The following is a 144,179-nucleotide window of genomic DNA, read 5'->3' on the forward strand; positions in this document are numbered from 1 at the left end:
TCTGTGACCGAACTGTAAGAAACCGCCTAAAGCAAATGGGATTTACATACAGAAAAGCTAAATGAAAGCCATCATTAACACCTAAACAGAAAAAACAAGGTTACAATGGGCTAAGGAAAAGCAATCGTGGACTGTGGATGACTGCATGAAAGTCGTATTCAGTGATGAATCTCGAATCTGCATTGGGCAAGGTGATGATGCTGGAACTTTTGTTTGGTGCCATTCCAATGAGATTTATAAAGATGACTGCCTGAAGAGAACATGTAAATTTCCACAGTCATTGATGATATGGGGCTGCATGTCAGGTAAAGGCACTGGGGAGATGGCTGTCATTACATCATCAATAAATGCACAAGTTTACGTTGATATTTTGGACACTTTTCTTATCCCATCAATTGAAAGGATGTTTGGGGATGATGAAATCATTTTTCCAGATGATAATTCATCTTGCCATAGAGCAAAAACTGTGAAAACATTCCTTGCAAAAAGACACATAGGGTCAATGTCATGGCCTGCAAATAGTCCGGATCTTAATCCAATTGAAAATCTTTGGTGGAAGTTGAAGAAAATGGTCCATGACAAGGCTCCAACCTGCAAAGCTGATCTGGCAACAGCAATCAGAGAAAGTTGGAGCCAGATTGATGAAGAGTACTGTTCGTCACTCATTAAGTCCATGCCTCAGAGACTGCAAGCTGTTATAAAAGCCAGAGGTGGTGCAACAGAATACTAGTGATGTGTTGGAGCGTTCTTTTGTTTTTCATGATTCCATAATTTTTTCCTCGGAATTGAGTGATTCCATATTTTTTTCCCTCTGCTTGGTCTAAAAAAGTAACCGTTACTGACTGCCACAATTTTTTTTTCCTGATTTCTTATAGTGTTTCTTAAAGCCAGAAAGTTGCCATTTGAAATGACTTTAGTTTTGTGTTATGTGATCTGCTTTTTTTCTACAAAATTAAACAACTGAATGAACATCCTCTGAGGCCGGTGATTCCATAATTTTTGCCAGGGGTTGTACTAACAGAGAAAATTACATGCCAGTTGTATTTGGTGGTGAGCAGCCTGACAGATTTGTGCCAAATGAAACTGAAGCAGACCAAAAAGCAGCAGACAGTAGTGACTCTGACAGAGATGCAGCCAAGGTAAATGGATTTTTCCAAGATCTATAATGGCCTAATACTATTAAATGGTTGTTTGTACTTATTAAATTAAATATTAATTATCTATTGTATATAAAATCCCAGGAGTTTGCCAACATTAACATAACACTAGACTGGTCCACATGCACACAGGATTTTTTTTTTTTTTTGAACAGGGATTTTCCACCTTTGTTCTGTACAAGTACTTAAAAAATGAATTAGGGTGCCTCATCGCAGCGCTCCACCAGCTAAAGCAACAGATGCTAGCAATCTGGCAATCTCCAGCTCTCAGTGTGGACAGCACAGGCCCCAATTTGCGTGTTCAGTGCCAGTGGATTAGAGGGCAGCGACCCCACCCAGTAGGGCAGAGCCTGCTCCAACGGCAGGATAACACCGTGGATGAAATGTAGATGGCGAGGGCAGACAGATATGTTGATCTGATCTTGTCAATGTATAAGACAGAATTATTATGTTCCTGAGCCCAGCACAATATTGTCTCTTTGTTGAATGGTCACAGCCCAGCACATGCATATGATGTCTCGCAGAGGCGTGTGTGTGTGCGCGCACGCATGTGTGTGTGTTCTTTCTTAGCTCCCTCTAGTGACAAGCCACCCCTTGGTAAGGAGTACGTACTTTTACTTTTGGTATTTTAAGAATACTTTAATGCTAATACTTACTGAAATAACATTCTCAGTGCATGACTTTCATTTATAACTTAACTTATGGCTTTTATTTATACTAAAGTAAAAGATCTGATTACTTCTTCTACCACTACATATTGTCATACAAACAGTTAAGTACATAAGTATTTGAACAGTGACACAATTGTTTTGTAATTTTTGCCTCTGTGGCACGAGGGAAGCCACCAAGACATCAACAACAACTCTGGAGGAGTTACAGACATTTGTGAGTATGATTAGGATGCAACTTCTCTCTGTTGCATAACCACTCATAGTTTCATGGTTCGATTATGGATTTTAAGATAAGAAATCTGATCAAATCTAGGCTGGAGTATCCTGTCAAACTGTACCTGAAATATCACATCTTTTATTCAGAAAATTCTTCTCTGTGTGACTTGGTGAAGCTGTGCACTTGGTAGTGCAACAGACAAAAGCTGCACTCTGCACAGTTTCTCCAGTCACAGCCACGTAAGACTTCAAATTATTCAGTCATCATGAGCTTGTTGCTGGCTTCCCTCATACTTCCCTACTACTTCTTTAGGGAGGTTATCTGGTCAGCCGGGTTATCATCAGCGTGAGTCGTCAGAGAGCTGAAGCTTCTGGGATTTGTAGTCCTGATGTGACGACAACAGTTTCTGTCACTCTCCATGCGCTGGATGGAAAACGTGGAATGGATTATAAGCTACTCGGGCCTATTCAAAGATGTCAGTCTGTCAGCTCCATGAAAGTCTTCAGTTTGGGTCTCATTAACATCACATCACTGTCCTCAAAATCTCTGTTGATTAACGATCTAATTATGGATCATCACTTGGGTTATGTGAAACCTGGCTCAAACCCACAGCTGTTCTTCCTCTGAATGAGGCCTACCCACCGGCGTATACATTTAGTCATGTGTCTCGTGGTGTGAAGCAAGGCAGGGGCCTTGCTTCGCACCACCTAGATTTATTTATAAATCTAGGTTGACCTTATTGACTGTTGGGGGTTATAAATATAATTCCGCTCTGCCCATGATGCTACGTACTGTCAGGGTCAGTATGGAAATCAGTCATGTTATTTTGTCACTGTTTATAGGCCTCCCGGCCCATATTCTGATTTCTTAGATGAATTTGGTACGTTCATCTCTAGCCTGTCAGCTTGTGTGGACAACATTTTGATTATTGGTGACTTTAACATTCATATAAATAAGCCCTCTGATCCCCTTTGCAAATCATTTATGGAACTTGTGGATGCGTTAGGATTCCAACAATGCATTCAGGACTCGACACACATTACTGGAAATACCCTTGATTTGGTTCTCGTGCATGGCCTTGATGTCACGAACATCGACATTTTGCCTCTTGCCTCGGTGGTCTCTGACCACTCATTTATTAGGTTTACATTTACGTTGCCGCATTTAGTGGAGCAAAAGCCTTGTCTACTTCTGCGGCGACGCATTAATCCCTCAACTATGACTGAACTCGAAGCTAGACTGTCTGAAATTTTGGCTATAGGGTTGGAGAATGTTCAATCAGTGGATAGTCTTGCGGATGGCTTGAATTTAGTGCTCAAGGCTACACTGGATAAGGTTGCACCTCCTCTTTTAAGGCCACGCCTTCGCAAGGCACAGTCGCCTTGGTTCAATGGTTACTTGCGTGACCTTAGACAGAAGGCTAGAGGTATGGAATGGAAATGGCGTGGTTCCAAATTAGAGGTGTTCCACCTTGCATGGCGTGATGCTATCTTAGATTATAAGCATGCACTCCTGGCTACAAAGCAGGCCTATTATTCTGATTTGATCAATAAATACAAGCATAACTCAAAGTTTTTGTTTGAAACTGTAGCTTTTCTCATTCATGGATGGCCACCTGTTATTCACTCTCCCTTTTCAGCACAGTACTTCTTGGACTATTTTGAGAAGAAAATTGAGGATATTAAGTTGAGCATATCTCAGCAAGCCTTGGTCCAACCACCGCATACTGCTATGGAGGTGGATGGTCCCACTGAGGTGTTACCCAGATTTAGAGATTTTGATGGTATCTTGCTAGGTGCGCTGACGAAGCTCGTGACGTCTGCAAAAAGCACAACCTGCTTATTTGATCCCATACCAACAAAACTGTTTAAGGACCTGTGGTCCATTCTTGGGCCGACTGTGCTGGAAATTATAAATCTCTCATTAACTTCCGGATCTGTTCCTAAATGTTTCAAGTCTACAGTGATTAAACCATTGCTGAAGAAATCCAATCTCGACCCTAGTGTATTGAAAAATTATAGACCGATATCAAATCTAATTTCAAAAAAATATCAAATTAAATTTTGCAACAGCTCATGGACCACCTCACTGAGAATAATCTTTTATAGCTATTGCAGTCTGCTTTTAGAAAATATCAGTCCACAGAGACAGCACTTACTAAAGTTGTGAATGACCTTTTGCGATCAATGGACTCAGATACCATTACAGTCTTGGTGCTGTTGGATCTTAGTGCTGCGTTTGATACTGTGGATCATCATATTTTACTTGACAGACTGGAGAATCAATTTGGGATTACGGGAACTGCCCTTGCATGGTTGACGTCATACCTGTCTAGTCGTTCTTGCTGTGTGTTGTGCAATGGCACTTCTTCTGATCTTAGGGATATGAAATTTGGGGTTCCGCAGGAATCCGTTTTAGGCCCTCTGCTTTTTTCCCTTTATGTAGCACCCCTTGGGAATATATTGTGGCGTTTTGGGATTGCCTTTCATTGCTATGCTGATGACATCCAATTGTACATGCCGATAACTGCTGGTAATCTCATTCACATAAAATCTTCGGAAGATTGCTGTTGGGAAAGTGTCGGTACATGGACCCACAACAGGGGGCGCAAATGAACGGACAATGGATGAGGTCAAATAACAACACTTTACTGTTGTGAATGGGCACAACAAATACAATCAGATTACAACAATAGACAAAGCCAAATCACAAAAGGTGTCGTGTGGGCAGGCTCGAAGATAGGAGATGTCTGTCCAAAGCAGAACCGGAACCACACGATTTCCTCCGCCACCAGACCCCGGGAATACTGGAGCCGCCAAGTCCCGAACTCCCAGGTGGCCACTGCCTTCGCGTGTCGGACCTGGTACTGCTGGCGAGGAACAAAAGAACAATTAAATGTGGGTGCGTCTGCACCCAGGAATCCGCACGGCAGGAAAACTACCTCCACCACTCGTTGGAAAAGGAGTCAGCTAAACAACTCCCAAAAGTCACAAAAGATCACTGTTAACCAGTCAGCTGAGCACGTTACCTTCCAGGTAGAACGATATCTCGGCAAAGAGGTGGAGGCGTCGTCCTGCTGATATTCCCCTGCTGATCAGATGATGGGTAACAGCTGTTGCAGGTGATGCGTGACAGCCGTCACCCTGGCTGCTCCTGTGAGGCGACTGCGCCCTCTCGTGCCTGAAGCCCGCACTTCAGGCAGGGCGCCCTCTGGTGGTGGGCCAGCAGTACCTCCTCTTCTGGCGGCCCACACAACAGGACCCCCCTCAACGGGCGCCTCCTGGCGCCCGACCAGGCTTGTCCGGGTGGCGGCGGTAGAAATCGGCCAGGAGGGCCGGGTCCAGGATGAAGCTCCTCTTCACCCAGGAGCGTTCTTCGGGGCCGTACCCCTCCCAGTCCACCAAATACTGGAAGCCCCGGCCCATCCTACGGACATCCAAAAGCCGGCGTACAGTCCAAGCCGGCTCGCCATCAATGATCCGGGCAGGAGGCGGTGCCGGACCCGGAGTACAGAGGGGTGAGGTGTGATGTGGTTTTATTTGGGACACATGAAACACAGGATGGATCCGCAGTGAGGCCGGAAGCTGAAGCCTCACCGCGGCTGGACTGATGACCTTAAGGATCTTAAATGGGCCGATGTAACGGTCCTGTAGCTTGGGGGAGTCCACCTTGAGGGGAATGTCCTTTGTGGATAACCACACCTCCTGCCCTGGCCGATACGCAGGGGCCGGGGCCCGCCGACGGTCTGCATGGGCTTTTGCCCTCGTCCGGGCCTTTAGCAAAGCAGAACGGGCGGCACGCCACACCCGACGGCACTTCCGTAGGTGGGCCTGGACCGAGGGCACACCGACCTCTCCCTCAACCACCGGAAACAACGGGGACTGATACCCCAGACATACCTCAAAAGGGGAGAGGTCGGTGGCTGAAGACACCTGGCTGTTATGAGCATACTCGATCCAGGCCAAATGGGTACTCCAGGCCGCTGGGTGCACGGCAGTCACGTAGCGCAAAGCCTGTTCCACCTCCTGGTTTACCCGTTCTGCTTGCCCGTTGGTCTGAGGGTGGTACCCGGACGAGAGACTCACTGTGGCCCCCAGTTCCCGGCAGAAGCTCCTCCAGACTTGCGAGGAGAACTGGGGACCGCGATCGGAGACGATGTCTGTTGGAATCCCATGCAGCCGGACGACGTGGTGGACCAGGAGGTCTGCTGTCTCCTGCGCTGTTGGGAGCTTCGGGAGGGCCACGAAGTGGGCCGCCTTGGAGAATCGGTCCACTATCGTGAGGATGGTAGTGTTACCCTGGGACGGCGGGAGGCCCGTGACAAAATCCAGGCCGATGTGGGACCAGGGGCGATGAGGCACGGACAGCGGCTGGAGTAGTCCTGATGCCCTGCGATGGTCAGCCTTGCCCCCTGGCGCAGGTGGTGCAGGCCTGGATATAATCCCGGATGTCGGCCTCTAGGGACGCCCACCAGAAGCACTGCCGGACAACTGCCATGGTTCTTCGCACCCCTGGATGACAGGAGAGCTTGGAGCTGTGACAGAAGTCCAGAACTGCAGCCCTAGCTTCTGGTGGGACGTATAGTTTGTTCTTCGGCCCAGTTCCGGGGTCCGGGCTTCGTGCCATGGCCTCCCGGACGGTTCTCTCTACGTCCCAGGTGAGGGTGGCCACGATAGTGGACTCCGGGATGATGGGTTCCGGTGGATCCGACAACTCCGCTTTGACTTCATCTTCATGTACCCGGGACAAGGCATCCGATCTCTGGTTTTTGGTCCCGGGACGGTAGGTGATCCGGAAGTCAAAATGGCCGAAGAACAGTGACCAGCGGGCTTGCCTGGGGTTCAGCCGCTTGGCGGTCCTGATATACTCCAGGTTCCGGTGGTCAGTGAAAACCGTGAATGGCACGGACGTTCCCTCCAACAGATGTCTCCACTCTTCAAGAGCCTCTTTCACCGCAAGGAGTTCTCGATTGCCGACGTCATAGTTCCGTTCGGCCGGGGTCAACCTGCGAGAAAAATAGGCACACGGGTGAAGGACCTTATGGGTCTTCCCGCTCTGGGAAAGCACAGCTCCTATCCCTGAGTCCGAGGCGTCCACTTCAACCACTAACTGGCGACTAGGATCGGGCTGCACCAGAACGGGTGCAGACGAGAAGCGCCATTTCAACTCCTTGAACGCGGCATCGCAACGATCCGACCAGGTGAAGGGGACTTTTGGTGAGGTCAGGGGCTGTCAGGGGGCTAACTACCTGACTGTAGCCCTTAATGAACCTCCTGTAGAAATGTGCAAAGCCGAGGAACTGTTGCAGATTCCTACGGCTAGTGGGTTGGGGCCAGTCTCTCACCGCCGCAACCTTGGCCGGATCAGGAGCGACGGAGTTGGGGGAGATGATAAACCCCAGGAAGGACAAAGATGTGCAGTGAAACTCACACTTCTCGCCCTTCACAAACAGTCGGTTCTCCAACAACCGCTGCAGGACCTGACGTACATGCCGGACATGAGTCTCAGGATCCGGAGAAAAGATGAGTATATCGTCTAGATATATGAAGACGAATCGGTGCAGGAAATCCCGCAAGACATCATTAACTAATGCTTGGAACGTCGCGGGGGCGTTTGTGAGGCCGAACGGCATGACCAGGTACTCAAAGTGACCTAATGGGGTGTTGAATGCCGTCTTCCATTCGTCTCCCTTCCGGATCCGAACCAGGTGATATGCATTTCTAAGATCCAGCTTAGTAAAGATTTTGGCTCCATCCAGGGGGGTGAACACGGAATCTAATAATGGCAACGGGTATCGGTTGCGAACCGTAATCTCATTCAGCCCCCTGTAATCAATACATGGACGAAGTCCGCCATCTTTCTTGCCCACAAAAAAGAAACCTCCCCGATGGGGGAGGTGGAGTTCCGGATCAGCCCGGCAGCTAATGAGTCCCGGATGTAGGTCTCCATTGATTCGCGCTCAGGTCGTGAGAGGTTGTACAGCCTGCTGGACGGGAACTCAGCGCCTGGAACCAAATCAATGGCACAATCGTACGGACGGTGCGGGGGAAGGGTGAGTGCCAGATCCTTGCTGAAGACGTCAGCAAGATCGTGGTACTCAACCGGCACTGCCGTCAGATTGTGAGGGACTTTGACCTCCTCCTTAGCCTGGGAACCGGGAGGAACCGAGGATCCTAAACACACCCGATGGCAGGTTTCGCTCCACTGAACCACCACCCCAGACGGCCAATCGATCCGGGGATTGTGCTTTAACATCCATGGGATGCCCAAAATCACGCGGGAGGTAGAAGGAGTTACAAAAAACTCAATCTCCTCCCGGTGGTTTCCAGACACCACCAGAGTTACTGGTTGTGTCTTGTGTGTGAGTAAAGGGAGGAGGGTGCCATCTAGTGCCCGCACCTGCAATGGCGAAGGAAGCGCCACCAGAGGGAGCCCTGCCTCCTTTGCCCATCCGCTGTCTAGCAGATTCCCTTCTGACCCCGTGTCCACCAGTGCTCGGGCTTGAAGGGTTAAATCCCCGCTCAGGATTGTGACTGGGAGTCGTGTGGCAATTTGTGTGTGTCTCACTTGAATGTCTTGACCCCCCCTTAGCCCAGTCTCTAAGGGCGAGTGTTGACGTCTTGGCCGTTTGGGGCAGTCTCTCTGTGTGTGCTCTGTTGAGCTGCAGAGAAAACACTCTCCATGGATCAGCCTCCCCATTTTGGCCCTGTGCGTTTCCCTAACAACGTCAACAGGGGGAGCTGTTGCCCCACAAAGCGCTGCGGCTGTGGAGCGTGGGGAGGGCGGCCCCTTTTCGAACCCAGAAGGGAGAGGGGCGGCGCGTATCCGGTCACGTCCTTCGCCTCGCTCCCGACGGCGTTCCTCTAACCGATTGTCTAATCGTATAACGAGATCAATAAGCCCGTCCAAATCCCGCGGTTCGTCCTTAGCCACCAGGTGCTCCTTCAGGACCAACGATAGTCCGTTTACGAAGGCGGCGCGGAGGGCAGTGCTATTCCAGCCGGACCTCGCAGCCGCGATGCGGAAGTCGACTGCATAAGCAGCTGCGCTCCGGCGCCCCTGTCTCATTGACAGCAGCACGGCTGAAGCGGTCTCTCCTCTATTTGGGTGATCGAACACTGTTCTGAACTCCCTCACAAACCCATCATACATCAGAAGGAGCCGTGAATTTTGCTCCCAGAGCGCTGTAGCCCAAGCGCATGCCTTGCCGCGAAGCAGATTAATCACATAAGCTATCTTACTAGCATCAGTCGCGTACATGACGGGACGTTGTGCGAAGACGAGCGAACACTGCATAAGAAAGTCCGTGCATGTCTCCACATAACCCCCGTACGGTTCAGGAGGGCTTATGTATGCTTCAGGGGAAGGTGGGAGGGGTCGTTGAACGACCTGTGGAACGTCACTATTGCGCACAGGATCGACAGGAGGGAGAGCCGCAGCAGCGCCCTGAGGGCGCGCTTCCACCTGCGCGGCGAGAGCCTCCACCCTGCGGTTAAGGAGGACGTTCTGCTCGGTCATCAGATCCAGCCGAGCCGTAAAAGCGGTGAGGATTCGCTGCAACTCACCGATCATTCCTCCTGCAGACGCCTGTGCGCCCTGCTCTTCCATTGGCCGTTCAACGGCCGGTCGACGCCCCTCGGGGTCCATGACGTTGGCCGAGATATCCTGTTGGGAAAGTGTCGGTACACGGACCCACAACAGGGGGCGCAAATGAACGGACAATGGATGAGGTCAAATAACAACACTTTACTGTTGTGAATGGGCACAACAAATACAATCAGATTACAACAATAGACAAAAGCCAAATCACAAAAGGTTGTCGTGTGGGCAGGCTCGAAGATAGGAGACGTCTGTCCAAAGCAGAACCGGAACCACACGATTTCCTCCGCCACCAGACCCCGGGAATACTGGAGCCGCCAAGTCCCGAACTCCCAGGTGGCCACTGCCTTCGCGTGTCGGACCTGGTACTGCTGGCGAGGAACAAAAGAACAATTAAATGTGGGTGCGTCTGCACCCAGGAATCCGCACGGCAGGAAAACTACCTCCACCACTCGTTGGAAAAGGAGTCAGCTAAACAACTCCCAAAAGTCACAAAAGATCACTGTTAACCAGTCAGCTGAGCACGTTACCTTCCAGGTAGAACGATATCTCGGCAAAGAGGTGGAGGCGTCGTCCTGCTGATATTCCCCTGCTGATCAGATGATGGGTAACAGCTGTTGCAGGTGATGCGTGACAGCTGTCACCCTGGCTGCTCCTGTGAGGCGACTGCGCCCTCTCGTGCCTGAAGCCCGCACTTCAGGCAGGGCGCCCTCTGGTGGTGGGCCAGCAGTACCTCCTCTTCTGGCGGCCCACACAACAATTGCCTTGCATCAGTGAAAAGTTGGATGTCTAGTAACTTCCTACTTTTAAATTCTGATAAGACTGAAGTGATGGTTCTTGGTCCAGCGAGGTATCGGCATCAATTTGATCAGCTAGCGCTTAGCTTAGGTTTGTGTGTTATACATCATATGGATAAAGTGAGGAATCTTGGGGTAATTTTTGATCCTATGTTGTCTTTTGACCTCCATATTAGAGACATTACGAGAACTGCTTTCTCCATTTGTAAAATATAGCGAAGATTCGTCCCACCCTGTCTGTGGCTGATGCTGAGACTTTGATTCATGCATTTGTCTCTTCTAGATTGGACTATTGTAATGCTAAATTTTCTGGTAGCGCAGTCCAGGATTAGGGGTCTTCAACTGGTTCAAAATGCTGCTGCCAGACTTTTGACACAAAGCAGAAAATTCGACCACATTACGCCCGTTTTGGCATCCCTACACTGGCTTCCAGTCACTGCAAGTTCGGATTTTAAAGTACTGTTATTAGTTTATAAGATTGTTCATGGACTTGCACCTCCCTATCTGGATGACCTGGTAAGCCCCTATGTACCAGCTCGGGCCCTGCGTTCTCAGGGTGCAGGACTTTTATGTGTTCCCAGGGTGAATAAAAAGTCTGCCGGTCACAGAGCTTTCTCCTACCGTGCCCCAGCTCTGTGGAACAATCTCCCGGCAACCGCAGTCGGATACTGTGGAGACTTTTAAATCACGTCTAAAGACTCATTTGTTTTCCTTGTTTTATCATTAGTGTTATGATGTGTTTTTATTCTTGTATTCTTTTATGGTTGTCTTTTTATTGTTTTTAAATTTTTTAATTCAGTTTTTTCTGTTTTTATTATGTTGTGTGAAGCGCCTTGAGACGATTTCATTGTGAATTGGCGCTATATAAGTTAATAAATTTGAATTTTGAATTTGAGGTGATGGCCTAGTGCTTAAGTGCTGGGCTTGAGACTAGAGGATCCTTGGTTAAAATCCCAGCCTGACTGGAAAATCACTAAGGACCCTTGGGTAATGTCCTTAATCCATAGTTGCTCCTGATGTGTAGAGAGTGCCTTGCATGGCAGCACCCTGACACTGGTGTGTGAGTGTTTGGGTGAATGTGAGTCATAATTGTAAAGCTCTTTGAGTGTCTGATGCAGATGGAAAAGTGATATATAAATGCAATCCATTTATCATTATTCTTCTTGCATGGTGAGTTTTTGAGTACTGTCTACTCCAGACAGATTTCCTATTTTAATGATTGGTGTAAATGAAGTCCAAGACATGTTTAGTGACTTGGAAATGTTCGTAAATGGGCCATGACAATTGTTATTTCTACCTGGTTGTTTTTATGTAAAATTCTGCCCCTTACCAAAAACCAAACCATTGTATTCCTCATTTTATTGAAGGTCATGTTAGAAACCAGGCCTGGGACCCTCACAGACAGTGTCCATCTTGTGAAAGGCCCCTAAAATGAGTCATACAACACTTTTTATACCTTGTGGGTGTTAACTTAAGTGTGGTTTCGTCTCACATTTCTAATGTTATTGGCTCTCACCAACAGGGGGAGCTCTCCCTGTGTCTGAAACTTGGAACAAATGAGAGAGTAAAACTTAACATATTTCTCAGAACTTCCAAACAAATAACACAAATACTTAATAGCTAACATAAAACAAAGAATTAGCACAGATATTATCTAACACAATAATGGCTTGTATGAACAGTAATCATAATATATAGTTTGTCCAATTACTTATGGGTTCTGGAAATGGGGGGTATGGCTGCAATTACAAAATGCAATATTTTTTTCAATTTGAATTCAAGCAGAAAGCATACACTTCAATCACATCTTGATTGTTTTCATTTCAATTCAGCTGTGGTAGTGGCAAAGGCAAAACTATAAAAACGGTGTTACTTGTTGAACCGACTGTGCAGTACATCCACTGATTTGTCAGGTTTGGCTTCATTTTTGTATTCCGTGCAAACTACATGTCCCATAAGGCATCTGTCAGTCTGCGCAGGCTCAGTAGGACTGAATACTTGCCCTGTTCCCTCCTCCTTACTTTAATGCTAGCTAAGATGGTGGTTTGAGCGTAAATTGTCTTGACAATACTAAGAAAAGAAAAGGGCAAAATAGCTTTACAGCCTTTTAGTTACGGTAGATCAGTACGCCTACGGTTATCTTAAGTGACCGTTCAGACAAAAAATTGATATTTCAGATACGTTGACTCGCAGTCCCCGCCCAATTTGGTGTGACTCCCTTGGAGTGGAATCTTTAGCTAAATACGGACAGGGTAAGTAACATTAAAGGGAGCTAAGTTGCTAGCTGGCTTTCAGACCTTCTTAAAGAAGGCCGCTTGTCTTTGTTAAGTTTTGCGGACTGACAATAAAGTGTTGTCAGCCTCCGTACGTGACTGTCCGGTTGTCTATAAATCGTGAGAGCTGTGTCTGATTTACTGTTCATGGCTAGCATGCTAACGCCTAGCTTCCAGTTGAGTTTGTGTAGGCCGCACGATGAGCTAGGCTCCATCAGCCCGTACGTTTCAATGGTACTGTAGCATGCTAGCTGTGCCAATGCTAGCGGTTAGCATAAAGCAAACTGTCAGACAGTATGTAGGAGGAACTGTAACCTGAGGCATAAAGAGACTCAAAACACTTTAACATCGTTTGGTCTCTGTTCTACGGATTTTGTTGTTTAAAATGTTACGTGTCGTTTCGTTTGGTTTGAAAGCCGACTATGATTTAAACAGCCTTTACCTAACGTTAGCTTAGCCTAGTCGAATAACATGTCATAATGTACGATCCAAAAGACAGAACAGCTAAAGTTACCAGCCTGTTTGGCTGGTTGTTTGGTTTCGTATAGTCACGCAGTAGCGAAGGTGCAATAGTATTGTATTCTGCATGTTTAATTACGATGAAATGTTTGTTTTTAATGTCTCTTTTTCTCGTTTTAATGTTAGATTCACCGTTTAATTATACAATCGAGATTTATCGTTGTCCTGTGTCCGACAGTAGTGTAGTCACACAAAACTAACTACAAGCAACTAACATTTCGAACTCTTTGTGACTTTTTTTTGTTTTTGTAGCTATCAGGGTCACTCAGTGTCAGATATTGTCGGCCTGAAATGCCACATCTGTATGGACTACAAAATAATCTGGCAGTTGCTTTTTAATTGGTCATCTGAGCATGGAGGAGGGGTGATTGTTATATTGTGTCATACAGTATAACAAATACCCCTCCCTACACGTTAAGGCATAAACCATTTGAAATGCCCCTGAATGACTTCTTGTGGCTGCTCACGTTTTCTGGCTGTTATGGTTCCACATGTTGATTTGTCATGAATTTTTTTGTCAGATGCTCTTCCTGAAGTAACTCCAAATGAAAAAGATTGAGGCATGGGTTGCCTTTTAACTCTGAAACACCTTGCTTTGAAGCATGTGTGCTGACCATTTATCTTTTAACAGTATAAGGGCATTTTAAAAATGTTGTGCCCCTGAATTTAGTAATATACAGTTAGGTTAATAAGTAAATGGACAGTAACACAGTTTTTAATGATTTTTTTTCTCCTCAGTAGAGTAGAACTGAAGCAAGACAAGCTTGTAGTGTTGAGGGGATTCACAGAAGTATTAAAGGTATACAGCCTTTCAAATTTTACTAAATTGACAAAATTTCGTTTCTACTGAAATCCAAGCACGATAATGTAGGTTATTTTTTAAATGTCTCAAAATTTCAATTCATTTTAATAAAGAGAACCTATTTACCTGTGGGAATTTAATAACAAAAATTTTATTTTCTTTTTATCGTCTGCAGGAGTTGGTGCTTGTGCATGCCCATGAGCTTAAAAAAGACCGAAAATTTATCTTTGACCTCAGGTGATGCACACACGTAGCGTGTATACTGACATCTGTAAGATGTCTTGTAAATCACTTCAGAGACATTATCATGTTACAAAAACATCTTTAGATTTAGAAGTGTTTATTTCTTGCTTTCTCATAATATATGAGAAACATATTAGATTTATACAGAAACACTAGTTTTGAAGCATTTTCCGCCATGTTGCATTAGCAGCCTGAGAGAGACCAAGTAGCAAACGTCACTGTGATTCTTTGCTCTGATTGGCTGTCACCGTGTGCTTTCCAGTTGGTGGAAGCCCGCATGTGATCTGTGAGGTCGCTAACATAGACTGTATGTGTTGCTGCCATAAGTAGTTCAAGGCCGTCTGTTCTTTTGAAATTTTCCCCTTCAGAGGAACTCTTTATTTTTTTCTAAATAGGTTATACGAGGTCTATTAGAAAAGTATCCGACCTTATTATTTTTTTCAAAAACCATATGGATTTGAATCACGTGTGATTACATCAGACATGCTTGAACCCTCGTGGGCATGCAAGAGTTTTTTCACGCCTGTCGGTTACGTCATTCGCCTGTGGGCAGTCTTTGAGTGAGGAGTCGTCCACCCTCTCGTCGATTTTTTTCATTGTTTAGGAATGGCTCAGAGACTGTTGCTTTGTTTGATAAAATTTTTTTCAAAACTGTAAGGCACAACTGAGTGGACACCATTCAATAAATTCAGCTGGTTTTCGGTAAAAATTTTAACGGCTGATGAGAGATTTTGGTCTGGTAGTGTCGCTTTAAGGACGGTCCACGGCGCCTGACGGCGATCTGCGCTTCGAGGCGGCAGCGTCTCACCGTTTCAAGTTGAAAACTTCCACATTTCAGGCTCTGTTGACGCAGTAAGTCGTCAGAGAACAGAGAACTTTCAGAAGAAGTCGGCATGAGGAGTTTATTCGGACATTCCATTGTTAACGGTCATTTTGTAATGAAAGAACGTGCGGGCAGAGTCGCATGTCGGGATGGTCGCGGCAGGAAAAACACCTCCGTTGGAAATCTTAACGGGCAAGTTGGAACATGCCCAAGCTGTTAAACAATTTCTCAGTTACTCACTTGTTGAAAGCCATTAAAAGCCGCCTGAATTCTACAAATGGTTTTCAACACGGAGGTGTTTTTCCTGTCGCGGCGCACACAGATTTGCCGAGTCGTCACGGAAACAACTCGGCGAATTTGCGCGTACGTCTTTCATTAAAAAAATGTCCTTAAACAGTGGAATGTCCGCATAAATTCCTCATGCCGGCCTCTTCTGAATCTTCTCTGTTCTCTCACGATGTCCTGGGTGAATTAAGCCTTAAATTAGGATGTTTTCAGCTCGAAACAGGCCGACGACAGCGCCTGGAAGCGCTGCAGGACGTCCCGCTCCGTGGGAAGTCCTTACACCGACAAACACCCCATAATCTCTCATCAGCCGTTAAACTTTTCACAGAAAACCAGCTTAATTTCTCGAATAGTGTCCACTCGGATATTCCTCACAGGTCCAGAAAAAGTTTTGATAAAGCAACACGCGCCGTCTCGAGCAGCGTGTGAAACAAAGGAATTCAGCCAAGAGGGCGGGACCACATCTCACTCAAGGCCTGCCCACAGGGAAATGACGTCACCGACACGCGTGAAAAAACTCACGCATGCGCACGAGGGTTCAAGCATGATTGGTGTAATCGCATGTCATTCAAATCCATATAGTTAAAAAAAAAAAAAAAGGGTCGGTTTATTATCTAAGAGACCTCGTATTTTGATCATATTGGCAATGTCATATTATGAATCCCCTATTTAAAGGCTAATAAATAGAATTATAGTGATGCCAAAGAAAATAGATGTTATGCCTTAAATCTTAAAAAGCTCAGTGGTGGTATACCTTTACTCATTCAGGATGCTGTATATTTCTGTCCAGCGTACCTCTGTTTCCAGGAACTGTAAGTAATTGAACACAGTAAACATGATTATATTTTTCATATAGATCATCACTTTTCTACCCACATTTCTTTTGACAAATCAGGGAATGGATACATAAACATTTTCAAGTCACTGAATATGTCCTGGACTTTAAACACGATGGTACTACGTGGTAAACCTGTTTGTTGGAGACAGTTCTTAAAACCCAAGGCAAGGATATAGGGATTTGCGGTCGATTTTTAGATGCGTGGCAAAGTAGGCGTGGGCGATTCTGAATAGATTCACAAGTCAAAAATTGATTTCATAATTAATTGTAGGGGTGGGTATGCATGGGTCTTGGCCACTTAATGAGCACTTTTCCTATCCCTTATGTAAACCTGTGTTTGTGTTTTTTAACTTTTTTTTTAGTTAGTAAGGTATGGAAGTAAATCTGTGCCATCAGAGTTTGAATTAGAATTTTTGAGGTTGAATTTTTTTTTTAGCATCAAAATCAGTTTGAAGTTGAAGCATCAAAATATTCAGCCTCAAACTTCTATCTAAAAAAAAAAATTCAGCCTCAAAAAATAGAATAGCAAGGAGAAGCAATCAATCCCTGTCTCAATCATCCAATATTCAGCCAGTCATGTTTTGTTCCAAGACCATATCGAAAGAACGCGACGTGATAAATTGCTGAACGTTGGATGATTGAGACAGGGATCGATTGCTTCTCCCTGCTTTTCTATTTTTTGAGATTGAATTTTTTATTTTTAATTTTTTACGTTGACTCTTTTTGAGGTAGATTTATTTATTTTTTAGGTTGATTATTATTTTTTGTTTTTGTTTTTAGACTGAAGTTTTTGAAGCTGAATATTTTGATGCTAAACACATTCAACCTTAGAAATTCGACTTCAAACTCTGATTTTGATGCTAAAAAATTTGACCTTTTAAAAAATTCAAATTCAAGCTCTGATGGCACATATTTACTTCCATAGTAAGGTACATTTTACACATAGCTTTGTTACAATGACTCTGCTCCATATCTGGCAGCAGCAGCACTGTTTTTGGGTGGTGATAAATGTGACACGCCACAGGGTGAGAAAAATGGTGACAAATTCTGGCTACATCTAAGCAGAGTTTTTACTTCAAAATCTAACGGTACAAAATATGAGGGGCAGTTGGCCGCTCGGTGGTGAGCAGAATGGACAGACTATATAAACGTTAATTATGTGACTTTGTTTGCATATAGTTGGTGTGTAAAAGTACACAATAATGAAATTATTAAACATTGTTTAATAATTTCAATTCATAAGCACATTTATTTGTAAATGCCAACACACACGTTACATTGATTCACTTGTGTTGTTTTTTTTACATAGAATGAATTAGTCAACCAATCAGTATGAGTGGAGGCAAAGTTTACCCATAATCCCTTTGGGCATCTGTGTGTTAATGTACAAATCTTCAGAATTAGTGCATTATTTTAAAATTAACAGATGTTATATATCCACTTTGTACATTTTAAGCATTTACATGAATGTAGTTATTCTATCTGGAATAATTTGATTTATAAATCAAAACCACAAGTCAAACCTGCTTCCCAATTGAGGACCACTGTATGGTGTTAAGGAGTAATGACTTCTTTTTTTTTTTTTTTTTGTGGCAGTCTGGCGGCCAGGCCCTTTATGCTGGGAGTGGAGTTGAGCTCAGCCCCTCTAAGCTACCTCACTGCTGCAAAATACATAGCAGACAGGAGCAAAAGGGATACTAAATGTTTTTCAACATTACTAGCTATGTTAAAAAAAAAAAAAAAGTTAATGGTCTAAAAGTTATCGGAAGATAATTGGTCCGGTGATGGTTTTAAAACTTATCTGAAAAGCTAATCCGCTAACAAAAACATTAGCTTCGATAATTATGGGTTATCGGATTAGCTGAACATTGCCCACCACTGGTCTGCTTGTGGGTAGGATGAATTTAATTTATCCTCAACTTCCTATACATATCATTGTTTCATCTATAGCAGCATAACTAAGGGATGGTTCAGGGTCACCCGATCCAGCCCTAACTATAAGCTTTAGCAAAAAGGAAAGTTTTAAGCCTAATCTTAAAAGTAGAGAGGGTGTCTGTCTCCCTGATCTGAATTGGGAGCTGGTTCCACAGGAGAGGAGCCTGAAAGCTGAAGGCTCTGCCTCCCATTCTACTCTTACAAACCCTAGGAACTACAAGTAAGCCAGCAGTCTGAGAGCGAAGCGCTCTATTGGGGTGATATGGTACTACGAGGTCCCTAAGATAAGATGGGACCTGATTATTCAAAACCTTATAAGTAAGAAGAAGAATTTTAAATTCTGTTCTAGAATTAACAGGAAGCCAATGAAGAGAGGCCACTATGGGTGAGATATGCTCTCTCCTTCTAGTCCCCGTCAGTACTAGTCCAGCCTAGAGGAAATAAATGCATGAATTAGTTTTTCAGCATCACTCTGAGACAAGACCTTTCTGATTTTAGAGATATTGCGTAAATGCAAAAAAGCAGTCCTACATATTTGTTTAATATGCGCTTTGAATGACATATCCTGATCAAAAATGACTCAAGATTTCTCACAGTATTACTAGAGGCCAGGGCAATGCCATCCAGAGTAAGGATCTGGTTAGGACACCATGTTTCTAAGATTTGTGGGGCCAAGTACAATAACTTCAGTTTTATCTGAGTTTAAAAGCAGGAAATTAGAGGTCATCCATGTCTTTATGTCTGTAAGACAATCCTGCAGTTTAGCTAATTGGTGTGTGTCCTCTGGCTTCATGGATAGATAAAGCTGGGTATCATCTGCGTAACAATGAAAATTTAAGCAATACCGTCTAATAATACTACCTAAGGGAAGCATGTATAAAGTGATAAAATTGGTCCTAGCACAGAACCTTGTGGAACTCCATAATTAACCCTAGTCTGTGAAGAAGATTCCCCATGTACATGAACAAATTGTAATCTATTAGACAAATATGATTCAAACCACCGCAGCGCAGTGCCTTTAATAACTATGGCATGCTCTAATCTCTGTAATAAAATTTTATGGTCAACAGTATCAAAAGCAGCACTGAGGTCTAACAGAACAAGCACAGAGATGAGTCCACTGTCCGAGGCCATAAGAAGATCATTTGTAACCTTCACTAATGCTGTTTCTGTACTATGATGAATTCTAAAACCTGACTGAAACTCTTCAAATAGCCCATTCCTCTGCAGATGATCAGTTAGCTGTTTTACAACTACCCTTTCAAGAATTTATGAGAGAAAAGGAAGGTTGGAGATTGGCCTATAATTAGCTAAGATAGCTGGGTCAAGTGATGGCTTTTTAAGTAATGGTTTAATTACTGCCACCTTAAAAGCCTGTGGTACATTGATCATATTTAAGATCGAAGCATTAAATAATGGTAGGGCTTCCTTGAGCAGCCTGGTAGGAATGGGGTCTAATAAACATGTTGATGGTTTGGATGAAGTAACTAATGAAAATAACTGACAGAACAATCGGAGAGAATGAGTCTAACCAAATACCGGCATCACTGAAAGCAGCCAAAGATAACGATACGTCTTTGGGATGGTTATGAGTAATTTTTTCTCTAATAGTTAAAATTTTGTTAGCAAAGAAAGTCATGAAGTCATTACTAGTTAAAGTTAATGGAATACTCAGCTCAATAGAGCTCTGACTCTTTGTCAGCCTGGCTACAGTGCTGAAAAGAAACCTGGGGTTGTTCTTATTTTCTTCAATTAGTGATGAGTAGAAAGATGTCGTAGCTTTACGGAGGGCTTTTTTATAGAGCAACAGACTCTTTTTCCAGGCTAAGTGAAGATCTTCTATATTAGTGAGATGCCATTTCCTCTCCAACTTACGGGTTATCTGCTTTAAGCTACGAGTTTGTGAGTTATACCACGGAGTCAGGCACTTCTGATTTAAAGCTCTCTTTTTCAGAGGAGCTACAGCATCCAAAGTTGTCTTCAATGAGGATGTAAAACTATTGACGAGATACTCTATCTCACTTACAGAGTTTAGGTAGCTACTTTGCACTGTGTTGGTATATGGCATTAGAGAACATAAAGAAGGAATCATTTCCTTAAACCTAGTTACAGCGCTTTCTGAAAGACTTCTAGTGTAATGAAACTTATTCCCCACTGCTGGGTAGTCCATCAGAGTAAATGTAAATGTTATTAAGAAATGATCAGACAGCAGGGAGTTTTCAGGGAATACTGTTAAGTCTTCTATTTCCATACCATAAGTCAGAACAAGATCTAAGATATGATTAAAGTGGTGGGTGGACTCATTTACTTTTTGAGCAAAGCCAATAGAGTCTAATAATAGATTAAATGCAGTGTTGAGGCTGTCATTCTCAGCATCTGTGTGGATGTTAAAATCGCCCACTATAATTATCTTATCTGAGCTAAGCACTAAGTCAGACAAAAGGTCTGAAAATTCACAGAGAAACTCACAGTAACGACCAGGTGGACGATAGATAATAACAAATAAAACTGGTTTTTGGGACTTCCAATTTGGATGGACAAGACTAAGAGTCAAGCTTTCAAATGAATTAAAGCTCTGTCTGGGTTTTTGATTAATTAATAAGCTGGAATGGAAGATTGCTGCTAATCCTCCGCCCCGGCCCGTGCTACGAGCATTCTGACAGTTAGTGTGACTCGGGGGTGTTGACTCATTTAAACTAACATATTCATCCTGCTGTAACCAGGTTTCTGTAAGGCAGAATAAATCAATATGTTGATCAATTATTATATCATTTACCAACAGGGACTTAGAAGAGAGAGACCTAATGTTTAATAGACCACATTTAACTGTTTTAGTCTGTGGTGCAGTTGAAGGTGCTATATTATTTTTTCTTTTTGAATTTTTATGCTTAAATAGATTTTTGCTGGTTATTGGTAGTCTGGGAGCAGGCACCATCTCTACGGGGATGGGGTAGTGAGGGGATGGCAGGGGGAGAGAAGCTGCAGAGAGGAGTGTAAGACTACAACTCTGCTTCCTGGTCCCAACCCTGGATAGTCACGGTTTGGAGGATTTAAGAAAATTGGCCAGATTTCTAGAAATGAGAGCTGCTCCATCCAAAGTGGGATGGGTGCCGTCTCTCCTAACAAGACCAGGTTTTCCCCAGAAGCTTTGCCAATTATCTATGAAGCCCACCTCATTTTTTGGACACCACTCAGACAGCCAGCAATTCAGGGAGAACATGCGGCTAAACATGTCACTCCCGGTCCGATTGGGGAGGGGCCCAGAGAAAACTACAGAGTCCGACATTGTTTTTGCAAAGTTACACACCGATTTAATGTTAATTTTAGTGACCTCCGATTGCCGTAACCGGGTGTCATTACTGCCGACGTGAATTACAATCTTACCAAATTTACGCTTAGCCTTAGCCAGCAGTTTCAAATTTCCTTCAATGTCGCCTGCTCTGGCCCCCGGAAGACAATTGACTATGGTTGCTGGTGTCGCTAACTTCACATTTCTCAAAACAGAGTCGCCAATAACGAGAGTTTGATCCTCGGCGGGTGTGTCGCCGAGTGGGGGAAAAATGGTTAGAAATGTGAACGGGTTGGTGGTGTACACGGGGCTTCTGTTTAGAACTACGCTTCCTCCTCACAGTCACCCAGTCGGCCTGCTTTCCCGGCTGCTCAGGATCTGCCAGGGGGGAACTAACGGCGGCTAAGCTACCTTGGTCCGCACCGACTACAGGGGCCTGGCTAGCTGTAGAATTTTCCACGGTGCGGAGCCGAGTCTCCAATTCGCCCAGCCTGGCCTCCAAAGCTACGAATAAGCTACACTTATTACAAGTACCATTACTGCTAAAGGAGGCCGAGGAATAACTAAACATTTCACACCCAGAGCAGAAAAGTGCGGGAGAGACAGGAGAAACCGCCATGCTAAATCGGCTAAGAGCTAGTAGCTGCGCTAAGCTAGCGGATTCCTAAAAACACGCAAAGTGAATTATGTGTAAATAATTTAGAGGTGATTCAGCAGAAGGAGTGCTTTAGTTAAGGCACGTAAAGATTACACTGGGAAACAAATCGTAATCTAGATAACTAAATCAATCTAACTGCGCAGATTAAACAGCTAACAGATACAGAAAAACACCGCTGTGCTCCGGAACAGGAAGTGATACAATACCGCAGTGAGAGCCAACCACCAGTAGAGGCCAGTCATATGTAAATCATTGAACACCTTGTTTTCATCCAGGACCACAGACAGAAGTTCCTTATTTTCTTTGCTCATTAAGTTATTTTTAAAAAAAGAAATGAAGTAGCATTTGTCCCTTTTTATTATATTTTTTTGTTGTTTTGAAAAATGATCTGATCCGTAGCTTAAAAACCATATCCGATCCCAACCATGGCTTTTGTGATCCATGACTCCCCTACTCAATAGCAATGTTTCGTCAATGAGGAATGTGTTCAGAATGCATGATCATACACATGCACACAGTCTGGCATAACAGAAATAATAGACACAGACGGAGGGAGCTGAGGAGTTGAAAATACTTTCCCTTTTATTATGAAAACTATAAAAGCATTTTCAGGTCATTATGTAACTCTTGTTGGCCACCAATGGCTTGTAAGATAGTTAATGGGAAACACTAGCAATCTGCATTGACACTTGGAAAAACAATCATTTTACTAAACAGTATGTACTTTGGTGACGCTGATGGAGTCATGGCGAACCCTGATAAAGTACTCTGATTTTGTGGTTGTCATGGCCAAAACATCACAGTGGGGTACTGCTTCATAGAGAAGAGCTTCACAGAAAGATTTGATGATCAGCCAATGAACTAATTAGATAAATATAAGAATGCATTCAAACAACTGATTAAATATATCAGTAGACTGCAACTAGGCCCATGTGTCTGTGTGCCTGTGCACTTAATTTTACCTCTGGTCATACGGCAAAGCATGAAATAAAAATAAATATTAAATAGAAATAGAAGGGACTTTCTCTCACTAAAGTTTATCAGTCTGTGTGAAATCACGAGGATTATGTGGACATGACAAAGCACAGAAATGTCTCTATAGATTTGCTACTCTGGAGTGGGAAACTGATCAGTTGTTGCAAAGTTTTGCAATCTGTCAGTGCTCTCTCTTTTAAGTTAAAATGCCAATCAGTCACTGCCTTCAGCAGATTTGCTGTTTTTCTTTTACATTGTTACTTAGACCAAGTAAATTATGAATGTGTGCACCCACAGCTCTCTGTTAGCATGATTATTCAAAAACTAAATGACATTTTCACAATACACTAACAGAAGTATGTACTCAAGTCTATACGTATTTGGACAGTGATAATTTTGTAATTTTTCCTCTGTACACCACCAGTATGGAGTTGTCAAACAATCAGCATGTGTTTGGAGTGTGGATTTCAACTTTAATTCGGAGGGGCATGGGTGGAGCTTAACAAAAACATCACATGAAGCATTTAGGAACTGCGGACATTTGAATACATTGTCCGTCGTTTTTCAGATTCCCTAAGTATTTGGATAAAGTAAATATTCTGATTTCTTTTAAAACAAATCACCACTGTCGTGGCTGGCATATCAATCATTTATATACACAGAATAGCACTATATTGTAAATTTGTCTGGTGTAGGCATTTCTCATAAGCAGTGACCATGCAAGAAGGAGACTAGTGAGGGAAGCCACAAAGATACTCAGGCAGCTGAAAAGGCCACAGGCATTTTTTTTGGCAGTCACTGGGCAAACTGCATCGTTTAGCTTTTGTCTGTCGTGTCACCATTTATGCAATTTCTTGGCTAAATAGCACAGAGAAGGATTTTACTAAAAAGATGTGATATTTCAGCTACCGTTGACAACTCCAATTCCAATGAAGTTGGGATGTTGTGTAAAATGTAAATAAAAACAGAATACAATGATTTGCAAATCCTCTTCAACCAATATTCAATTGAATACACCACAAAGACAAGATATTTAATGTTCAAACTGATAAACTTTGTTTTTGTGCAAATATCTGCTCATTTTAAAATGGATGCCTGCAACATGTTTCAACTGGGATAGTGGTATGTTTACCACTGTGTCACATCACCTTTCCTTCTAACAGCACTCAATAAGCATTTGGGAACTGAGGACACTAATTGTTGAAGCTTTGTAGGTGGAATTCTTCCCCATTCTTGCTTGATGTATGACTTCAGTAGTTCAACAGTGTGGGGTCTCCGTTGTCGTATTTTGCGCTTCATAATGTGCCACACATTTTCAATGGGTGACAGGTCTGGACTCCAGGCAGGTCAGTCTAATACCCCCACTCTTTTACTACGAAACCACACTGTTGTAACACGTGAAGAATGTGGCTTGGCATTGTCTTGCTGAAATAAGCAGGGACGTACCTGAAAAAGACATTGCTTGGATGGCAGCATGTGTTGTTCCAAAACCTGGATGTACCTTTCAGCATTGATGGTGCCATCACAGATGTGTAAGTTGCCCATTCCATGGGCACAAACACACCCCCATACCACCACAGATGCTGGCTTTTGAACTTTGCGCTGGTAATAATCTGGATGGTCTGTGTCCTCTTTTGTCCAGAGGACATGATGTCCACAATTTCCAAAAACAATTTGAAATGTGGACTCATCAGACCACAGCACACTTTTTCCACTTTGTGTCTGTCCATTTCAAATGAGCTCGGGCCCAGAGAAGGCGACAGCGTTTCTGGATGTTGTTGATGTATGGGTTTAGTTTTGCATGGTAGAGTTTTAACTTGTACTTGCAGATGTACCGACGAACTGTGTTAACTGACAGTGGCTTTCTGAAGTGTTCCTGAGCCCAAGCGGTAAGATCCTTTACCCAAAGATGTCAGTTTTTTATGCAGTGCCGCCTGAGGGATTGAAGGTCACTGGCATTCAATGTTGGTTTTCGGCCTTGCCGCTTACGTGGGGAAAGTTTTCCATATTCTCTGAATCTTCTGATCATATTATGGACTGTAGATGATGGAATCCCTAAATTCCTTGCAATTGAATGTTGAGAAACATTGTTCTTAAACCTTTGGACTATTTTTTCACGCAGTTGTTCACAATGTGGTATTCCTCGCCCCATCTTTGCTTGTGAACGGCTGAGACTTTTGGGGAATGCTCCTTTAATACCCAATCATGACACTCACAATTCATGTCCTCAGTTCCCAAACACTTATTGAGTGTTGTTAGAAGGAAAGGTGATGTAACACAGTGGTAAACATACCACTGTCCCAGCTTTTTTGAAACATGTTGCAGGCATCCATTTCAAAATGAGCCAATATTTGCACAAAAATAATAGTCTATCAGTTTGAACATTAAATATTTTGTTAATGTGGTGTATTCAATTGAATATAGGTTGAAGTGGATTTGCAAATCATTGTATTATGTTTTTATTTACATTTTACACAACGTCCCAACTTCATTGGAATTGGGGTTGTACATGAATGCAAATGGGAAAGCTGAGCCTAGGTCAGATCTGTTTTCTTGTAGGAGTTGGAATCATTAGGTATCTCACAATTTGATAATAATTCAGAGTTGCGATGCGATTACAAAACAGTTATCAGTGCATCTTGATGCATATTTTTCTTTATAGAATTTCTTTTTTTCATCACTGTGACTTGGTAGTTTTCAAAGTAAAGCATAATGCTTTAATGAATTTACTTCAAATAATTATTCAACAGCTCAGCCATGTTTGCACTCATATGGCTCTCATTCAGATTCTAAATGCTAAAACCCAGGGGAGCTGTTGCTCCCCCGCTTCCACAGCATGTGTCCTGTGACCTCGTGTATGTCACTGTCTCCCGTTTGGACTATTCCCACTTCAAGAAAGTAAAAAGTAAAGCATTTTATGTGCACCTCATCATGATGCATATACGCAATAGCTGTCTTGTAATAATGCACTTTGTACTTGGGCCAGAATAAAGCGCTTTGTGACAGTGGTTAAACTTTGTTGCCCTTTTGCTTTGCCCTTTGCTGACAGTCTTAAAACTGCAGAAAACATGGGATGTAGTGTAAACATGTTTGTGATTTCCATATGAATTATTTTTGCTATAATCAAGTAGCCCTTATATGAGATATTAAGAAATTATAGTCTGCTATTCCAAACATAATGTATTATTAATGTATGACGGCAATATTATATCAAGCTAAGTAGTTTCAGCTTGTTGTACAAGTTATTGCATCTGTTTTTCTCAAATACGAAGAAAATGAAATGTCTAATTTCTGGGCAACGTTTTACCATAGAGCTGTAGGGAGAATTAATAAATGCCATATTCTCTACCTGTTTTTGGAAAAAATGATTGTAAAACTAAATATTTCTTGTACAAACTTGTACAGACCGATGATTGTGCCCTCCTCATCCAGCATGTTTTCATTTAATAAAAACATAAACTAGTTTAATAGAAGTATGCACTTTTGTTTAATTTCTTTGGTTCATATTCCCGTGCCCAGACTCCACTAGTTTGTTGATGGTGTTGCTGTAATGTGACCAGTGGTGGGCACAGTTCCGATAATCCGATAACAAAAAATTATTGAAGATAATGTTTTCATTATTGGATTATCTTTTTAGATAACTTTAAAAACCATTATCGGACTAATTATCTTGCAATAAATTTTTGTCCGATAACTTTTAACTTTAATGTAGTAAACAAAGCTGAACAGCAGCAAACAACTTTAAAATTTAAAATCAGTTGAGCACCTACCTGTTAAAAGTTTCCTAAAAGATGTATAGTTTCACCCTCTGCAAACAGAAGAGAGCTGCTTCTATGCAAAACTGCTCTGTCCTCTACAGGCTAAGGCGAACTGGTCACAAAAAAAAAAAAAAAATCATTTTCTTTAACACCATACTTATACGCTGGCAATATCCCCTAAGTCATCCAGAGGCATACATTTTTAACTTCTGGTTCAAATTTTAACCAAACAAATTTTGGAGAAGTTATTGAAAATTACTGTCATGTCTGAAGTTTTCTAAAGTGAAAATATCAGATATATGTTTTAGTTTTAAAGTACTGTGCTAATTTTTACGGTTTTAGTGAGCACATGCTGTGCCCAGCAGTGCATTATGGGTAGGATAGGGTAATCTCAGTACGTTCACCACAGGACAAATGCATTTCAGACACTCTGTTCAGGCTCCACGAACAATAGCATTAAGCTCTAGTGCCTAAAACTCTCATGAATATATTCTCTGGGTTTATAGATGTTATTGTATTTGCGTTTGTTAAATTCCACGCATCTTAAATGTAGCAGACACGGATTATCTGGAATTTTGTTTTGGCAAGTTTTCACGGTCTCTACTGCCATCTACTGGCCAGTAGTGTCAATGGCAGTTCATGGCGGTATTCGTCCTGAAGATGAGCAGACACTATGATATTTTTAATCACAAGTTAAGTTTTTTTTCAAACTTAATTTACAAAACCTCTCAATGGGAGACATCAAAGTTTAAAAACAAACGACAACAAAAAAACATTGCAGGACAGGTCTGCGGTGTTTGCACATGCACAGTGCGAGCGGTTGGATGCTTGTAGCTCTTCAGCAGCAGGAAACCCTCACGACGGCCGACCAGAATAATATCAAATAGGTTTGATTTGCATTCGACCATACTATCGGTGATCAGGAGGTGGTCGTGAGATGTTAAACGCAGCTTGTTACTCCATGTACACTAAACGATGCAGGACGCACAATTAACCTGAAACTTGGTCCAAAAAATTCTTGCACGAATGAAAAATCATCTGAAAAAGGGCTAAAACTCGCACAGTGTAAAGCCAACATTTATGTGTCAAGACAATATTGAGTGCACGGTTTACAATATAATAAAACGTGCGCACAGCACTAATAAAATGAGCGCACATTCTCTCCACATGCAAAACATTTTGCGGTGACACTTCCAGGGCTCCGTAAAAATGCCTGTTTTTACAAATAAAAAATGGAATATTTTACAAAAGCACATTTATCTGTAAACACCAACACACGTCACATTAACGTTTTGGTTTACATAATGAATGACTGAACCAATCAGTGTTTAGCAGAGGCACTTTTACCCAGAATCCTTTTGTGATCTGTCTGTTTGTTACAAAAACTCAGAATTAGTGCATTATTCAACATTAAAAAGATATGTTATATTTTAACTTTGTACAAATGACAGAACTGACATTAATGGAGTTATTCTATCAGTATTCACATCAAACCATAAGTCAGTATGACTTTATTTTCCAAGACGTCTGCCTGACCGGAGCGTTGTGATTAGTAGAGCTGGCTTTGTGGCTGCTCTCAGCTTGCTTCTGTGCTGTAAGCCGTGTAGTAAACAAGAGCTTCCAGCAGGGGGCAGGATGTTCAAACATAGAAGTGTGGGCTCATTGTTTGGGGCTTTTGATGCTTCCAAAAGCGATCGTGGTGTTAAAACTCAAATTCAGCTTATTAGTAGTTGCAAATGTACCAGAGACAATACTGAAATTTATCGGTTATCTGTAACTTCCGATACATTTTTGGGTGGTTTATCGGTTTATCTTTATCAAAGATAACTTTTCAGTTATCTGATTATCTGTTATCAAAGTTAATTTTTTGGTTATCTGTGCCCACCACTGAATGTGACACTGCCACAGATTTCACTTAATCACTTATGCTTTATGGAACCCTGATTTATGAGATGCTGCTGCAAAGTATGAGTGCTAAATGTCTCTTGTAATAAGTGCTTACCATTTTAAATCATGTTAGAATGGCAGTTTTATGCTCAGGCTCTTTGTTTTGACAGACCTGTGACCAGCATCAATACTCACGCTTGCCACACCGTAGGATGTCCCACAGCCCTGACATGAAGGACGACCCCATGGAGTGCCCATTGTGCATGGAGCCACTGGAGATTGATGATGTCAACTTCTTTCCTTGCACCTGTGGGTACCAGATCTGCCGCTTTTGCTGGCACCGCATTCGCACAGATGAGAATGGTCTCTGCCCTGCCTGCAGAAAGGTGAGCAAAGGATACAGTATTTTCCAGAGTATAAGTTGAGTCAGAGTATAAGTTGGACCTGTCAAAAAATGCTTCTCGAAGAGGAAAAAAAAACATGTATTATTCACACCGGACTATAAGTTGCATCTTTTTCTGTGTTATGAGTAGGGATGCACCGATCCACATTTTTCACTTCCGATCCTGATACCTGAATTTGGATTTCTTCCGATACTATTCTAATACCAGAGCTCCATTTGCTTTAATATTATTATTGTTGTTGTTGTTGTTGTTAATTTTATGAGAATATTTTGTATCCCCAGTTATACAGCTTCATGAGAAAGTGGTATAGAGTAGTATTTAAAAAAAAAAAAAAACACTTGAAAGTTAAGCTGCAATTTGCCAGAAGACATATCTAGCATACAAGCCTCGATTTGATGTTTTGGTGAAAGAATTAAGTACTTTTATTTATTGTTGGACAAGTGGCTGAAGTTTCATCTCTTGAACACCAGATGTCACACCCGCCCCAAGTACATGAACTGCTTTCAGGCTGGAATGCATTTCCTCATTTCCAAAATGCAACAAGAAACCACCAAAAAAATAAATAAAAGTTAATTTACTCATATTTTGAGTCAGTCTGAATAAATTGGCGCACCTTGGATCATTTTGCCTTACTGCTCCCGGTTTAAAAATCCTCACGCTCTTTAATGTGGCGCTTTTTCACATATTTGATTCAGTTCACTGTATTGTTGGTCGCAACTGAGCTTTTGTGTCTCGGTACAATGACTTTGCAAACATTGCATGTTGCTGTCTTGCTTTGCGGTGTTTCAGGAGACATGTCAGCGACAGTACTCCTCAATGCTTGCTTGTTAGCTGGCTGCTAACTGCGGAAGAGATCCCTCATTACTTCTCTCTCATTACAATACTCCGCATCTCAGTGAGAGACATGTCTCTGTTTAGAAACCTTTCTCCCTCCCTCCCTGCACTCCGCAGCCATTTTAACCGAGCAGCAAGCAGCACTTGTGGAGATGTTTCACAGTCGGCTTCTGGATTGGTAAACTCCGTAGGTTGTATTGGAGATTTACGATCCGTGAATTATGTTGATATCGGAAGCCGATACCGTTATTGGATGGGATTGGTCTGATCTCTAGTTCTGAGCACAAACTGTTTAAAGGGACATTACAGTGTTGTGGTGGGAATTACGGCAATAGTGTGGGACAACTACATTTTACATGTAGTTGTACACACACATATATATATGTATGTATGTGTGTGTATGTATGTATGGATTGAAAGGAGATAGGAGCATCTTCTTTACAATATGTGAAATGGAGTTTAGGTGTGGTAAGGTGACATTAGTGCAGGGATTTGTAAACGAGTTGTTATTGCACATGATTTGTATTTTGGTATTTTGTATATTGGTACACTGTGAAATAACATGTGGTTATTTCACAGTGTTATTGTACAGCCTGATAGCAGCAGGGAGGAACGATCTGTGGTATCGTTCCTTCTTGCACTGAAGGTGCCTCAGTCTGTCACTGAACGAGCTGGTCAGCTCCACTACAGTCCGGTGCAGAGGGTGAGAGGAGTTGTTCATGATGGATTTGAACTTGGTTAACACCCTCCTCTCAGCCACCTCCTCCAGAGAGTCCAGAGGACAGCCCAGGACAGAGCTGGACTTCCTGACCAGCTTGTTCAGTCTCTTTCTCTCCCGCTCTGTGCTGCCCAGGGCCCAACAGACAACAGCATAGAGGAGAGCTGAGGCTACAACAGAGTCGTAGAAGGTCTTAAGCAGAGGCCTGCTCACTCCAAAGGATCTCACTCTCTTCAGGAGGTTGCGGCGACTCTGGCCTTTTTTGTACAGGGCGTCGGTGTTGTAAATCCAGTCCAGTTTGCTGTTGAGGTGAACACCCAGGTATTTGAAACTGTCCACAGTCTTTATGTTCTCCCCCTGGATGTTCAGCGGTGGGTGAGGTGGTGGTTTCCTCCTGAAGTCGATCACCATCTACTTCGTCTTACTGATGTTGAGACACAAGTGGTTGCGCTCACACCAGTCCACGAAGTCTGTGATGACTGACCGGTACTCCAGCTCGTTCCCCTCAGACACATGACCCACAGTGGCGGAGTCATCAGAGAACTTCTGGAGGTGGCAGCTGTCTGTGTTGTAGGTAAAGTCTGAGGTGTAGTGCAGGGGTGGCCAAGTTCGGTCCTCGAGAGCCACATTCCTGACACTTAGTTGTCTCCCTGCTCCAACACACCTGAATCCAATGAAAGACTCATTAGCAGAGTTTTAATGAACCTTTCATTGGATTCAGGTGTGTTGGAGCAGGGAGACAACTAAGTGTCAGGAATGTGGCTCTCGAGGACCAAACGTAGCCACCACTGGTGTAGAGGGTGAAGAGGAAAGGCAAGAGGACAGTGCCCTGGGGGGCCCCGGTGCTGCACCTTACCACCTCAGACTGACAGCCGCGCAGCCGTACGTACTGCGGGCGGTCAGTGAGGTAGTCGATGGTCCAGGTGGCGAGGTGTCCATCCACACCTGCATCCTCCAGCTTCCCCCGCAGCAGCGCCGGTCTGATGGTGTTGAAAGCGCTGGAGAAATCAAAGAACCTGACTCTCACAGCACTCCCGCCGGTCTCCAGGTGGGTGAGCACTCGCTGCAGTAGGTAGATGACAGCATCATCTACCCCGATGTTGGGCCTGTAGGCGAACTGCAGTGGGTCCAAGGTGTCGCTCACCACAGTGCGGAGGTGAGACAGGACGAGCTGTTCCATGGTCTTCATGAGGTGGGAGGTCAGGGCAACTGGTCTGTAGTGGGCCGGTTTTTGGCGTGCGGTGTTTTGGGAACCGGGACCACACAGGAGGTCTTCCACAGGGTGGGGACCACCCCCAGGCTGAGGCTCATGTTGAAGATGTGGCTGAGGACCTCACAGAGCTCATCTGCACAGGTCCTCAGCAGCCTCGCGGGGATCCCATCTGGTCCTGCTGCTTTCTTCTGCTTCAGCCGCAGGAGCTGGCCTCTCACCTTGGTTGGAGTTACAGTAAGGGGGAGCTGGGGTGTGAGCTGAGGTGGGCTGGTGCTGAATACAGTCACGGGGGAGGAGGGACGAGGTCCGGGGTGCAGTGGAGGTGACCAGGGGGTAGAAGGTAGGGGGTCAGAGACTGGAAGGCTGGCTGCTGGAGACATGTGGAGGGCCGGGAGCAGGCAGGGGGGCAGGCGTGGAGGAGCCAAAACGGTTAAAGTAGCTGTTTGGCTCCTCTGCGAACCGAGAATCCCCATCTGCAGTCCTGCTGGCACCCTGCCCAAATCTGGAGGCGGTCTTGAGGCATCTCCACGTGTCTCTGACGTTGTTCCAGGCCAGTTGCTCCTCCATCTTCCCTCCATACACCACCTTGGCTGCACAGATCTTCCACTGGACTCCTATTGGACCCTGCGCTGCTCCTCTCTGTCTCCCGAGTTGAAAGCCCTCTTCTTCTGGTTCATCAGGACCTTCAGCTCGGGGGTCACCCAGGGGTGGTTGTTGGGATACCACTGTACCCTCCGGGTGGGCATAGTGCTCTCCACACAGAAGTTCATGTAGTCAGTGACACACTGGGTCAGGCCGTTGATGTCTTCACCATAAGAGTTTTGAAACATGCTCCAGTCTGTGGTTCTGAAACAGTCCCTCAACCTCTCAGTGGCCTCTTGAGTCCAGAGTTTCACTGACCTTTTCTGCACTGGCTCTCTTCTCACCCTGGGTCTGTATTGGGGGAGCAGATAGATGAGATTGTGATCAGAGCGTCCCAGCGAGGGTGGAGGTGTAAGCGTCCTCCACATTGGCGTAAAAGAGGTCCAGTATTTTATTGTCCCTGGTTTTACACGTAAACGTACTGGGTGAACGCGGGGGGGGGGGGTGGTGGAGAGGGAGGCATGATTAAAGTTCCCGGTGATGAGGAGGAGCGCGCGGGGATGTTGCGTCTGCAGCCACGTGACTGTGCTGTGAATCCGCTCACAGGCAGCAGCGTTCTCAGAGGGAGGAATATACGTGCAGAGCGCATTCACACTTCCAAACTCCCGTGGGAGATAGTACGGCCTCATGCTCACCGTGAGTAGCTAGAATTCCGAGGAGCAGATCTGGTCTTTGACATGAATATGAGCTGCGCTGCACCATCTCTCATTCACATAAACGGCGAGCCCCCTGCCTCTCTTTTTTCCGCTCTCCGCCAGCGTCCTGTCCACGCGAATGAGTGTGAAGCTGTCCATGTTGATTAAAGAGTCCGGTACATGTTCATCCAACCACGTCTCCATGAAGCACATGAGACTGCAGCCCTTATACAGCCTCTGGAAACGGCTTAGCGCTGCTAGCTCCTCGGTCTTGTTGCGGAGAGATCTTACATTCCCCATGACCACAGACGGAATATAAGTCCTCCTCCGCTTTGTCCGCCCGCCCCTGTAGCCCCTCTGTTTCTTACGAATGTCTGCAGGTACGTCCGGGTGCTCAGCATAGTGGGGACCGAGAGTAACGAGAGCAGCACTCCCTTAAATTAGATTTCAAAGCCAGCAAAAAAATGCAAAACAATGTCTGTCCTTACTGCATGGGTTAAAGTTCTCCGTCAACACGACGGATTTCCGTCATTTGGAAAATTTAACCACACATATGCGTGCGCACGTGGTATCGTGTGTTTTGGGGCCAAAATATGATACTCTCACTGTCAAAGCAACATCCCATTCTACGCTAATCAAAGCAGCAGCAATGTCATCGTGGACTGCGGAGGAAGGGACTGTGTGAATTTTCACTCCTCTCCATTGTTTTTACTGCTTGCCATGAGTCACTGTTCTTCTCCTCCCTGTCTTCGTGGGAACATTGGCAGACCTTCCCCAAGTATAGCGGAGTGTGGCTTTGCTTTGAACCAATGAAGCGCTGATCCGAATCACTGCTTCGATGTTTTATTTTGCTTTATCTTAATTTTACCCAGCTAAACCCTAAAGAGCATATGTCTGTGAGTAATATTTACTTTTTTTATGTTAAACCAACATGTTATTTTCTTCTGAAACTGTTGATAGATGTATTTTATAACTTAAAAAGGGACCGATGCTAATGCGTTAGCATGTCTATGGCATTTTCAGTGTTAAAGATAGCATTAAGCTGTTCGCATCTCAGCACAGTTTGTGTGCATTTCTGTATAATTAATGGCTCAGCATTTGTCGTCGTAACAGTCAAATGTATTACGAATTGTATTTTTTAATTTTATATATTAATAATAATAATACCAACAACAACAAATGTAATACTAATAATAATAATGCTACAATACAACTTTAGAGAAACAGACAAAAAGAACCTGATAAAACAAAACAGAAAAGGTGAGACCAACTAACGATGAACATGAATAAATAAATATGGAAATGGGCATTTTTCTCAATACGGGCACTTTTTGGATGTCAATATTCTGAAAAATAAAAGCTGTTTGTTCCTGGTTCTTTTTTTTTTATCAGGGATAGGGTTGCCCCTAAGGTGCACAAAAAACAATGGGGCAGAGCTTAAATCAAGGCAGAATTTTTGGGGCAGGGCATTTTAAATTCACCATGTCCTCGTAACCACTCAGCTCCGTTACTTTTTCAAGTTAGGCTCTCTCCTGGTTTTGAAACTGAGTTAAATTTCACCATAGTCAGTGACTCTGAATAGGGTGATTGAAACTGACAAAATAAAGTTTGTATTTGACCAATTTGTCTAGTTTCTGAGAAATTTTTGCTGAAACCGTAACGGAGTTAAGAAATCGGTTATGGAGTTGAAATAAGGTAATGGAGTTGAAAAATAGAGCAACTCAAGCTGACTCATAGAATATATTTAACAGCTTTATTCAAATGTCACAAACTAAACCTGTGCTAACAGTTGTACCAGACTCTTGAACAATCAAACTTTTAAAATCTAAAAATGAACAATAAAAGTATCAAAAACAATCAAAGAATGGATCAGCAGTCTGTTATCATAAATGTATTTAATCATGACGATCAAACAGCAGTCAGCATTGAGATCTACTGCTTCTGAAACGAGAAAACAGACACGTATGCATAGATTGTCACAAAATAATCTGCAAGTCAGTCTTGACAGAAAATATTAACGAGATCAGCCGTACAATGCGTCAGAAAAATATAATAAATAAACAAACAACAAATGAATTGTGTATTTCATCGTTCAATATACCATCTACTAATGATTAGCACAAGAACTCCTACACTGTATAACCTAGAACTAGCAAAGTCACACCACATGGTATTTCCTAATCATGGCCATGTCTTCCTGTGAAAAGATGGTGTGCCCATGTCGATCTAACTGTGGAACATCAAGTTTCTCCACGAGGTCTTCATTTTGTTGCCATGACATCTGATCCAGCCACTCAAAGCAAGCACCTAAAAGTGAACAAAAAATAGAGAAGTCATGTTTTGCTAGGTTTCATTGTTGAAGAGCCAATTTTCACATCATCATAATCATTATGGTGTCGTAACCCTTTTGAATTTTTGCCAGAGGTATAGTGGAGTCTACTGCAGGCTACAGTCCACCTGCCTGCATGGGATCTTTTGCTTGCCCTGGCATACACACTTTGGGACAAGGGAGCACTGTTTCTAGTCTCATCTGACAGACTCTCTGTATTCTCTACATATATTTGTACAAGTATATGCCTTGGCTGGGATCCAACCCATGCAATGACCCTGGTAGGAGTGGAAGTCGAGCATGCTTGTAGAACCATTCACCCAATGTGCCAATGTACTTACCTCTCTGTTTCATGTATTTCACATTGTGTCGATCTCCATCTGTGGCCATCACCATGCCCACATAGAACTTTGCACCACATTGTGCAATAGCATAACAGCTGGGCAAAAATCCATTTTGGCTTGGCATATCATTGGCTGGGTCGTTTTGCTGAAAAAGAAGGTTTCACAATCACTTGGTTTGATGACCACACATAACTGAGACACACTGTTCAAAAGTGACATCAAAATGAAGAAACGGAATGAGTCTTACCTCAACGTGATCTCCGACAGTTGGAGAACTGCTACCTTGGCTATTTGACATCTCATTATGAGACCTGTCGTCTTCGACATTGGCAACTGTGGCTTGCTGAAAATTAGAAATGACGAGGGGTTCAAAAGTCAGTAGTTGGCATTTTTAACTAAATATCTCATTATTGTTATTTTCTAAAGGCTGAATGGGATGAAAACCATCTTACCTCAAAATCATCTTGTTGGGCAGGGTCATCGTTTTGTCCTGAGACATGGAAGACTTGATCCACGCGGTCAACATAAACGACATCGGCCTTGTGTACATCTTGACTTTTGGTGGAGAAGCAATCGCAGAAATTGTCCTTAGTGCAGTAGCAGCTGATGTGGCGGTATTTGACCAGGCCTTGTGTGTCAGTATAGACTTGATGGACTTTCATGATACCATTGATAGTTGGAATGCTGTTCACTTGGACTTCCATGTTCGCTTCAGCTGGTATTAAGAAGAGATGCACTTTGGTCTTGTCCCTTAATGCATCGTACATGCTGGTTGCACTGTTCAGGTCTGTTCTTGATAAGACAGTGTTATCTGCTAGGCGTTTAACTGTAGCCCCAATACCATCTGCCGCTCCCTTGCCATGGCCAGCTTCACTGAAATTCCACCAAACCTTGGTAAATCCCATTTGGAATGGGATATTGGCCATTAGGTGAAAATTGGCTTTCCCTTGATATTGGGTCACTGGTCTGTCACTCATAAAGTGGAGTTTGTCGGCCTGTGGGTACCTAGCTTTCAGGAATCTGAGGACAGGAATCAGGTGACACCAGATTGCTGTAGGTGTTTTATCTCTGTCACTTAAACTGCAGAAGGAAATGGGCTCAATGTCTTCACCACCAACATATGCTACTCCTGTGTGCAAGGTCACCTGTGAGTTTGAAGCACCAAAATGTGCTGGATTTTGGATTTGTCTGAAGCTCTTGGTTGTCCAGTTCTCGGCAAAATCAATGAGCAGCCACAACTCTTCAATGGCCATTTCACTTTTCTTAGTATGACATGTTAGATACTGCCTCTCAGTATTGAAGCTTCACAAGTTTCTTACTATTTTCCTTTTTTAGCTCCTCCTTTGTGCCATTCACTTTGTCTTTAACCCATCTTGATGTTTTCTTGGTAGAACCAGTTTTGTCCTTGTGCGTACCATGCACAAGTCTCCACTCCCACCACCACACCTGTGAAGCAGTGTTTGATTCAGTTGTCTCCTCTGGGTGCAGAAAAGTTACTTCCTTGGCTTTGCAGACTGCACAAGACCGGTACATGCAGTCTTTGCTGGCCTGGCTGCATACAGTTTGGTCCACAGCTTTCTCGACTCTGTCTTCTACAAGGAAACCTTAAGAATAAGTTATTTCTGTTCAACCTGCCCTAATAAATTTCTGTGATATTTTCTCCTTTTGAAATGATATGGACCATAGCCACAAAAAAATTACCTGTCCAGGTTTTTATGACTTTTGATATGGAAATTTCAACTCCGTTACCAAATGACTCAACTCCATTACCAAAGCAAGGAAACCTGAAGTATGTTATTTCTGTTCTGCCTGCCCTAATAAATTTCCATGATATTTTCTCCTATTTTAACAATAATATTGGCCTTAGCCACAAAAAAACCTGTCCAGGTTTTTGACTTTTGATATGGATGGAAATTTCAACTTTAACAAATTACTCAACTCCATTACCAAAGCAAAGAAACCCGAGGGTTATGTTATTTCTGTTCCACCTGCCCTAATAATTTCTGTAGTATTTCCTCCCATTTTAACAATAATATGGACCTTAGTCACAAAAAATTACCTGTCCAGGTTTTTAGGACATTTAATCAGGAAATTTCAGCTCCATTACCATTTTACTCAACTCCATAACTAATAATGGTAACGGAGTTGAGGTTATGGAGTTGAGTGATTTTCAGGAAAATGGAATTTTCCATGCGCCAGTGCAGTAGCTCTTGGTGGTTCCTACCATACCATGGAGGGTCTTGCACAAGTATTATTACAAACATGATTGAAAATATATCCTGCTGTTACCCTGGATTTTAAAGAAGATAACGGTTTGGCGTTTAAAAAGTATACTCACCGTAGGATGCTGAAATCTTGAGAAATTTTGAGAAAATCATGAGGCCATTCTCAACAAACTGCACATGGCAGCTTTGGGGTTACACAAAGGTAGTTTTGTCATGGACTTCATCCTTTGGTTTCAACTCCTGCCTACAGGGGGTGCCTGTGTAGTGATGGTTATGGAGTTGAGTGGGTTTCTGTGGACACCCCTTTTTTCAGTGTTTTTTCACAGAAAACCACCACCTATGATTTTTTTTTTTTTTTGCTTAGGATTATTATCTGAGTTTCTTTTGATGATTATGCAATTTCCAGCCAAAGCAAATTGAAATCCTTGCCAAACTGAGTTTGTATATTGTCACCCAGATTTGGGACACCCTCAGAATGGCCCCAAATCCTCTTTTTTTTTTTACCCCAAAAATGATGCATAAAAGGAAATATACCAATGATACTTTATTTCCAAGTAGAAAGGACACACACCTATAGTTTAATGGGTAAAAAAACTTACTCTGTAGGATTATTTGCAAAGAAAGTGGCCTGGACACTAAATTTCACCATTAGTGCCCATATTGGGAAAAATGCCCAAATAAATAGCTGTTTCCTGTGAACACCTAGTGACTCTTACACCTCCACTTCATCCCTGTTTTAAGTTTAATGACAATTTGTTTTGGTCAAACCACATCTAAGCTGTGTTTTTACACAAGAAAAAAAATAAAATGCAGTAAACTGCACATTTGTCTTTTTTCATGAAAATATCTTATTAAAGAGCACATATTACACTTTAGTCAGGCCTTTAAAATACTTTTGTGGACTCTTGCTGTAATATGTTGTCAGTGGTTGAGATAGCTGCTGTAGGCATTTAAAAATGCTCATAATTGAGTGAAACCTGATGGAAATCTCTTTGTGGTATGTCGGTGATGTATGTATGTGCAAAACAACATCATAACTTTGTTACGAGGTCAAACGTTGATAAGATAAGACTTTATTGATCTCACAGTGGAGAAATTCACATTACGTTATTGATGTTATGTGACAAAGGCCTTTTAATAACTCGCTAAAGAAATAATGGCAAAACTCAAATGTAAGTAAAAAAAAAAAAAGATTAATCGAAAAAATAAACGATTGCTAAAATAATCGTTAGTTGCAGCCCTAGTTTGTTTTACGAGTGAGAGCATTTTACCGATTAAATGTGAATAAGCCAGTTTTTACTTTCTCAGTGCGCATGTGTTTTCAAAACTGGTGACAGTGTTACTTTGTGCACAGCAGAACAACACTGTCAGTTGCTTTAGGCCCTAATTTTGTATTTTATTGACTGTACCATCAGTGACACAGCACCCATTTGGTGCATTCACCGGATTAGAACCGATCAAAATATTACAGAAAACAAAGAATTTTTACTTGACAGTTCAAAGTGAGTTTTCTTTGTTTCAGAGGGCTTCATACCCATTAAAATTCACTAGAATATAAAAAATTTGACTTGATCTTTTTAAAAATTTCTGGGGGGGATCCCCAGACCCCCCCCCCTCCTTTTAAAGTGAATGTTCTTTGTTTCAGAGGGCTTCATACCCATTAAAATTCACCAGAATATACAAAATTTGACTTGCTCTTTTAAAACATTTCTGGGGGAGATCCCCCAGACCCCCACAATCAATACTGTTTTTACTTAACAGTTTGAAGTGAGTTTTCATTGTTTCAGAGGGCTTCATACCCATTAAAATTCACCAGAATACACAAAATTTGACTTGGCCTTTTAAAAATGTTCTGGGGGCACCCCCAGATCCCCCAGAATCAAGACTACACCCTGCCCCCACCACCCTTTTATGTACCTTTATGTTCAGGTTTTGCATTTATGCTTTGTCTCTCTCTCCTTAGAGGCTATTTAGAATATATTTTTATACTGTATAATGTGTTTATTGTATTTATTGAGGAAAAAAGAGTGCGTGCCCCCACTACGCCACATTTTAGGGAACTGCTTGGCATTGATTTTTGCCAGGAAAAAATTTCAGTCGGATGAAAATTTATTGCTTTAACCCATGCCTTACTGGCTTATTGACTGTGGCTAGACAAATTCAAGAATCAAGGAACACAAATGTGATGCTTAATAATTGTTGCCTTATTTACTCCTCACCCAGGCAAAGCCAGTTACCTCTGCTTGTTATTATACGTTACTATAGCAGCTTGGCGTCTCTATACGTCTGAATCCTCCTGACATGCATTCATGGTACACCTGCCTGGTGTCCACTTGGTCTGTTGTTGGGCATCTCAGCTGTTAACTCTAGATTATGCGGCCTCTGAAGCTAACCAGCAATGAGACATTTGGAATTGTCAAGATGTTATTTGGTGTGCACAACATGTGCACGGGTGCTGCTGCAGATGTTTGCCAGCCATGAATTGGCAAATGGACTGCATTTATATAGTGCTTTTTTCCATCTGCATCAGACGCTCAAAGCGCTTTACAGTTAATGCCTCACATTCACCGCGATATGAGGGTGCTGCCATACCAGGCGCTCACTACACACTGGGACCAACTAGAGGATTAAGGACCTTGCCCAAGGGCCCTTAGTGATTTTTCCGTTCCGGCTGGGATTTTAACCGAAGATCCTCTGGTCTCAAGCACAAAGCTTGATCATTTAACCACTAGACCATCACCTCCCCCTGACTTTTTTATGTTGAAAATGTGGCCTGTTCAGCTGTAAGGATGGGAAATAAGATGGATTAAATCTTATAACTAATTAATCTTTCTTTAACTTTTAGATCTGTTCCTAAATGTTTCAGATCTGCAGTGATTAAACCATTACTTAAGAAACCTCATCTTGACCCTAGTGTATTGACAAACTATCGGCCAGTGGATCATCATATTCTACATGATAGGCTGGAAAATCATTTTGGGATTACTGGGAGTGCCCTTGCATGGCTGACGTCATACTTGACCAGTCGTTCTCACTGTGTTTTGTACAGTAACACTACCTCTAACCTTAGTGACATGAAATTTGGGGTTTCACAGGGGTCTGTCTTAGGCCCCCTACTTTTCTCCCTTTATATAGCACCCCTTGGGCACATATTGCGGCGTTTTGGGGTTACCTTTTACTGCTATGCAGGTGATACTCAGTTATACATGCCAATAACTGCTGGTAATCTCGTTCACATAAAATCCTTAGAAGATTGCCTTGCAGCAGTGAGAAGTTGGATGTCTACAAACTTCCTACTTTTAAACTCTGATAAGACCGAAATGATGGTTCTTGGTCCAGTGAGACATCGGCATCAATTTGACCAGTTAATGCTCAGCCCCTACTGGTGTGTCATACATCACACTGACAAAGTGAGGAACTTTGGGGTCATTTTTGATCCTTTGTTGTCCTTTGGCCTCCACATTAGAAATATTACTAGGACTGCTTTCTTCCACCTGCGAAATATAGTGATGATTCGTCCCGTCCTATCTATGTCTGATGCTGAGACCCTGATCCATGCATTTATCTCTTCTAGATTGGACTACTGCAATGTTCTATTTTCTGGTTTACCGCAGTCTAGCATTAGGGGTCTCCAATTGGTTCAAAATGCTGCAGCCAGACTTTTGACACGAAGCAGAAAGTTCGACCACATTACACCCATTTTGGCATCCCTTCAATGGCTTCCTGTCCCAGTAAGATCAGATTTTAAGGTTCTGCTACTAACCTATAAAATTATTCATGGACTGGCACCCTCCTACCTAGCTGACCTAATTAAACCTTACGTACCGGCCCTGGCTTTACGTTCTCAGGGTGCAGGACTACTTTGTGTCCCTAGGGTGAATAAGAAGTCTGCGGGTCACAGAGCTTTCTCTTATCGTGCCCCTATTCTGTGGAATGATCTCCCTGCGTCAATAAAACAGTCAGATTCTGTGGAGACTTTCAAGTCCAGACTTAAGACGCACTTATTTTCCCTTTCATATGGCTACCATACAGGTACAGTTTTGTTTTACGCTTTTTACTCTTTTAATTCATTTTATTAGTAATTGGAGCGGGCCGCGGCCTCAACTTTACCTAAATTCTGGATCTTTTAGTGAAGTTTAGGGCTAGTGGCCGGCGATCACCTTAGTATTTCTCTGTTTTTCTTGTTGTTTAATGCTGACAAATTATACAGTATTTCTTGTCTTTCTGATGCCTGATTCTGTTTTTTCTCTCTGTTTAAGGTGCAGCTCCATCCAGAGATGGGAGTTGTTCATGTTGGCGATCCTCCTGTCCTGTGTGCCAATTGCATTTCTTGTATATTCGTCCGTGAATTTTTATGTGAATTGTTCTGTAATTTATGTTTTGTAGCATAACCCAAGCAGAGGGTCACCCGTTTGAGTCTGGTCTGCTTGAGGTTTCTTCCTCAGAGGGAGTTTTTCCTTACCACTGTTGCTCTGGGGGTTGGTAAGGTTAGACCTTACCTGTGTGAAGCGCTTTGAGGCAACTCTGTTGTGATTTGGCGCTATACAAATGAAAAGAAATTGAAATTGAAATAGATATGAAAAAAGAAGACAAATTTAAAAGACATTTTAAATGTGGAGACTTTAAGCAGCAAGAGTTTATGAGGACTGTGCTCGTGCTGCAGCTGTAGACATTAAATAACAAAGTACAAATGTGTCTAACGTGTTGCCTGTGAGGATCCACAGGCTCTAGATTGGGTAGTGTTTATTATGCAAAGCTTCTATAATGAGTTGCTATGGCGTGCGAGTCCAGAATGTTTTTACAACCTTAGACCTCAACAGTTTTTAGAGGAAGAACTCAATCCTTTCATTTCCTTTTAGTTCTTGTCATCATATACACACTATTATTATTATCAGTTTTATTTTATTATTACTTCTATTTTTTCATTTGATTTTTAAATGGACCACAATGGAAATAAGTGTTTAATCTTTTTAGTCACATAGCACTGTCATCCATTGCTGTATGCACCACCTCTGGCGATCAGGAAGGATGAAATACGGTGGTGTTCGGAGTGATGGTGGTGCTGTGTGGCTGAGGAGATTGATCCGGGTTTTGAGTGTATTTCTTGTTGTTGCATGGGAAACCCATTTTGGCATCCCTTCACTGGCTTCCTGTCCCAGTGAGATCAGATTTTAAGGTTCTGCTGCTTACCTATAAAAGTATTCATGGACTGGCACCTCCCTACTTAGCTGACCTAATTAAACCTTACGTACCGGCCTGGGCTTTACGTTCTCAGGGTGCAGGACTACTTTGTGTCCCTAAGGTGAATAAGAAGTCTGTGGGTCACAGAGCTTTCTCTTATCGTGCCCCTGTTCTGTGGAATGATCTCCCTGCATCAATAAAAGTCAGATTCTGTGGAGACTTTCAAGTCCAGACTTAAGACACACTTATTTTCCCTTTCATATGGCTAGCATACTGGTACAGTTTTGTTTTACGCTTTTTACTCTTTTAATTCATTTATTAGTAATTGGAGCGGGCCGCAGCCTCAACTTGTATATTCATCCATGAATTGTTCTGTGAATTGTTCTGTAATTTATGTTTGTAGCATGGCCCAAGCAGAGAGTCACCCCTTTGAGTCTGGTCTGCTTGAGGTTTCTTCCTCAGAGGGAGTTTTTCCTTACGACTGTTGCTCTGGGGGTTGGTAAGGTTAGACCTTACCTTTGTGAAGCGCTTTGAGGCAACTCTGTTGTGATTTGGCGCTATATAAATAAAAATAAATTGAAAATAACTATTCATTCTGCTTATTGGCCTGATTCTCTAGAAGTTGCTGTTCATTTTTATGTGTGAAAAATGTAGGGCCATACAGGTCTTTGGTGCCAATGTATCTGTTTCCCTGTTGCTAAATGCAGAGTTTGATGTCATGACATCTGACATGGGTTAAAAAATTTAGTCTTGTTCTCAGCTTAAATCCTGAATAGGATCTATATGTGCCCTTGCACATGTTTGCTTTTTACTTGAAAAGGTTTTCAAAATGCATTACTTTTGTGCGCGTGATGAGATGTATGACTATTATTCCAGTCATTTTATTAAAAAAAAGGGGTCAACCCGGAACAGATTGCAACAGAAATGATTTTGGTGACATTTGAACCCTGAAACTGTTTTATAAACATACTAAAAGTCTAGAAAGATAAAAAATCGGGAACACTCCCAAAATCCAAGATGGCTGTCCGAAAACATGCAAAAATTTAGTTTTTCCAAAATAACTAAAGAAATATCAATATTTAAGGACATAAATGTATTGATGTTAAATATAAACCTGGGTATTGTGGACATTTTGACACCAAAATTAGGTCTCTATCTGTAACAGTTCTTGAGATACAACTTATATGTAGTTTACATAAACTCAAGGATGGCAATTTGGTTTGTGTCCTATTACATTAAAAATATTGCAGTTAAGGCCCATAAATACATTGAAGTTGAATATAAACTTGTGCATTGTGGACTTTTTGGCACCAAAAAAAAATAGCTGTAGCTATTACGGTTTTTGAGATATGGTATAAAAATACATCTACACTCGACAAAAATTGATGAAATTGAGCATTATGTTGAAAACTACATCTACACTCGACAAAAATTGATGAAATTGAGCATTATGTAGAAAACTAAGTACCATTTCTGAAATGTTCATCTAAAGAAGGTAATAATCTTGAGTCAATATTTCACTGGAATATGAATAGAGAAGTTACTCATATACACTCAACAAAAATATAAACACAACACTTTTGGTTTTGCTCCCATTTTGTATGAGATGAACTCAAATATCTAAAACGTTTTCCACATACACAATATCACAATTTCCCTCAAATATTGTTCACAAACCAGCCTAAATATGTGATAGTGAGCACTTCTCCTTTGCTGAGATAATCCATCCTACCTCACAGGTGTGCCATATCAAGATGCTGATTAGACACCATGATTAGTGCACAGGTGTGCCTTAGACTGCCCACAATAAAAGGCCACTCAGAAAGGTGCAGTTTTATTGGGGGGGGATACCAGTCAGTATCTGGTGTGACCACCATTTGCCTCATGCAGTGCAACACATCTCCTTCCCATAGAGTTGATCAGGTTGTCATTTGTGGCCTGTGGAATGTTGGTCCACTTCTCTTCAATGGCTGTGCGAAGTTGCTGGATATTGGCAGGAACTGGTACACGCTGTCGTATACGCCGGTCCAGAGCATCCCAAACATGCTCAATGGGTGACATGTCCGGTGAGTATGCCGGCCATGCAAGAACTGGGACATTTTCAGCTTCCAAGAATTGTGTACAGATCCTTGCAACATGGGCCGTGCATTATGCTGCTGCAACATGAGGTGATGTTCTTGGCTGTGTGGCACAACAATGGGCCTCAGGATCTCGTCACGGTATCTCTGTGCATTCAAAATGCCATCAATAAAATGCACCTGTGTTCTTCGTCCATAACAGACGCCTGCCCATACCATAACCCCACCGCCACCATGGGCCACTCGATCCACAACATTGACATCAGAAAACCGCTCACCCACACGATGCCACACACGCTGTCTGCCATCTGCCCTGAACAGTGTGAACCGGGATTCATCCGTGAAGAGAACACCTCTCCAACGTGCCAAATGCCAGCGAATGTGAGCATTTGCCCACTCAAGTCGGTTACAACGACGAACTGGAGTCAGGTCGAGACCCCGATGAGGACGACAAGCATGCAGATGAGCTTCCCTGAGACGGTTTCTGACAGTTTGTGCAGAAATTCTTTGGTTATGCAAACCGATTGTTTCAGCAGCTGTCCGAGTGGCTGGTCTCAGACGATCTTGGAGGTGAACATGCTGGATGTGGAGGTCCTGGGCTGGTGTGGTTACACGTGGTCTGCGGTTGTGCGGCTGGTTGGATGTACTGCCAAATTCTCTGAAACGCCTTTGGAGACGGCTTATGGTAGAGAAATGAACATTCAATACACGAGCAGCAGCTCTGGTTGACATTCCTGCTGTCAGCATGCCAATTGCACGCTCCCTCAAATCTTGCGACATCTGTGGCATTGTGCTGTGATAAAACTGCACCTTTCAGAGTGGCCTTTTATTGTGGGCAGTCTAAGGCACACCTGTGCACTAATCATGGTGTCTAATCAGCATCTTGATATGGCACACCTGTGAGGTGGGATGGATTTTCTCAGCAAAGGAGTAGTGCTCACTATCACAGATTTAGACTGGTTTGTGAACAATATTTGAGGGAAATGGTGATATTGTGTATGTGGAAAACGTTTTAGATATTTGAGTTCATCTCATACAAAATGGGAGCAATACCAAAAGTGTTGCGTTTATATATTTTTTTGAGTGTATTATGTATAATAGAGTGGATGTCAATGCACAACCAGGGCACACTGGTGACACCACTGCTGTGTGGACAACCTGGAGAAAGCCTCAATTCTCACAGGCGCTTTTGTGATAAGGTTGCAACAAAGACAACTCATGTGCAGCCACAGTGTTTGCCACCCACTTCGGAAGCTGCCAAGTTTCATAGTCTGAGAGTTTACTTGCAAGTTCAGGAATGGAAAGGTGAAGATGAAGGTGACAACATGCCATTGCAAGAATGGGGATGGAAAGTTTCTGATAGTCAGGTTGTCCCAGTCATGACTGACTTGCAAGCAGCACCAGATTCTCTTCTGCATGCTGTGAGATGTAACTGCAGTACTGACTGTAGTACATTGCGATGTACATGTTGCAAACTTAACTTAGATTGCTCAGCAGCGTGTGGCAACTGCAGAGGTACAGGGTGTACAAATGCAGGCCAACTCAGTAATAACCAGGATGATGAGACTGAAATTTGAACAAGTAAAATTTCAAGTGTCATGATGTACACAATACTGATTTCACCTGAACTTTTATTATCATGCTTCATTGGTTTTACTGTAAAATTAGTGTGTGATTACATCTGTCATTAAAAAAGTTAGTGCAGCTGACAAGCACTAAGAATATTATTATTGCATTCTTTAAATGAACATTTCAGAACAGTTACTTGGTTTCAACATAACAATTTCACCATTTTTAGCCAAGTGTAGATGGCTTATGTACTGTATCTCAAAAACTGTAAGAGCTACAGCCATTCTTTTGGTGCTAAAATGTCAACAATACACAAGTTTATATTCAGCTTCAATACATTTCTGGGCCTTAACTGCAGTATTTTTAACGTAATAGGACACAAACCAAATTGCTGTCCTTGAGTGTATGTAAAACTACAAATAGACTGTATCTCAAGAACCGTTATAGATAGACTTAATTTTGGTGTCAAAATGTCCACAATATCCAAGTTTATATTTAACATCAATACATTTATGTGCTTAAATATTGATATTTTTTGAGTTATTTGGGAGAAAACAAATTTTTGCATGTTTTTGGGTGGCCATCTTGGATTTTGGGAGTGTTCCCGATTTTTTTTTTTTTTTTTTAATCTTTTTAGACTTTTAGTATGTTTTATAAAACAGTTTTGCGGTTCAAATGCCACCAAAAATCATTTCTGTTGCAATTTGTTCTGGGTCAAGCCATAAAATGACTGGACTATACAACCCCTGGCAAAAATTATGGAATCACTGGCCTCGGAGGATGTTCATTCAGTTGTTTAATTTTGTAGAAAAAAAGCAGATCACAGACATGGCAACTTTCTGGCTTTAAGAAACACTATAAGAAATCAGGAAAAAAAATTGGGGCAGTCAGTAACTGTTACTTTTTTAGCCCAAGCAGAGGGAAAAAAATATGGAATCACTCAATTTTCAGGAAAAAATTATGGAATCATGAAAAAGAAAAGAACGCTCCAACACATCACTAGTATTTTGTTGCACCACCTCTGGCTTTTATAACAGCTTGCAGTCTCTGAGGCATGGACTTAATGAGTGACAAACAGTACTCTTCATCAATCTGGCTCCAACTTTCGCTGATTGCTGTTGCCAGATCAGCTTTACAGGTTGGAGCCTTGTCATGGACCATTTTCTTCAACTTCCACCAAAGATTTACAATTGGATTAAGATCCAGACTATTTGCAGGCCATGACATTGATCCTATGTGTCTTTTTGCAAGGAATGTTTTCAGTTTTTGCTCTATGGCAAGATGCGTTATCATCTTGAAAAATGATTTCATCATCCCCAAGCATCATTTCAATTGATGGGATAAGAAAAGTGTCCAAAATATCAACGTAAACTTGTGCATTTATTGATGATGTAATGACAGCCATCTCCCCAGTGCCTTTACCTGACATGCAGCCCCATATCATCAATGACTGGGGAATTTTACATGTTCTCTTCAGGCAATCATCTTTATAAATCTCATTGGAACGGCACCAAACAAAAGTTCCAGCATCATCACCTTGCCCAATGCAGATTTGAGATTCATCACTGAATATGACTTTCATCCAGTCATCCACAGTCCACATTGCTTTTCCTTAGCCCATTGTAACCTTGTTTTTTTCTGTTTAGGTGTTAATGATGGCTTTCGTTTAGCTTTTCTGTATGTAAATCCCATTTCCTTTAGGCAGTTTCTTACAGTTAGGTCACAGACGTTGACTCTAGTTTCCTCCCAGTCGTTCCTCATTTGTTTTGTTGTGCATTTTCGATTTTTGAGACGTATTGCTTTAAGTTTTCTGTCTTGACGCTTTGTCTTCCTTGGTCTAGCAGTATGTTTGCCTTTAACAACCTTCCCATGTTTGTATTTGGTTCAGAGTTTAGACACAGCTGACTGTGAATAACCAACATCTTTTGCAACATTGTGTGATGATTTACCCTCTTTTAAGAGTTTGATAATCCTCTCCTTTGTTTCAATTGACATCTCTCGTGTTGGAGTCATGATTCATGTCAGTCCACTTGGTGCAACAGCTCTCCAAGGTGTGATCACTCCTTTTTAGATGCAGACTAACGAGCAGAATTGATTCCATATTTTTTCCCTCTGCTTGGTCTAAAAAAGTAACCGTTACTGACTGCCACAATTTTTTTTCCTGGTTTCTTATAGTGTTTCTTAAAGCCATAAAGTTGCCATTTGAAATTACTTTAGTTTTGTGTCATGTCTGTGATCTGCTTTTTTTCTGCAAAATTAAACAACTGAATGAACATCCTCCGAGGTAGGTGATTCCATAATTTTTGCTAGGGGTTGTATATGGCCTTGTGCCATTGTGGCTTATCTGTTGTAATCCTTCTCCACCAAGGGATTATCACAATGAGAGATAAGTGACGGGACAGAGCCAGTGACAGATGACTGGACAGGCCTAGTCTTGACGTGCACTGTTTCTGACAGTGCTGCACGTGGTTTCTGCGGAAAGCTTCTGCTGGTTAGGATCTTGCTGTCTCTCCTCTTCTTTCTCCTTTTCTCCTCTACATTGTTTGTCTTCATTTTTACAAAGACTTCCACTTTTGTGTGGATCATTTCTCGCCAGCTGGCTTTGTCCATTGCTCGTTCTTCCCAGGTCTTCTAGTCAGTGGAACAGTTATTGAAGTTCTTCAGGAGGTCCTTGTACTGTCTCTTCTGCTCTCCTCTCAATAATTTTTCCTTCAATCAGCTGGGAATAGATCTGCTTGGGAAGTCGGCTGTCATCTGTTCCGAGCGATGTGACCCACCCACCGAAACTGGTTCTTCATGATGACACACTCCATGCTGTGGAGCTTTGCTTCAGCCAGGATGCTGATGTTGGCACTGTAGTCTTCCCACCTGATGTGGAAAATACTCATCAAGCAGTGTTTGTGGAATTGCTCAAGGGTCTTCAGGTGGCAACGATCAGTGTTGCAGGTCTTGGATCCATACAGCAGGGTTGGCGTGATAACAGATTTGTCAGCGAGGACTTCTGTCTCATGTTGAAGGTCTCTGTTGTTGAAAACATTGGTGTGAAGCCAGCAGAAGACAGTTCCTCCACATTGACAGTGACTGGGGAGTAACAGGGTGATGGGGCTGGCCAGGACTGGGTTCTTTCTGACATCAACAATCATGTCCACTGTCTTCAGGGCATTGTGCTCCAGGTTGTTCTGCTTGCACCAGTACACCAAGTGATAGATCTCCCATCTGTAGGCAAACTCGTCCCCATCAGAGATGAGTCCGATAAGAGCTGTATTGTCCACAAACTTTAGGAGCTTTACATACTGGTGGCTGGAGGTGCAGCTGTTGGGTACAGGGAGAAGAGTAGAGAGGAAAGAACATGACACGTGTCTGCCCAGGTATGGATAGTGGGTCATGTTTTCTAGGACTTGACCATGCAGTCTGACAGCAGGAAGCTTTAGATTGACCATGTTGGGTGGAGGCTGATACAGGACCAGTCTTCTTCAGGTTGAAATGAAGACCAAGCTTGGTGTAGGCTTCATTAAAGGTTTCAAGGATTTTCTGAAGACCTTCTCCCATAAAGGATGACTTGCTGCTGCTGTCAGCACACTGCAATTGAAGGAGGGAAGCGATGGTGATTCTTTTTTTCTTGGCTCTCTGTGAGCTCAGGTTGAAGAGCTTTCCATCCATTCTGTACACTGTCAATTAACGGTGGCACCTTGACTTTGATCAGGTGGAGGATTATTGCCCTATGAAGATGATGAAGAGGGTAAGAATGATGAGCAAAGAAGTATTCTGTAGAATAGGCTATTGTTTTTTTTTTCTTCCCTTCCTTTTGGTACCAGTGGTTTTGGTGGAAACCATAATCACAGAATGTTCAGTGATGTAGTAGGTACATATTAATGCACAGTATCTGTAATAAGCTGTTTGGATTTGCTGTAATTGTGACCATAGGAATCTTATGATAGAAGGTACTATATTTTCTGAAGCACAAGTCACACCAGAGTATGTTGCACCTTTTTTCAATCTTAGCAGCTCTTTAATTTGTGATTTTTGTGCATTGCAGAATTGTACTTTTTGTTAACGCCATTTATTCCTTTATTATTAGTTTTTTGTTTTGTGCTTTGATTTCTGGTAAAGTCCTATATAAATAGTCATTGTTGTTGTTAATGATCATGATGATGATAATAAATGAATTTATTACTTTTCGGTGTGTAAGTTGCACTGCAGTATAAGTGACAAGACCTCCCAAACTACTAAAACCTCTGGAAAAAATGGTATATGAAAATTAAATGTATAAAACAAAATTATGTTAAGTTTTCAAAATAATTGTTATAGCAGTTTAAACGTCTGGCTTAATAGGATAATAATGTGGCTGGTTAACGCATGTCACTTCGAGAAGTTTTATAGAGGAGTCCCAAATTCTGTTTACAAAGAAAGTTAAATTGTGCACAGTTGATGCATTTCAAAAAGTGTAAAATCACTTTAAGGATAATACGCAAAAGCAGCAATACAATTGAATTCTATTTCAGTTTATATAGCACCAAATCACAACAAAGCTGCCTCAAGGTGCTTCACACAAATGAGGTCTAACCAGAGTAAGCACACAGGTGATAGTGGTAAGGAAAAACTCCTTCTGATGACACTGAGGAAGAAACTTCAAACAGACCAGACTCATTGGGTGACCCAGTGCTTAGGTTATTCTCACAGTTACAAGATTTTGCTAAGTTTTACAAAAACAGAACATAAACATGAGGTGAATTTGATAAGTTCATGCAGGCATCCATTCCACAGGCAGAGGTCATCCATCATTCCATTCAGTGGGCCTGTTCCTGCGGCAGAGTCCCTTCCACATCTGTTTCAGAAATTATGCCGTCATTAAACCCAACATGTGACCTTGTGATGTCATCTGCACCTCAGACAGTGGAAAAAAGCAGAATCAGTCTGCCAGAAAACTACACCTAAAGTAAAATTCATCAGCATTAAGCAACAGGAAAGCAGAGCAAAGTGATCGCCGGCCGCTAGCCCTAAGCTTCACTAACAGACCCAGAATTTAGATAAAGTTGAGGCAGAGACCCGCTCCTTTAACTAATAAAATTAATTTAAAAGGATGGGAAGCATAGTACCATGCTATGCCAGTATCCTAGCCATATGAGAGGGAAAATAAATACGTCTCAAGTCTGAACTTAAGTCTCTACAGAATCTGACTGTTTTATTGATGCAGGGAGATCATTCCACATAACAAGTGCACGATAAGGGAATGTGGCCCGCAGACTTTTTATTCACACTAGGGACACAAAGTAGCCCTATGCCCTGCGACTGCAGAGCCCTGGCTGGTATGTACGGTTTAATTAGGTTAATAGCAGAACATTAAAATACGATCTCACAGAGACAGGTATCCAGTGAAGAGATGTCAAAATGGGTGTAATGTGGTCAAAATTTCTGCTTACCATATGGGCTGCATGCTTTGTGTTGACAAAAACTCTTGATCTGACAGTGGATCCATGGGGGGAAAGTGAATTGATCAATATTTGACTAATCTTTATATATAATTTGGGTGTTACCTACATTAAGCTTGCTGTCTGAACAATTTCGCAAGGTTTGATGGTGAACATCAACATTTCCATAACAATGTTTGTATCCATTGAAAGTGGTGCTTGGACTGTGCCTGGTGATGTGTTATTGGGATGCCGTTCAAAGTCATGAAATGTCTGGAATACATTTTGACACGTACTCCTTGGTGTAGTCCATTTATGGCAACAGCAGTCAGCAGAAGTACCACAAGCTGCAGCACAAAGTACTGAATGAAATTCACTAACTGAAAGGAGGATGCAGATGTCACTTTAGTACTACTTCTCTTTGATATGAATTCTGCTTTTGATGCACTCGATCATTGTACACTGTTCAATGGCATTGAAAATTGCGTTAGGATCTCTGGTCAAGTACTTTCTCTTGGTTGAGGTCTTACCTCAGCCAAACTCATTATCTTCGACACAGCTTTATGCCTGAATTTTCTGAAGTAAAGTCTGCGGTGCCAATGCTAAAATTCATGTTTTTGTATTTTTAGCCATATCCAGAGGACCCTGCTGTATACAAGCCTCTGTCACAGGAAGAGATTCAAAGGATAAAAAATGAGAAGAAGCAGAAACAGAATGAGAAGAAGCAGAAGGTGACAGAAAACCGCAAGCATCTGGCCAGTGTCAGGGTGGTCCAGAGAAACCTGGTGTTTGTTGTGGGGCTCTCACAACGACTTGCTGACCCCGAGGTGAGGGCACTACTAACAAGCCTAGTTACTTGTGCTCCCTGTATGACTGGGTGTTTGAGTCCAGTATTATTTTCAGCCTTGCATGAATAAGGAAATGACTGTGTGAACTGATTTGTGGATCGCTCTGATATCCATAGAAACGGTAAAGTCCATAAGTAGTTTGACAGTCGCCAAATGTTTTTGTATTTTTTCCTCTGAACACCACCATAACAGAGTTGAAGTGAAACAGTCAAGATGTTTGTAGCAGAGGTGAGACGAAGTCACCATCAAGTCACTCTCAAGTCATGAATCAGCAAGTCAAGTCTCAAGTCATAATGACCACCAATTGTTTGCAAGCTAACTTAAGACTTGACTTGGGACTTGCAGATTCATGACTTGAGAAGGACTTGACAGTGACTTCATCCCACCTCTGGATTGTAGTGTAGATTTTGAGCTTTAAAATTGAACAAAAATATTGCATTAATTATTGAGGAATTACAGGCATTTATACAACCACATATCAGAAAAAGTTGGCACAGTGTGGAAAATGCGCCGCCCCGCCCCCCCCCCAAAAAAAAAGTTGATATCCTTCCATTATTGACATTATGAACCAATGAGATTTCCTGTTTTTATAGGCAACTTCAGTTCATTTGTGAATATGAAGTACCAGTCAAAAGTTTGGATACACTTTCCAAGACGAAAAACCACATTCTGCAGTTATTACAAAGGCATGGCTGCTGAAGGAGGTATATGGATAATTGACTGGCCTGCCAGCAGTCCCGACCTATCCCCAATGGAGGAAGCATGGAGAATTTTGAAACTGGAAATGCTACAGTGATGATCCCATACATGTTGCACACCAACATGTTTGCTGGAAGAATGGGACACAATAATCGCTGCAGTGCTTCATCATTTCTGTCGCCAATACTATAACATCTTTTAAGTGTTGTGATAAGCAGTAGCAGCATTACAAAGTGATAAACATTTTAGTGCCCCGCTAGGCCTCTCGCGATAATCAGTATATCAACTTATTGTTCAATATATAAAGATGAGCACTACCATTTTGATGGCTTCAATATGTCGCTCTTTATATGCACATTTGTTGTCACCAACATTCCAGTGAGTCGTGCTGCTTCTTTTGTCCCTCTCAGCCTGCTCTGTGCTAGGTGCTCTGCTCATACACACAGAGAGAACAGTGTGCTGCAGCAAACAGCCAGCCAAATTGACTGCGCAATTATATCCAGAATGTTTTGAAGAGTACATGGACTTGGTTTCAAAGCCTAATTCTACAGTATTTCAGACTGAAGTTGAATGAGCAAGGAGAACCCAACACCAACAAGCTGGTACGTCGACTTTGATTGAAAACAGTGGCAACAAAAAGTCCCCCCCCCCGTTGTTCCCCCTCTCTGCTGACATGCAGAGGAGGGCTCCATGGGTGTCCTATGGACACCTTCATGTTTGCCCCTTGGAAGTCTGGTCTATTAAAGGCATGCAGATTTTTATTTATTTATTTTTTATTTCCTGCTCTCGTTGAGCTGCTCCCATTCAGGGTTTCCACAACAAACATGCATCTCATCCTCAGATTCTTTATGGAAATCTGGTAAACTTTGACCAGGGTGAGTGTGACGACAGGTACTTTTCATATCCTCATTTATATTATTATTCCAAAAATACTATGAAATATTTAAATTTTTAAGTCCATATCGCCTGTTGGGAGTCTACACTCCAAAGCATATCTTGTTTTACTTGGACAAGTTGGTGGATTATAGAGGTAGAAGTGCAAGTCCAGTTATTTATGGCTCTAACTGCAAATTGAAGTTTGAAATCATTGTTGACATAATTTTTCAGTGGATTTATCCCCCGTACTGTGTTCACAGGTCCTAAAACGGCCAGAATATTTTGGGAGGTTTGGGAAAATCCATAAAGTGGTCATCAACAATAGTACATCTTACGCAGGTTCACAGGTGAGACAGAAATTGCCAGAATGAACTCTCACGGTTTTTCAGTGTGTATATTAGTGATGGGATGATGATACTTCAAGGAGTGTATTGACACACTACACAAACTGTGTCGGCACTGTATTGACACTGTGTTGTTCACTCTATAGTGACCCCTGCAGTAGTTATAAAATCGTTTCAGGTAAATAAAACGAAAATAAGATGGAAAAGGTAACATGAGCAAACCCAACATCAGTCTGTGAAATATTCAATGGCCTGGCCTTTATTTAAAATATGATCTCATCATTGAATAATTTCATGTACTGAATTTGTGTCGAGTTAAGCTGTTCATGAGAAGAGTTTAAACTTTTCTTAAAACCTTGTTTGTGTAAATGCTAAACTGAGTTGTTATGTAGAATATAGCAGATCTGTCTGTAATAAAATTCAGAGTTAAAATTTACCTAGGGTACTCACACGAGTATCTGCCAATTCCGCATTGCCATGCCGAGCTCTATAATGCCTCAGCATTGATGAAGTGCTCTTATTGATGTAAGATAAGATAGCTCTGTGGAGCAGAGCCGACACTTCACCTACAATAAAATAAAACGTTAATTTATCCGAAAACAATTCAAACCTCTTACCAGAAAGGAGTACAAACATATTTAATTGAAAAAATAACTGTAAACAATGCCCAATGGAGAAAAGATTTACCTTATTTGGCATCAGAAAATCATACTTATTCCAGACTGGGGTAAACCTCTTTGAACGATCCATGAAGTCAGTGGAACAAGGTGAGGGCAAGCAAAAATCGAAGTCCAACAGCAAAACTCCATCCAACAAATACGCAACATGTCGATAGTTTGTTTCCTGTATCAGTCACATGATTTTTTTTTTTCTTTAAGCAATACACGCACCGATACATGGTTTCACTCTTGTGTGCTCGGCACAGTGCTGACACACCAGTGTTGTTCGTCCCATCACTAGTGTATATATTTTATGTATTGGGATTTTACACACTATAAATATGTTTGATAAAGTATTTGACATCAAAAAGAATTCGTGCTTCTGTATTGTCTAAAATTTTGACTTTTAAACTCATTGAAAACAAATCTGCCTCATGATGCAAGTTCTATAAAAATATCAAAGCTTAAATAATCTAAAGCATAAGTATGGGCACCTCAATGTAATTATAAAATGATTGTCAATGCCTCTTTATTTTATTTATTTTTCCATATTTCTTCTTTCTCACTGTATGAGTACTTGTTACTTTTAAAATAATGTATTTCTAATTATCCATGGTTAAAATATATTAATTTTCTTGCATCATCTCTTTAATAAAACAAATGGAAGATGTGTCAACTAGAAGATGGCGTTTTCCAATTCTTTCAGCATTGCAGAGAACAGTAGGAAAAGTGTGCCCTGCATCAGCATCCTAGTGGTAAATTAGTAGACTTCAACATATTCTGACTCACTTTGGTTCAAATTCTTACACGTTATTTAAAATGAGCAATACAGTCATTTAGTGTGTGTGTGTGTGTGTGTGTGTACACGAGGTCTGTTAGAAAAGTATCCGACCTTTTTATTTTTTTTCAAAAACCATATGGATTTGAATCATGTGATTGCATCAACCAAGCTTGAACCTTCATTCGAATGCGTGAGTTTTTTCACACCTGTCGGTTGTGTCATTCGCCTGTGAGCAGGCTTTGTGTGAGCAGTGGTCCACCCCTCTCATCGGATTTTTATTGCGAATAAAATGTCTGAACGATTTGGAGCTTCGCTGCATCAAAATTTTTCCAGAAACTGAGAGACCTCCAGGTGGACACCATTCAGAAAATTCAGATGGCTTTCAGGGATGATTTTATGGGGATTACACAGATTAAGGAGTGCTCCAGCCGGTTTAAAGACCGCCCACAGCGGCTGAGAGCGCGGCGCACTCCGAGCGCCGATCGACAGGCTGAAACAACCAGATCATTTCCAGTGTGAAGGCTTTGTTGATCCGGGATCGTCTCACTTACACAACAATGGCAGAAGACGTGGACATCAGTACTTTTTCGGCACATTCCACTGTTACAGGAGTTTTTTTCATGGAAAGAGGAGCGGAGGGATGCGCCACCATGCCACTCACGGCGCAGCACAAAACCACCTCCGTGTTGGTCTCACAGGACGTCTTTCAGATGGCTTAAAGACGGCTTTCGGTGGCTTTTCAGTCATGTGACTATCCGAGAAATTGTGCATGAGTTGGACATGCCCCAACATGTCCTGTGAGGCTTCATCACGGCGTTGCTTTGCGCCATGCAGCTCCACCGCGACGCGCGGAATTCCTCCGCACGTCTGTCGCAATGTCCCGGATCAACAGAGTGTCCAGTTTGGAAATGAACGGCACATTCCACTGTTACAGGAGTTTTTGTCATGGAAAGAGGAGCGGAGGAATGCGCCACCGTGCCGCTCATGGCGCGGCACAAAACCACCTCCATGTTGGTCTGCATGGTGCAAAGCAATGCCGTGAAGCCACACACACACACATATATATATATATATATATATATATATATATATATATATATATATATATATATATATATATATATATATATATATATACTCAACAAAAATATAAATGCAACACTTTTGGTTTTGCTCCTATTTTGTATGAGATGAACTCAAAGAGCTAAAACTTTTTCCACATACACAATATCACCATTTCCCTCAAATATTGTTCACAAACCAGTCTAAATCTGTGATAGTGAGCACTTCTCCTTTGCTGAGATAATCCATCCCACCTCACAGGTGTGCCATATCAAGATGCTGATTAGACACCATGATTAGTGCACAGGTGTGCCTTAGACTGTCCACAATAAAAGGCCACTCTGAAAGGTGCAGTTTTGTTTTATTGAGGGGGGATACCAGTCAGTATCTGGTGTGACCACCATTTGCCTCATGCAGTGCAACACATCTCCTTGGCATCATCTGTGAAGAGAACACCTCTCCAACGTGCCAAACGCCAGTGAATGTGAGCATTTACCCACTCAAGTCGGTTATGGCGATGAACTGGAGTCAGGTCGAGACCCCGATGAGGACGACGAGCATGCAGATGAGCTTCCCTGAGACAGTTTCTGACAGTTTGTGCAGAAATTCTTTGGTTATGCAAACCGATTGTTTCAGCAGCTGTCCGAGTGGCTGGTCTCAGATGATCTTGGAGGTGAACATGCTGGATGTGGAGGTCCTGGGCTGGTGTGGTTACACGTGGTCTGCGGTTGTGAGGCTGGTTGGATGTACTGCCAAATTCTCTGAAACGCCTTTGGAGACGGCTTATGGTAGAGAAATGAACATTCAATACACGAGCAACAGCTCTGGTTGACATTCCTGCTGTCAGCATGCCAATTGCACGCTCCCTCAAATCTTGTGACATCTATGGCATTGTGCTGTGTGATAAAACTGCACCTTTCAGAGTGGCCTTTTATTGTGGACAGTCTAAGGCACACCTGTGCACTAATCATGGTGTCTAATCAGCATCTTGGTATGGCACACCTGTGAGGTGGGATGGATTATCTCAGCAAAGGAGAAGTGCTCACTATCACAGATTTAGACTGGTTTGTGAACAATATTTGAGGGAAATGGTGATATTGTGTATGTGGAAAAAGTTTTAGATCTTTGAGTTCATCTCATACAAAATGGGAGCAAAAACAAAAGTGTTGCGTTTATATTTTTGTTGAGTGTATATATATATATATATACGCAACACTTTTGGTTTTGCTCCCATTTTGTATGAGATGAACTCAAAGATCTAAAACTTTTTCCACATACACAATATCACCATTTCCCTCAAATATTGTTCACAAACCAGTCGAAATCTGTGATAGTGAGCACTTCTCCTTTGCTGAGATAATCCATCCCACCTCACAGGTGTGCCATATCAAAATGCTGATTAGACACCATGATTAGTGCACAGGTGTGCCTTAGACTGTCCACAATAAAAGGCCACTTTGAAAGGTGCAGTTTTATCACACAGCACAATGCCACAGATGTCGCAAGATTTGAGGGAGCGTGCAATTGGCATGCTGACAGCAGGAATGTCAACCAGAGCTGTTGCTCGTGTATTGAATGTTCATGTCTCTACCATAAGTCGTCTCCAAAGGCGTTTCAGAGAATTTGGCAGTACATCCAACCAGCCTCACAACCGCAGACCACGTGTAACCACACCAGCCCAGGACCTCCACATCCAGCATGTTCACCTCCAAGATCATCTGAGACCAGCCACTCGGACAGCTGCTGAAACAATCGGTTTGCATAACCAAAGAAATTCTGCACAAACTGTCAGAAACTGTCTCAGGGAAGCTCATCTGCATGCTCGTCGTCCTCATCAGGGTCTCGACCTGGCTCCAGTTCGTCGTCGTAACCGACTTGAGTGGGCAAATGCTCACATTCGCTGGTGTTTGGCACGTTGGAGAGGTGTTCTCTTCATGGATGATGCGAAGGAGATGTGTTGCACTGCATGAGGCAAATGGTGGTCACACCAGATACTGACTGGTATCCCCCCCAAATAAAACAAAACTGCACCTTTCAGAGTGGCCTTTTATTGTGGGCAGTCTAAGGCATACAAGTGCACTAATCATGGTGTCTAATCAGCATCTTGGTATGGCACACCTGTGAGGTGGGATGGATTATCTCAGCAAAGGAGAAGTGCTCACTATCACAGATTTCGACTGGTTTGTGAACAATATTTGAGGGAAATGGTGATATTGTGTATGTGGAAAAAGTTTTAGATCTTTGAGTTCATCTCATACAAAATGGGAGCAAAACCAAAAGTGTTGCATTTATATTTTTGTTGAGTATATATATATCCTGCCGCTTAATTCAGAGCTGTGTTGCAGTGGCAGCAGACGGCCAAGCAGTTCATCCCACACTTCTTTAACCTCTGCCAAGTCCTGTATCTCTTCCAGTTAGATCCCAAGGTGTTCCCCAGCCAGGTGGGAAGTATAATCCCTCCAGTGTGTCCTGAGTCTTTCCCAGGGCCTCCTGCCAGTTTGATGTGCATTGAAGATCTCCCTAGAAAGATGGCCAGGGAGCATCCTCTCCAAATGCGCAAATCATCTCAGCTGGCTTTTTTCAGTGTGAAGAAGCAGCGGCTCTACTCAGAGTCCCTGTCAGATATTTGAGCATTTCACCCTGTCCCTGAGTGTAAGCCCAGATACCTAGTGGAAGAATTCCATTTCTGCTGCTGCTTTTCTTTTGGTGATTACCTGAAGTTCACGACCATTGGTGTAGACAGGAGTGTTAATCAAGAGTCTTTCTTTCAGTTTCTGTACTTTTTGTCACCATGATGGGCCTTTACAGTATCTGCAGGACCTCAGACGAAACCCCAGTCAGTCTGTGAACTTTGCAAAATGCCGCATCATGAACATAGTGAGTGCAATTTATTGCTGCACTACAATGTGTAGTTTTAAAATGTGGTGGTGGGGGTAGAACTGTATTCCTGGGCCACTGAGGAAGTGTCTGTGTGGGTGGGTGAAGGAGGTGTACATCCTTCCATCCATCCATTTTCTTCCGCTTCATCTGAGGTCGGGTCACGGGGGCAGCAGCTCAAGCAACTGATTTCGGCCTGGGTGATGGATGAGTCTGCCTCTGAGTCCCCAGTCTCTGCTTCCTCTTCGGATGACGTGACGATGAGATTGAGGAGATCCTCGAAGTATTCCTTCCACCGCCCGACAACATCCCCAGTCAGGGTCAACAGCTCCCCAACCGCACTGTAGACAGTGTTGGTGGAGTTGTACACTGGGGCAAAAAAGTACTTAGTCAGCCCCTAATTGTGCAAGTTCTCCTACTTAGATGAGATAGGTCTATAATTTTCATCATAGGTACTCTTCAACTATGAGAAACAAAATGAGGAAAAAAAAAATCCAGGAAATCACATTGTAGGATTTTTAAAGAATTTATTTGTAAATTATGGTGGAAAATAAGTATTTGGTCAATAACAAAAGTTCACCTCAATACTTTGTAACATAATCTTTGTTGGCAATGACAGAGGTCAAACGTTTCCTGTAAGTCTTCACCAGGTTTGCACACACTGTAGCTTGTATTTTGGCCCCATTCCTCCATGCAGAGCTCCTCTAGAGCAGTGATGTTTTGGGGCTGTCGCTGGGCAACATGGACTTTCAACTCCCTCCACAAATTTTCTATGGGGTTGAGGTCTGGAGACTGGCTTGGCCACTCCAGGACCTTGAAATTCTTTTTACTGAGCCATTTCTTCGTTGCCCGAGCGGTGTGTTTGGGATCATTGTCATGCTGGAAGACCCAGCCATGTTGTGTCTTCAGTGCTGTCACTGATGGAAGGAGGTTTTAGCTTAAAATCTCATGATACATGCCCACGTTCATTATTCCCTTAACACAGATCAGTCGTCCTGTCCCCTTTGCAGAAGAACAGCCCCAAACATGATGTTTCCACCCCCATTCTTCACAGTAGATATGGTGTTCTTGGGATGCAACTCAGCATTCGTCTTCCTCCAAACATGACTAGTTGAGTTTCTACTAAAAAATTCTATTTTGGTTTCATCTGACCACATGATATTCTCCCAATCCTCTTCTGGATCATCCATATGCTCTCTGGCAAACTTCAGAAGGGCCTGGACACGTACTGGTTTAAGCAGGGGGTTACTCCTGGCACTGCAGGATTTGAGTCCCTCTTTGCATAGTGTGTAGCCTTTGTTACTTTGGTCCCAGCTCTCTGCAGATCCTTCATCAGGTCCCTCCTGGGATTTTTGTTCACCGTTCTCATGATCATTTTGACCACGGGATGACATCTTGCGTGGAGCCCCAAATCGAGGGAGATTATCAATGGTCTTGTATGTCTTCCATTTTCTTACAATTGCTCCCACAGTTGATTTATTCATACCAACCTGCTTGACTATTGTAGACTCACTCTTCCCAGCCTGGTGCACATTTACAATTTTCTTCCTGGTTCCTTCGACAGCTCTTAGGTCTTGGCCATGGTTGAGTTTGGAGTCTGACTGTTTGGGGCTGTGGATAGGTGCCTTTCATACAGATAATGAGTTCCATCAGATGCCATTAATACAGGTAACAGGTGGAGGACAGAAAAGCTTTTTAAACAAGAAGTTACAGGTCTGTGAGAGCCAGAAATCTTGCTTGTTTGTGGGTGACCAAATACTTATTGTCCACCATGGTTTACAATTAAATTCTTTAAAAATCCTACAATGTGATTTCCTGGATTTTTTTTTTTTCTCATTTTGTCTCTCATAGTTGAAGTGTACCTATGTTGAAAATTACAGACCTCTCTCATCTTTCTAAGTAGGAAAACCTGCACAATCAGGGGCTGACTGAATACTTTTTATTACCCCACTGTAGTTCTGTTGCATATCTTGCAGAGGTCACAAGCTGTGACATAAATTGTTTAAATCTGCAGACTGTCTGTGGGATGTTGAAGATTAAATATTAAAGCCATGAAAATGTGAAAGGTAGCTAAAAAGTGATTTGGTACAATATGACTACTTTAATAATTATGAGATCCAAGACTATTTTATTTTCAAAAATGGATGAGAGAGCCTCTGAAAATCAAATATTCTTAATGTATGTGCCCTATGGTACCAACACTGCTCATCTTGAGTCTTTATTATGGAAGTTAAGGAATGAAAGTCTGTAACTTTGTGTAAGTTGCTTGATGCCAGTGCAGTAGTACTAAAGAGTTTTGCTCAGCTCTGTGCACAGTCTATTTGTATTTTGGTTTTCTGCTGCAAGTATATGAGGTCTATTAGAAAAGTATCGGACCTTTTTATTTTTTGCAAAAACTATATGGATTTGAATCGTGCACCTGCATCAGCCAAGCTTGAACCTTTGTGCGCATGCGTGAGTTTTTTCACGCCTGTCGGTTGTGTCATTCGCCTGTGGGCAGGCTTTGAGCACTGGTCCACCCCTCTCGTCGAATTTTCATTGTCAGGAAAATCTGAACGGCTGGAGCAGCGCTGCATCAAATTTTTCAAGAAACTGTGTGAGACAGCCAGGTGGAAACCATTCAGAAAATTCAGATGGCTTTCGGTGAAAATCCTATGGGCATCACACAGATTAAGGAGCATTACAACCAGATTAAAGAAGGCCCACAGCAGCTGAGGGCGCGCCGCGCTTCGAGCAGCCATCGACAGGCTGAAATAGCCAGATCATTTCCAAAGTGAAGGCTGTGTTGATCCGGGACGTCGTGTGACTACCAGAGAAATGGCAGAAAAGGTGGACATCAGCCATTTTTTGTCAGATTCCACTGTTAACAGGAGATTTTGTAATGAAAGACGTGCAGAGGCATTCGCGCGTCGGGACGAAGCCGCAATGGCGTTAGGTCAAACACCACTCAGAAGATTCAGACGGCTTTCGGTGGCTTTTTAGTCGAGTGACTATCCGAGAAATTGTGGAGAGCTGGGCATGTCACAACATGTCCCGTGAGACTTCCAACACGGACTTGCGATAAAATTTACCTTTTGGCAAATTTTCCTTAACATTTTTTTATTTTGAGAAGCCTGAATTCTGTTACAATTTTTGGTATATTGGGGGAGTGGGGGGTGGAGTTGTGTAAAACCTAACTTATCAAGCTGTTTTTCATGTCACTGTATCTTGGTAGAATTCTTTCGCATGCAGCAAATATAATGACAGTTCCCAGGTTTCACATCTTGTTTGTTTGTAGGTGTATGTAATTGTGTTAGAATGTAAATTGTTTGACGAAAAAATTCACTAGAGTGGAGAAAAGGTCGTTACAAACATAATATGAAACAACTTTATTAACGGCTTTGATGTTGATCGTTATAATAGCCTGCTTTAAAGTGATTGTGGTGTAGACTTTAATTTTCTGGTCTTGCAGGGGCCGAGTGCCAGCGCTTACGTCACTTACATACGATCTGAAGATGCATTAAGAGCAATACAATGTGTGAACAATGTAGTTGTTGATGGTAGAACACTCAAGGTAAGAATTACCCAAAGTAGTATTTGTTTTAAGTGCCATTTTTTGTGTATGACCACAATTAAAACACACTCAAAAAAAACTAATGGTTAAAAAAAAATCAATTTTAAAACTTTTTATTGTTGTTTGACTTTAAAAAAAAAAAAAAAAAAAATTTAAACCTTTGACCTGATGACCTATAGGTGTTACCAATTTTTGCTTTAATGAAATTCCCAGAATTAAAGTCTCGCTCATGAAGGAAAAGTTGTCGTTTACATTATGCCAACTAAAAGAAGTGTTTCTATGGTTTCAGTAAAGTGAGTCATCTTCAGGTTTTGACATTTTCAGGTTAAACAATGATGTAAATAGACAAAAAACAGGATTTTAATTGAAGTTATCTTTTTAGAATGATTTCAGGAACACAAGATGGGTCTGTTTTGCCTTTTTTAAGATTTTTAAATATGTAACCACACACACACACACACACAGATCTTCAACCGCTTATCCAAGATTGAGTCGTGGGGAGGTGGAGCCTATCCCAGCAATCGGCGTTCTATCAGGCTATGCCTTGGATAGGACGCTGACGAACAATGTTTCTGTGTAGGCTCAGTTGTCCAGGTGGTTTCCATAGTAGAGAAGCTTGAATCTTCGACAGGACTGGATTGCTTGACGTGAGGACGTTTCGCTTCAAATCACAGAACCTTCCTCAGCTAAAATTCTTGCTCTGGTAGTCTGACTTCTGTCTTGACTCTTGTAGAGAAGAATAAACCAGAAGCCAACAAAAGCTGGAGTTTTTAACCTAACCAGACCCCTCCTACCGAGAGGCTGACTGCTATAGGCTAGTGACTAAACAATAGTTCTAATTAGCACCTATTGTGCTCTAGTTAGCACTCCTAAGGACAGGATCCCTAGTTACAAACAGCAATGTAGTGTATTATATCAGATGTCAGGAAAACTGTAATGAACACTACATAGGTGAGACTAAGCAACCTTTAAACAAGAGGCTATACCAGCACCGCAGAGAGGTCACCAGTGGACCTCAGTCTGCAGTTCATCTCCACCTGAAAGACACTAACCACACGTTTGAGGACAAGGAAGTTAAAATCTTAGCCAGAGAGAAGAAATGGTTTGAGAGAAGTGTCAAGGAAGCATTCTTTGTAAAACAGTTGAAACCCAGCCTTAACCGGGGGGCGGGTCTCAGACACGCTTTGTCCCCTGTTTACAATGGGGTACTCAGGTCAAAGCAGTTTCAGTCTTTTGTTAATGGTAATGAGTCATTCACATCATCAGGAGAGTCGTCAAGGGAGCCATCAGGGGAGGCTTCCATCCCATCATTAGGAGAGTGCTAACTGGAGCACAATAGGTGCTAATTAGAACTATTGTTTAGTCACTAGCCTATAGCAGTCGGCCTCTCGGTAGAAGGGGTTTGGTTAGGTTAAAAACTCCAGCTTTTGTTGGTTTCTGGTTTATTCTTCTCTACAAGAGTCAAGACAGAAGTCAGACTACCAGAGCAAGAATTTTAGCTGAGGAAGCTTCTGTGATTTGAAGCGAAACGTCCTCACATCAAGCAACCCAGTCCAGTCGAAGATTCAAGCTTCTCTACTCTGAAGCACAATTTGTTGAACAAAATGGAAAAAAAAATTTGGCACCATTGTTTGTGTTTTTGCGCAGAATTTGCAAGAACTTATTTTTGCTACAAAAAGAGGCAAATTCTAACACTTTGCCATTAAGAAACCTTTGTCATCAGCTTCTTCTTTATGCTATTCAGTTGTATCTCCTTTATCACATCCTTAATTTTATATATATTTTAAACACGGGAAAGTGGACCCATTGCCTTGTTTAAGCAGAAGTTGGTGTTTGTGCTCCATACCATGGAATTGGTTATGAGCAATCTATCTATTAAATGAAATGAAATGAGAAACCAAGCTGTAAATCTGCTGGTCTCTTGTCAAATTACAGAGAAGTTCTTTAAAATTGAAAACTCTCCCACAAGTAACAACAAAAAGTTGAAAAATTGTTTTACCCTCGAGGCTATCTTGTGTTGTATTGTGCTCTATTTTTCTTGGGATTACTGCATTGTATAATGTTCTTGGGCTTATTTTATCCTATTTAAAAACATGCTTTCTACAGATATTCATATGTTGTCAGTTTGTTAAGCAACAGTCATTGTAAAATTTTGCAAATGCTACGTTCATGATGATGGGCTGGTACCTAGGATTCTGACTTTAATGGGTTAAATTGGGGATGTAATGGTCTGTAAGGTTTATATAATACATTTTACATAGCATTATATAATTGTGCTAAGTTTTATTTCTGTTGTTCTATTACAGGCTTCTTTAGGCACAACAAAATACTGCAGTTACTTCCTCAAAAGTATGCAGTGTCCCAAACCCGATTGTATGTATCTACATGAGCTGGGGATGAAGCAGCTAGCTTTACTAAAGAAGAGATGCAGGTGATGTTTATCCCACTTCCCAAAATGATAGACCTTTTCCCACCACTACGTTGTGTGTGTGTGTGTGTGTGTGTGTGTGTGTGTGTGTGTGTGTGTGTGTGTGTGTGTGTGTGTGTGTGTGTGTGTGTGTGTGTGTTAATGGCTTCATTTGGGTTAATTTTGTCATCGTGTCACTTTTCTTTAGGCGGGGAAACACCAGGAGTATGAGCAGAAACTTCTCCAAGACCTCTATAAAATTAATCCTAGCTTTCTACAACCCCCCACATGTGGAACAGAAAAGTCGAAGAGTAAATCCAGCTCTGCACAGAGGTACTTTCCTTACAAAAAAGTAATTTTTATCTCATTAATAAAATGTTTGGTTTAATTTTGGTGCAGTCAGATGATGGTGGATTTGTCTGTGGTTTTGTAACAGAACCAGCAATAGCAATGGCAAAGATGGGTGGCCAATGCTGTCGGGGCATAGCAAACTGGCCAACGGGCTATCAGAGGACCGCAAGTCCCCTCCACTGCTAGACTGCTATCTAGACCAAGAAGTTCTTACTTCAGATGGACTAGATGCAGAGCTGGGTCCTGGCCAGCATTCTGCCTTGTCCCCCTTCTCATCTAATTGTGACAGTAACAGGTAATTTTGGCCACTTCTAAGGAGTATGGGTCAACTGTTATACAACAATTATTTATTTAGCAAGATATTTCTTAAGGTCTCAAAAGCACAACAGTGTATCTGTCTTTCTTCAGTCCCAGTGATAAACCATCAGAGACAGTTGGCTTGGTGAACGGAGAGACTTTACAACAGGTCAGAAAGTTTGCTTGTCTGAATGCTGCTGTACTCGATTCAAGTGTAAGGATGATGTTCTCACATTTGTTCTCTCTTTTCAGATACCCAGCAGTGACTCCCCCTCCCCTCCTCCGGGTTTAACCAAACCCAGCTTAGTGGTGCCCATCAGCATGTCAGACCTCACAGCCCGTTCACCCTTTGAGGGTGCAGCAGCTGAGTCTCAGTCACTCTTTTCAGACAACAGTAACTTCAGACACCCTAACCCTCTCCCTGCGGGCCTTCCACCCTTCCCCAGCTCCCCACGAGGCAGTTCTGATTGGCCCATGACCCTGAACCACAGAGCCTCTTCACATCAGGTTCATTAAATATTTAATTTAAACTTTTATTCCATCTTTTTAGTGTAGCAGATAACAGAATAGTTCCAGAGGAATCCTTCAAATGGTGATGCAAGCACCAAATTCAGCACAAATACTAATAAGACATTACTATTTTGGGTAATAAAAAAAAGAAAAAAAAAAGAAAACAGACTGACTGGCCACTTGAATTTTCAGTGGCCAGTTAGGGATCAACTGAAGAATTACACAGGGATCAAAATTTAAAAATGTTCCAATCACATTGAAAATTATACCACATTATTGTGTGGTCAAAAGGTATAGTTTGGACTATCTATGACTGAATGTTATGGGGTAAGTAAATGGACTGCATTTATATAGCACTTTTCTATCTGCAGCAGATGCTCAAAGCACTTTACACATCAATGCCTCACATTCACGCCGATGTCAGGCTGCCATTATGCAAGGCGCCCACGACACACCATGAGCAACTAGGGGATTAAGGATCTTTCCCAAGGGCCCTTAGTGATTATCCGGTCAGGCTGGGATTTGAACTGAGGATCTTCTGGTCTCAAGCTCAATGCTTAACCACTAGACCATCACCTCCCCTAAGAGGTGATGGTCAGACTGGCAAGAATGGTGACAAAGGTCAATTTCAGGTTGTACAGGGGTCAAAAGTTAAATTTGCTTCAATTTTGGTAAAAAGTGGTGAAAATTATTGGTTGAGTTAATAGGGTTTTAAAAAGGAATAGTTTGCACCACGTGTTGTACTTGTTACGGCGTAACATATGTCACATGTCATAGAATCCAATGGACGTTGACGTTGTTCAACCTTTTACTTTGGAGACCAAGCATGCAACACAGTCAAAACTATTCCATTTATTAACCCTGTTAGTTAGTTGGGTGATCCCCCAACACCAGTCGATTACAGTGACCTTGGGGTCAATTTCGGGGTCACAGCAAGATATTGTTATTGCCAACCTTGTTATGCTGCATTTACACTTAACGACAAGTCACGAATGCCACGAAGTACACATTCTTGGCTGCTAATCACGAATGTGATGATTCGGGGCAGAGTCGTCAGGTGTCCTCAGGAACTGCTGCAACCTTTTACCACACGTTACGATTAATGGCACGTATTGCTGGAGAATTATCAGGAACCATTACGCACGGTCAAGAATAATGTTCTGCGTTGTTGTGCACTATGGTGCACTATTGCGCGTAACAGTGCATCGTTAAGTTCTGTCACGTTGTGAACGAGGTGAATTGTTTCCACACACACACACCCATATTCAACCAACCAAATTCAGATCGCTCCAGTTTTTCAGAAGAACTTTGTGACTGCATGCGTAGTTGGGCTCTGTGCCATGGAGTGGCGCAGATAGGAGGAGGAGACGGACAGAGCCAGATGTGTGGCTTCATGCGGCTCGTGTCTCGCGCATTTTCCCAAACATCAGGCGCATGCAGCAGTTGGAACACCTGCAGGAGAGCGCTGAAGAGCACTGAAATGAGACTTTTAGCCGACGTGGTGTCAGCAATCAAACTGAATGCGGTGCAGCAGGGTTTAATTGTGTGCGCGCTTCTTCCTCCGCCGGACTGGAGGAGGTGCAGAGATGTCTGGCTGCACGTGAGTCTCCTCTGGTTCCTCTGGCTCAGACTCATTCTCCGGCTCGTCGATTACAACAGCAGGTGGAACACCTGCAGGTGCGTCCTGAGGAGCTTCAGCAGGAACTGTGGAACGACACTTGGCTGACTTCGTGTCACTGTTCCTCTTCGGCATACTGCATCAAACTGAACGCTGTGGAGCCGAGTTTAATTGTGTGCACGTGACAGAAAACTGATGTGTCGTGGCGCGCAGTGAAATGTGACGCCGCGTTACAAGTGGTGTCAAAACTTGACAGTTTTTAACCATCACAGGAACCACTACAAACATTGTCATGTTCTATTAAGGATCAATACTCAAGATGGATCAACACGCTCAGTTGCAACCTCCACAACGCGAGATGAAATGAGGGTGGTGTGTGACATTCGTGGAAGATTTTTTGACAGGCAAAAACATGCTCCACGAATATCAAGAATATCACGCAGCAACACGCACTATTAAGAAACCTATTCAGATGCGTTAAGTCACATTAAGAATGTCAGGAATGTGTCACGAATGACATAAAAATGACATTCATAACATGTCTTGCTTATGTGTAAACGCACCATTAGCGCAATATCTCAAGAACCAGTTGACAAATTTCATTCATATTTAGCAAAAGGGTGTACTTTAAGGGTGACACTTTATTACTGGTTTGAGGACTGGGGTGGATATGTTATCTCCTAATGACTCTTGTTTAACAAAGTTCTGGGCTGCCTGCAACTTGGGATATTAGGTCAGTCAAGTGCCTTTTGATGTGTGTGCCAGCACACCAAAAGAGGGTGGGGCAAATTTTGAGCTTTCATGAGCTTTAGCATGAAGTCAGTCTTTGGAACAGCTTTATTGACATTGCTCAGGCCAGCTTTTCTGCTTGTCCTGGACAGTTGGACAACTGTCCGATAGGTTAAACTAAATTTAGTCAGTTTAGTGAAACGTGGGTGAAGCTTGAGTTGAAGCACATGTATATGTCATCTCCCGATAGGACTGACCACGCCCACAGCCATTACAGTCTGCTTGGCATTAACGTGGTACTTTGAGTGCTACATAAGATGACATGTCTACCGAAGATCATTTGTCGTGAACAACCCCGTCACGCTGGTTTGATTGTGCTAATATTTAACCCAGTAATGAGTATCGTATCAAAAAAAATTTTGAAATGCTTGAAATTGAGGTGTGATTCAATGGTGAAATCAGTTATCCAGCTCTATTTTTCTGCTGCTTATGTTTTTCTAAAGTGACTGAGTAGTGGAGTCTTCAGTGCGAGGAAAGTGATGGATTTTTTTTTTTTTATCTATTAATAAAAAAGTATTAAATAAGAATTAGAAAAGACATTAGAATTAATTCAACACGGTTCATAACCACTATGTAACAAATTTTTATTTTTGTTTTGTTCCTGGGTACACAGTTTGTTTCCTAACATGTCTTAATCAATAGAAAATAGCTGTTATTCCACAGAAACTTTGCGTCTGTGATCAGGACAATGATATTTTGAAATTTGTGGTGTTCAAGAATATTCTCGATTCGCCTTCACTATACTGAGTAGTCTTCTAGAATATTCTTTAACTGCTAGAACTGTGCAGAATTTTCTAGAAGTTTCCAGAATATCTAGAAATTTCAAGAAACTTTTAGAACTTTCTAGAACGGTATAAAAAAATCAAATCAAAGTTGTGCTGAATGTAGTCATTTTTCCATAGACTTTAGACATAAGCAGTTGAAATATAATACTTAGAATCCAGGAACAAAAATTGTTACATAGTGTAATCACTTGTTGTTGCCCTAGTATCTAGTAAAGAAACTCAGGTCTGCACTCGAGAGGAATTTGATCACTTGCCTTTGTCCCTCAATCATTTAATTACTAATAAAAAATATGAATACTGGGATTTGGCTGAGTTCACAATCGATGTTTCAGTGGTAAATGCCCTGCAGTTACATGCATTTTATACTAAAATTGAGAAAACTACATTTTTGGGGGGTTGGGGTGACAAAGCAGTTGAGGCATGCTTTACTCCATAGACGGAATCTGTAGATGGTTGACAATCATGCCTTGTGGACTGGAGGGTCATCACTTTGACCCTCCGACCTGACCCACCGTGCCGGTTAGCACTGCTGCTTCATAGCAAGAAGGTCGTGGGATAGCTTCCTACTTTTTCTGTGTGGAGTTTGCATGCTCTCCCCGTGTCTGTGTGGCTTTCCTCCAAGTACTCAAGTTTCCTCCCATACACACACTCATCTTCAACTGCTTAGTCCAATTAAGGGTCGCGGGGGGTTGGAGCCGATCCCAGCAGTCATAGAGTGCAAGGCGGGGTACACCCAGGACAGGACGCCAGTCTGTCCAGTTTCCTCCCGCAAATTAAAAAAACATGCTTATTTGGGGTCTGCTCCTTTCTCTGCCCCTGACCAAGGCAGCATCTCTACATCTGATGTTGGTCCCTGGATGCCAGACTGTGGCTGCTTTTTGCTTCTAGTGGTTGGATTGTGTTTAACTGTAATTAGGATGGGTTAAATGCAGAGGACAAATTTCGTTGTATGTATGTAAAATGACAAAGGCTCTATTCCAGGGGTTTTCAAAGTGTGGGAGACTGAGTCCCCCGCCCCCACACACACATACACACAATTTCAACATCTTCGTGTGTTTGTTTTTATTTTTATACACATCTTAAACACATTTTAAAAGTATTTGTGTGTTTTTAAGGAACTGTCTATGCATTTACACATTTTACAGCCTTTGTGAACATTTTAAACATGTTTTTAAAGAACTTTCTGTTCTGTTTTTATCTTGTCATATTTTAAACATGAAATTGATCTCTGGACATAAATAAAAATAATATTCTGTAGTTTTTCTCAAAAGCATTTTCTTTCAGACATTAATGGCACAATTTTTAAAAAAAAAAAATTTTTTTAATCCTTCATTGTCCTTTGACCTCCACATTAGAAATATTATGAGGACTGCTTTCTTACATCTGCAAAATATAGCGAAGATTCACCCCGTCCTGTCTATGGCTGACGCTGAGACCCTGATCCATGCACTCATCTTTAGAATGGACTACTTCAACGTTCCGTTTTCTGGTTTACTGCAGTCCAGCATTAGGGCTCTCTGATTCAAAATACTGCAACCAGACTTTTGACACGAAGCAGAAAGTGCAACCACATTACATCCATTTTGGCATCCCTTCACTGGCTTCCTGTCCCAGTGAGATCAGATTTTAAGGTTCTGCTACTAGTCTATAAAATTGTTCACGGAATGGCACCTCCCTACCTAGCTGACCTAATTAAACCTTATGTACCGGTCTGGGCTTTGCATTCTCAGGGTGCAGGACTACTTAGTGTCCCTAGGGTGAATAAGATGTCTGCGGGTCATAGAGCTTTCTCTTATTGTGCCCCTGTTCTGTGGAATGATCTCCCTGCATCAATAAAACTGTCTGATTCTGTAGAGACTTTCAACTCCAGACTTAAAACGCACTTATTTTCCCTTTCGTATGGCTAACATACTGGCATAGTATAGTTCTACGCTTTTTACTCTCTCAATTCATTTTAGTAGGAAACGGAGTGTGCCACGGCTTCAACTTCAACAATTCTCGGTCTTTTAGTAAAGCTTAGGGCTAGTGGCCGGCGATCACCTTAGTATTTCGTGTTTTTCTTGTTGTTTAATGCTGACAAATTACGAGGTCTATTAGATAATAAACCGACCCTTTTATTTTTTAACTATATGGATTTGAATGACGTGCGATTACACCAATCATGCTTGAACCCTCGTGCGCATGCTTAAGTTTTTTCACGCGTGTCAGTGATGTCATTTCCCTGTGGGCAGGCCTTGAGTGAGATGTGGTCCCGCCCTCTCGGCTGAATTCCTTTGTTTCACACGCTGCTCGAGACGGCGCGCGTTGCTTTATCAAAAATTTTTTTTGGACCTGTGAGGAATATCCGAGTGGACACTATTCGAGAAATTAAGCTGGTTTTCGGTGAAAAGTTTAACGGCTGATGAGAGATTATGGGGTGTTTCTGTCGGTGTAAGGACTTCCCACAGAGCGGGACGTCGTGCAGCGCTTCCAGGCGCCGTCGTCGGCCTGTTTCGACCTGAAAACATCCTAATTTAAGGCTTAATTCACCCAGGACGTCGTGAGAGAACAGAGAAGATTCAGAGAGGCCGGCATGAGGACTTTATGCGGACATTCCACTGTTTAAGGACATTTTTAAATGAAAGACGTGCGCGCAAATTCGCCGAGTCGTTTCCGTGACGACTCGGCAAATCTGTGTGCGCCGCGACAGGAAAAACACCTCCGTGTTGAAAACCATTTGTAAAATTCAGGCAGCTTTTGATGGCTTTCAACAAGTGAGTAACTGAGAAATTGTTTAACAGCTTGGGCATGTTCCAACTTGCCCGTTAAGGTTTCCAACGGAGGTGTTTTTCCTGTCGCGACCCCCCACGGTCGGGTCTGGCCCGACATGCGACTCTGCCCGCACGTTCTTTCATTACGGAATGTCCGAATAAACTCCTCATGCCGACTTCTTCTGAAAGTTCTCTGTTCTCTGACGACTTCCTGGGTCAACAGAGCCTGAAATGTGGAAGTTTTCAACTTGAAACGGCGAGACGCTGCCGCCTCGAAGCGCAGATCGCCATTAGGTGCCGTGCGCCGTCCTTACAGCGACACTACCAGACCAAAATCTCTCATCAGCCGTTAAAATTTTTACCGAAAACCAGCTGAATTTATCGAATGGTGTCCACTCAGTTGTGCCTTACAGTTTTGAAAAAATTTTGATCAAACAAAGCAGCAGTCTCTGAGCCATTCCTAAACAATGAAAAAATCGACGAGAGGGTGGGCCACTCCTCACTCAGACTGCCCACAGGCGAATGACGTAACTGACAGACGTGAAAAAACTCTTGCATGCCCACGAGGGTTCAAGCATGTGTGATGTAATCACACGTTATTCAAATCCATATGGTTTTGAAAAAAATAATAAGGTTGGATACTTTGCTAATAGACCTCGTATACTGTATTTCATGTCTTTGATGCCTGATTCTGTTTTTTCTTGCTGTTTAAGGTGCAGCTCCATCCAGAGATGGGTGTGGTATCTGTGCTGGAGACCCTCTGTCCGGTGCACCAACAGCATTTCCTTCATATTCGTTTTGTGAATTGTTCAGTGATTTATGTCTGTAGCATGGCCCAAGCAGAGGGTCATCCCTTTGAGTCTGGTCTGCTTGAGGTTTCTTCCTCAGAGGGAATTTTTCCTTACTACTGTTGGCTCTGGGGGTTAGTAAGGTTAGACCTTACTTGTGTGAAGCGCCTTGAGGCAACTCTGTTGTGATTTGGCACTATATAAATGAAAAAAAATTGAATTGATTTAACTCCCTTCCTCTGAGCTGAGCTCTTGCAGCTGGCTGTGCTGCAAGTCAACATCTATGTAATTCATAAAGAACGCAGGACGTCTCAGTTTGGGAGTTAAAAAAATGTTTTAGTCTGTTGTAGTTTGTTGTCTGTGTTGCAACATTTGGAAAGCGGTGTCATTTGATGTAAATGGTGATTCGCTTTGAAGTTATTAATTCTGACTGGACTCTAACTTGACTCGACAGAGCGGCGCAGCGTTTGGAGCTGTGCAAACGGAAAGGACGATGCTTGTTTCTTGCCTGCAACAAGACAAGAGTCCCCGTTAGTGACTTTAATCCGCACTAAAGTGACTCACGATTGACACTTTTAAGTGGCTTTAAGAGGGGTTAAGAAGCGGACTTGTCACGTCTGAAAAGCAGCGAAGCAGTGAGCCAGCGAAGCAGCGGGTTGAAGCACTGCTTTATTTCAAGCCATTACAGAAGCAGTTGATTACAGACCCAGTTCATGATACCAATCCCTCGAGCCCCCCTGAAGAACTCTGGCTCCCCCCAAGGGGGCACGCCTCAGTTTGAAAACCACTGCTCTGTTCTGTTCTAAAATCTGGGTGGGGAGCATGAAAGAATAGCAGTTGTACTGCCATCACTACTGCCGTTGATGTGCCCTTGAACAAGGTCCCAGTGAAGCTGCTCACTGTTCAATAGATCATCTGTGATTATAAATTTTTGTCGGTGTGAACAGGACCCTGCTGGCAAGTGAAACCTTTTTTTCAGTGCTACAGTCTTGCCAAAATGTTATTCTTAGGGGGGGGGAAAGCTGTGTTTTTTTTGGGGGGGCTCTTGTATTAGAAAAGGTTTTGATAAAATATGCACTAGCAATTGAGTTGGTCAAAGAAATTTCTGCTTTTAATGAACCCAAATGTTTTAGGTATAGAACAGTTTTTTTAACTTTTCTTTCCTTTCCTCAGATACAATACCAGTGTCGTCTTCAACAGACTGGCAGGCAGCCTTTGGCTTTGGTTCATCTACCAAGCAACAGGACGATGACCTGGGCTTCGATCCTTTTGATGTGACTCGCAAAGCTTTGGCAGACCTAATAGAGAAAGAGTTGTCTGTTCAGGATCAGGGCCCCTCATCCCCAGCTCCCCATGGAAGTAAACATGGTCCCAACTTGCCACCTTCCAACCCAAACCCCAGCACTTCTCACCACTTTCCCAGCGGTCTCCCACGCCTCCCCCAGCTACACCACAGAGCCATGTACAGCTCCTTCAGCTTTCCCGGTAGTCAGAACAACCAGAGCAGTCAGCAGCAGCCAACTGCCAGACACGCATGGATGGGCGTCCCCACACGAAATAACCTCAGTCACTTGAACCATTCAGCCAGTGCTGCCTCACACAGTAATTTCTTGGACCTGAATTTACCCCCTCAGCACAACACAGGACTGGGAGGGATCCCCATTTCAGGTACCAGTTACCTCTTTTCTGTGGATCCCATGCTTGTTAAAGCAGATATCAGATGTGTTGCATGTTAACGTAACAGTGGAAACAATATCACAACATACTTTCCTTGTCTCTCGGTGTTGTCATGTTTTGATGAGAAAATGACCATAAATGCTGGAGCCTAATGGTTGAGAAGCTGACGTGTGTGTGTTTGTTTGTCCTGCAGAGAACAGCAGCTCAATAGATGGCTTAAATGTGAAAGAGTGGCAGGATGGTCTCAGAGCTCTGCTGCCCAATATTAATATCAACTTTGGGGGTCTCCCAAACTCTTCTTCCTCTTCATCCTCCTCATCCTCGAACAGTGTTAACCACATCGGTGGGCCAGCAGGCATCTCACACAGCCTTAGCTGGGACAGCACAGCCAGTTGGATGGACCCAGCCATCATCACAGGTATCCGAGCAGGACTCACTTTGTACCATTCCTGTGTTCCTGGTCCACAGGGTTGTCAGTAAAGTGCTGTAATGGGTTTTATACAACAGGTTGTTAAAGGTGAAACATATTATCATGCATGCCTGCCTTATAAATCTGCATTTTGTTGCTTAATTATCTACTACTTTAAGCAACAGAATGGTCATCACCGTGTCCCAAGCTTCTTGAAATGGAATGTCTCCAACTGGTGGACATTTACTATCAATGCAGGTACAATAGAATTTCATCAAGAGCTCTGTCATAATTCTAAATACAGCTCAGTGCATCTCTTTGTGCTAATTTATTTAATCAGATCTACTATAAGCACATGCATTATGTTAATATCCAGCTCAAAACACCTTGCAGCAGGATGTGCTTGAGGATCTGACCACAACCCTTCTGTTGGCTGTGCTCCCCTTGAAATTTAATTTTAAGTGTCATTTGTAAGGTTGTCATTTGAATTTTCTCAGCTTATAATAGTGATTCTGATTTCAGTTCTTATCAATTCCCTGTTTTGATTAAAAAAAAAATCAAATGACTGGATAATATATATATATTTTCTGAACATTCACAGATTGAATTGACCATTTATTAGTATTTGCTAAAAGAATACAATATACCTGATTGTCAGATGTGCACTAATTATTTTTTTATTGATACAGATCAGTATAGTGCAATTGGTTCAACTGCTGGTTGCTTAATGACTATTATTGCTAACTGCTACATATCTGTAGAAATTGTGTTCTGTGGCCTCCAGTTTGTAATATAGTGTGTTATTGATTTGGCCAATAGATGTCAGTAGTCTGCCATGCATACAAGCAGTGGAAATTAGATTCCTCCTTTGGGTATCTGGGCTTACATTCATGGATAGGGTGAGAATATCTGGGAGGGGCTTGGAGTAAAAGTTCTGCTTCTTTGCATCGAAAGGACCCAGCTGAGGTGGTTCAGGCACATGCTGAGGATGTCCCTGGTGGTCTCCCTAGGAAGGACTTTCAGGCACGTCCAACTGGCAGGAGGCCCCAGTGAAGACCCAGAACACACTGTAGGTGTCAAAACTGATTCCAGAAAGGGCCAAGGGGGTGCAGGTTTTCTTTGTGACCACCAACTCTTCCAGATGAGTTCACTGATGAACTCATGCTATCTACACAAAGTGATGTTAACAGTGATGTTTACACACTGTAAAATATTTTGAAATCTGGATCAATTCTTCCAGGTCCACATAAGCCAAGAAAATCTGAAATAATGGCAATATTCAAAACTGTGGAATCGGTGAAACTACTGCAAGCACTGTTTTTATTTTCCTAGAATTTTAAGTGGATAAATCAGTCTACTGCACTTTCATTTTCAGTTCCAAAGAAGTATATAATTTCCAAGAAATACATTTTTTCTAGAAGTATTGCTCTAGTAGAGTATATAGTCATGTACTACAACCCCTGGCAAAAATTATGGAATCACCGCCCTCGGAGGATGTTCATTCAGTTGCTTAATTTTGTAGAAAAAAGCAGATCACAGACATGACACAAAACTAAAGTCATTTCAAATGGCAACTTTCTGGCTTTAAGAAACACTATAAGGAATCATAAACAAAAATTGTGGCATCAGTAACGGTTACTTTTTTAGACCAAGCAGATCGAAAAAATATGGACTCACTCAATTCTGAGGAAAAAATTATGGAATCATGAAAAACAAAAGAATGCTCCAACACATCACTAGTATTTTGTTGCACCCTCTGGCTTTTATAACAGCTTGCAGTCTCTGAGGCATGGACTTAATGAGTGACAAACAGTACTCTTCATCAATCTGGCTCCAACTTTCTCTGATTGCTGTTGCCAGATCAGCTTTGCAGGTTGGAGCCTTGTCATGGACCATTTTCTGCAACTTCCACCAAAGATTTTCAATTGGATTAAGATCCGGACTATTTGCAGGCCATGACATTGACCCTATGTGTCTTTTTGCAAGGAATGTTTTCACAGTTTTTGCTCTATGGCAAGATGCATTATAATCTTGAAAAATGAAATCATCCCCAAACATCCTTTCAATTGATGGGATAAGAAAAGTGTCCAAAATATCAACGTAAACTTGTGCATTTATTGATGATGTAATGACAGGCATCTCCCCAGTGCCTTTACCTGACATGCAGCCCCATATCATCAATGACTGTGGAAATTTACATGTTCTCTTCAGGCAGTCATCTTTATAAATCTCATTGGAACGGCACCAAACAAAAGTTGCAGCATCATCAACTTGCCCAATGCAGATTCGAGATTCATCGCTGAATATGACTTTCATCCAGTCATCCACAATCCACGATTGCTTTTCCTTAGCCCATTGTAACCTTGTTTTTTTCTGTTTAGGTGTTAATGATGGCTTTTGTTTAGCTTTTCTGTATGTATACGGAATAATGTGATTTGTTGTGCAGTGAAATGTCCTACCAGATCACTGAAGATGTCCCTGCTTCTCTTATTTAATGTTGTATATTAACAGTATTAGCACTTTTAGCAGCTATTGGTAGTTTGACCCGTTAGGTCCAGTTAATGCATGATTACTGAGAATATTAGAGGCTTATAACATTTTTAATGCCCACGCTAAGGCAAACAGTTATGAGAGGAAAAAAAACACTCAAAACAAGGGGGTAGCCTGTTAGATGAGCTGGTTCAAACTCGAACAACGCAGCATGTTCATTCTTCTTTCATCACACACTGAGCCACTCACTCCATCACTTTATCCATTTGTGTGTTTGCTGTTCAACGGGGACACATGAGCTAACATGCACGCTAGCTCATGTGTACATTATACAAATAATGAATGTTTGAGTTCAGTGAAGTGAAAGCTTTCACCGAATTAAATATTCGTTCCATTGAAAGAATGTTAAAAACATTCATTATTTATTTTATATAACGGCTGAAATGGATCCCTTGTCACTTCACATTTTAATTTCTAAACAACAGAAAAGGGACTTTTGGCGTTCCACTGCTGCTGAAGTCCAAATTGTAACGTGTAGTCCAGTGATTTCTGTGCACTGACTTCGGACTTCCATTAAAAAAAAGACTGTGTAGTTTCTCAGTCCAGCCAAAAATCAAGTCAGCTTTTCATGTTAACAGCTCTTCATGCATCCAGACGGCTTACAGCGGAGTGGATTTTGTGTATGTTACAAGAATTATCAGCGCCAGTTAGCTCAATCAAATCATCGTTTGTCCCCCGTGCGCACACATGCAACCAGGTCGGCGCTTGTGCATGCGTGTACTACCAAAAAAAAAGACTGTATATCCTCAGTGCAGTGAAAAAAAAATCATATCAGAATGTAGTCCAGCTTTTCATAGCAACTTCTTGCCAACAGCCTCCAGACAGCACAGTGGATTTATTTTGCGCGCGCGCAGAGTGCAATGGTACCAAACGTATGGAACCAAGCTGCACTGTAAATGCAGTGCAACACAAATGGGGTGAATTAATCCATGTCATGTGACATACAAAGCACTAGTCAAATGACAAGGATCCACTCAGCTGTTGTATAAAAACAGATATGGCGTTGTGTTGATTTGTACTGTATAACGAGCATGCTATAATTGGCGTTGAGCACAAAAATTGCTGGTTGCTTCACTAAATTTGTCTTCACTGTTAGCTGTTCTGTTGGTGTTCCTCTGTCACCACTTACCCACTCATGACTTCTCTTTACCACCCTACCCCTCAGGTATCCCTGCTTCGGCAGGCAACAGTTTAGACTGTCTCCAGGACGACAACCCACCACACTGGCTCAAGTCACTGCAGGCACTTACAGAGATGGATGGCCCAGCCAGCTCAGCAGTGCCCCCTTCCCAGCCCCTCCACAGTGGCCTCTTGGACGCCCACATCCCCCTCCACCACAGAGCCACCGGTGGCTGGGCTCCCTACCTGCCCCCTCCCACAGCCAACCCTGCCAGCCAGTTCCACTCCCCTCCCCCAGGCTTCCAGACCGCCTTCAGACCCCCAGGACAGCCCACCACAGAGTTGCTACAGAGTGCTGCTGTGGACCGTCACTGAACACAGACTACAGCAGGCAGGCACCCATTGGTTCCCCACAACCATGTTATATTCACTCATCCTCTCCCCTGCCCCCCTCCCCATGCAACACACAACGAATCTGCAGAATATGAAAATTATTAAAGTAACAAACATGCTTTCTTCTTCTTCCTCTTCCTCCTCCTTTTTTGTCGACTCTGAAGGCCTCTTTGTTTTTGTTCGTGGCACACAAGTTATCAGTACCTTTTGTCTGCTGCCATTACCACTCCTTAGGCATAGTTCTGGGAATACCATGGAAAAGTTTGGGATTGTGTAGCTTACTGTTACGAAGAGCACAACGGTGTAGCAGGAGCACCCAGCGGTGACACCAGACTTAACTCCACAAACTGCGAATAAACAAATTAGCTGAAGGGAGGTCTTTTTAAAGTAACTAACAATTAAGCATGAACATTTGTGTTTGAAAGTTGTCACAATAACTTTTGAGGAATGAAGTAAGCTGTGAATCTGCTCTTGAAGCTTTGCCCCAAAGACCCCCGTCCTCCCCAATTAACGCAGGAGACTGAAACGGTTCAAACACAGCTGCGTCCCCGCTAGCTGTAAATACATACAAGGTGAGACAGAGAGAGAACGGTTTGGCACTTAGCTTTTTGAGAATGATTTTTAAAGGAAGGAAAGATAGAGTTGAGTGTAGATGCCATAAGGGAGCTGGGGGCACCCTGTTAGGTAGGACACAAATGGCCCACTTCAGAGGCTGCTTGGACTACATTCCCTTAGTAGAAGGGCCCCAAAGGCCCGTCCTGCTGGAGGGACGTTTTTGCTGAACCTCTGTATCAGAGGATAGAGCACTGTCTCACCACAGGGAGCCAGGGCTTTGTGAGGCTTGTGGCACACATCCTGAGCACTAGGGTTAGACTGATACAGTGCCACCATGTGGTACCTGCAGTAGCTAGCCCTGACATGGACAGCCACCAGGAAATGGATGGATGTGACTTGTAATAATGTCAGAACAGGGTTAACAGGATACCATTTGTTTAGCCCCAAGGCCTTAAAATGGACACACAAGGCAACAGCGCTTCAGTTGTTTCAGGAGGAGACGAGTGTGGTGGTTGCTGGGGAAAATGCGCAACATTACTTGCAACCTCAGCAACTATGTACCATAAAGGAAGGTGCTGACTATACTCAGTGTTGTAGTAGTGATTTTTAAGGAGCTCCCAGCCTTCGGGATTTGAGACCGGCCTCTTCCACCACAGCCTTTTCTTTTTGAAGTCTTAATTCTATGATCGCTCTGTCTCTCCCTTCTTCCACCCCCCCCCCCCCCCCCCCCGTTCCCTATGAAACAGTATTCACACAAATCAAATGAGCAAATTCATCCAGGAGAATCCAACAGTCATACAATGGCTTTTAACATGATGAGAAAAAAAAAAATTGAGACGCCTAAAGGAAGTGAACTGTCCTCTGCAGGTCTGGGAAAATGAACGTTCAATAAAACTGAAAACTCAGCACTGGTCTTAGACTCCTTTGTCTACATTTACCTAACCTACCTGATTTCAAATGAATGACGAATAAAGCAGTCACCACGTCAAGCCACTGTTGTTTATATCCTCCACTAGGGGGCGGCTCACCTTGCCTGTGAATTTTCTGCAGTGTGGCTCACAAAGGTGCAGAGAATAACTGCTGCTGCACCTGCACGTAATCATTACCCCTGAATAAAGGACTGAACAGGACCTAGTTGTGACATGTATGCACATTATTTAGAAGATAACTCAACCTACACCATTATGACCCCAATGAACAACTTGGGGTATGTGCCAAAATCTTTATCCGGGACAAACAGCCTGAAATGACCACGCCTCTTCTAGTACCAAGTGTTACTTCAAATACAGCTGTTTTTCTAAACTGCAGCAGCTACAGATGAGTGATGTGCATACATGTTACAGCTAGGTTCTCTACTACCAGGTAAATGCCAACTTTCTGTAGGTTAAGATTAAGAAAGCTTCTTACTGTATTTACACATTAAATTTACTGACAAAGCAAAAACTAGCTCATGGTTGACTTTGAGTGCATTTGTGCAGCCCACAAACTGGTAGGATGTGGAGTCAGGTGGGTCTGACTCCTGATTTATGGATGTAACAGACACCCACAGTGTGCGCATTGCTGCCTCCTGGCTTCGGGTGCTGAGGAAGGTGAATGAATAATGCAGGCAGCAGATTTGGGGCTTTGACACCATGAGTCAGCAGCAACACAAGGAGAGAAGCTCTGAGTCAACCTGCAAAAACACATACACAAATACAGATGCTGCACAGGGTGATCATTTATACCTGACACATTTAAGACCTGACACATTTAAGAAGAGCCAGTATGTTTCTGTTGCAGGTAACTGCTCCACTGGCCGCTTGTACGTGGACCAAATGTTTGGAACTAAGCTTTATGAAGTACATTTTGTTCAAACTGCATATATGTGTTATTGTTAAGGTATGTTGGAGATAAACATTTGATTCTGTTCTATATTCATTCTATTGCACTGCCAAAACTAATATCTCAAAAGTTTTAAAAAACACTTGTTTAAAGAAAATTTAACTTAATTTTTGTCGAAATAGAAAAATAATCTTGTCAAGCATTTTTTACATTAGAAAAAATCTTATTTTGGGAAAATGTATCTCACTTTTAAGTTTTTTTCCAGCTAATATCAAGTTGTGTTTAACCAGTAATGAGGAAAGGCAATGGATTTCAAATCATCCGAGTAAAGGAACGTGATTGTTTTCCTTATTTTAAGACCGAGGCTAATCTTAAAATAAGAATTGTCTAGTTTTAAGACACATTTTGATTATTCAGAGCCTAGACATTTTGCTAGTTTTGAGAATTCTAACAAAGTAAATTTTTTTACCCCCATTGGCAGATTTTTGCTTAATACAAGACAATTTGGCTAGATTTCAGGTTATTTGATTTATTTTGAGAGGGACCCTTTTTACTGTGTGGTACTGTTGCTGCAGATGAAAAACCATCTCAAGAATTTGACCCTGATGTACCAGGTTAGAGATTTGCAGCAGTGATGCAGATTGCAGTACACATTTTGTGTCCTGAATAGATCACCCACCTGCCCCGCCCACAATATTAGAAAAATGGAACATATTTTTAAATTAGCGGATCACTGGCCAGGAAAGATTAAATTATAGAGCAGATTCATTGAAGGGAATTTTAACCATAACCTGCATACAATGTCACTTTAAAAAAAAAAAAAAAGTGATAAAGTGGCTTTTATGCATACCAGTGATTAAAAACGGTTCTCAGGAAAAACACTTGAGCAGGTTTAAAGGCCATTCTAAGGTGGGAATATGTAGATAATCGCATGTTGCTCATACAATGGCGACAACAACAGTACAGATTGGCAACTTAACCTTGTGCAGTAGATGTAGATACTTTATTTTAAATAATATCCATGATTGTAGATTATGGTAATTGTCCCAAATCCTCCAAGAGGAAAGAAACTTTGTAAGTCCCATTACAAGAAATGCAATCCAACGATCATAACTCTGTTGTAACGAGAGGTTATTTGAATTACTGACATCTGTCAGCTCAAACTGTTACTTGACTTCTGCCGTCAACAGGACATTTCCACACAGAGAACTGATGGTCACTGGATGTTTTTTGCTTATTTGTTTTATGTTTGGACCATTCTCTGGATGCTCCGCAGCTTGTTGTGCCTGAAAATCCCAGTATACAGTGGGGAAAAGAAGTATTTGACCCCCTGTCAGTTTTGCAGATTTTACCACCTACTCAGCCACATGGGGTGTGCAGCCAGTACATTCTGAGTGCTGTTCCCAAGCCCGGATAATGAGGGTTGCGCCAGGGAGGGCATCTGGTGTAAAACAAGCCAACCCAACTACAATAGTACGTGACGATGAGATTGAGGAGATCCTCGAAGTATTCCTTCCACCGCCCGACAACATCCCCAGTCAGGGTCAACAGCTCCCCAACCGCACTGTAGACAGTGTTGGTGGAGTTGTACACTGGGGCAAAAAAGTACTTAGTCAGCCCCTAATTGTGCAAGTTCTCCTACTTAGATGAGATAGGTCTATAATTTTCATCATAGGTACTCTTCAACTATGAGAAACAAAATGAGGAAAAAAAAAATCCAGGAAATCACATTGTAGGATTTTTAAAGAATTTATTTGTAAATTATGGTGGAAAATAAGTATTTGGTCAATAACAAAAGTTCACCTCAATACTTTGTAACATAATCTTTGTTGGCAATGACAGAGGTCAAACGTTTCCTGTAAGTCTTCACCAGGTTTGCACACACTGTAGCTTGTATTTTGGCCCCATTCCTCCATGCAGAGCTCCTCTAGAGCAGTGATGTTTTGGGGCTGTCGCTGGGCAACATGGACTTTCAACTCCCTCCACAAATTTTCTATGGGGTTGAGGTCTGGAGACTGGCTTGGCCACTCCAGGACCTTGAAATTCTTTTACTGAGCCATTTCTTCGTTGCCCGAGCGGTGTGTTTGGGATCATTGTCATGCTGGAAGACCCAGCCTGTGTGTGTCTTCAGTGCTGTCACTGATGGAAGGAGGTTTTAGCTTAAAATCTCATGATACATGCCCACGTTCATTATTCCCTTAACACAGATCAGTCGTCCTGTCCCCTTTGCAGAAGAACAGCCCCAAACATGATGTTTCCACCCCATTCTTCACAGTAGATATGGTGTTCTTGGGATGCAACTCAGCATTCGTCTTCCTCCAAACATGACTAGTTGAGTTTCTACTAAAAAATTCTATTTTGGTTTCATCTGACCACATGATATTCTCCCAATCCTCTTCTGGATCATCCATATGCTCTCTGGCAAACTTCAGAAGGGCCTGGACACGTACTGGTTTAAGCAGGGGGTTACTCCTGGCACTGCAGGATTTGAGTCCCTCTTTGCATAGTGTGTAGCCTTTGTTACTTTGGTCCCAGCTCTCTGCAGATCCTTCATCAGGTCCCTCCTGGGATTTTTGTTCACCGTTCTCATGATCATTTTGACCACGGGATGACATCTTGCGTGGAGCCCCAAATCGAGGGAGATTATCAATGGTCTTGTATGTCTTCCATTTTCTTACAATTGCTCCCACAGTTGATTTATTCATACCAACCTGCTTGACTATTGTAGACTCACTCTTCCCAGCCTGGTGCACATTTACAATTTTCTTCCTGGTTCCTTCGACAGCTCTTAGGTCTTGGCCATGGTTGAGTTTGGAGTCTGACTGTTTGGGGCTGTGGATAGGTGCCTTTCATACAGATAATGAGTTCCATCAGATGCCATTAATACAGGTAACAGGTGGAGGACAGAAAAGCTTTTTAAACAAGAAGTTACAGGTCTGTGAGAGCCAGAAATCTTGCTTGTTTGTGGGTGACCAAATACTTATTGTCCACCATGGTTTACAATTAAATTCTTTAAAAATCCTACAATGTGATTTCCTGGATTTTTTTTTTTCTCATTTTGTCTCTCATAGTTGAAGTGTACCTATGTTGAAAATTACAGACCTCTCTCATCTTTCTAAGTAGGAAAACTGCACAATCAGGGGCTGACTGAATACTTTTTATTACCCCACTGTAGTTCTGTTGCATATCTTGCAGAGGTCACAAGCTGTGACATAAATTGTTTAAATCTGCAGACTGTCTGTGGGATGTTGAAGATTAAATATTAAAGCCATGAAAATGTGAAAGGTAGCTAAAAAGTGATTTGGTACAATATGACTACTTTAATAATTATGAGATCCAAGACTATTTTTTTCAAAAATGGATGAGAGAGCCTCTGAAAATCAAATATTCTTAATGTATGTGCCCTATGGTACCAACACTGCTCATCTTGAGTCTTTATTATGGAAGTTAAGGAATGAAAGTCTGTAACTTTGTGTAAGTTGCTTGATGCCAGTGCAGTAGTACTAAAGAGTTTGCTCAGCTCTGTGCACAGTCTATTTGTATTTTGGTTTTCTGCTGCAAGTATATGAGGTCTATTAGAAAAGTATCGGACCTTTTTATTTTTGCAAAAACTATATGGATTTGAATCGTGCACCTGCATCAGCCAAGCTTGAACCTTTGTGCGCATGCGTGAGTTTTTTCACGCCTGTCGGTTGTGTCATTCGCCTGTGGGCAGGCTTTGAGCACTGGTCCACCCCTCTCGTCGAATTTTCATTGTCAGGAAAATCTGAACGGCTGGAGCAGCGCTGCATCAAATTTTTCAAGAAACTGTGTGAGACAGCCAGGTGGAAACCATTCAGAAAATTCAGATGGCTTTCGGTGAAATCCTATGGGCATCACACAGATTAAGGAGCATTACAACCAGATTAAAGAAGGCCCACAGCAGCTGAGGGCGCGCCGCGCTTCGAGCAGCCATCGACAGGCTGAAATAGCCAGATCATTTCCAAAGTGAAGGCTGTGTTGATCCGGGACGTCGTGTGACTACCAGAGAAATGGCAGAAAAGGTGGACATCAGCCATTTTTTGTCAGATTCCACTGTTAACAGGAGATTTTGTAATGAAAGACGTGCAGAGGCATTCGCGCGTCGGGACGAAGCCGCAATGGCGTTAGGTCAAACACCACTCAGAAGATTCAGACGGCTTTCGGTGGCTTTTTAGTCGAGTGACTATCCGAGAAATTGTGGAGAGCTGGGCATGTCACAACATGTCCCGTGAGACTTCCACACGGACTTGCGATAAAATTTACCTTTTGGCAAATTTTCCTTAACATTTTTTTATTTTGAGAAGCCTGAATTCTGTTACAATTTTTGGTATATTGGGGGAGTGGGGGGTGGAGTTGTGTAAAACCTAACTTATCAAGCTGTTTTTCATGTCACTGTATCTTGGTAGAATTCTTTCGCATGCAGCAAATATAATGACAGTTCCCAGGTTTCACATCTTGTTTGTTTGTAGGTGTATGTAATTGTGTTAGAATGTAAATTGTTTGACGAAAAAATTCACTAGAGTGGAGAAAAGGTCGTTACAAACATAATATGAAACAACTTTATTAACGGCTTTGATGTTGATCGTATAATAGCCTGCTTTAAAGTGATTGTGGTGTAGACTTTAATTTTCTGGTCTTGCAGGGGCCGAGTGCCAGCGCTTACGTCACTTACATACGATCTGAAGATGCATTAAGAGCAATACAATGTGTGAACAATGTAGTTGTTGATGGTAGAACACTCAAGGTAAGAATTACCCAAAGTAGTATTTGTTTTAAGTGCCATTTTTGTGTATGACCACAATTAAAACACACTCAAAAAAACTAATGGTTAAAAAAAAATCAATTTTAAAACTTTTTATTGTTGTTTGACTTTAAAAAAAAAAAAAAAAAAATTTAAACCTTTGACCTGATGACCTATAGGTGTTACCAATTTTTGCTTTAATGAAATTCCCAGAATTAAAGTCTCGCTCATGAAGGAAAAGTTGTCGTTTACATTATGCCAACTAAAAGAAGTGTTTCTATGGTTTCAGTAAAGTGAGTCATCTTCAGGTTTTGACATTTTCAGGTTAAACAATGGTAAATAGACAAAAAACAGGATTTTAATTGAAGTTATCTTTTTAGAATGATTTCAGGAACACAAGATGGGTCTGTTTTGCCTTTTTTAAGATTTTTAAATATGTAACCACACACACACACACACACACAGATCTTCAACCGCTTATCCAAGATGAGTCGTGGGGAGGTGGAGCCTATCCCAGCAATCGGCGTTCTATCAGGCTATGCCTTGGATAGGACGCTGACGAACAATGTTTCTGTGTAGGCTCAGTTGTCCAGGTGGTTTCCATAGTAGAGAAGCTTGAATCTTCGACAGGACTGGATTGCTTGACGTGAGGACGTTTCGCTTCAAATCACAGAACCTTCCTCAGCTAAAATTCTTGCTCTGGTAGTCTGACTTCTGTCTTGACTCTTGTAGAGAAGAATAAACCAGAAGCCAACAAAAGCTGGAGTTTTTAACCTAACCAGACCCCTCCTACCGAGAGGCTGACTGCTATAGGCTAGTGACTAAACAATAGTTCTAATTAGCACCTATTGTGCTCTAGTTAGCACTCCTAAGGACAGGATCCCTAGTTACAAACAGCAATGTAGTGTATTATATCAGATGTCAGGAAAACTGTAATGAACACTACATAGGTGAGACTAAGCAACCTTTAAACAAGAGGCTATACCAGCACCGCAGAGAGGTCACCAGTGGACCTCAGTCTGCAGTTCATCTCCACCTGAAAGACACTAACCACACGTTTGAGGACAAGGAAGTTAAAATCTTAGCCAGAGAGAAGAAATGGTTTGAGAGAAGTGTCAAGGAAGCATTCTTTGTAAAACAGTTGAAACCCAGCCTTAACCGGGGGGCGGGTCTCAGACACGCTTTGTCCCCTGTTTACAATGGGGTACTCAGGTCAAAGCAGTTTCAGTCTTTTGTTAATGGTAATGAGTCATTCACATCATCAGGAGAGTCGTCAAGGGAGCCATCAGGGGAGGCTTCCATCCCATCATTAGGAGAGTGCTAACTGGAGCACAATAGGTGCTAATTAGAACTATTGTTTAGTCACTAGCCTATAGCAGTCGGCCTCTCGGTAGAAGGGGTTTGGTTAGGTTAAAAACTCCAGCTTTTGTTGGTTCTGGTTTATTCTTCTCTACAAGAGTCAAGACAGAAGTCAGACTACCAGAGCAAGAATTTTAGCTGAGGAAGCTTCTGTGATTTGAAGCGAAACGTCCTCACATCAAGCAACCCAGTCCAGTCGAAGATTCAAGCTTCTCTACTCTGAAGCACAATTTGTTGAACAAAATGGAAAAAAAAATTTGGCACCATTGTTTGTGTTTTTGCGCAGAATTTGCAAGAACTTATTTTTGCTACAAAAAGAGGCAAATTCTAACACTTTGCCATTAAGAAACCTTTGTCATCAGCTTCTTCTTTATGCTATTCAGTTGTATCTCCTTTATCACATCCTTTTATATTATTTTAAACACGGGAAAGTGGACCCATTGCCTTGTTTAAGCAGAAGTTGGTGTTTGTGCTCCATACCATGGAATTGGTTATGAGCAATCTATCTATTAAATGAAATGAAATGAGAAACCAAGCTGTAAATCTGCTGGTCTCTTGTCAAATTACAGAGAAGTTCTTTAAAATTGAAAACTCTCCCACAAGTAACAACAAAAGTTGAAAAATTGTTTTACCCTCGAGGCTATCTTGTGTTGTATTGTGCTCTATTTTTCTTGGGATTACTGCATTGTATAATGTTCTTGGGCTTATTTTATCCTATTTAAAAACATGCTTTCTACAGATATTCATATGTTGTCAGTTTGTTAAGCAACAGTCATTGTAAAATTTTGCAAATGCTACGTTCATGATGATGGGCTGGTACCTAGGATTCTGACTTTAATGGGTTAAATTGGGGATGTAATGGTCTGTAAGGTTTATATAATACATTTTACATAGCATATATAATTGTGCTAAGTTTTATTTCTGTTGTTCTATTACAGGCTTCTTTAGGCACAACAAAATACTGCAGTTACTTCCTCAAAAGTATGCAGTGTCCCAAACCCGATTGTATGTATCTACATGAGCTGGGGGATGAAGCAGCTAGCTTTACTAAAGAAGAGATGCAGGTGATGTTTATCCCACTTCCCAAAATGATAGACCTTTTCCCACCACTACGTTGTGTGTGTGTGTGTGTGTGGTGTGTGTGTGTGTGTGTGTGTGTTTGGGGTGTGTGTGTTGTGTGTGTGTGTGTGTGTGTTGTGTGTTAATGGCTTCATTTGGGTTAATTTTGTCATCGTGTCACTTTTCTTTAGGCGGGGAAACACCAGGAGTATGAGCAGAAACTTCTCCAAGACCTCTATAAAATTAATCCTAGCTTTCTACAACCCCCCACATGTGGAACAGAAAAGTCGAAGAGTAAATCCAGCTCTGCACAGAGGTACTTTCCTTACAAAAAAAGTAATTTTTATCTCATTAATAAAATGTTTGGTTTAATTTTGGTGCAGTCAGATGATGGTGGATTTGTCTGTGGTTTTGTAACAGAACCAGCAATAGCAATGGCAAAGATGGGTGGCCAATGCTGTCGGGGCATAGCAAACTGGCCAACGGGCTATCAGAGGACCGCAAGTCCCCTCCACTGCTAGACTGCTATCTAGACCAAGAAGTTCTTACTTCAGATGGACTAGATGCAGAGCTGGGTCCTGGCCAGCATTCTGCCTTGTCCCCTTCTCATCTAATTGTGACAGTAACAGGTAATTTTGGCCACTTCTAAGGAGTATGGGTCAACTGTTATACAACAATTATTTATTTAGCAAGATATTTCTTAAGGTCTCAAAAGCACAACAGTGTATCTTGTCTTTCTTCAGTCCCAGTGATAAACCATCAGAGACAGTTGGCTTGGTGAACGGAGAGACTTTACAACAGGTCAGAAAGTTTGCTTGTCTGAATGCTGCTGTACTCGATTCAAGTGTAAGGATGATGTTCTCACATTTGTTCTCTCTTTTCAGATACCCAGCAGTGACTCCCCCTCCCCTCCTCCGGGTTTAACCAAACCCAGCTTAGTGGTGCCCATCAGCATGTCAGACCTCACAGCCCGTTCACCCTTTGAGGGTGCAGCAGCTGAGTCTCAGTCACTCTTTTCAGACAACAGTAACTTCAGACACCCTAACCCTCTCCCTGCGGGCCTTCCACCCTTCCCCAGCTCCCCACGAGGCAGTTCTGATTGGCCCATGACCCCTGAACCACAGAGCCTCTTCACATCAGGTTCATTAAATATTTAATTTAAACTTTTATTCCATCTTTTTAGTGTAGCAGATAACAGAATAGTTCCAGAGGAATCCTTCAAATGGTGATGCAAGCACCAAATTCAGCACAAATACTAATAAGACATTACTATTTTGGGTAATAAAAAAAAGAAAAAAAAAGAAAACAGACTGACTGGCCACTTGAATTTTCAGTGGCCAGGTAGGGATCAACTGAAGAATTACACAGGGATCAAAATTTAAAAATGTTCCAATCACATTGAAAATTATACCACATTATTTGTGTGGTCAAAAAGGTATAGTTTGGACTATCTATGACTGAATGTTATGGGGTAAGTAAATGGACTGCATTTATATAGCACTTTTCTATCTGCAGCAGATGCTCAAAGCACTTTACACATCAATGCCTCACATTCACGCCGATGTCAGGCTGCCATTATGCAAGGCGCCCACGACACACCATGAGCAACTAGGGGATTAAGGATCTTTCCCAAGGGCCCTTAGTGATTATCCGGTCAGGCTGGGATTTGAACTGAGGATCTTCTGGTCTCAAGCTCAATGCTTAACCACTAGACCATCACCTCCCCTAAGAGGTGATGGTCAGACTGGCAAGAATGGTGACAAAGGTCAATTTCAGGTTGTACAGGGGTCAAAAGTTAAATTTGCTTCAATTTTGGTAAAAAGTGGTGAAAATTATTGGTTGAGTTAATAGGGTTTTAAAAAGGAATAGTTTGCACCACGTGTTGTACTTGTTACGGCGTAACATATGTCACATGTCATAGAATCCAATGGACGTTGACGTTGTTCAACCTTTTACTTTGGAGACCAAGCATGCAACACAGTCAAAACTATTCCATTTATTAACCCTGTTAGTTAGTTGGGTGATCCCCCAACACCAGTCGATTACAGTGACCTTGGGGTCAATTTCAGGGTCACAGCAAGATATTGTTATTGCCAACCTTGTTATGCTGCATTTACACTTAACGACAAGTCACGAATGCCACGAAGTACACATTCTTGGCTGCTAATCACGAATGTGATGATTCGGGGCAGAGTCGTCAGGTGTCCTCAGGAACTGCTGCAACCTTTTACCACACGTTACGATTAATGGCACGTATTGCTGGAGAATTATCAGGAACCATTACGCACGGTCAAGAATAATGTTCTGCGTTGTTGTGCACTATGGTGCACTATTGCGCGTAACAGTGCATCGTTAAGTTCTGTCACGTTGTGAACGAGGTGAATTGTTTCCACACACACACACCCATATTCAACCAACCAAATTCAGATCGCTCCAGTTTTTCAGAAGAACTTTGTGACTGCATGCGTAGTTGGGCTCTGTGCCATGGAGTGGCGCAGATAGGAGGAGGAGACGGACAGAGCCAGATGTGTGGCTTCATGCGGCTCGTGTCTCGCGCATTTTCCCAAACATCAGGCGCATGCAGCAGTTGGAACACCTGCAGGAGAGCGCTGAAGAGCACTGAAATGAGACTTTTAGCCGACGTGGTGTCAGCAATCAAACTGAATGCGGTGCAGCAGGGTTTAATTGTGTGCGCGCTTCTTCCTCCGCCGGACTGGAGGAGGTGCAGAGATGTCTGGCTGCACGTGAGTCTCCTCTGGTTCCTCTGGCTCAGACTCATTCTCCGGCTCGTCGATTACAACAGCAGGTGGAACACCTGCAGGTGCGTCCTGAGGAGCTTCAGCAGGAACTGTGGAACGACACTTGGCTGACTTCGTGTCACTGTTCCTCTTCGGCATACTGCATCAAACTGAACGCTGTGGAGCCGAGTTTAATTGTGTGCACGTGACAGAAAACTGATGTGTCGTGGCGCGCAGTGAAATGTGACGCCGCGTTACAAGTGGTGTCAAAACTTGACAGTTTTTAACCATCACAGGAACCACTACAAACATTGTCATGTTCTATTAAGGATCAATACTCAGAGGATCAACACGCTCAGTTGCAACCTCCACAACGCGAGATGAAATGAGGGTGGTGTGTGACATTCGTGGAAGATTTTTTGACAGGCAAAAACATGCTCCACGAATATCAAGAATATCACGCAGCAACACGCACTATTAAGAAACCTATTCAGATGCGTTAAGTCACATTAAGAATGTCAGGAATGTGTCACGAATGACATAAAAATGACATTCATAACATGTCTTGCTTATGTGTAAACGCACCATTAGCGCAATATCTCAAGAACCAGTTGACAAATTTCATTCATATTTAGCAAAAGGGTGTACTTTAAGGGTGACACTTTATTACTGGTTTGAGGACTGGGGTGGATATGTTATCTCCTAATGACTCTTGTTTAACAAAGTTCTGGGCTGCCTGCAACTTGGGATATTAGGTCAGTCAAGTGCCTTTTGATGTGTGTGCCAGCACACCAAAAGAGGGTGGGGCAAATTTTGAGCTTTCATGAGCTTTAGCATGAAGTCAGTCTTTGGAACAGCTTTATTGACATTGCTCAGGCCAGCTTTTCTGCTTGTCCTGGACAGTTGGACAACTGTCCGATAGGTTAAACTAAATTTAGTCAGTTTAGTGAAACGTGGGTGAAGCTTGAGTTGAAGCACATGTATATGTCATCTCCCCGATAGGACTGACCACGCCCACAGCCATTACAGTCTGCTTGGCATTAACGTGGTACTTTGAGTGCTACATAAGATGACATGTCTACCGAAGATCATTTGTCGTGAACAACCCCGTCACGCTGGTTTGATTGTGCTAATATTTAACCCAGTAATGAGTATCGTATCAAAAAAATTTTGAAATGCTTGAAATTGAGGTGTGATTCAATGGTGAAATCAGTTATCCAGCTCTATTTTTCTGCTGCTTATGTTTTTCTAAAGTGACTGAGTAGTGGAGTCTTCAGTGCGAGGAAAGTGATGGATTTTTTTTTTTTTTAATCTATTAATAAAAAAGTATTAAATAAGAATTAGAAAAGAAATTAGAATTAATTCAACACGGTTAATAACACTATGTAACAAATTTTTATTTTTGTTTTGTTCCTGGGTACACAGTTTGTTTTCCTAACATGTCTTAAATAAATAGAAAATAGCTGTTATTCCACAGAAACTTTGCGTCTGTGATCAGGACAATGATATTTTGAAATTTGTGTGTTCAAGAATATTCTCGATTCGCCTTCACTACTACTGAGTAGTCTTCTAGAATATTCTTTAACTGCTAGAACTGTGCAGAATTTTCTAGAAGTTTCCAGAATTATCTAGAAATTTCAAGAAACTTTTAGAACTTTCTAGAACGTAAAAAAAATCAAATCAAAGTTTGTGCTGAATGTAGTCATTTTTCCATAGACTTTAGACATAAGCAGTTGAAATATAATACTTAGAATCCAGGAACAAAAATTGTTACATAGTGTAATCACTTGTTGTTGCCCTAGTATCTAGTAAAGAAACTCAGGTCTGCACTCGAGAGGAATTTGATCACTTGCCTTTGTCCCTCAATCATTTAATTACTAATAAAAAATATGAATACTGGGATTTGGCTGAGTTCACAATCGATGTTTCAGTGGTAAATGCCTGCAGTTACATGCATTTTATACTAAAATTGAGAAACTACATTTTTGGGGGGTTGGGGATGACAAAGCAGTTGAGGCATGCTTTACTCCATAGAAGGAATCTGTAGATGGTTGACAATCATGCCTTGTGACTGGAGGGTCATCACTTTGACCCTCCGACCTGACCCACCGTGCCGGTTAGCACTGCTGCTTCATAGCAAGAAGGTCGTGGGATAGCTTCCTACTTTTTCTGTGTGGAGTTTGCATGCTCTCCCCGTGTCTGTGTGGCTTTCCTCCAAGTACTCAAGTTTCCTCCCATACACACACTCATCTTCAACTGCTTAGTCCAATTAAGGGTCGCGGGGGGTTGGAGCCGATCCCAGCAGTCATAGAGTGCAAGGCGGGGTACACCCAGGACAGGACGCCAGTCTGTCCAGTTTCCTCCCGCAAATTAAAAAAACATGCTTATTTGGGGTCTGCTCCTTTCTCTGCCCCTGACCAAGGCAGCATCTCTACATCTGATGTTGGTCCCTGGATGCCAGACTGTGGCTGCTTTTTGCTTCTAGTGGTTGGATTGTGTTTAACTGTAATTAGGATGGGTTAAATGCAGAGGACAAATTTCGTTGTATGTATGTAAAATGACAAAGGCTCTATTCCAGGGGTTTTCAAAGTGTGGGAGACTGAGTCCCCCGCCCCCACACACACATACACACAATTTCAACATCTTCGTGTGTTGTTTTTATTTTTATACACATCTTAAACACATTTTAAAAGTATTTGTGTGTTTTTAAGGAACTGTCTATGCATTTACACATTTTACAGCCTTTGTGAACATTTTAAACATGTTTTTAAAGAACTTTCTGTTCTGTTTTTATCTTGTCATATTTTAAACATGAAATTGATCTCTGGACATAAATAAAATAATATTCTGTAGTTTTTCTCAAAAGCATTTTCTTTCAGACATTAATGGCACAATTTTTAAAAAAAAAAAATTTTTTTAATCCTTCATTGTCCTTTGACCTCCACATTAGAAATATTATGAGGACTGCTTTCTTACATCTGCAAATATAGCGAAGATTCACCCCGTCCTGGTCTATGGCTGACGCTGAGACCCCTGATCCATGCACTCATCTTTAGAATGGACTACTTCAACGTTCCGTTTTCTGGTTTACTGCAGTCCAGCATTAGGGCTCTCTGATTCAAAATACTGCAACCAGACTTTGACACGAAGCAGAAGTGCAACCACTTACATCCATTTTGGCATCCCTTCACTGGCTTCCTGTCCCAGTGAGATCAGATTTTAAGGTTCTGCTACTAGTCTATAAAATTGTTCACGGAATGGCACCTCCCTACCTACTGACCTAATTAAACCTTATGTACCGGTCTGGGCTTTGCATTCTCAGGGTGCAGGACTACTTAGTGTCCCTAGGGTGAATAAGATGTCTGCGGGTCATAGAGCTTTCTCTTATTGTGCCCCTGTTCTGTGGAATGATCTCCCTGCATCAATAAACTGTCTGATTCTGTAGAGACTTTCACTCCAGACTTAAAACGCACTTATTTTCCCTTTCGTATGGCTAACATACTGGCATAGTATAGTTTCTAACGCTTTTTACTCTCTCAATTCATTTTAGTAGGAAACGGAGTGTGCCACGGCTTCAACTTCCAACAATTCTCGGTCTTTTAGTAAAGCTTAGGGCTAGTGGCCGGCGATCACCTTAGTATTTCGTGTTTTTCTTGTTGTTTAATGCTGACAATTACGAGGTCTATTAGATATAAACCGACCCTTTTATTTTTAACTATATGGATTTGAATGACGTGTCGATTACACCATCATGCTTGAACCCTCGTGCGCATTCTTAAGTTTTTTCACGCGTGTCAGTGATGTCATTTCCCTGTGGCGGCCTTGAGTGAGATGTGGTCCCGCCCTCTCGGCTGAATTCCTTTGTTTCACACAGCTGCTCGAGACGGCGCGCGTTGCTTTTATCAAAAAATTTTTTTGGACCTGTGAGGAATATCCGAGTGGACACTATTCGAGAAATTAAGACTGTTTTCGGTGAAAAGTTTAACGGCTGATGAAGATTATGGGGGTGTTTCTGTCGGTGTAAGGACTTCCCCAGAGCGGGACGTCGTGCAGCGCTTCCAGGCGCCGTCGTCGGCCTGTTTCGCCTGAAAACATCCTAAGTTAAGGCTTAATTCACCCAGGACGTCGTGAGAGAACAAGAAGATTCAGAAGAGGCCGGCATGAGGGACTTTATGCGGACATTCCACTGTTTAAGGACATTTTTAAAATGAAAGACGTGCGCGCAAATTCGCCGAGTCGTTTCCGTGACGACTCGGCAAATCTGTGTGCGCCGCGACAGGAAAACACCTCCGTGTTGAAAACCATTTGGAAATTCAGGCAGCTTTTGATGGCTTTCAACAAGTGAGTAACTGAAAATTGTTTAACAGCTTGGGCATGTTCCAACTTGCCCGTTAAGGTTTCCAACGGAGGTGTTTTTCCTGTCGCGACCCCCCACGGGTCGGGTCTGGGCCCGACATGCGACTCTGCCCGCACGTTCTTCGTTCATTACGGAATGTCCGAATAAACTCCTCATGCCGACTTCTTCTGAAAGTTCTCTGTTCTCTGACGACTTCCTGGGTCACAGAGCCTGAAATGTGGAAGTTTTCAACTTGGAAACGGCGAGACGCTGCCGGCCTCGAAGCGCAGATCGCCATTAGGTGCCGTGCGCCGTCCTTACAGCGGACACTACCAGACCAAAATCTCTCATCACCGTTAAAATTTTTACCGAAAACCAGCTGAATTTATCGAATGGTGTCCACTCAGTTGTGCCTTACAGTTTTGAAAAAATTTTGATCAAACAAAGCAGCAGTCTCTGAGCCATTCCTAAACAATGAAAAAATCGACGAGAGGGTGGACCACTCCTCACTCAGACTGCCCACAGGCGAATGACGTAACTGACAGACGTGAAAAAACTCTTGCATGCCCACGAGGGTTCAAGCATGTGTGATGTATCACACGTTATTCAAATCCATATGGTTTTGAAAAAATAATAAGGTTGGATACTTTGCTAATAGACCTCGTATACTGTATTTCATGTCTTTGATGCCTGATTCTGTTTTTTCTTGCTGTTTAGGGTGCAGCTCCATCCAGAGATGGGTGTGGTATCTGTGCTGGAGACCCTCTGTCCGGTGCACCAACAGCATTTCCTTCATATTCGTTTGTGAATTGTTCAGTGATTTATGTCTGTAGCATGGCCCAAGCAGAGGGTCATCCCTTTGAGTCTGGTCTGCTTGAGGTTTCTTTCCTCAGAGGGGAAGTTTTCCTTACTACTGTTGGCTCTGGGGTTAGTAAGGTTAGACCTTACTTGTGTGAAGCGCCTTGAGGCAACTCTGTTGTGATTTGGCACTATATAAATGAAAAAAAATTGAATTGATTTAACTCCCTTCCTCTGAGCTGAGCTCTTGCAGCTGGCTGTGCTGCAAGTCAACATCTATGTAATTCATAAAGAAACGCAGGACGTCTCAGTTTGGGAGTTAAAAAAATGTTTAGTCTGTTGTAGTTTGTTGTCTGTGTTGCAACATTTGGAAAGCGGTGTCATTTGATGTAAATGGTGATTCGCTTTGAAGTTATTAATTCTGACTGGACTCTAACTTGACTCGACAGAGCGGCGCAGCGTTTGGAGCTGTGCAAACGGAAAGGACGATGCTTGTTTCTTGCCTGCAACAAGACAAGAGTCCCCGTTAGTGACTTTAATCCGCACTAAAAGTGACTCACGATTGACACTTTTAAGTGGCTTTAAGAGGGGTTAAGAAGCGGACGTGTCACGTCTGAAAAGCAGCGAAGCAGTGAGCCAGCGAAGGCAGCGGGTTGAAGCACTGCTTTATTTCAAGCCATTACAGAAGCAGTTGATTACAGACCCAGTTCATGATACCAATCCCTCGAGCCCCCCTGAAGAACTCTGGCTCCCCCCAAGGGGGCACGCCTCAGTTTGAAAACCACTGCTCTGTTCTGTTCTAAAATCTGGGTGGGGAGCATGAAAGAATAGCAGTTGTACTGCCATCACTACTGCCGTTGATGTGCCCTTGAACAAGGTCCCAGTGAAGCTGCTCACTGTTCAATAGATCATCTGTGATTATAAATTTTGTCGGTGTGAACAGGACCCCTGCTGGCAAGTGAAACCTTTTTTCAGTGCTACAGTCTTGCCAAAATGTTATTCTTAGGGGGGGGGAAAGCTGGTGTTTTTTTTTGGGGGGGCTCTTGTATTAGAAAAGGTTTTGATAAAATATGCACTAGCAATTGAGTTGGTCAAAGAAATTTCTGCTTTTAATGAACCCAAAATGTTTTAGGTATAGAACAGTTTTTTAACTTTCTTTCCTTTCCTCAGATACAATACCAGTGTCGTCTTCAACAGACTGGCAGGCAGCCTTTGGCTTTGGTTCATCTACCAAGCAACAGGACGATGACCTGGGCTTCGATCCTTTTGATGTGACTCGCAAAGCTTTGGCAGACCTAATAGAGAAAGAGTTGTCTGTTCAGGATCAGGCCCCTCATCCCAGCTTCCCCATGGAAGTAAACATGGTCCCAACTTGCCACCTTCCAACCCAAACCCCAGCACTTCTCACCACTTTCCCAGCGGTCCTCCCACGCCTCCCCCAGCTACACCACAGAGCCATGTACAGCTCCTTCAGCTTTCCGGTAGTCAGAACAACCAGAGCAGTCAGCAGCAGCCAACTGCCAGACACAGCATGATGGGCGTCCCCCACACGAATAACCTCAGTCACTTGAACCATTCAGCCAGTGCTGCCTCACACAGTAATTTCTTGGACCTGAATTTACCCCCTCAGCACAACACAGGACTGGGAGGGATCCCCATTTCAGGTACCAGTTACCTCTTTTGCTGTGGATCCCATGCTTGTTAAAGCAGATATCAGATGTGTTGCATGTTAACGTAACAGTGGAAACAATATCACAACATACTTTCCTTGTCTCTCGGTGTTGTCATGTTTGATGAGAAATGACCATAATGCTGGAGCCTAATGGTTGAGAAGCTGACGTGTGTGTGTTTGTTTGTCCTGCAGAGAACAGCAGCTCAATAGATTGCTTAAATGTGAAAGAGTGGCAGGAGTGTCTCAGAGCTCTGCTGCCCAATATTAATATCAACTTTGGGGGTCTCCCAAACTCTTCTTCCTCTTCATCCTCCTCATCCTCGAACAGTGTTAACCACATCGGTGGGCCAGCAGGCATCTCACACAGCCTTAGCTGGGACAGCACAGCCAGTTGGATGGACCCAGCCATCATCACAGGTATCCGAGCAGGACTCACTTTGTACCATTCCTGTGTTCCTGGTCCACAGGGTTGTCAGTAAAGTGCTGTAATGGGTTTTATACAACAGGTTGTTAAAGGTGAAACATATTATCATGCATGCCTGCCTTATAAATCTGCATTTTGTTGCTTAATTATCTACTACTTTAAGCAACAGAATGGTCATCACCGTGTCCCAAGCTTCTTGAAATGGAATGTCTCCAACTGGTGGACATTTACTATCAATGCAGGTACAATAGAATTTCATCAAGAGCTCTGTCATAATTCTAAATACAGCTCAGTGCATCTCTTTGTGCTAATTTATTTAATCAGATCTACTATAAGCACATGCATTATGTTAATATCCAGCTCAAAACACCTTGCAGCAGGATGTGCTTGAGGATCTGACCACAACCCTTCTGTTGGCTGTGCTCCCCTTGAAATTTAATTTAAGGGTCATTTGTAAGGTTGTCATTTGAATTTTCTCAGCTTATAATAGTGATTCTGATTTCAGTTCTTATCAATTCCCTGTTTTGATTAAAAAAAAAAAATCAAATGACTGGATAATATATATATATTTTCTGAACATTCACAGATTGAATTGACCATTTATTAGTATTTGCTAAAAGAATACAATATACCTGATTGTCAGATGTGCACTAATTATTTTTTTATTGATACAGATCAGTATAGTGCAATTGGTTCAACTGCTGGTTGCTTAATGACTATTATTGCTAACTGCTACATATCTGTAGAAATTGTGTTCTGTGGCCTCCAGTTTGTAATATAGTGTGTTATTGATTTGGCCAATAGATGTCAGTAGTCTGCCATGCATACAAGCAGTGGAAATTAGATTCCTCCTTTGGTATCTGGGCTTACATTCATGGATAGGGTGAGAATATCTGGGAGGGGCTTGGAGTAAAAGTTCTGCTTCTTTGCATCGAAAGGACCCAGCTGAGGTGGTTCAGGCACATGCTGAGAGTGTCCCTGGTGGTCTCCCTAGGAAGGACTTTCAGGCACGTCCAACTGCAGGAGGCCCCAGTGAAGACCCAGAACACACTGTAGGTGTCAAAACTGATTCCAGAAAGGGCCAAGGGGGTGCAGGTTTTCTTTGTGACCACCAACTCTTCCAGATGAGTTCACTGATGAACTCATGCTATCTACACAAAGTGATGTTAACAGTGATGTTTACACACTGTAAAATATTTTGAAATCTGGATCAATTCTTCCAGGTCCACATAAGCCAAGAAAATCTGAAATAATGGCAATATTCAAAACTGTGGAATCGGTGAAACTACTGCAAGCACTGTTTTTATTTTCCTAGAATTTTAAGTGGATAAATCAGTCTACTGCACTTTCATTTTCAGTTCCAAAGAAGTATATAATTTCCAAGAAATACATTTTTTCTAGAAGTATTGCTCTAGTAGAGTATATAGTCATGTACTACAACCCCTGGCAAAAATTATGGAATCACCCGCCCTCGGAGGATGTTCATTCAGTTGCTTAATTTTGTAGGAAAAAAAGCAGATCACAGACATGACACAAACTAAAGTCCATTTCAAATGGCAACTTTCTGGCTTTAGAAACACTATAAGGAATCATAAACAAAAATTGTGGCATCAGTAACGGTTACTTTTTTAGACAAGCAGACGAAAAAATATGGACTCACTCAATTCTGAGGAAAAATTATGGAATCATGAAAAAAAACAAAAAGAATGCTCCAACACATCACTAGTATTTTGTTTGCACCCTCTGGCTTTTATAACAGCTTGCAGTCTCTGAGGCATGGCCTTAATGATGACAAACAGTACTCTTCATCAATCTGGCTCCAACTTTCTCTGATTGCTGTTGCCAGATCAGCTTGCAGGTTGGAGCCTTGTCATGGACCATTTTCTGCAACTTCCACCAAAGATTTTCAATTGGATTAAGATCCGGACTATTTGCAGGCCATGACATTGACCCTATGTGTCTTTTTGCAAGGAATGTTTTCACAGTTTTTGCTCTATGGCAAGATGCATTATAATCTTGAAAAATGAAATCATCCCCAAACATCCTTTCAATTTGATGGGATAAGAAAAGTGTCCAAATATCAACGTAAACTTGTGCATTTATTGATGATGTAATGACAGGCATCTCCCCAGTGCCTTTACCTGACATGCAGGCCCCATATCATCAATGACTGTGGAAATTTACATGTTCTCTTCAGCAGTCATCTTTATAAATCTCATGGAACGGCACCAAACAAAAGTTGCAGCATCATCAACTTGCCCCAATGCAGATTCGAGATTCATCGCTGAATATGACTTTCATCCAGTCATCCACAATCCACGATTGCTTTTCCTTAGCCCATTGTAACCTTGTTTTTTTCTGTTTAGGTGTTAATGATGGCTTTTGTTTAGCTTTTCTGTATGTATACGGAATAATGTGATTTGTTGTGCAGTGAAATGTCCTACCAGATCACTGAAGATGTCCCTGCTTCTCTTATTTAATGTTGTATATTACAGTATTAGCACTTTTAGCAGCTATGGTAGTTTGACCCGTTAGTCCAGTTAATGCATGATTACTGAGAATATTAGAGGCTTATAACATTTTTAATGCCCACGCTAAGGCAAACAGTTATGAGAGGAAAAAAAACACTCAAAACAAGGGGGTAGCCTGTTAGATGAGCTGGTTCAAACTCGAACAACGCAGCATGTTCATTCTTCTTTCATCACACACTGAGCCACTCACTCCATCACTTTATCCATTGTGTGTTTGCTGTTCACGGGGACACATGAGCTAACATGCACGCTAGCTCATGTGTACATTATACAAATAATGAATGTTTGAGTTCAGTGAAGTGAAAGCTTTCACCGAATTAAATATTCGTTCCATTGAAAGAATGTTAAAAACATTCATTATTTATTTTATATAACGGCTGAAATGGATCCCTTGTCACTTCCATTTTAATTTCTAAACAACAGAAAAGGGACTTTTGGCGTTCCACTGCTGCTGAAGTCCAAATTGTAACGTGTAGTCCAGTGATTTCTGTGCACTGACTTCGGACTTCCATTAAAAAAAAGACTGTGTAGTTTCTCAGTCCAGCCAAAAATCAAGTCAGCTTTTCATGTTAACAGCTCTTCATGCATCCAGACGGCTTACAGCGGAGTGGATTTTGTGTATGTTACAAGAATTATCAGCGCCAGTTAGCTCAATCAAATCATCGTTTGTCCCCCGTGCGCACACATGCAACCAGGTCGGCGCTTGTGCATGCGTGTACTACCAAAAAAAAAGACTGTATATCCTCAGTGCAGTGAAAAAAAAATCATATCAGAATGTAGTCCAGCTTTTCATAGGCAACTTCTTGCCAACAGCCTCCAGACAGCACAGTGGATTTATTTTGCGCGCGCGCAGAGTGCAATGGTACCAAACGTATGGAACCAAGCTGCACTGTAAATGCAGTGCAACACAAATGGGGTGAATTAATCCATGTCATGTGACATACAAAGCACTAGTCAAATGACAAGGATCCACTCAGCTGTTGTATAAAAACAGATATGGCGTTGTGTTGATTTGTACTGTATAACGAGCATGCTATAATTGGCGTGAGCACAACAAATTGCTGGTTGCTTCACTAATTTGTCTTCACTGTTAGCTGTTCTGTTGGTGTTCCTCTGTCACCACTTACCCACTCATGACTTCTCTTTACCACCCTACCCCTCAGGTATCCCTGCTTCGGCAGGCAACAGTTAGACTGTCTCCAGGACGACAACCCACCACACTGGCTCAAGTCACTGCAGGCACTTACAGAGATGGATGGCCCAGCCAGCTCAGCAGTGCCCCCTTCCCAGCCCCTCCACAGTGGCCTCTTGGACGCCCACATCCCCCTCCACACAGAGCCACCGGTGGCTGGGCTCCCTACCTGCCCCCTCCCACAGCCAACCCTGCCAGCCAGTTCCACTCCCCTCCCCCCGGCTTCCAGACCGCCTTCAGACCCCCAGGACAGCCCACCACAGAGTTGCTACAGAGTGCTGCTGTGGACCGTCACTGAACACAGACTACAGCAGGCAGGCACCCATTGGTTCCCCACAACCATGTTATATTCACTCATCCTCTCCCCTGCCCCCCTCCCCATGCAACACACGACGAATCTGCAGAATATGAAAATTATTAAAGTAACAAACATGCTTTCTTCTTCTTCCTCTTCCTCCTCCTTTTTTGTCGACTCTGAAGGCCTCTTTGTTTTTGTTCGTGGCACACAAGTTATCAGTACCTTTTGTCTGCTGCCATTACCACTCCTTAGGCATAGTTCTGGGAATACCATGGAAAAGTTTGGGATTGTGTAGCTTACTGTTACGAAGAGCACAACGGTGTAGCAGGAGCACCCAGCGGTGACACCAGACTTAACTCCACAAACTGCGAATAAACAATTAGCTGAAGGGAGGTCTTTTTAAAGTAACTAACAATTAAGCATGAACATTTGTGTTTGAAAGTTGTCACAATAACTTTTGAGGAATGAAGTAAGCTGTGAATCTGCTCTTGAAGCTTTGCCCCAAAGACCCCCGTCCTCCCCAATTAACGCAGGAGACTGAAACGGTTCAAACACAGCTGCGTCCCCGCTAGCTGTAAATACATACAAGGTGAGACAGAGAGAGAACGGTTTGGCACTTAGCTTTTTGAGAATGATTTTTAAAGGAAGGAAAGATAGAGTTGAGTGTAGATGCCATAAGGGAGCTGGGGGCACCCTGTTAGGTAGGACACAAATGGCCCACTTCAGAGGCTGCTTGGACTACATTCCCTTAGTAGAAGGGCCCCAAAGGCCCGTCCTGCTGGAGGGACGTTTTTGCTGAACCTCTGTATCAGAGGATAGAGCACTGTCTCACCACAGGGAGCCAGGGCTTTGTGAGGCTTGTGGCACACATCCTGAGCACTAGGGTTAGACTGATACAGTGCCACCATGTGGTACCTGCAGTAGCTAGCCCTGACATGGACAGCCACCAGGAAATGGATGGATGTGACTTGTAATAATGTCAGAACAGGGTTAACAGGATACCATTTGTTTAGCCCCAAGGCCTTAAAATGGACACACAAGGCACAGCGCTTCAGTTGTTTCAGGAGGAGACGAGTGTGGTGGTTGCTGGGGAAAATGCGCAACATTACTTGCAACCTCAGCAACTATGTACCATAAAGGAAGGTGCTGACTATACTCAGTGTTGTAGTAGTGATTTTTAAGGAGCTCCCAGCCTTCGGGATTTGAGACCGGCCTCTTCCACCACAGCCTTTTCTTTTTGAAGTCTTAATTCTATGATCGCTCTGTCTCTCTCTTCTTCCACCCCCCCCCCCCCCCCCCCCCCCCCCCCCCGTTCCCTATGAAACAGTATTCACACAAATCAAATGAGCAAATTCATCCAGGAGAATCCAACAGTCATACAATGGCTTTTAACATGATGAGAAAAAAAAAAATTGAGACGCCTAAAGGAAGTGAACTGTCCTCTGCAGGTCTGGGAAAAATGAACGTTCAATAAAACTGAAAACTCAGCACTGGTCTTAGACTCCTTTGTCTACATTTACCTAACCTACCTGATTTCAAATGAATGACGAATAAAGCAGTCACCACGTCAAGCCACTGTTGTTTAGATATCCTCCACTAGGGGGCGGCTCACCTTGCCTGTGAATTTTCTGCAGTGTGGCTCACAAAGGTGCAGAGAATAACTGCTGCTGCACCTGCACGTAATCATTACCCCTGAATAAAGGACTGAACAGGACCTAGTTGTGACATGTATGCACATTATTTAGAAGATAACTCAACCTACACCATTATGACCCCAATGAACAACTTGGGGTATGTGCCAAAATCTTTATCCGGGACAAACAGCCTGAAATGACCACGCCTCTTCTAGTACCAAGTGTTACTTCAAATACAGCTGTATTTTCTAAACTGCAGCAGCTACAGATGAGTGATGTGCATACATGTTACAGCTAGGTTCTCTACTACCAGGTAAATGCCAACTTTCTGTAGGTTAAGATTAAGAAAGCTTCTTACTGTATTTACACATTAAATTTACTGACAAAGCAAAAACTAGCTCATGGTTGACTTTGAGTGCATTTGTGCAGCCCACAAACTGGTAGGATGTGGAGTCAGGTGGGTCTGACTCCTGATTTATGGATGTAACAGACACCCACAGTGTGCGCATTGCTGCCTCCTGGCTTCGGGTGCTGAGGAAGGTGAATGAATAATGCAGGCAGCAGATTTGGGGCCTTTGACACCATGAGTCAGCAGCAACACAAGGAGAGAAGCTCTGAGTCAACCTGCAAAAACACATACACAAATACAGATGCTGCACAGGGTGATCATTTATACCTGACACATTTAAGACCTGACACATTTAAGAAGAGCCAGTATGTTTCTGTTGCAGGTAACTGCTCCACTGGCCGCTTGTACGTGGACCAAATGTTTGGAACTAAGCTTTATGAAGTACATTTTGTTCAAACTGCATATATGTGTTATTGTTAAGGTATGTTGGAGATAAACATTTGATTCTGTTCTATATTCATTCTATTGCACTGCCAAAACTAATATCTCAAAAGTTTTAAAAAACACTTGTTTAAAGAAAATTTAACTTAATTTTTGTCGAAATAGAAAAATAATCTTGTCAAGCATTTTTTACATTAGAAAAAATCTTATTTTGGGAAAATGTATCTCACTTTTAAGTTTTTTTTCCAGCTAATATCAAGTTGTGTTTAACCAGTAATGAGGAAAGGCAATGGATTTCAAATCATCCGAGTAAAGGAACGTGATTGTTTTCCTTATTTTAAGACCGAGGCTAATCTTAAAATAAGAATTGTCTAGTTTTAAGACACATTTTGATTATTCAGAGCCTAGACATTTTGCTAGTTTTGAGAATTCTAACAAAGTAAATTTTTTTACCCCCATTGGCAGATTTTTGCTTAATACAAGACAATTTGGCTAGATTTCAGGTTATTTGATTTATTTTGAGAGGGACCCTTTTTACTGTGTGGTACTGTTGCTGCAGATGAAAAACCATCTCAAGAATTTGACCCTGATGTACCAGGTTAGAGATTTGCAGCAGTGATGCAGATTGCAGTACACATTTTGTGTCCTGAATAGATCACCCACCTGCCCCGCCCACAATATTAGAAAAATGGAACATATTTTTAAATTAGCGGATCACTGGCCAGGAAAGATTAAATTATAGAGCAGATTCATTGAAGGGAATTTTAACCATAACCTGCATACAATGTCACTTTAAAAAAAAAAAAAAAGTGATAAAGTGGCTTTTATGCATACCAGTGATTAAAAACGGTTCTCAGGAAAAACACTTGAGCAGGTTTAAAGGCCATTCTAAGGTGGGAATATGTAGATAATCGCATGTTGCTCATACAATGGCGACAACAACAGTACAGATTGGCAACTTAACCTTGTGCAGTAGATGTAGATACTTTATTTTAAATAATATCCATGATTGTAGATTATGGTAATTGTCCCAAATCCTCCAAGAGGAAAGAAACTTTGTAAGTCCCATTACAAGAAATGCAATCCAACGATCATAACTCTGTTGTAACGAGAGGTTATTTGAATTACTGACATCTGTCAGCTCAAACTGTTACTTGACTTCTGCCGTCAACAGGACATTTCCACACAGAGAACTGATGGTCACTGGATGTTTTTTGCTTATTTGTTTTATGTTTGGACCATTCTCTGGATGCTCCGCAGCTTGTTGTGCCTGAAAATCCCAGTATACAGTGGGGAAAAGAAGTATTTGACCCCCTGTCAGTTTTGCAGATTTTACCACCTACTCAGCCACATGGGGTGTGCAGCCAGTACATTCTGAGTGCTGTTCCCAAGCCCGGATAAATGAGGGTTGCGCCAGGGAGGGCATCTGGTGTAAAACAAGCCAACCCAACTACAATAGTGTTAGATAGATGGCTTTTATTATCATTGTCATTACAACAACGAGATGTCCGCACTCACATTCCACATACAACAGCAATTGATCTACAATTATTACTTGTTTACCGTAATAATGGCACACATCAGAATTAGGACAACACATATATATTTGACATTGTTTATGTGCACTAAACTTGTAACAGTCCGTTTCCCAATTGAGGCAATGTGAGTGTGTTGTAGCCGCTGCAACTGTCAAGTCGCGCCGCCAGGCCAGCTTGAGAGAACGAGGTCTGCCGCAGGGAGGGAGTGGCAGAAAGAGTGATAAGACTGGAGCATGCTTCGGTCCATGTGTAAGTCTGTCAGTTTATTGTCCTTGTGGGTTGAGATAAGAATGGAGCCAAATAATCTCACCAGAGCCTGGATAAATTCCTCTGGAGGAAAAACAGTGGGCAATTGACCTTGATGCCTGTAGTATTGCAGCCGAGCAGTGAAAAACACTTTTTACAGTTCCACTCACTCAGCCAAATCCCAATTATGAATTAAGAATATTCACCAGCCTCCGAAACCTTCAGCTTCAACTGCAAGGCACGCATCAGCTCCAAGGTGTCATCCAATTTGCGTCTGAGTTCAAGAGTCAACGCAGTCTGAGAATGCACTGCCTTGCCAACCTCGTTAATCATGACGGACAAGCGAGGGCCCGTGGTTCTTGATGCTGCCATCTTGCCAATTTTCCGGTAGATCAGGGCAGCACATAGGCCCAAAAGTACCAGCCCTGCTACCATAAGACCAAAAATGAATAGGTCCTTGACATCCTCCACAGAGAAAGGCGCCAAGCATGCCACACGGCAGGAATTCCAGGAGTCGAGGACATAGCCCGCAGGATACATTCCATCTGGGCAGACAGGATCCCCTGGTCCTGACCTTCTTGTAGAAAAAAATGGTGTCAATAGCGTTCAGAGACCAGCTGATCAATTCCATGGTTAATCCAATAATAGTCCAATAGATCCAGAATCCGATATAGTTTTGAGGAATTCACAAGTCTGGTGAAGTAGGGACTTGAAGGTTAAAAGCAGAGAGATAAGAGAGAGTGGAGGAGATGCGACCGCCCTTGTCGGAGTCCCAAGCTGAAAAAAAAAATGTGACAAAAAGATTAATCCAGGTTTTGAGTATATTTCTTATTGTTATATGGGAAACAAGGTATCAGTAGATTCAGTAGATTCTCACAAATCCAACAAGACCAAGCATTCATGATACTATGCACACTCTTAAGGCTATGAAATTTGGCTATTAGCAAAAAAAAAAAAAAAAAAAGTAGAAAAGGGGGTGTTCACAATAATAGTAGCATCTGTTGTTGACACTACAAACTCAAAACTATTATGTTGAAACTGCTTTTTTAGCAATCCTGTGAATCACTAAACTAGTATTTAGTTGTATAACCACAGTTTTTCATGATTTCTTCACATCTGCGAGGCATTAATTTTGTTGGTTTGGAACCAAGATTTTACTCGTTTACTAGTGTGCTTGGGGTCATTGTTTTGTTGATACACCCATTTCAAGGTCATGTCCTCTTCAGCATATGGCAACATGACCTCTTCAAGTAGTTTGACATATCCAAACTGATCCATGATACTTGGTATGGGATATATGCAACCCCTGGCAATAATTATGGAATCACCGGCCTCGGAGAATGTTCATTCAGTTGTTTAATTTCCTAGAAAAAAAGCAGATCACAGAAATGACACAAAACTAAAGTCATTTCAAATGGCAACTTCCTGGCTTTAAGAAACACTATAAGAAATCAGGAAAAATAATTGTGGCAGTCAGTAACGGTTACTAGAGAGAAAACTGACCCACCTTTCGTCAAAAAAGTGACGTCACTAAGCCCCGCCCCCTCTATGACGTCACAGCCAATCAGATTCGCTGACGTCACTATGTCCCGCCCCTAAGCCCCTCCCCTAGTCCCGCCTCCAAGCCCCGCCCCTTATGACGTCACAGCCAATCATAATCGATGACGTCACTATGCCCCGCCCCTAAGCCCCGCCCCTAGTCTCACCTCCGAGCCCCCGCCCCTTATGACGTCACATCCAATCAGAGTCGATGACGTCAGTATGTCCCGCCCCTAAGCCCCGCCCCCGGCTCCTCCCCTAGTTCCGCCCCTGGCTCCTCCCCTAGCCCCACCCCCAAGCTCCTCCCCTAACCCCGGCCAAGCACCGCCTCCAAGCCTTACCTCCCCTCCTACCCAGGGTCTAATATTTTAATGTCATTTTATTTCATGAATTAAAGAACGATTAAAAATACCTAGATCTTTTTAATGTATTAAAGAATTAACTAATTCTGAAATAATTAAACATAAATCAGTGTCTATTATTTAATGCCCCTTTAATATTTTTAATTCTTAAATTATTACGTTTCCTTTTCTGTTTTTTAATTCGTAAATTAAAGAAGGGGGTACAAATAGCCGTCTCTCGGCTGTAAGTCTTTGCAGCAAGACGGTCAAATACCCACGCATAGAGCCGCTCGCGGAAACATGACCCCACGGCTGTAAAACCTGTTGCAGACGCTGTGTCTGTGTGAGTGCGTGTGTGTGTGTGTGTGTGTGCGTGCGTGTGTGTGTGTGTGTGTGTGGCGGGACACCCGCTGAGCGGAGATGCTGCCCCGAGGTGATGAACCCGAAGAACAATAAACAATGCTCCTTATCACTCACGCCAGATGATGTTTTCTTTTAAGATATTAGCCGATCGATCATGGTGCGCGGGACACCCGCTGAGCGGAGATGCTGCCCCGAGCCCGAACAATCAACAATGCTCCTTATCACTTACGTCCCTGGGAATGAGTCAGCGAGCATTTCCACTACGACCGGTGAAGAGTGAAGATGCCTAGACCCCCAGCTATGGGTATAAAATAGAATAAATTTGCGGAAAAAATCCTGGAAAACCATGTTGTTTAATTAAGTTTTCTTGTCTTCGAGCAGAGTGCGAAAACCGCATCAGCTTTCAGGGTAAGTGATTTAAGTAATCTGTTTTGATAGAAATGAGTGTTTTTAAATGATGCACGCCGTCTGAAACTGTCTTTTTTTTTTTTTTTTTTTTTTTTTTTTTTAGACAAAACCACGCAGACGGTCCAGAGCGCGTTCGGACCCGTCCTCGGTAATATATTTGAAATAGTACAGAATATCCGCTTGCGAGGGTGATGCTTTGTATTCATTTATTTATGTTAATTCTAGAAATCAAGTCAGAGCCCCCTGAAGAAGTTCGAAGGCTGGAAGCCCCGACTTCACCACGCAGATGTAAGTACAGCGATCGAGATTAAATCACGGTTAAAAACTCTGGAATAACCCGATTTTTTCTGTCACAGCCCATGGAGAAGCGGGTCAGCGGGAGAGACCCGTAAAACGATCCGCGGATGTACACGGTAAGGAGTCGGAGTTTATGTATTTATTTATTTTAAATATTTAATAACTAACGATTTTCTCTTTTTTCAGCACGCGGTGGAGGGAGACCGTCTATTTTCCACCGACACGCAAGGCTCGAAGATATTCTGAGCTGGGATTAACCTCATCACGCAACTTTCTTGAAAATGTGTAGTCTGTTTTTATTTTTTTATTTTTTCTCTTATTCCGATGGAACGGGAGAATTCATTTGAAGAGGTATATTAACTGAATTTCTTGAGGTAGATTCTTCCTGCTACAGATTTTAAAAGATGGAAGGAGAGAATTCACATCGGGAAAATAACTTCGGACGTGTATTGGATTTAAACGCTTCAATAATCGACTCAGCGGGGAGCGCTCCTGGAGCAGATGGCCCATTACCCGAGGCGTTAAATTCGCCGCCTCGAAATAACATCGAGTCCGGAGAGAGACTTTTAAGCCGTGTTCGTTTAACACCGTTAAATGAGGCTCTTAACAATTTAGCGGCTGAACGAGAATCGGAAGAAATTAACCCCTACATCATTTCTGCGATTAACGCTATAAATTCGATGGTCCAGTCTGATACTGAAGAGCCCCCTGACCCCCCGCACACCTCACCTCCAGACGAGGCCGGTCCCGCGGCGTTGAACCAGGTACGTCTGACTCCGTTAAATAACGCCGTAAACCTCCTCGCGTGTGAAGTTAATCCTCACGTCCAATCCGCGGTGGATGAATTAAATCAAACGCCTAACGACGCTCGCGCTTTTTCACCTTTAAGAAGTCCCTCCCCGCGCAATGCGCGCGGAGAAGAGATTTTAAACAGAGCTCGTTTAACCCCGATAAACGCGGCGATCTCTGTTTTGATGGAAGACGGGGATGATGCACGACCGGGACCCTGCCGGCACTCTCCCATGACGGGTGGTGGGGCTGCTAACGTCATCAGGAGACCTGCTTTTAACAATATCGAAATCAGGCTGCCTCTAAATTTCCAGCGCGCAGACGAAATTCCCGACTACGCGGAATTTTACCGTAACGTCGTAGGGGCTCTTCATAACTCGGTCGAAAAGGCTTTAACACACGCCAGGGCCGGGGACTTTATCCAAATGGAGATTCGTGGGGACTCAGTCTACAACGAGGCCGCTTTGATCAGCTCATATAACGACGCTGGCGATGTGACGGGCTTCCAAAATCTGTTAGAACGATTGATACAATCGAATTCCAACGTTTTAGCCGACGAGTCTCTGGAATTAGTGGTTCAAGTCATCCGCAACCAGAACGGCGCGGGGAAGCGCAGAATAGATGACCTCCTCCATCACGAGGTTCTGAGGAAAAAATCCAAATGCCTTAATATTGTGTATAATCCTGACAACAGTTTATGTTTCGCGATAAACCTCGTTCAGTTATTGAATCCTCATCTGACTACGCACGAGGCGGAGCAGCGCGGGCTGGCGTTACAAAATAGCGTCGGATTAACGGAAGCTACGCCGGTATCTTTAGAGCAGGTGGGAAAATTTGAAAACGCTCTGGGTTGTAAAATTGTGGTGTTTTTCAGAGCCGAAGGGGAGAGAAAGCTGACAAAATTCCAGACAGGAATACCGGCGCAGCAGAAAACTCTTTTCGTTTTTCTGTTTAATAATCATTTTTACGGAATCATCGATTTAAACAGATTTTTGGAAGTGAAATATGTATGTAAGTTTTGCTTTGAGGGGTACAATAACCACGCCTCCCATAATTGTCCGTCATATTGTAAAATTTGTGAATCCACGCAGTGTTATGAGAAAAATAACCCTGTATTCTGCAGCGAATGTAACAAGGAGTGTCGCTCTCCCACCTGTTACAGCCTGCATAAACAGCCGAAGTATCGTCCTTCCGCCGGTAAGTTCGTTAATGTGTGTGATAACAGAAAAAAATGCCCTCGATGTAAACGTGAGTATTACATAGCGTTTTCTAAAAACAGCGCTCCGCACGTGTGTAAGCAGAAGAGGTGTCATATATGCGGCGAGGCTCTCCAGGAGCCGAGCGAGGGTCACCTCTGCTATATGACGCCGGTCAAAGCTGAAGAGACGCATTCAGAGAAATATGTTTTTTATGATTTTGAAACGTATGTCGATAATAACGGGGAACACGTACCGTTTTACGTCAGCGCTGTAACAAAGACGGGTGATTTTTGGAGCGCATGGGGGACAGACTGCGTAGCCCGCTTCTTTAAACATTTTAGAACGAGAAAATTCAAAGAATACGTGTTCATCGCTCACAACTCAAAAGGTTTTGACGGCTATTTGCTTCTAAAGTATTTAGTCCAGCAGGGCGTAACCCCCGCTGGGATTATGACCGGGAGTAAACTATTACTCATGACAGACGCCGCCTTTAAACAGAAATATATAGATTCGTTATCTTTCCTTACAATGCGCTTATCTCAGATGCCTAAAGCCCTGGGGATCCGGCTGAAAGACGAAATCATCTGCAAAGGTTACTTTCCGCACCTGTTCAGTTCAGAAAAAAATCTGAACTATGTCGGTCCGTACCTGGACTCAGCGGCTTACAGGGTTGCAAATATGTCAGAGGGAGAAAGAGAGGAATTTAACGCGTGGTACGTGCGGAAAAAAAAACGCAATTTTCGATTTTAAAGCCGAGGCCGTTATGTATTGTGATAACTATACAAAAATCCTGGCTGCAGCCTGCTCCAAATTTATGTCTGAATTCATCGCTGAAACACTCGTGGATCCTTTTACCTGTGTTACAATCGCCTCGGCGTGTATGAAAGTCTTCCAAACTAACTTTCTTGCTCCAAAAACGCTGGCGATCCCCTCCGCCGACAATTATAGAACGAGGCATAAAAAATATTCGGACGTGGCCGTGCAATGGTTAGAATGGGTTGCTGAGACGCAAACATTATCATCGATCATGCTCTAAACAGGGGCGAGAAAAAAATAGGAGGTTATTATGTTGATGGGTATGCTCAGATTGACGGCCGGATAAAAGTGTGGGAGTTTCTCGGATGTTTTTACCGCGGGTGTGCAAGGTGTTTTACACAGCACGAAATAAACCCTCTCACAAACACCTAATTTGGAGAGCTCCACGCAGCGTGTCAGAAAAAAATAGCCTTTCTGCGGGCTATGCCGGGCATCACCCTCAGCGTAATTTGGGAGCATCAATGGCTTGAAATGAGGCTGAGGGATGAGAGCGTTCGGTGTTTCCTCGCCCGCAGGGGGTTACCGCCGCCCCTCGAACCTCGCGACGCTTTATACGGCGGTCGGACTTGCGCGGCCCGTCTGAGGTACACGGCTGAGCAAGATGAGACGGTCTATTACGTCGACGTGACCTCGCTGTATCCTTACGTTAACGTAAATTTCACATATCCCACGGGGCATCCGGAAATTATCGAGAGAAATTTCCGAGACCCCAGGACTTATTTCGGGCTCATCAAAGCCATCGTGTACCCGCCCCAGGGGCTAAAATTTCCCGTCCTCCCACACAGAACTCCTCACGGTAAACTGGTGTTTACTCTGTGTCGCACCTGCGCTGATGAAAATAATCAAGCTGCAGCGTGCACACACAGTCAGCAGCAGAGAGCTCTGTCTGGGACTTGGACGACCCCGGAATTCCACAAAGCTCTGGATACAGGCTATGCTGTAGCTAAGATTTTTGAAGTCTGGCATTTTGAGGAAAAAAGTGATCAAATCTTTGAGGGGTACATAAACACCTTCTTAAAACACAAGCAGGAAGCCTCTGGTTTCCCTCCCGAATTTGATAAAGACTCCGAGAGCAGAGAAAAATACATCACGGACTACTGGCTGAATCAGAAGATTCGTTTAGACCCAGAAAAAATCAGTCACAATCCGGCAAAACGACAGATGGCTAAGATCTGCCTCAACTCCTTCTGGGGGAAATTCGCCCAGAGGGCGAATCTGACGCAGACCGCGCTCGTTAAAAATGCTGACGATCTGTTCAGGTATCTCTTTTCTGAAGAGTACGAGGTCACATATCTAACATTCCTCAGCAGTCAGGTGGCTATGGTTCAATGGAGGTACGGCCCGCGGCACGTCAGCTGACCGGGTAAAACCGTCAATATTTTCATCGCGGCGTTTACAACGGCGTACGCGCGTTTGACCTTGTACGGTTTTATGGAGGCTGTGGCAAATCCTGACAGGATTCTGTATTATGATACCGATAGCCTGATTTACCCCGCTGCCTACCGGTAATTATCTGGGGCAGCTCACCGACGAGTTGAACGGCGACGTCATCACAGAGTTTGCAGCGGCGGGACCTAAAAGTTACGCATATAAAACCGCACGAGGTAAAACGGTCATGCGTGTGAAGGGGATCACTCAAACCCACGAAAGCTGTCAGAAAATAAACTTTGACAGCGTCAAAGATCTGGTCGAGGGTTATATAAAAGATCCCGCCCTCGCTGCATCTATCATAACGCCGCAGCAGGGAATTAAACGTCATAAAAGCAGTTTCAGTTTGACAAACGTGTCATTTCAAAAATCCTTCAGGGTGGTGTATGACAAGCGGTGTCTTTTAAAGGACGGGGAAACCGAACCGTTCGGATTTTGAAACATGTCTCACTCTGGAAATACGGTGGAGATTGACCCCAGACTTCAGCTCCCATTCTCCTGTCTCATCGTTGGACCGAGTGGTTCGGGAAAGACTGTGTTTGTGAAAACATTGCTGGAAAATTGTAGCCACGCTATGAGATATGTGCCTGACAACATTGTATGGCTGTATACGTCTGAACAACCTCTGTATTCTGAACTGAAGAATAAAAATATTAAATTTGTAAGAGGACTCCCTGACTCATTTCTGGACGACAGCCTTTTCCCTGAAGGTCAGAGCCATCTGGTTATTTTGGACGATCTCATCTTTCAAGCAGCGGATCATCCTGAAGTTGTAAGAATTTTCACCCAGTACAGACATCACCGGAATATGAGCGTCATCATGATCACACAGAACGTGTTTCATAAAGGGAACTACAGTCGAACCATCAGTTTGAATTGTAATTATATGGTGCTGTTTAAAAATCCCAGAGACAAGTTACAGATGAACATTCTGGCTCAGCAAATGTTTCCCGGCAGAAAACAATTTTTTTTGGAGGCACTTGATGATGCTACGAGCGTACCTTACGGGTATTTATTACTGGATTGCACGCAGGAGTGTCCAGATCAGTTCAGACTGAGATCGGGATTACTCCCGCACGAGTGGCCCACAGTTTATTTACAGAAAGATAAACGGACATGAGCTCTCTTTTAAAAAGGAACGCCCCCGCTCTTAAAGCGCTAATCAGAGCCGGGGCGAGGGAGCGTCACCACAGCCTGAAGACCTGCAGGCCGGAGCTTCTGAAAACTTTATCCGAGATCGCTTTGAATATATTAAAGGGGAATATCGCCTTGAGCGACTCTCAATTCCGGGCCTTGAAAAAACGAAAAAGAGTTTTACGTCTTCTGGCCGACAGAAAAACCAGTTATAAAAAGAAGCGGGGAGCGCTGATTCAGACGGGCGGCTTTCTCCTGCCTCTGCTCGGCGCGGCCCTGCCCGTTATAACGAGTCTAATAGTACCCAGAGGATAATGGCGTTCAAAGCGGCGCAAAAGATGTTTTTACTCACTCCACAGCAGATGCTTCAACTCGGTCATTCCGTTCCGCCGAGCGGAAATAACATCAGACAAACGGCGGAAAATGATTTAGACTCGCGAATGCGAGGTATACTGGAAGAACGTACTCACTCTCCTTATGAAAAAATTAAAAAGTATGAGGCTCTGCTGCAGCGCTATTTAACCCTGATCAAGCAGGGGGAACTCGAATCACGCGTTTCACCCCCGCAAGAGACTCGCGTCGCTAAGCAACCTGAGGAGGAGGGGGTGGAGGAGGAGGAGGAGGAGGAGGATGAGACTGTCACAGAGGTCCTGAAGAATATCCCCTCCAGAGAGCGTAGAAACGCTGAATATATTATGAGGAAATTATCGAAGAGTGATACGCGCTGGAGTCCGTCGGGGGAATTTATTTACAAGGGGAAAGTCGTGAGGGGGTCTCACGCCATAGATCTTATGAAACATCTCGGATCCTCGTTCAAGAAATCGAGCCCCCCTACAGGCTGGGTGAAGTTCCTCAATATTTTACAGGAGCGGAACATCCCGGTGGCGTGCGTATCAAACCCGCAAGCCCGCGAGCAGCTTCAGAAGCTTAAAAAAGGCCGGAGCAGCTCGCCGGATGAATCCCTTCTTTTAACCGATTCGCCGGCCAGGAAGAAACTTAAGAAAAAAAAAGACTTCCAACGCTGGGAAGGTTTCTCACCATAAAAGGAGGGTATCGAATTAAAAACTGACTGGATATTATGATCAAGATTCTTTAAAATACATCGCAGTCAGTCACGTTTTTGTATATTGTTACTAATAAAACACCGACTGAAACTCATCTCCGGCCTTCATCACTTTTATTCGGTATACGGTTTAAAAAACAACTTTCAACACTTCTCTACTTAATAACAACGATGCAAAAACATTAAAGGTATGATCGGGGGTGCATTTTCTACACATTCGGAACATTTTTCACAAAAAAACATAAAAAAAATCAAAGGTCAAAGCTTCTTTCTACGTTTAAAAATGGGGGTTTACATCATGCAAACGCGATAAAAGTTTAAAGGTATGATCGGAAGGCCGCTCTCACACATCCACCCCGTTTTCAGGCGAAAAAAAACACATAAAAAAAAATTTAGGATCAAAGATTAACACTTCTTTCTGTACTTAATAACAATGTTTTAAAGCGTGCAAACGCGATAAAACTTTAAAGGTATGTTCGGAAGGCCGCTCTCACACATCCACCCCGTTTTCAGGCGAAAAAAAACATAAAAAAAATCAAAGGTCAAAGCTTCTTTCTACGTTTAAAAACGGGGGTTTACATCATGCAAACGCGATAAAACTTTAAAGTTATGATCGGAAGGCCGCTCTCACACATCCACCCCGTTTTCAGGCGAAAAAAAACACATATAAAAATTAAAGGTCAAAGGTCAAAGCTTCTTTCTACGTTTAAAAAACGGGGGTTTAAATTTTCCAAACGCGATAAAACTTTAAAGGTATGATCGGGAGAGCGTTCTAAGACGGGGGTTACATTTTCACACGGAAAAACATAAAAAAATAGGAACGCCGGTTAACACAAGCCGTGACAATATTTAAACTCATGCAGAGGCCCTGCTAGCTGGTTACAGGAGGTATTGCAACTTTTCTTAAGGCAATAACGATATCTTTTCACAAAATCAGAAACCAAATCATCGTTCGCGATAGTATTTTCGGAGTATAAAGACACCACGTCCCGGTACGACTTCCCACTGGCTCTGTTATACAGATAATACACGCAGTGTTGTCCGCATACGTCGGATAACTCGTGCTGAAGCTGCTTGTTGTGATACAGAATGTTTTTAACATCTGGGAGATTCTCCAGATATTGCAGGATGCTTTTAGGGTAGTAATCAAAGTCAGGGCTGAGGCCGAACGAGTCAAAAAATGTGGCTCGACCATTTTTTTCAACGGTGAGCGCTAACCAGTGTTCTCCCGGTAAATGTCTAGGGTGGGTGTTTACAATGAAATATACGGGAGGGCCCGGCTTGATCCGGAATAACTCGTCAGACGCAAAAACACCGGCAAACAGGTCTCCTATTAAGCCCCTCATAACAGCGTCCAATTCCAGGGTGTTCATCAGTAAAAATCCACAAGGACCTGTCGCTTGGAATTAATCTCCAGGAGAGAATCATAACACGCGTACACTATCAGCGTGGTGGTATGCGGAGTCGCGACTCTGAATCTCATTTCAAGTCGCAGGGTGCCTGTGGAGACGGGGCTCAGAGCGCCGCTGTCCTCCTCCGGGTTTAAATTGAAGACGTACAGCGCGTAGCCGCGCGCAAAATCCTCCCGGTCTATACAGAGAGGCTGGTCTTTGAGGTGTCATCCGGTCGCGGTGTAGAGATTGTAAAACTCCCTGACAGAGAGTTCGTTGTTAAATTCAGGCTGGAAAGCTTTAGCCGGCAGCTGTCTCCCGTTTTGACTGAGTGCGAGGTACTCCAGGTCATAGTGTGCAAATTCAAACGGGGACAGATCTCTTCTCCCACTGAATGCATTGTGATTCACCATACCCAGAACCACATATTTGGGCATGGTTCCTAAAAACAGGTTCTCCTGGTTGCATATCCTGGAATGGCTGGGGATCACGTAAGTCTTAACGTTGATTCGTGATAACGGGTACACGGCGTTCCCTTTCATGAGAGCCGCGGAGTGGCCCAATCTCACTGCAGGGGATACGGTGACTTTCTTAACGAATAGGGACGCACCCAGAATTTTCAGCTTGAAAGTGGAGGCCGCCAGCCCCATCAGGCAGAAAGCATCGCTGGCTCGAATTAATTTAACTCTTAGATCAATGTTATTCAGAAGAAGCCTCTCGCAGAAAAATATGTCCGCGTGCAGCGGACCCTGAACTTGAAATTCACGCGATTCGACGCTAAAGCGCGCTCTGCTCACGAGGCCTTTATTCGGGCCCGCGTCATCCACAGCGGTCGAATTGTGCTGACCCGGGGTGTCCTTGTAAAACAAACCGCCCGTGAACTGCGATTTCAATGAAGCGGGGGAAAAGTTCAGCAGCGTCTCAATCATTGCCCTGTACGGGTGCGTCGCGCTGGACTGGGAAATCAGCCGGTCACCCAGAGTCACGTCGACTTGTGAGAAAATCGTATTGAGAGGATAATTTATGACGCCCACGCGGGCGTCATTAGCCAGGTCAGTCCCGTCGGCATTTGTAATTTTCATTCGCAGATAAAGCAGCGTATTATTGAGGTCTAAATACCTCTCACCGTCTCCGGGGATAAAAAAACTCGATAGGGCCCATGTCCGTCAGGGCTGATAACGGGCTGACTTCAACGTATTGGCTTTGCTCGATGGACAGCTGGGTCCCGGGGACGGCGAATAAATCCAATTCGCTCATGGTGCATTCAGGGGAATTATTTCGCAAAAGAGACATTGTTTAAGAGAAAATATCCCCGGACAACCTCCTCTTCTTATGCTTCCTTCGAACTGTTCTGCTTTTTCCAGGGGTCTTTCGCTTTTTAACCGTTTTGACCCGTTTCCCCGGGGGGCGTTTCCGGGGCCTTCTTGAGAGCACCATGATCCCGGACCCCCGCTGCTGCTCGGGCTCCTGACTCCGTCCGGCCCTCTCAACAACGCGGCTCACTACGTCGGAAGCGATGCTTCGGGCTGCGTTTTTCAGGTGAGGTTTGGCGATCGTGTATCCTTGTTTAATCAGCGGCGACACAAATTTGAACAGTTTCGAAAATATGTTCCCGAGCCCGCGCCCGTACATAACAGGAGCGCCGTGGAAGCCGTGAAGGCCGTTCCCGACTTGATTTTCATAGTAAGGCACAAATCTATAAATGTCGGCTTTGTGCGCTGCCCCAGCCATTTTTTTTATCCCGCCGGTTTAAAATGTAATGTCACAACCACTTTACCGTATCTGAAATCCAACGTTTGATCTTGATCGCTTTTGATTTCGATGCGTATTGTCTCAATATGTCTTTTGGAGACCGGGATGTAATAAGCGGGGTTGAATTTCTTTGTAATTATTTCCCCGAAACGACCTCCAATTTCGAACGCTCGGAGGAGAGGAGCAAAAGCGTCACCCACCGCCTGAGGCTGTACAACGTCTGTATAACAGAACAGGTGATACATCCCTGCTTTTATATCGGGGTAGCGGGGACAGCTCGTGACCCCAGGTCCGCATCTCAGCCATTGATTAGGGTGCATCCCCAGCATGTACGCCGTCGGGGCTTCAAAATATACCTGGCTGGTACCGTCTCCTTCCCACAGAAACTTTTTCTGGATATCGTCATATTTTAAAGTCAGATTCGGATCTATAGTCTTCAAACGAGGGTTTATCAGCCCTGCAATAACCTCAAAGTTATCATAATATCCAGTGTCAAAATATCGCGAGTGAACGGCGAGTTTGTTCTTGCCCGTAATTTTCATCACCTGGAACGTACAGGAAGGCTTTTCCGGGATATTTAACCAGGTGTGCGGATAACAAATTTCCGTCAGCGCCACATCCCAGTCACCCTCTAGATCCAGGTGTCGAGCCAAGTCCACCTGGTAGCATGAAATTGTGTTGTCCGGGAATACTTTTAGGCTGGCGTTTGAAGGCAGAGTCATATAAAATCCGTGTTTCAGATCCCGATCCATTTCTCATATGTCGGTTGAAGATGGAAGTTCTCATATTTATACGGCCATCAGCTGGTCCGCGGGAACCCAGGAGTTAAATTTCTCGGGCCAATTTTTCCATCTGACAAATACAAATTTCTTTCCCTTGGTAAAACGTTCACGAATAATTTCTTGAACCTGATACGGTCTGTCTTTTGCTATTTTAACCTTCTGCAATTCCGGTTCATAGAATGAACCTTCAATGATCTCGCCGTCATAATCTTTCAATTTATAAACGGGCGGCGTACGTTGTATACATTCTGACACCGTGAACATTTCATCCGTAAAACTTTGTTCATATTTTTTATCAAAAACTCCCCTGAGCTTGGAGACCCTGACTATATCTCCGACCTTATATTTACACTTCACAGGCCTCCTGCGTAGGGTGGATGCCCCATACAAATTTTGAAACACTTGATCGACATTTCGATCATTAACCTCATTCGGCCTCATCTTAATGCTTTTATGATAACTCTCGTTATAAGCCGTGAGTAAAGACGGTAGGACGTCGATGTATCTTCTCGTGTTTTTAGCAGTAAAATATCTCCACATTCTCGTCTTTAGCGTGCGATTAAACCTCTCGACAACCGAGGCTTTCAGATCACTTGCGGTGGCAAAATGTAGAATCCGGTGTTTTTTCATTAAATCCTTGAACGGTTTGTTAAAAAACTCTTTCCCGGCATCAGTCTGCATCTTCAGAGGCACCCCGCTCTGCTTTAAGAGTGAGGCAAAGGCCTGTGAGACTTCGCGCCCTTGCTTTGACTTCAGAGGTCTGGCATACGCTTTTTTTGAGAAGATATCGATAACGGTCAGCAGGTACTTGTACCCGTCGTTAAAATCTGATAACCCCTGCATGTCGCATAAATCCGCCTGAAATTGGTTAAGCGGGTTTGTGACAAATACTCTATTTCTTGGAAAATGCGTCCTGGCAGGTTTGTGTAATGTGTATGCATCTTCCCCCGACAGGAAATCTCTGATATGCTTCATACGAATTTTAGAGCTGTGTTGATCATGCAGAGCCCTGCGTAAACGCTCCGGCCCTCCAAAACTCCCCGGATTTACCGGACTATAATATACATCCTTCATTAAACCCTCATCACCCATCTTTTAAGACGGATCTCTTCAGAATGATGAACCGGATAGTCATTTTGCATTTTTATATGTTTTAGCGACCATAAATATTAGTCTTTTGTTTTAAATTGAACTCTGATTCAGCACCGCGGAGAGCGCTCACAGAGCAGCCTCGAGCTTTTAATAAGACCGTGTTAAAACCCCTCATTAATTCATACGAGCACCTTTTTTCCACCAAAACCTCGTTTGTATGACTCTGTCTTGCAATATGAAGCGCCTTGAGGCAACTGTTTTGTTGTGGTTTTGGCACTATATAAATTTGATTTGTAAAACATTTCACCCTTTTTCAACAATATTATAGGAAAGAACACAGGCCGTATAAGGTTTAGAATATATGCTTTATTACATTCATTAAAGTCACACACAGAGAAAAAAGCAATTGTTCATGTTTATTAAACACAACATGCGTGAAGGAAAAAAGTATACGTTTTAAATAGGAGCTCTTGGAAACGTTAAATTGAACTCTGATTCAGCACCGCGGAGAGCGCTCACAGAGCAGCCTCGAGCTTTTAATGAGACCGTGTTAAAACCCCTCATTAATTCATACGAGCACCTTTTTTCCACCAAAACCTCGTTTGTATGACTCTGTCTTGCAATATGAAAAACATTTCACCCTTTTTCAACAATATTATAGGAAAGAACACAGGCCGTATAAGGTTTAGAATATGTGCTTTATTACATTCATTAAAGTCACACACAGAGAAAAAAGCAATTGTTCATGTTTATTAAACACAGCATACGTGAAGGAAAAAAGCATACGTTCACGTACAAAACTGGAAAACTCTCAGTAATACATCTCCCCCGCATTTACGGTTTATTTCAGTATTCAGCTGTAAAAGTGTAGGAACAATCTCCCCTCTGGACACCCCCATCTGTTTCACCCGGCACGCTATCACATCCACAAACAGAGTGTATAATGTAAGCAGATGCATCGTATTACACCGTGTAAAATCGTCAGTGGTCAAAACAGAGATTTTCAGTAATACGTTGTACAGAGATTTTTCAGATGAATGGAGAGCCGCGCTGTAGATATGATCTGTCCAGACTCCGGGCCCGGGGCGACGTCTGATAACGTCGAAGACCCTCTCCATAACGCATGAAGGCGGGGCGTCTGGGATCTCCAGCCTGCGAATGACTACCCGCTCCAGCTTATACGAGAGTCCACGTATAATATAAACTTCCCGCAAGCTTTGAAAGAGAATCATCACACAATTACCCATGACTGTAAAACAATATAATGATATTTAAAAAAAAACAAAAAAACAAACAAACAAAAAAAAGCAGGTTTTTCTTCAGTCGTCTGGGTTATAGACGGCTACCATCCCCTCCAGGTCGAGATCTGCGTCTTCACCGAAACATGTGTACAGTTCGTTGATCTTTGCTTCAAAATTATCAGTGTATTTCAGCTCAGTGAGGATGTTTTCTACCACCCCCTGAACCCTCGCAGCCGATGGGTTGAGGAAGCGCTGGGCTAGGAGCTTTACCACAGCCGGGATGAAGGTCGGTCTCCAGAGTCTCACCATTAATCTCTCAAAATGTCCGGTAAAGAAATATTCATTTAACGGGTCCAGGCACTCGTGCTGGCGCTGGCTGGGGTGATCGATCTCACACCCGTAACAAAGTTTTTGTCTGTAACTTTTGATCACAGCCAAAAGTAAGTATGCCACGCCGACTTTCACCGTTTTCAGGAATTCCTCTGACAGGAACCCGTCAGGCCGGTCAGATGCGAAAGATGTGGCGTATTTCTCAGCCGGCTCGAGGTCTTGTACCTCCCGCGGACTCGCGGCCTCCGTGACAGCGGGAAGAGACCCCACGCCTCCCGGGCTGGAAAGCGCGTGAGAAGGATGGATCTCGCCCCAGACCGCCTCGAGCTGAACTCCCCACGGGCTCTCGTACCCACCGCGGGTCCGTGAAGCCTGGCTCAGAGAGGGCTGGTCTCTTCCACAGTCGAGCGCGCGGTCACAAGCGATGTCGTCGGCTGCTGCAATGGGAGAGGTTGAGGAGCTCATGCTGGTTCGTCGTCCGATGCTTGAATGAGATGTGGTCCCCTGGTTTTTATAGAAATCCCCGTGCATGCGGGGAGGAGCTACGTCAGAGTTTTTTTTTTTTTTTTTTTTTTAAGTAAAAAGAGGGGCCAAGTTTTTTCGGACTTCGATAACGTCCCTCCAGGCCAGGCACCTTGTAAAGAGGCCCGTAATCCTGTCGTTGCAGGTGTTGAACATCTCATGCCAGCTCTCAGCCGCAGCTGTGACGCTTCTGACGTGGCCGCTGGCACTAACCCGCTCCAACTTAATTTCACCCTCAGAGACAGTGTCAGGAGGTCCACGCTGGAATATCACCCTATAGCGAGGCCCCTGGGCGCTGAGCCAGGTGAGTTGGAAGCGTGTTTTCTTCTTTTCCGGCGTCCGATCTCCTGGAGGTTCAGGGTTGACCGTGTCGCGAATCATCGAGCCCGCCGCCGCGGAGAAGACACCCCAATCGGCGGAAGTAAGCGCCACCCGTGGGGTTCCTCGAGTGGCGGTCTCACCCTCGGCCAGAGTGAAGAAACTTACTTGGGCATAATACGGGTCGAACGTGTAAGTTAAACGTTCGTGCCCCTCCAGGCTGTACGTCAGATCTTCCTCCGGTATCGGCTGGCTCAGACGGCTGACGTACATTCTCGCTTTTTTGGAGCAAGCGAGCCTTCTGTTGTCATGGTGATGTTAACCGGGGTCTCGCAGATGTAGCGGAGGATCGGAGTTCGTCTCGCCATGGTGAATGCTGTATGTCACTCTATCATCGGAAAGGGGATTTTTAAACCCTTCTTCGCCCGCGGGGCGTAATTCCTTACCTTTTGCTCTAAAAACACCGTTTGGCGTAAGTGATAAGGAGCATTGTTTATTGTTCGGGCTCGGGGCAGCATCTCCGCTCAGCGGGTGTCCCGCGCACCATGATCGATCGGCTAATATCTTAAAAGAAAACATCATCTGGCGTGAGTGATAAGGAGCATTGTTTATTGTTCTTCGGGTTCATCACCTCGGGGCAGCATCTCCGCTCAGCGGGTGTCCCGCCACACACACACACACACACACACACGCACGCACACACACACACACACACGCACTCACACAGACACAGCGTCTGCAACAGGTTTTACAGCCGTGGGGTCATGTTTCCGCGAGCGGCTCTATGCGTGGGTATTTGACCGTCTTGCTGCAAAGACTTACAGCCGAGAGACGGCTATTTGTACCCCCTTCTTTAATTTACGAATTAAAAAACAGAAAAGGAAACGTAATAATTTAAGAATTAAAAATATTAAAGGGGCATTAAATAATAGACACTGATTTATGTTTAATTATTTCAGAATTAGTTAATTCTTTAATACATTAAAAAGATCTAGGTATTTTTAATCGTTCTTTAATTCATGAAATAAAATGACATTAAAATATTAGACCCTGGGTGGGAGGGGAGGTAAGGCTTGGAGGCGGTGCTTGGCCGGGGTTAGGGGAGGAGCTTGGGGGGTGGGGCTAGGGGAGGAGCCAGGGGCAGAACTAGGGGAGGAGCCGGGGGCGGGGCTTAGGGGCGGGACATACTGACGTCATCGACTCTGATTGGATGTGACGTCATAAGGGGCGGGGGCTCGGAGGTGGGACTAGGGGCGGGGCTTAGGGGCGGGGCATAGTGACGTCATCGATTATGATTGGCTGTGACGTCATAAGGGGCGGGGCTTGGAGGCGGGACTAGGGGAGGGGCTTAGGGGCGGGACATAGTGACGTCATCGAATCTGATTGGCTGTGACTGTCATAGAGGGGGCGGGGCTTAGTGACGTAGTCGATTTTGATTGGCAGCTGTCACTTTTTTGACGAAAGGTGGGTCAGTTTTCTCTCTGTTACTTTTTTAGACCAAGCAGAGGGAAAAAAATATGGACTCACTCAATTCTGAGGAATAAATTTTGGAATTACCCTGTAAATTTTCATCCCCAAAACTAACACCTGCATCAAATCAGATCTGCTCGTTAGTCTGCATCTAAAAGGAGTGATCACACCTTGGAGAGCTGTTGCACCAAGTGGACTGACATGAATCATGTCTCCAACACGAGAGATGTCAATTGAAACAAAGGAGAGGATTATCAAACTCTTAAAAGAGGGTAAATCATCACGCAATGTTGCAAAAGATGTTGGTTGTTCACAGTCAGCTGTGTCTAAACTCTGGACCAAATACAAACAACATGGGAAGGTTGTTAAAGGCAAACATACTGGTAGACCAAGATAGACATCAAAGCATCAAGACAGAAAACTTAAAGCAATATGTCTCAAAAATCGAAAATGTACAACAAAACAAATGAGGAAAGAATGGGAGGAAACTGGAGTCAACGTCTGTGACCAAACTGTAAGAAACCGCCTAAAGGAAATGGGATTTACATATAGAAAAGCTAAACAAAAGCCATCATTAACACCTAAACAGAAAAAAACAAGGTTACAATGGGCTAAGGAAAAGCAATCGTGGACTGTGGATGACTGGATGAAAGTCATATTCAGTGATGAATCTCGAATCTGCATTGGGCAAGGTGATGATGCTGGAACTTTTGTTTGGTGCCGTTCCAATGAGATTTATAAAGATGACTGCCTGAAGAGAACATGTAAATTTCCACAGTCATTGATGATATGGGGCTGCATGTCAGGTAAAGGCACTGGGGAGATGGCTGTCATTACATCATCAATAAATGCACAGGTTTATGTTGATATTTTGGACACTTTTCTTATCCCATCAATTGAAAGGATGTTTGGGGATGATGAAATCATTTTCAAGATGATAATGCATCTTGCCATAGAGCAAAAACTGTGAAAACATTCCTTGCAAAAAGACACATAGGGTCAATGTCATGGCCTGCAAATAGTCCGGATCTTAATCCAATTGAAAATCTTTGGTGGAAGTTGAAGAAAATGGTCCATGACAAGGCTCCAACCTGCAAAGCTGATCTGGCAACAGCAATCAGAGAAAGTTGGAGCCAGATTGATGAAGAGTACTGTTTGTCACTCATTAAGTCCATGCCTCAGAGACTGCAAGCTGTTATAAAAGCCAGAGGTGGTGCAACAAAATACTAGTGATGTGTTGGAGCGTTCTTTTGTTTTTCATGATTCCATAATTTTTCCTCAGAATTGAGTGATTCCATATGTTTTTCCCTCTGCTTGGTCTAAAAAAGTAACCATTACTGACTGCCACAATTTTTTTTCCTTATTTCTTATAGTGTTTCTTAAAGCCAGAACGTTGCCATTTGAAATGACTTTAGTTTTGGGTCATGTCTGTGATCTGCTTTTTTTCTACAAAATTAAACAAATGAATGACCATCCTCCGAAGGCCGGTGATTCCATAATTTTTGCCAGGGGTTGTATGTCCAACACCATAATAGGAGAAACATGCCCATATCATGATGCTTGTACCACCATGCTTCACTGTCTTCACTGTGAACTGTGGCTTGAATTCAGAGTTTGGGGGTCGTCTCACAAACTGTCTGCGGCCCTTGGACCCAAAAAGAACAATTCTACTCTCATCAGTCCACAAAATATTCCTCCATTTCTCTTTAGGCCAGTTGAAGTGTTCTTTGGCAAATTGTAACCTCTTCTGCACATGTCTTTTATTTAACAGAGGGACTTTGCGGGGGATTCTTTCAAATAAATTAGCTTCACACAGGCATCTTCTAACTGTCACAGCACTTACAGGTAACTCCAGACTGTCTTTCATCATCCTCTCTGTTTTTTTTTTTTTTGTTTGTTTGTTTGTTTTTTTGTCCATTTTAAGGCATTGGAGATCATTGTAGATGAGCAGCCTATAATTTTGTGCACCTGTGTATACGTTTTCCACTCTCCAATCAACTTTTTAATCAAACTACGCTGTTCTTCTGAACAATGTCTTGAACGTCCCATTTTCCTCAGGCTTTCAAAGAGAAAAGCGTGTTCAACAGGTGCTGGCTTCATCCTTAAATAGGGGACGCCTGATTCACACCTGTTTGCTCCACAAAATTGATGAACTCATTGACTGAATGCCACACTACTATTATTGTGAACACCCCCTTTTCTACTTTTTTTTTACTAATAGCCCAATTTCATAGCCTTAAGAGTATGCATATCATGAATGCTTGGTCTTGTTGGATTTGTGAGAATCTATTGAATCTACTGGTACCTTGTTTCCCATGTAACAATAAGAAATATACTCAAAACCTGGATTAATCTTTTTAATCACATAGCACTACTATTATTCTGAACACTACTGTATGCAGACTAAGAATCGAATTTCCATACCGGATCGGTCGCGGCCCGGGTTAACAATGTCTGCCACCGGTGCTGTTGCCCAACAGGGTGCCGGTGGAAATTAGGCTACTGCTGGGCGAAGACGAAGAAGAAGAGGAGGAGAATGTTTCAATGAACAGCGTGAGAAGAAGAAAACTCGAAGGGTGGAAATGAGAGTGGGGACTTTGAGTGTTGGTAGTATGAGTGGTACAGGGAGAGAGCTGGCTGATATGATGGAGAGGAGAAAGGTAGACATATTGTGTGTGCAAGAGACCAAGTGGAAGGGAAATAAGAGCAGGAGCATCGGTGGTGGGTACAAGTTGTTGTACCATGGTGAGGACAGGAAGAGAAATGGTGTTGGGGTCATTTTAAAGGAAGAATACGTTAAAAGTGTGTTGGAGGTTAAGCGAGTGTCTGACAGGGTGATGAGTGTGAAGTTGGAAATTGAAGGGGTGATGATGAATATCATCAGTGCATATGCCCCACAGGTAGGTTGTGAGATGGAGAAAGAAGATTTCTGGAGTGTGTTAGATGAGGTGGTGGAGAGTGTGCCCAAGTATGAAAGAGTGGTGATAGGATCGGACTTCAATGAGCATGTTGGTGAAGGGAATAGAGGTGATGAGGAAGTAAAGGGTAGATATGGTATCAAAGACAGGAATGGGGAAGGACAGATGGTAGTTGATTTTGCAAAAAGGATGGAAGTGGCTGTGGTGAATACTTACTTTAAGAAAAGGGAGGAGCACAGGGTAACATATAAGAGTGGAGGAAGGTGCACACAGGTGGACTACATTCTTTATAGGAGATGCAAGCTAAAAGAAATCAGGGACTGTAAGGTGGTGGCAGGAGAGAGTGTCATTAGACAGCATAGGATGGTTGTTTGTAGGATGACTTTAGAGGTAAAGAAGAAGAAGAGAGTGAGAGCTCAACCAAGGATCAGATGGTGGAAGCTGAAGGAGGAAGACTGTTGTGTGAAATTTAGTGAGCAGGTGAGAGAAGCACTGGTTGGAGGGGAAGTAATTTTGGACAATTGGAAAAGTACTGCAGGTGTGGTGAGGGAGACAGCTGGGACAGTACTGGGTATGACATCTGGACAGTGGAAGGAAGACAAGGAGACGTGGTGGTGAAATGAAGAGGTCCAGGAAAGCATAAGGAGAAAGAGGTTGGCAAAAAAGTTTTGGGATAGTCAGAGAGATGAAGAAAGTAGACAGGAGTACAAGGAGATGCAGCATAAGGTGAAAAGAGAAGTGGCAAAAGCGAAGAAAAAGGCATATTGCAAGCTGTACAAGAAACTGAATAGTAAGGAAGGAGAAAAGGACTTGTACCGATTGGCCAGACAAAGGGACAAAGCTGGAAAGGATGTGCAGCAGGTTAGGGTGGTAAAAGATGCACATGGTAATGTGCTGACAAGTGAGGAGCGTGTGCTGAGAAGGTGGAGGGAATATTTTGAAGACCTGATGAATAAAGGAAATGAGTGAGAGAAAAGGCTGGATGATGTGGTGAGAGTAAATCAGGAAGTACAAGAGATTAGTAAGGAAGAAGTGAGGGCTGCTATGAAGAGGATGAAGAGTGGAAAGGCTGTTGGTCCAGATGACATTCCAGTGGAGGCATGGAAATGTCTAGAAGAGATGGCAGTAGAGTTTCTAACCAGATTGTTTAATAAAATCTTGGAAAGTGAGAGGATGCCTGAGGAGTGGAGACAAAGTGTGCTGGTTCCTAATTTCAAGAACAAGGGTGATGTGCAGAGCTACAGTAACTACAGAGGCATAAAGTTGATCAGCCACAGCATGAAGTTATGGGAAAGAATAGTAGAAGCTAGGCTTAGAAAACAGGTGAAGATCTGTGAGCAGCAATATGGTTTCATGCCGAGAAAGAGCACTACAGATGCAATGTTTGCTCTGAGAATACTGTTGGAGAAGTACAGAGAAGGCCAGAAAGAGCTACATTGTGTGTTTGTGGACTTAGAAAAAGCTTATGATAGGGTGCCAAGAGAAGAGCTGTGGTATTGTAAGAGGAAGTCTGGAGGGGCAGAGAAGTATGTTAAGGTAGTGCAGGACATGTACAAGAATAGTGACAGTGGTGAGATGCGCAGTCGGAATGACAGACTCATTCAAGGTGGAGGTGGGATTACACCAAGGATCAGCTCTGAGTCCTTTCTTGTTTGCAGTGGTGATGGACAGGTTGATGGATGAGATCAGACAGGAGTCCCCATGGACTATGATGTTTGCAGATGATAATGTGATCTGTAGTGAGAGTAGAGAGCAAGTTGAGTCTAGTCTGGAGAGGTGAAGATATGCTTTGGAGAAAAGGGGAATGAAAGTCAGTAGAAGCAAGACTGTGTGAATGGGAGGAAGCCCAGTGGAATAGTGCAGTTACAAGGAGTAGAGTGGTGAAAGTAGATGAGTTTAAATATTTGGGGTCAACTGTCCAAAGTAATGGAGAGTGTGGTAGAAAGGTGAAGAACAGAGTGCAGGCAGGGTGGAGTGAGTGGAGAAAGGTGTCAGGAGTGATTTGTGACCAAAGAATATCAGCAAGAGTGAAGGGGAAAGTTTACAAGACAGTAGTGAGACCAGCTATGTTGTATGGCTTAGAGACGGTGGCACTAACAAAAAGACAGGAGGCAGAGCTGGAGGTGGCAGAGCTGAAGATGTTGAGATTCTCTTTGGGAGTGACAAGAATGGACAAGATTAGGAATGAACGTATCAGAGGGACAGCTCAGGTGGGACAGTTTGGAGACAAAGTCAGAGAGGCGAGATTGAGATGGTTTGGACATGTGCAGAGGAGGGACCCAGGGTATATAGGGAGAAGGATGCTGAGGATGGAGCCACCAGGCAGGAGGAGAAGAGGGAGGCCAAAGAGGAAGTTTATGGATGTGCTGAGGGAGGACATGCAGGTGGTTGGTGTGACAGAGGAAGATACATAGGACAGAGTGAGATGGAAACAGTTGATCTGCTGTGGCGACCCCTAACGGGAACAGCCGAAAGACAAAGAAGAAGAAAGAATGGAGAGGTATGTAATTTTTATCGTAGGTACACTTCAACTGTGAGAGACAGAATCTAAAAAAAAAAAAAAAATCCAGAAAATCACATTGTATGATTTTTAAATAATTAATTTGCATTTTATTGCATAAAATAAGTATTTGACCCCCTAGAAAAACAGAGCTTAACAATTGGTACAGAAACATTTGTCTGCCATTACAGAGGTCAGACGTTTCCTGTAGTTTTTAACCAAGTTTTCACACACTGCAACAGGGATTTTGGTCCACTCCTCCATACAGATATTCTCCAAATCTTTCAGGTTTGGAGTTTCAGCTCCCTCCAAAGATTTTCTATTGAGTTCAGGTCTGGAGACTGGCCAGGCCACTCCAGGACCTTGAAATGCTTCTTATGGAGCCCCTCCTTAGTTGCCCTGGCTGTGTGTTTGGGGTCATTGTCATGCTGGAAGACCCAGCCATGACTCATCTTCAATGTTCTTACTGAGAGAAGGAGGTTGTTTGCCAAAATCTCGCAATACATGACCCCATCCATCCTCCCTTCAATACGATGCAGTCGTCCTGTCCCCTTTGCAGAAGAGCACCCCCAGAGTATGATGTTTCCACCCCCATGCTTCACGGTTGGGATGGTTTTCTTGGTGTTGTTCTCATCCTCTAAACATGGTAAGTGGAGTTGATTCCAAAAAGCTCTATTCTGGTCTCATCTGACCACATGACCTTCTCACATGCCTCCTCTGGATCATCCAGATGGTCACTGGTGAACTTCAATTGGGCCTGGACATGTGCTGGCTTGAGCAGGGGGACCTTGCTGCAGGATTTTAAACCATGACAGCATCATGTGTTACTAATGTAATCTTTGTGACTGTGGTCCCAGCTCTCTTTAGGTCATTGACCAGGTCCTCCTGTGTAGTTCTGAGCTTTCTCAGAATCATCCTTACCCCACAAAGTGTGATCTTGCATGGAATCCCAGACCGAGGGAGACTGACAGTCATCTTGTGTTTCTTCTACTTTCTAATAAATAATCATTAACAGTTGTTGTCCTCTACCAAGCTGTTTGCCTGTTGTCCTGTAGCTCATCCCAGCCTTGTGCAGGTCTACAGTTTTGTCCCTGGTGTCCTTAGACAGCTCTTTGGTCTTGTCTGTGGTGGACAGGTTGGAGTGTGTTTGATTGAGTGTGTGAAGAGGTGTCTTTTATACAGGTAACAAGTTAAAACAGGTGCAATTAATTCAGGTAAAGAGTGCAGAATAAGAGGACTTCTTAAATAAAAATTAACAGGTCTGTGAGAGCCAGAATTCTTGCTGGTTGGTAGGGGGTCAAATACTTATTTCATGCAATAAAATGCAAATTAATTATTTAAAAATCATACAATGTGATTTTCTGGATTTTTCGTTTTAGATTCTGTCTCTTACAGCGGAAGTGTACCTACCATAAAAATTACAGACCTCTCCATTCTTTGTAGGTGGGAAAACCTGCAAAACTGACAGGGGGTCAAATACTTATTTTCCCCACTGTATGTAAATCAGGTAATCTGGCACAAACAACCATGTTACATTCAAATTCACCTAAATCACTGTTATTTACCATTCTGAAGCTTTCTTTGATCTTCAGCAGCTCATAAATGTGTTATGTTTTTGCTGCATGATTGGCTTATTATTTGCTTTAATGAACAGTTGAATAGGGGTACCTAATAAAGTGGCCAGTGAGTGCATACTGCATACTGCATACGCCATACTCCACAGTTGATGCTTTTAAAATGTAAATTCTGACATATCTTGAAAGAAAATATAAATTAAGGTAAATGTATCTGGAGAAAGAAGAGAAAAACTTGCCAGCCTTGTTTACGCATCTGTGGAGGCCTTTGGCCATCGAAGATAGTCATGTGACTTTCTGCACAAGTGGCGTAATTGCTGGTGCATCCTTTAATTAAGTGAGTGATTGAACAAGTTTCCAGCTTCATTCTTGGGGTGGGTCAGCCAGGCAAAATATGGCTGAAAATCCGGTTGCAGAGGAGTGCACTCTGCTGAGTGCTCCTCCATGGAGGGATGGGAGTTCATCTTGCAGCCCATTTGCCTCCAAAACATCTTCCAGGTCTCTGATTGTTACTCATTCATAAAAACAGATATTGTTGTCATATTATTACAATATTATGATGGTACATGACATATATTTGTAATTTCCTGACCCTGTTCTGGCTGCCTGCATGGGAACCCTACAGGGACCACTCTCAGCACAAAGTACTCTCTCCATTTGCCCGCCTTTGAAAAGCTCTCTCACACGCTGAGATGTTGGCCCTCCTTGCACAGTCGTGACCACTGCAAAAAGTGATCAACATATTATTTAGTCCAACATATTGTTCAGTCTTATATTCAGCAATAAAATCTGGTAATAATGGAAACGTTCTGCTGCTGAGATGGCTACACAGTTTCACTACACTTTGCATATTTGCATGTAAATCTGCAAGATAGCAGTTGATACTCTGTTAAATGAGAAGGGGGGCTGGGAAGAAGCATAAACCTGATCACACAATCATTATGACACACACACACAAAAATCACATGTAATAAACTGAAATTAACTGTTTATTTTTAAAACAGAGATGATATTCCGCTGAATATCGTGCACATTTTTTGCAGCATCCACACTCTCAGCTGACCAACATGAGCCTTTACTTTAAATTCCAGCAGCAGTCCAGTTAATGTGTGCTGGCCAAAAAAGCTGACATGCTGCTCCATCATCGTAGAGTGTGTGATGGCTCAGCTCTGTGGATGCTGCATGGAGCAAAATGTCCCACACCCAAATCACAGAGAAAGGATGCTTCTTTGGTCTTTTTGCTCTGTCCTCTTTTAGACAGCATTACAGGTGCTTATAGAACAGTCAACTTCAGGTTTATGTCTGTGCACCGCATACTGGGATGAGGTGTCATTTTATCTGATTCAGAAGATTTTTGACAGGTGTGAGGAGTGAGCTGCAGCATGCAGAGCAAATGAGAAGCAGTTAAGACTGAAGTGCATTTTAAGGATGATGACCCTGAAGCTTTGCAGATGATATTTGGCACCTGGTTTAGTTCAGCCAACGGTTGCAAAAGAGGCTAATTTAGTGCAAGCATCAGCACGGCCTTTGTGCATGTTGTGATATCACTGTGTGGTTTTGAGTGTGCCGGCCTCTTGAAGCACTGGGAGGATGATGTAACTGAACTGAACTGGTTTTATTGATGATAACGTTGAATGGAACATTTCATCTTTCAACAAATGAAATATTCTTTCCATTGCACAAATGAAACAACATTCATTATTTGTTTTATTTAATGTCTAAAATAGATCCTTGTCCAAGATTGTTCTCAATCAACTGCAACAACAGTCAGATAGTAAGATAGTTCAAAATAATCCTGATGCAATCTGGTACAATCTGTACCTGATGCCGTGCATTGACTTCTTCATTTACAGACTGCTGTCTACTTTCCTCAGTCCAGCAAAAAATCACAACAGAAATTTGTCAAGCACTTCATCCAACAGCATTTGTACTTCAGCTCGAGACTTCCCAGCAAATACTGCAAATTCTTCCAGATGGCTTACGCCTTACTGGATTAGTTTTTTTGTGTGTGTGTGTTAGAAAAATGAGCACCGTCAATAAGCTCTTTCAAATCATCATCTGCTACCAAAACAATCCCCAACATGTTTGCTTTTGAGCTAAGCACTGTTGCCGCGAGTGTGGGCATGTGGTAGTGGCAGCATGCAATTGTACAAACATATAGAAACAAAATTGCATGGTAAATGGTATACAAATAATGAATGTTTATGAGTTCAGTGGTACGAATATTTCATGAGGTGAAAGCTGGAACATACCATTCAACGAGACGAAGCCGAGTTGAATGGTTTGTTCCAGCTTTCACCCAATTAAATATTTGTTCCATTGAAAAAATGTAAAAACATTCATTATTTGTTTCATATAATGGTTAAAATAGATCCTTGTCAATTGATATTTTATTAATTTATAAACAACAGAAAAGGGACTTACATTTTGGTCTTCCACTGTAATGTGTAGTCTAGTGATGCTGTGCACTGACTTCGGACTTCCATAAAAAAGACTTTGTTTACTTCCTCAGTCCAGCCAAAAATCATGTCAACGTTTCATGTGAACAGTTCTTCATGCATCCAGATGGCTTACAGTGGAGTGGATTTTGTGTGTGTATGTTACAAGAATTAGCAGCATCAGTTAGCTCAATCAAATCATTGTGTTGTTGTCCCAAACGCACACACACACACGCAACCGGGTCAGTCAACTGTGTACGTCCTCAGTGCAGCAAAAAAAAAAAAAAATCACGTCAGAAATGAGTCCACCTTTTCATTCTTTCTTCCTGCTAACAGCATCCAGACAGCACAGTGGATTTGTTGTGTGTGTGTGTGTGTGTGTGTGTGTGTGTGTGTGTGTGTGTGTGTGTGTGTGTGTGTGTGTGTATATGTGTCTTACAAGAATTAGCAGCATCAGCTCAATCAAATTATGTCTCGGCAGAGTCGTTGTCCCCCAACCTGGTTGATGCTTGTGCGTGTGTGTACTACCAAAAAAAAAAAAAAAAAGACTGTGTACATCCTCACAACGTGTGTTGTGTGTGCACACGCATGTGTTGGCACATGTGCATGTGCCTGCACGAGCATGTGTGGGTGCACGTACATGCACGTGCACGAGGACATGCGCGTGTGCGTGTGTGTGCAGAGTGCAATGGTACCAAACGTATGGAACCAAATTTGCACTCTAAATGGAACCAAGCTACACTCTAAATGCAATGTAGCACAAATGGGATGAATTAATCCATGTCATGTGACATACAAAGCACCAATCAAATGACAAGAATCCACTCGGCCGTTATATAAAACAAAATGGCAAATAGGACAAATGATCAATATTACATGACATACAAACCACCAATCAAGTGACAAGGATCTATTTAGGCATTATATAATATGTGTTCCGCCACCTGCTGGATGGATAGTGAATGCTGGCTTGATGGTGATTACCGGGAGGAGGTGTGGTTGTCAGTAAAACAGACTGTTTCTGCACAGAACTGTACTAAATCAGTGAACTGAATCATTACATTTTCATGGCGGCTCCTGACAAATTTCTCAGGGCATAATTGTTCCAGTGATAGTTAAGGTGACCCACCCAGTAATTCGCATATAGCAAACATCATATTGTGCAAATTACTGTTGGTAATCCCTGATCAGTTCTATCTGACTGTGTCTTTGGATAAGACATTTCATCTGCCCTGTCCCAGTCCACACAGCTGTAAATGGGTACTGGCGTTGGCAGGGGAAATAATAAATCCAGAGGCATTTGTAGAGTTTCTTGCACTTCATGCTACAGAATCCAGGGGTAAACAACAGCACCAATGGGCCTCAGAGGGGGCCTACATAGGGCTTCTTTGATCTAAGATGTTAGATACTAATCTGTAGAACAGCTAATCTTTGTTTTTAGACAGTATTTTTCTTTTCAGTTGCCTTAAAAATAAACAGCCAATGAAAACCTAACACAGCCACATGAGGTATTAATACTAACATCTAAACATCTAATTGCTGTATCTTGTGTCTGAGGTAATTGGAGTGTAAACATAGTTGCCCTTTTTTGGGATCAGTAAAGTTGTCTGAAGTCTAAACAATAAGTCCATCCATTCTCTGTACCCGCTTACTCCAGCTGCGGGTCACGGGTTGGCTGGAGCCCATCCTAGCAGTCGTAGGGTGTGAGGCAGGATACAGCATGGACAGGATGTCAGTCTTGGCAGACCTGCCTGACTCAGGCTTCATGCTCACTTGATATTCACTAATCTATTTTTGTAGATGTTCTTGTTGCCATCATCCAAAGAGTTGGACAAAGGACTCCTGTCTGCAGCTGTGCATGTGAATGCGCAATATCGCATGAATCCTGTGGATGGAGGATGGTCCGGGCTTTTCTGTGCACTTTTTGAAGTCTTTGTGCACACTTTATCTGCATTGTACAGCGTTGGTGCTGAATGTTAACTGTGTGCAAAATAGCTTTCACAGCATTATCGGCTCATCCAGGTTTGAACCAAAGCCCTTGAGCCACCCCACCCTCAGGTCCAAACCCACCAGCTTCTCTTAAGGAGGCCTTCTCTCTCTGGCCCACTTCCTCTGTGCATTACGTCCATCAGTCAGGCTGCTGACACACTTGTTTAATAATTAAGGGCACATCCATAATTTCTCCAAGCTTGTGGAAGTCCACAAATGGTCTCTGTGAATCTCCAACCACTCTACTGCATCTTTAACCTGTGCCACTGACAGCATTACATCATAGTAGTGATCCAATAAAGAATACGCAAACTGAGGGAGGAGGTGCCCGTGTTTGTTTGTTTGTTTGATTTTCTAATCCCTATCATCAGTGTCCACCTTTAACAACACATGTATACACATACAACCCCTGGCAATAATTATGGAATCACTGGCCTCGGAGGATGTTCATTCAGTTGTTTATTTTTGTAGAAGAAAAGCAGATCACAGACTTGACACAAAACTAAAGTCATTTCAAATGGCAACTTTCTGGCTTTAAGAAATCAAGAAAAAAAATTGTGGCAGTCAGTAACGGTTACTTTTTTAGACCAAACAGAGGGAAAAAATATGGACTCACTCAATTCTGAGGAATAAATTATGGAATCACCCTGTAAATTTTCATCCCCAAAATTAACACCTGCATCAAATCAGATCTGCTCGTTAGTCTGCATCTAAAAAGGAGTGATCACACCTTGGAGAGCTGTTGCACCAAGTGGACTGACATGAATCATGGCTCCAACACGAGAGATGTCAATTGAAACAAAGGAGAGGATCATCAAACTCTTAAAAGAAGGTAAATCATCACGCAATGTTGCAAAAGATGTTGGTTGTTCACAGTCAGCTGTGTCTAAACTCTGGACCAAATACAAACAACATGGGAAGGTTGTTAAAGGCAAACATACTGGTAGACCAAGGAAGACATCAAAGTGTCAAGACAGAAAACTTAAAGCAATATGTCTCAAAAATCGAAAATGCACAACAAAACAAATGAGGAACGAATGGCAGGAAACTGGAGTCAACCTCTGCGACCGAACTGTAAGAAACCGCCTAAAGGAAATGGGATTTACATACAGAAAAGCTAAACGAGAGCCATCATTAACACCTAAACAGAAAAAACAAGGTTACAATGGGCTAAGGAAAAGCAATCGTGGACTGTGGATGACTGGATGAAAGTCATATTCAGTGATGAATCTCGAATCTGCATTGGGCAAGGTGATGATGCTGGAACTTTTGCTTGGTGCAGTTCCAAAGTGATTCATAAAGATGACTGCCTGAAGAGAACATGTAAATTTCCACAGTCATTGATGATATGGGGCTGCATGTCAGGTAAAGGCACTGGGGAGATGGCTGTCATTACATCATCAATAAATGCACAAGTTTACATTGATATTTTGGACACTTTTCTTATCCCATCAATTGAAAGGATGTTTGGGGATGATGAAATCATTTTTCAAGATGATAATGCATCTTGCTATAGAGCAGAAACTGTGAAAACATTCCTTACAAAAAGACACATAGGGTCAATGTCATGGCCTGCAAATAGTCCGGATCTTAATCCAATTGAAAATCTTTGGTGGAAGTTGAAGAAAATGGTCCATGACAAGGCTCCAACCTGCAAAGCTGATCTGGCAACAGCAACCAGAGAAAGTTGGAGCCAGATTGATGAAGAGTACTGTTTGTCAATCATTAAGTCCATGCCTCAGAGACTGCAAGCTGTTATAAAAGCCAGAGGTGGTGCAACAAAATACTAGTGATGTGTTGGAGCGTTCTTTTGTTTTTCATGATTCCATAATTTATTCCTCAGAATTGAGCGATTCCATATTTTTTTCCCTCTGCTTGGTCTAAAAAAGTAACCGTTACTGACTGCCACAATTTTTTTTCCTTATTTCTTATAGTGTTTCTTAAAGCCAGAAAGTTGCCATTTGAAATTACTTTAGTTTTGTGTCATGTCTGTGATCTGCTTTTTTTCTACAAAATTAAACAACTGAATGAACATCCTCCGAGGCCGGTGATTCCATAATTTTTGCCAGGGGTTGTATGCATGGCCTTGCATCTGCACAAGTTTATAAGTGACAACGCATGTGTCCACAACATCCCCAGTTCATCCATTCATCCACCTATTCAAAGAAAGAAACTCTGCTTATTCATTTTAAAGCTAAATATGAAACTCCAGGTGAATATCTCCTGTGCCGTGTGACCTGCTATGTTGGCAAGTCATCCCAAACAGATGTCTGGACACAGCTTGCACATTTTTGATTTTGCCATCAAATTTTCCAAACATACAAAACAATTTCCATCTGCATTACACTATAGATATGCAATCAAATCTGATTATTTATATTAAAACCATCACTTCAAAGAAATAATTTTACTGGCCATTTTTTTTCCACTCAAACCAGTTTCTAGGCTAACGGAGGCACCGCTGCAGTGACTGAGCACTTCACCTGCTCGTACTCTATTTTCTTTTTAATGTGTGCTCACCGGCACGCGGTGCGGACAGAGAGGACTCTGGAGCTATATGGGATTATTGTGTCACATTCCATATAATTACATATTTAGAAACTTTGTGAGCTAGACTCTGACTAAAAGGTGAGTACCAAGTGAACCTGTATTATTTTTTTTCATTTATTCATTATGACATTGACACTGCATAAAATTATACAATAACAGTCATATCTGGATTGACTGGCTGGTTGGTTGGTTTTATTTGAGTAGAAATCCATATGCATATGTAAATAACCACTGAGGATAACACATGAAGTATGAAAGACACTTATTTCCAAAATAAACAAACAACAACAACAAAAAAATGTGATAATGGCTTGAAGGCTTTGTGTCCCCACTGGTGTTGCAGTTGGGCTAGACCTTTAAGGGATGCATGATTGCAGCAGTTTTGACGAGCCTTACTGAAATCTTTGGAAAGTTATTGAGGGTACAGCTTTCATTACACACAAATTTTGGCTTTGTGACCTTCAGTATTTGGTCGAGGTCACTCATCATCGAACTTCACCAAGACCTTCCTGCTGCAAATTTGGTAAAGTTGTCTCAAATATATAACATAATAGTGGATACAGAGTTTCAGAGACAGTAGTTTTGGCTATGTGCCCTTCAATATTTGGTCAAGGTCACTCATTATAGAACCTGACTGAGAACTACAAGGGATGCATCCCTGGTGCAAATTTAGTAAACTTGTCTCAAATCTATGAAAGGTTACAGTGCATCCAGAAAGTAATCACAACACTGCACTTTTTCCACATTTGTCATGTTATAGCCTTATTCCAACATGGATTAAATTATTATTTTTCTTTAAAATTCTACACACAATACCCCATGACAACAGTGTGAAAAGTTTTTTATTATTATTATTTTTGCAAATTTATTCAAAATAAAAAAAATAAGAAATTCCACGTAAATATATATTCACAGCCTTTGACATGAAGCTCAAAATTGATCTCATTGATCATCCTTGATGTTTCTGCAGGAAGGGCACCTTCATTCTCCTTCAAATGTGTTGTCATTGTCAAGCATTTCTGTCTAGAGACCTCATGACTTCATAAGCTCTTCCTAGACTTCTCTTGACCTCCAAGGCTGAGTGCCCAGAGACATGAATGTCACTGTGGAAATAAGTGAATGTTTCTAGAAATTTGAGACTTTCACCTCAAGCCCAATTTATGCTACCCCGCATCTGCAACTCCCCTCAGAGCCCCTCTCCATAGTCTAACGTGCACCTCCCATAAACTGTAACTATACGTCAAGACGACAGAGACCACACGGGCTGTGATTGGTCTGCTAACTACATCATTTCCGGAATCTCACATTTTCAGTTTCACCATCAATGACTTTCATGGGATACTAGGCCAGTCTTTACTAAAGTTGTCACACCCCCTAGAGCTGTTAAAGCATAAAAAGGCCTTCATACAGTTAAACCTCTGAGGAAAACTTGTAAGCTAATTCCGGTAGCTGTATGTTACATATATGCTAACATGCTTCATTCATAAAACATAGCGCCCCCTAAAATACATTGTTTACATGATCCTCTAAATCACTCCCTCTTAGTTGGGCAGGCTACTTAACAATTTCCCAGCTCCCCCTCCGCCTGTCAGTGCTGCTGGCTCCCACGTCTCTGCTGCTGCCTCACCCCATCTCCACCCCAGCACCTACCCCTGGGCTCCAGTTAGAGAAAAAAAGGTGTGTTTAATCATCACTCTTTCATATTTCAAGCAAGCATTGAAGGGGAGCGATGATGATCAGATCACATCCGCCAAATTCAAAATATATGCTGCTGCTGCAATAAATATTCTGCTTCTACATGAGTTGTCTGACTGAACTGATGGTTGAGTCCAAGAAATCATTGAAGACTTGGGTCTGTATCCGCAAAGCAACTCAAAGTCCTCTCAAAGAGCTCCAAACTTGACCTAAAATTGGAGCAAACACCACATTTTATTGAATCCCTCTTATCAAGTGGACAATACAAGTATGATCCATCTGTTCCTCTGTAGATGACCCATCTTCACAGACGTACAGTCATGAAATGACATGAATGAGAAGTAGGGTGCTCTTATCATGTCCACATCTGCTGGCGACGTGTCCAGCCAGACCCGAGCGGGTGTCCTGCCCGATATGCGTGTCTTGTGGATGGCGTGCTGCAGGACAGATGCCGCGTCATGTGGAACAGAGCACACGTGGGTGATGTGACATCCAGATAGCCCGCTGCGTGTTATGATCTGACAGCCTGTTTCACCTGGGGTACCCTGTCAATTTGCATGGCATGTGTGCGGCATGTGCACGGTGTGCGCCCGCTCGCTGCAAACCATTGCAACAGCGATATATGTTTTTATGTATGTCCACGTGAGGACAGTGAGCAGACACAAGTGCATCACAGTGGGCAGTTGTTAGTTCATGTCCATCCAAACACAATGTGTGTTCTCCAGCCATGACTTCCAGAACCACAGATCTCCACAGCTGCTCCTGTGGGCGGACACCCCCCCTGTCAGTTCAACACATACACCAACATGTCACTGTGTCTGTTTGCAAAGCCACACTCGTGGGGCACTTAGACAAATTTCACATCCAGCTTGACAGTGATTATCTGCAGACTGTTGTCATGTATAATAGTGCAAATGGCCACACATTTTCTAAGTGTCATGCTAGCGGTGTTAGATGTTCGTGCGTGTCACCTGGAATTTGGCCGACACCTGCTGCGAGAGAGTTCGATGGGCTCTCACAGCGCACACTCTGTCTTTCAGCCGCTGGTGTGCACAAATAGTTGTATCAACAGGTGTACAAGGCTTGGAGGCAGCTATGATTTTACACGTACTGCATATGATTCCTACTTCATGCGCATTTCATGCGCAATTCGACCACATTTGTACTATGTGTAAAGGGGCCCTAAAGTTCTTGGACTGTTGATGTCAAAGCACCAGTGACAAACACCAAAATGTAAGTCCCTTTTCTGTTTTTTTTTTTATAAATTAATAAAATATCAAATGACAAGGATCTATTTTCTTCTTTATATAAAACAAATAATGAATGTTTTTTTCATTCTTTCAACTCAGCTTTCCCTCGTTGAATGGTATGTTTCATATATATATATTGTTGTCTTGGTATGACTCTGCCCATTCGGTCCCCTCGGGACGCGAACTCACAATCTCTGGCATGGGAGTCGGACTCTCTAACCAGAAGGCCAAAACCCAGGGCTCTGGCCTTGTGACCAGAGAATCCTTTTGAGCTGTTGGGAGTGAGGTTTACTAACTACATCTGCACAGCGACACCTGCTGGCCTCCGTTACATATATATACTGTATATAAAACACTAACAATTTTAAGATGCAGTCATCAAGGGACATAAATGGGCAGACACTTTTGCACAGGATTATTTTTCAATTTAAGGTGCGAAGGAGTTAATCTGCTTGTTAAACTGTGAAGTTAATCGACATCAGTGATATGTGACCTTTTTTTTGCACCCTGATTTTGAACAGCACGCTATGAAAAAAGCAGGCACAGCAACTCAGGGACAAGTATGCCCGAAGTGCCATTCTCTATGACGGCGTGAGCTATTTCAGTCCAGCTGAGGTTTAAAGTCATTCAGAGCTTACAGGAGAGAGGGTGCATCAGAAAGAGAGACAAAGACAGAGAGCAATGGAGTATATGCTGGAGGAGTGGGCCCGGTGCCAGCTCACCCCACCCCTGCTGCTGCCTGCAGAGTGAGCAGTGCTGCATTTCCTGAGGGCACTGCAGAGGCCAAGG

General features: G+C 42.8%; 1 protein-coding gene and 1 pseudogene across 1 annotated transcript; both read left to right on the forward strand.

The window, feature by feature from the left end:
- The first annotated feature begins 12,446 nt into the window (after positions 1–12,446).
- cnot4a (CCR4-NOT transcription complex, subunit 4a) lies at positions 12,447–81,881 on the forward strand. The gene is given in 15 exon segments (XM_034176138.1): positions 12,447–12,693; positions 28,897–29,112; positions 52,936–53,133; positions 54,990–55,076; positions 63,904–64,005; positions 66,312–66,393; positions 66,396–66,436; positions 66,621–66,745; positions 66,849–67,058; positions 67,172–67,229; positions 67,313–67,535; positions 67,538–67,567; positions 75,474–75,968; positions 76,171–76,395; positions 80,102–81,881. Coding segments are annotated over 14 exon segments (2,379 nt in total). The 5' UTR covers positions 12,447–12,693; positions 28,897–28,938; the 3' UTR covers positions 80,431–81,881.
- A 753-nt stretch (positions 81,882–82,634) lies between these two features.
- LOC117514896 lies at positions 82,635–105,480 on the forward strand (annotated as a pseudogene).
- Positions 105,481–144,179: the final 38,699 nt, after the last annotated feature.

This window comes from Thalassophryne amazonica, chromosome 8, assembly GCF_902500255.1.
Source record: "Thalassophryne amazonica chromosome 8, fThaAma1.1, whole genome shotgun sequence".
Classification (NCBI taxonomy): Eukaryota; Metazoa; Chordata; class Actinopteri; order Batrachoidiformes; family Batrachoididae; genus Thalassophryne; species Thalassophryne amazonica.